The sequence below is a fragment of the Scyliorhinus torazame genome, chromosome 5, assembly GCF_047496885.1.
Source record: "Scyliorhinus torazame isolate Kashiwa2021f chromosome 5, sScyTor2.1, whole genome shotgun sequence".
Classification (NCBI taxonomy): domain Eukaryota; kingdom Metazoa; phylum Chordata; class Chondrichthyes; order Carcharhiniformes; family Scyliorhinidae; genus Scyliorhinus; species Scyliorhinus torazame.
Genome location: NC_092711.1, coordinates 127443062 through 127551595, shown reverse-complemented (window position 1 = coordinate 127551595; position 108534 = coordinate 127443062). Strand labels below are relative to the sequence as shown.

General features: G+C 48.4%; 3 protein-coding genes and 2 long non-coding RNA genes across 12 annotated transcripts; 3 read left to right on the top strand and 2 right to left on the bottom strand.

The window, feature by feature from the left end:
- Positions 1-4571: 4571 nt before the first annotated feature.
- LOC140417904 (uncharacterized) lies at positions 4572-10918 on the top strand. The gene is given in 5 exon segments (XM_072501335.1): positions 4572-5254; positions 6145-6269; positions 6751-7638; positions 7794-7825; positions 10020-10918. Coding segments are annotated over 3 exon segments (1701 nt in total). The 5' UTR covers positions 4572-5254; positions 6145-6269; positions 6751-6856; the 3' UTR covers positions 10907-10918.
- A 2330-nt stretch (positions 10919-13248) lies between these two features.
- LOC140421856 (uncharacterized) lies at positions 13249-20859 on the bottom strand. The gene is made up of 2 exons (XR_011947130.1): positions 20668-20859; positions 13249-14167 (listed from the first exon to the last, which is right to left on the bottom strand). It is a non-coding gene; the product is annotated as an uncharacterized lncRNA (long non-coding RNA).
- A 116-nt stretch (positions 20860-20975) lies between these two features.
- Positions 20976-25812, top strand: LOC140421869 (uncharacterized). The gene is made up of 2 exons (XR_011947143.1): positions 20976-21091; positions 25375-25812. It is a non-coding gene; the product is annotated as an uncharacterized lncRNA (long non-coding RNA).
- Positions 25813-33015: 7203 nt separating this feature from the next.
- On the top strand, positions 33016-81564 carry LOC140421808 (uncharacterized). Of its 8 annotated transcripts, XR_011947104.1 has the most exons (4): positions 57994-58072; positions 58961-59067; positions 60265-60380; positions 80448-81564. XR_011947104.1 is itself a non-coding variant. In XM_072506728.1 (3 exons), the coding sequence occupies exon 3, from the start codon at positions 35350-35352 to the stop codon at positions 36502-36504; it is 1155 nt and encodes a 384-aa protein (XP_072362829.1). In that variant the 5' UTR covers positions 33022-33210; positions 34689-34836; positions 34990-35349; the 3' UTR covers positions 36505-38050. The 8 variants fall into 8 exon arrangements, 4 of the variants coding, with proteins under 4 accessions (XP_072362832.1, XP_072362829.1, XP_072362828.1 ...); XR_011947105.1 differs by lacking the exons at positions 57994-58072; positions 58961-59067; positions 60265-60380; positions 80448-81564 and adding exons at positions 33022-33210; positions 34990-35464; positions 39772-39897; XM_072506728.1 differs by lacking the exons at positions 57994-58072; positions 58961-59067; positions 60265-60380; positions 80448-81564 and adding exons at positions 33022-33210; positions 34689-34836; positions 34990-38050.
- A 2071-nt stretch (positions 81565-83635) lies between these two features.
- Positions 83636-99590, bottom strand: LOC140421809 (uncharacterized). The gene is made up of 2 exons (XM_072506732.1): positions 99488-99590; positions 83636-86258 (listed from the first exon to the last, which is right to left on the bottom strand). The coding sequence occupies exon 2, from the start codon at positions 85812-85814 to the stop codon at positions 84690-84692; it is 1125 nt and encodes a 374-aa protein (XP_072362833.1). The 5' UTR covers positions 85815-86258; positions 99488-99590; the 3' UTR covers positions 83636-84689.
- Between the last annotated feature and the right edge of the window lie 8944 nt (positions 99591-108534).

Sequence of the window (108534 nt, the reverse complement as noted above, 5' to 3'; positions counted from 1 at the left end):
GTGTTTGTGTGACAGTCACAATGAATTCATTGAATTGAAACCTACTTAAAATAGATTGCTGGAAGTTTGCATTAAAAACCAGCAGGAGGCCATCACAGGAACCTGGTAACAGCAGGGAGAATTAGACAATAGTTTCATTCCCAGATAAAGAAGGAGCTGCAGCTTGTGTCCAAGAATTTCCAGTTTTATTGATGTGTGCTTCCCACATTCCGTCCTTTTAAATAAACCTCACCCCTACCAGCCTTTTACAATCATAAACATAACAGAGAAAAGGGCGAAGCTGTGACTGCCCCTTTAACTGGGAGCTGAGCAGTGTCAGAGCCCCGACTGTCCCTTTAAGAATGAGTGATGTTTTCAGCTGAAGATTCCGATTGGCCGTTTTCTGGGTGGTCTCCTTATTCTGATCATTCTCAGTGATCCTCGGGTGTGTGAACCTGCTCTCCTGTCTCTCATTCTCTTCTCTCTCAGATTATCAGGCAGGAAGTCTGTTCATGGTGATAACATGAAACTGACGCCTGCTGTTTCATTCTCAGGTAACACAACTTCCTGTTTCTGTGCTGCCGGTTCCAAACCACACATCTGACATCGGAGCAGAAAATAAACCCATTGACCACAATCTGGTGAGAACATCTGTCAGTGTGGCCTATATCTGTCCACAGAGTCAGGGCAGAGTCACACAGATCACATTGTGGTGACATTTACAAATGAGCCGGTTATTTCTGTTCAGAGTCTCCATTCCCGGACAGAACCGGCTGTGTCTGTGGATCAGTCACTTGAGTTCTTTCTGCTCTCTGTAGCTGGGAACTGATAACCTGCTCCCTTATATTTTATATCATTCTTTCTGTGTTACTTGTTTCCTCTATTTCTCAGCTTTTATCTCTTGCCACCTCACCTTTCTGTTTTTTTAAATCTCTCAGTTCTTCTATCAGTCTTTCTTTCTCCTTCCATCTATATTTCACTCCTATTCCTATTTAATTGAGGTGTTCAAAATCATGAAGTGTTTGTGATAGATTGAAGAAGGAAAAAGAGGGAGAAAAGCAGAAAATGTTGGAAAAACTGGGCCATTCTGGCAGCATCGGTACAGAGAGAAACAGAGTTAACGTTTCGAGTCCCTGTGACTCAGAGCAAGAGAAACCGGGATTGTCCCTCTGAGATCAGGGAAAGTGAAGGGGAGATTTAATAGAGGTGTTTAAAACGAGGAAAGATTTGTGATAGTGTCGATGGGGAGAAATTGTTTCCCAAGAGCAGGAGGGTTTGTAACCAGAGGACACAGAGATTTAAGATATTTTACAACAGAATCCAAGGAGGCGATGAGGAGAATTGTTTTTACACTGTGATGTGATGTGATCTAGAATTCACACTGACAGGCTGCAGGAAGCAGATTTAACAGTAAATTTCAAAGGGAATTGGATAAATTCTTGTGGATGGTAAATTGGCAGAGTTATGGTGAATGGGATTGATTGGACACTCATCTTTGTGACATTCTGAATTTTCCTCAAACTGATGTTTTAACATTTGACCCTTTCAATCACAGTGTGTCTCAAAGAGAAGATTAAAACTTTGGTTTTGATGAGCTGTCGGATAAATTTCCTGTGTGACTGTGTCACTCGACAACAAGAAGGATCTGAATATTTTCAGTTCCTCTAACAGATGTACCTCGAATATCAGAAATCTCTGGAGTTCCCCATGTCCTCATTGCTGTCCCCTTGGGTATAACAGCTCTCAGTCAGGTGGAGTCAGTCACACGTGTCTCTGTCATGTTTCCATTCCTATTTTATCACACACCTCCCAGTGACACTCACCACAACACAGAAACCTCAAAATATCATTGCTTCCTTCCACCTTGTCCTCCTATTACAATTGGATATTTACTGGGCCTTTTGTCTCCATTAATGTCAGCTTACCTGCAGGTCAAATGACCTCAGAGGCACTGGAACCAGACTCTGTTTATTGTACCAGACTCATTCAGCCCAGGACCTGTAGTGGTAAGATAAACCAGAATTGGAATAAAAGGCAGGTTATTGTCTAATTCAGGGAGCGGCATGGTAGCCGCCTAGTGCTTAGGGCTCGATCATAAATCATAGAATTTACAGTGCAGAAGGAGGCCATTCGGCCCATCGAGTCTGCACAGGCCCATGGAAAGATCACGCTATCTAAGCCCACACCTCCACTGTAACCCGGTAAACCAGTAACACCATCTAACCTTTTTGGACACTAAGGGCAATTTTGATTGGCCAATCCACCAAACCTGCACATCTTTGGAATGTGGGAGGAAACTGGAGCTCCCGGAGGAAACCCATGTGGACACGGGGAAAACGTGCAGACTCCGCACAGACACTGACCCAACATGGGAATCGAACCTGGGACCCTGGAGCTGTGAAGCAACTGTGCTACGGTGGCACTGCTGCCTCACAGTGCCAAGGTCCCGGGTTCGATACTGGCCCTGGGTCACTGTCCGTGTGGAGTTTGTAAATTCTCCCTGAGTCCGTGTGTGTCTCACCTCCGAAGATGTGCAGAGTAGGTGGATTGGCCACACTATATTTCCCCTTGGAAAAAAATGAATTGGGTACTCTAAATTTATTTTTTTAAAGGTTAATGTCTAATGGGACAGAGTAACACACACCAGAAGCGGATTATATTATGTTGTCAACAAACCATGAATACTTCACGATTATTTGAAAACCAAATTTAGTTTTGGTTCTCTTGATACTGACTGTATCATCATTACATTTGATCCAATGATGTTTTCACTCACATACTGCAGCCTGACTTATTATGATGTGGAGATGCCGGCGTTGGACTGGGGTGAGCACAGTACGAAGTCTTACAACACCAGGTTAAAGTCCAACAGGTTTGTTTCGATGTCACTAGCTTTCGGAGCGCTGCTCCTTCCTCAGGTGAATTAAGAGGTCTGTTCCAGAAACACATATATAGACAAATTCAAAGATGCCAAACAATGCTTGGAATGCGAGCATTAGCAGGTGATTAAATCTTTACAGATCCAGAGATGGGGTAACCCCAGGTTAAAGAGGTGTGAATTGTACCAAGCCAGGACAGTTGGTAGGATTTCGCAGGCCAGATGGTGGGGATGAATGTAATGCGACATGAATCCCAGGTCCCGGTTGAGGCCGCACTCATGTGTGCGGAACTTGGCTATAAGTTTCTGCTCGGCGATTCTGCGTTGTCGCGGGTCCTGAAGGCCGCCTTGGAGAACGCTTACCCGGAGATCAGAGGCTGAATGCCCTTGACTGCTGAAGTGTTTCCTGACTGGAAGGGAACATTCCTGCCTGGTGATTGTTGCGCGATGTCCGTTCATTCGTTGTCGCAGCGTCTGCATGGTCTCGCCAATGTACCACGCTTCGGAACATCCTTTCCTGCAGCGTATGAGGTAGACAACGTTGGCCGAGTCGCACGAGTATGTACCACTATTACACGTGAGAACACCACCCACCAGGTACGCGGTACATACTCGTGCGACTCGGCCAACGTTGTCTACCTCATACGCTGCAGGAAAGGATGTCCCGGAGCATGGTACATTGGCGAGACTATGCAGACGCTGCGACAACGAATGAACGGACATCGCGCAACAATCACCAGGCAGGAATGTTCCCTTCCAGTCGGGGAACACTTCAGCAGTCAAGGGCATTCAGCCTCTGATCTCCGGGTAAGCGTTCTCCAAGGCGGCCTTCAGGACCCGCGACAACGCAGAATCGCCGAGCAGAAACTTATAGCCAAGTTCCGGGCCTCAACCGGGACCTGGGATTCATGTCGCATTACATTCATCCCCCACCATCTGGCCTGCGAAATCCTACCAACTGTCCTGGCTTGGTACAATTCACACCGCTTTAACCTGGGGTTACCCCATCTCTGGATCTGTAAAGATTTAATCACCTGCTAATGCTCGCATTCCAAGCATTGTTTGGCATCTTTGAATTTGTCTATATATGTGTTTCTGGAACAGACCTCTTAATTCACCTGAGGAAGGAGCAGCGCTCCGAAAGCTAGTGACATCGAAACAAACCTGTTGGACTTTAACCTGGTGTTGTAAGACTTCGTATTGTGACTTATTATGGGAACAGACAGTGTTTGTTGCTCTCAAATTGAGTGAATCCTTTGCTGTTTCTCCTCTGGGCCCCAACTCCACTATTATTGTTACTGAGACTCTCACTGTTATTATTGGAGAATCAAGGAGCACGGTGGCACAGTGGTTAGCACTGCTGCCTCACGGTGCTGAGGTCCCAGGGCCCATCCTGGCTCTGGGTCACTGTCCATGCGGAGTTTGCACATTCTCCCCGTGTTTGCGTGGGTTTTGCCCCACAACCCAAAGATGTGCAGGGTAGGCGGATTGGCCACGTAGTCTAAAGTTATTTTTTAAAACATTATTGGACAATCAGCGAGTCAGCCTGAGCCTGTGGCGGCTCTCACCATCTGGAACTGTCACAATGCCCGGGTGATTGACAGCGGCTCCGGATCAATAGGAAGAGGAGGGGAGGGACTGGGGGCTGGTCCTCCAACCAATCGGAGTGAATGAGGGGCGGGACCAGCTGATATTGAAGCTTGCGCAATATCAGTAATGGCGATGGAGAGCGGCTGCTTCTTCTTTGCATCCATAATTTGTAAGAGGCGGTTAACAATATGTAGGGTGCGTGAGATCGCGGGGAAGGTCGGAAACGCTGCGTAAGCACATTGTGTGAGTCATTAAACTCTGAAAAGAGTTTACCAGATCCAGATTGTACTAAACGGGGCTGCAGCCCCTCATTTTCGGCCTGGATTAACGGCCGCCATCTTTATTGGAATGAGTGTGCACCATGGCGCATGCGTGATCGCCATCTTTATCGGGGGCAACGTTTCCATGAGTGGGAGGAGCTTGTTACCCATTGTTCAGAATGCAGACAACCTGTCCATCAAACTGTATCACCCTTTGAGTCCAAATGTCTGAATGATGGGGCGGTGGATTGATGGAAAGAAAGGGAAATACATCCTCCTCTCCTGATCCCAATACCTGATGGTCTCAACATCTGTGGTTCTGTCCACCCATGGCAAAAACTCAAGACCCTGAGTAGACGTCATCCTCAAATGAGGGACTGCTGATGACGACGAGGGGCAAAGTAAAAGCGTGGAGAGGGCAGGACAGTGGTTAGCACTGGGACTACGGCGCTGAGGACCCGGGTTTGAATCTTGGCCCTGGGTCACTGTCCGTGTGGAATTTGCAAATTATCCCTGTGTCTGCGTGGGTTTGACCCTCATGTGCAAGGTAGGTGGATTGACCACGCTAAATTGTCCCTTAATTGGAAAAAGTGAATTGGGTAGTCTAGTTCGTTTAAAAAAATGATTGGACAATCAGCCTGAGCCTGTGGCGGCTCTCACCATCTGGAACTGTCACAATGCCCGGGTGATTGACAGCGGCTCCGGACCAATAGGAAGAGGAGTGGCGGGACTGGAGGACCGACCAAGCGCAGCTGGTCCTCCAACCAATCGGAGTGAATGAAGGGCGGGGCCGGGCTGTGATTAAAGCTGCGCAGTATCAGTAATTGCCCCATAAATTGCCCCTTAATTGGAAATAAATAAATACAAAATAAATAATTGGGTACTCTAAAAAAAAATTTTTAAGTTTAGCAGGGAGCATGAACTGGACGAGGGAGCAGGAGAAGGGAATGTTGTGAATTTTCTATCCCAGACTGACAATCATAGAATCCCGACAGTGCATAAGGAGGCCATTCAGCCCATCAAGTCTGCACAGATCCTCTGAAAGAACACCCTACCTAAGCCCCCGCCCTGTTCCCGTAACCCCACCTAACAAACATATCTTTGGACATGAGGGGCAATTTAACACGGCTAATCTACCTTTGGACTGTGGGAGGAAACTGGAGCAGCCCGAAGAAATCTACGCAAACACGGGCAGATAGTGACCCACACAGACAGTGACCCAAAAGGCCAGAATTGAATCCAGGTCCCTGGTGCTGTGAGGCAGCAGTGTTAATCGCTGTGCCACCGTGCCGCCCCACACAATGGTGGATTTGGGAAACTCCTTTTACAGGAAGTTAGAAAGGGAGAATTTACGCACGACAAACCCAAACCACAAATTTATTTTCTGAATTCCATTTTTGGATTGACATTGATACCTTTTGTAAATTTCATTTTCAGGGTCTTAGAAGAGGATTTACAGACCGGAACCTTGAGCAAACTCTTACATCACAATGTGACAGCTTCACTCGATTCATCAGGAAGTGAACATTATCGTCCTTTAAACGCAAGTGTTTGCGTTTCAGGTCATTACCATTCGCTGTGTTTACACACACTCACTCACACACACACACACACACTCCCTCTCTCTGCCTCTCCCAAATGCTCTCTGTCCACGCACACTGTCTCTCACTCTCTCCCGCACCCTCTCTCTCTCTCGCACCCTCTCTCTCTCGCACCCTCTCTCTCTCACTCGCACCCTCTCTCTCTCGCACCCCTCTCTCTCTCTCTTGCACCCCTCTCTCACTCGCACCCTCACATACGCCCCTTCTCGCACAACTCCCCCTCTCTCACACACACCCCCTCTCTCACACACACTCTCCCTCTCTCCTCCCAAAGAGGTGAACCAGTTGTTTTTTATGACAACCCAGCAGTTTTCGTGGTCACCTTTTCCCAGTGCCTGCCCCACAAATATCCAGATTCATTCAGCTCAATTTCACAACCTGTCTTTGTGTTTTTGTGGGTTCTCTCTCACGCCCTATTTTCTGTTTTGAATCAATTTCGCAGAGTATTAGAAGTGAAGGAACTTCAGTCAGGAAATTCAAACTGAACATCACATCAAGATCGACACTCACCAAAACGTTTGTAACATAAACATCATGGGTGTTTGAAGATGGAAGGAAGATGCACCGTTCACAGTGGGGAGAAACCGTACTCGTGTTCTGTGTGTGGACAAGGCTTCAGTCGATCATCTGGCCTTTCGAAACATAAATGCAGTCACACCGGGGAAAAACCATGGGAATGTGGAGATTGTGGGAAGGGATTCGATTATCCATCCAAGTTGAAAATCCATCAGCGCATTCACACTGGGGAGAGACCGTTCACCTGCTTCGAGTGTGGGAAAGGATTCACACACTCATACCACTTGCAGACACACCAACACATTCATGCTGGGGAGAGGCCATTCACCTGTTCGCAGTGTGGGAAAGGATTTGCTCATTCCTCCAATCTGCTGAGGCACCAGCGAATTCACACTGGGGAGAGACCATTTAAATGTCCAGACTGTGAGAAGTGTTATAAGAGTTCTGGGGAACTGATGTCCCATCAACGTGTTCACACCGAGGAGAGGCCGTTCAGGTGCTTTCACTGTGGGACTGGGTTCAGCCGATCATCTGACCTCTCTGTACATCAGCGAGTTCACACTGGGGAGAGACCATTTAAATGTCCAGACTGTGAGAAGTGTTATAAAAGTTCTGGGGAATTGATATCTCATCACCGTGTTCACACAGATGAGAGGCCGTTCAGGTGCTCTCACTGTGGAAGTGGATTCAGGCGATCATCTGACCTCACTGTACACCAGCGAGTTCACACTGGAGAGAAGCCGTTCACCTGCTCAGAGTGTGGGAGGGGATTCACTCAGTTATCCAACCTGCTGATGCACCAGAAAGTTCACAAGTAACTTCAGTGATTGGGGCTCGCTGTTAATCGCATCCTGGACTGGAACATGTTCATTGGGGTCAGTTGCTGCTGATGTTCATAAACTCTAATCCAGTTACAAGGAATTAAATTCTGAATAAAAATCAAGTCAAATCAATTTGTGTTAAACAAAGTGTGTTGTGTCTTTTTAATATCGCTAACACAAGTTAGTTCCTTTTGAAGGTCTCCTCCATCCTCACCTCCAATAACAAGTGTGAGGCGCTCTCACAGCTTCTTTGTCACTAAGGTTAAGACAATCCGATCAGCTGCCTCTGCTGCTTTCCTCCACTAACCTACCGTACGAAACTGTCTCTAAAGCCCATTTTTGTCCAAGTTCTGAACTTGCATCTTTCTCCATTTTCTCTCCCGTCAGAACTCACCTTGTCCATGAGACCCCCGTTCTGCTCGATTGATAATTCCCATGAACTGCTGACATCCCAACTTTTCCATGTGAGCTGATATTGTGAACAGCTCTCTCTCTCTGCTGGTACGGTCTCTCTCAGGATTGAATCCACTGTCATCATCCATCCTAAAAAAACACTTGTTCCTCCCATCTTTACAAACTACTTCTCCATCTCCAAACTCCCTTTCCTCTCCACAGTCCTTGTACTCGGTTTCCCCCAAGGATCTACCCTCAGTCCCTCCTATTTTCCCATCTACACACTGCCCCTAGGTGACATCATCCAAAAACACCGTGTTCGTTTTCACATGTACACTGACAACACCCAGCTCTACCTCACCACCATCCCTCTCCATTCTTCCACTGTTACTCAATTATCAAACTGCTTATCCCACATCCAGTACTGGATGAAAGGTTTTCCTCCAATTAAAAATTGGGAAGACCAAAGCCATTGTCTTCAGTCACCATTAGAAATTCCGTTCCCTAACTCCCGAGTCCATCCCTCTCCCTGGGAACTGTCTGAGGCCGAAACGCTCTCTCCACAGATTTGGTGTCAGATTTGACCTCAGGAGGACACTGCTGCCTCGTGGCGCCGAGGTCCCGGGTTTGATCTCAGCCTGTGGAGTTTGCACATTCTTCCCGTGTCGGTGTGGGTCTCACCCCTACATACAAATGTGTGCAGAGTAGGTAGATTGGCCACGCTAAATAGCCATCAATTAATTTTATAAAATATTCTATTTCTACATTCTGTCCCTGTCACATTCTGGTTATCATTGTGTCTTGCTACCCTGCATGACTGCCTTGTCCCTTCTCATCAACTTTCCAAATTTCTCCTCACCACAACCCTGTCTCCTCACCCACTAATAGGTTTAAAGCTCTCTCTGCAGCCCTGGTTGTGAGATTCATCCGGGCACTAGTTCCAGCGTGGTTCAAGTGAAGGTCACCCCAATAGTCTGAATACTCTCTTTTGTCACTACTGGTGTCAGTATAATAATAATAATCTTTATTGTCACAAGTAGGCTTACATTAACACTGCAATGAAGTTACTGTGAAAATCCCCTAGTCACCACACTCCGGCGCCTGTTCAGGTACACGGAGAATTCAGAATGTCCAAATTACCTAACAGCACGTCTTTCGGGACTTGGGAGGAAACTGGAGCACCCGGAGGAAACCCACACAAACACGGGCAGAAAGTGCAGACTCTACACAGACGGTGATCCTGGTGCTGTGAAGCTACAGTGCTAACCACTGTGCTACCATGAGTACCCTATGAATCAAACCCCATTTATCCAGGCAATCACTTAAAGTGAACATCTCATTCACTTTATGCTAATTTACTCATGGCTCAGATATTCATTTGGAACACATTTGTGATCGCTTTTTAATTGAGGTCAGGGCTGCCAGTGTGCCTTTAACAAATTCAGTTAAAGAAGCACAATTAAAATGGAAATTTCGTACCCAGAGATTTTCAGGGAATCAAAAGATTTGGGGAGGAGGGCAGGGAGTTGGAGATTAAACCAAGATCAGCCATGATCATAGTGAATGTTGGAGCGGTTCAATGAGGCTTATGGTTTACTCCTATTTTATATGTTCATATAGAGGCCAGAATCCTGTTTAGGCCCAGACCGGGTGGTAGGTTCCCTTCCCTGAGGCCATCACTGAAACAGTTGGGTTTTCATGACAACCCAGCAGTTTTCATGGTCACTTTTTCCCAGTGCCGGCCCCACAAATGACCAGATTCATTTCGCTCAATTTCACAACCTGCCTTTGTGTTTTTATGGGTTCTCTCTCACTCCCTATTTTGTGTTTTAAATCAGTTTCACAGGGTGTTCGAAGGGGAGGATTTGCAGTTGGGAAACTGAAAACAAACATCACATCAGGATCTGAATATCATCGGATTTTTAACATGCAAGAAAATAGCAATGCTGGCAGTGCGGAGAAATGTGGGGTCTGTGAGCAGGGATTCAGATCCCTGTCGGAGCTGGAAGCCCATCAGCCCAGTCACACTGGGGAGACTTCACCTGCCCAGAGTGTGGGAAGGGATTCACCTGGTCATCCAACCTGCTGAGACACCAGCGAGTTCATAGTGGGGAGATGCCATTCACCTGCCCAGAGTGTGGGAAGGGATTCACTCGATCATCAGGGCTGCAACAACACCAGCGGGTTCACACTAGGGAGAGGCCAATCACCTGCTCCAAGTGTGGAAAGGGATTTACTGATTCTTCCACTCTGTTGAAACACCAGCAGGTTCACACGGACGAGAGACCTTTTAAATGTGTAGACTGTGAGAGGTGCTATAAAAGTTCCCTCAACCTAATGCGTCATGAGCGAGCTCACACTGATGAGAGACCGTTCAGGTGCTCGGACTGTGGAACTGGGTTCAGGCAGTCACCTGAACTCATTGTACACCAGCGAATTCACACTGGGGAGAGGCCATTCACCTGCTCCAAGTGTGGAAAGGGATTCAGTGATTCATCCACCCTGCTGAAACACCAGCAGGTTCACACTGAAGTGAGACCATTTCAATGCACTGACTGTGGGAAGTGCTATAAAAGTCCTGTGGACCTGATGCGCCATCAGCTTGTTCTCACTGATGAGAGACCATTCAGATGCTCTCACTGTGGGACAGGGTTCAGATGATCATCTCAACTGACTGTACACCGGCGAATTCACACCACGGAGAGGCCATTCACCTGCTTCGAGTGTGGGAAAGGATTCACTCAGTCATCCACTCTGCAAAGACACCAGCGAGTTCACACTGGGGAGAGACCGTTCACCTGCTTCGTGTGTGGGAAGAGATTCACTCGGTTGTCCATCCTGACAAGTCACCAACGTGTTTGCAAATAATTAGTGATTGTATTTTACTGTTAATCACAGGAATGAACCTTGTTCATAAATGTCGATTTCTACTGATGTTTTATCAAGAAAATTTGTCAGAAGAATCTAAGAAATTGAACTATTTTCTGTGTGTAATATTATCATTTTTTGTAACTGGTGAAGTGTGAGAGTGGTCCTTACAGTGGGAGAAAGAGAAGCTGTGTGAATTTAAACTGAGTTTGATGTGTTAATGAGCCCAGCTAGACTTCAAACCAGATGTTTACTGAAAAAATGTAGTCAGGTTGGGTAGAGAACAGAAACAGATGTGAATGGGTGGTTGTGATTCAAAAGATGCAAGGTGTGAAAGAAAGGTGTCAGGAATGAAGGATGGATAAAGTAAATTCACTTTTTAAATTATGAATGTTAAAGTAAAGAGATTATGTTAATCAATTCTGGGAGAGATTAGTTCGAAAGAAATTGGGTAAAACGATGGCGAGATCAAAGGGAAAGAACGTCGTTAAGGGGATACTGAAATAAAAATTTCTTATTGTCACACGTAGGTTTCAAATGAAGTTACTATAAAAAGCCCCTGAAACCTGGGAAGTTGCTGTTTGAATCTCAGCCCAGAAAGCTGTGTGAAGGATGACAGATTTGAAAAGCCAGTTAACTGCTGGTTAACCTCAGGAGCAAATTGGAGTAAAGGCACAGTTTGGGACACGGTTTCTGCATTTTATAGATCTTAAAATCTATAAGGCGTTGCTGGACAGATTGGGGAAGGTTAGCTCTGAGGTAGTTAAATTAAGATTGTTTGGAACTGTTTAAAGTATTGGGGTGTGTGAAGCCCTTTTATTTATTTTCCTATTCCATCATAAACATTTTGCTTTGTTAAGAAACCATCACAAGTAGTCGGGGACATCATTTCTGGAGTTCACAACCTCTCCTTGTGCTATACAAATTGCAAAGACAAACTGTGAGGACAAATGTCTCAAATTTCCTTTCTGGCCGTGCCCTTAACAGTAAATAAACTCCAGCTCAGTTCTGGGTTAATATTCCAGGTAAAAGTCAAATAAATCAGCATTGCGTGAAACAATGTGCATCAAGTATTTCAAAATATTTCGAACAAAAGTTCTTCCTTCTGAAATGTTGTCCCCCCTCCCCCTGTTCCATCCACCCTCACCTCCGACAACAAGTGTGTGGAGTTCATGGGGTTCCTGTGTCACTGAGATTGAGGCAATCTGATCAGCTGCCTCTGCTGCTTCCCTCCCTTCCACTAACCCACCAGACCAAACTGCATCTAAAGTTCCTCCTCGTCTGAGCCCTGAACTCGGATCTTTCTCCAGTTTCTCTCCAATCTTCTATCTCCCTCTGAGCTTATATTATCCATCAGACCCAACTTCTGTTCCCTCGACTCCATTCGCACAAAACATCCGACCATCCAACCTCTCTATGACAGTTGATAGGTTTCCAGTTCTCTCTCATTTGGTTCTGTCCTTCTCACTTTAATGCAACATCATCACCCATCCTAAACAGAACACTTGACCCCACCATCTTTACAAATTTCGAAGACATCTCCAATCTCCCTTTCCTCTCCACAGTCCTTGTACTCGGCGTCCCCCAGGATCTATCCTCGGCCCCTCCTACTTCCCATCTACAAGCTGCCACGAGGTGACATCAGCCCAAAGCACCGTGTTAGTTTTCACATGGACACTGACAACATCCAGCTCTACCTCACCACCATTCCTCTCCATTCCTCCACTGTTACTAAATTATCAAACTGCTTATCCCACATCCAGTACTGGATGAAAGGTTTTCCTCCAATTAAAAATTGGGAAGACCAAAGCCATTGTCTTCAGTCACCATTACAAATTCCGTTCCCTAACTCCCGAGTCCATCCCTCTCCCTGGGAATGTCTGAGGCTGAACCACACTCTGTACAATCTCCATGTCAGATTTGACCCCAAGATGAGTTTCTGACCCCATATCCACACCATCACTAATACCAGATGTTTCAATCTCCATAATGTGACCTGTGTCCATCCCCACCCCAGCTCATTTGCTGCTCTTATTTTGTGTAACTACCTTTGATGTGGCACCTTGGGAAATACCTTCTGGAAATGCAGATAAAGCACATCTACAGGTTCCCCTTTATTGACATCCCTTGTTACTTCCTCAGAGAACCTTGATAAATTAGTCAATCACGATTGATTCCCTGAACCCCATTTTCAAACACTGTCAAAAGAAAAATCAAATCTCCTCTGCCCCCTTTGCCAATTACCTTAGAGGGATCACTTTCTGTTAAAGAGCTTGTCAACCCCTCTCACCCACTTTCCCGAAAGTGAATAAATTTAATCAGTAAAGTCCAACAAATTCAAATATTTTCCTGTTAAAAGTTTATTGATGAAACAGAAACATGGCTAAAAAAAAAACCCAGAAAATTACTTGAGGATCAAAGACAACCAGAGTATCAGGACGTTCACAATGTTCTGGGTCCCAAATGGTTCCCCTTCGGCTTCTCTGTACCCTGTTCTCGTGACTCCCTGCTTTGGACACGGGGGCACTGGACCCTGGGGGTCGCATCAGTCAGCCGCGGTCACCTTCCCCTGATTGGTTGGAGGTGCAGTTCTCAGTCAGTCTTCCAGCACCTTCCTGTCTCTATTATGAAAAATTAAATGAAAATCGCTTATTGTCACAAGTAGGCTTCAAATGAAGTTACTGTGAAAAGCCCCTAGTTGCCACATTCCGGCACCTGTTCGGGGAGGCTGGTACGGGAATTGAACCATGCTGCTGGCCTGCCTTGGTCTGCTTTAAAAGCCATCTCTTTAGCCCTGTGCTAAATCAGCCCCTATTAGCGACGCCGATGGCAGTTTCCCACCTGGGGAACAAGCCCCGTTATTCTCAGCTAAATTCTGCCCTCAGCTCCATCACCTGGCTGTCATTGACACGAGCAATAGAGACAGAAAGGTGCGCGAGGCTCAAATAGGAAGACAAAACTTGTGGATTAGGATCTTCGTAAAGGTCAGCAACTTCTTCGAAAAAATCAAATTCCCAGTCAACAAATTAAAGGATCACATGACGGGTCTTTTAATACAACAAACAAACAAACTAGAAGCTACTTTAACTCGGAAACCTACACATTAAACTATAAACTAGAACTTTGCCCTTTTACATAACCTACAATCACACTCCAAGATTATAGTTACTCTGTCCTGGAGGTTGAAATTTAATTGTCTCAGAACCTGTCCAAAGTGATGATTCATTCCCGAGGATTTACTTCCGTTCTTCAACCAAGGCACTGAGGGAAAAAAGGGGAGAATAGAATAGAATGTGAACTGGCAAAATACATAAAAATGGACTGTAAAAGCTTCTGTGGCTACGTAAAAAGGAAACATTTTGCTCAGACAAAAGGTTTGTCCGCTCCAGATAGAGTCAGGAGAATTTAGCATGAGGAATAGAGATCTCTACAGGCACCTCGTTCAACACTCTGGGATGTGGATCATCAGCTTTTGGGGATTTATTCACTTTCAACCCCATTAATTTCTCCAGTGCTACTTTTTCACCAATACTAATCTCTGCCAGTCCCTTGGTTCTCTGGTGTTTTGGGGACAATTTCTGTATCTTCCTCTGTGAAGACAGACACACATTGTTTAGTTTATCTGCCATTTCCTTACTCCCCATTATAAACTCTCCTGTCTCTGCCTGGAATGGACCAACATTGGTCTTTCCTAATCTTTTCCTTTTCACATTCCTGTGGAAGTTTTTCCAGTCGGTTTTTATGTTTCTCGCCATCAGTTTCTTGGTCCTTCTTTGCTGAATTCTAATGGATCTCATGGAATCTTTAACTTTTCTTGTTAGCCACGGTTACATCACTTTTCCTCTTGGATTTTTGTTCCTTAAAGGAATCTATATTTGTTGTATATATGTGAAATGAAAGTCGCAAAAGTCCCAGAGGACCATAGGCTGCTCTCCCCTTTGACAGAGAGAGAGCTGACTGGAGGTGATTTAACCCGAGGGTCAGCACACTTGAATTAATATTTGTTATCATGTCCCTGGAAGACTTCAGGGTTCGGTCTGGTAGGATTATGCCGGAAAAAGTGAAGAAATCATTGATAAAACAGCGCAGGTGGATTCAGCGGAAATGGAGCCTCCTTTTCAACATGGCGGCCTGACCTTCAGGAGGTGTCTCGACTCTGCGCTCTCCGGGGCTCTCTCAAGGGGCAGCAAAAATGATGACTGCCGACATTATCCGTGTTACTGACCAGAGGCGGAGTGTGCTGACTCAATATCTGTGAGCTCATTAGGCCCAGCTAAAAAACACCATGAAGAGGCTCGATGATCCGGAGGAGAGAACCCTGAACATTCAGCAAGATGCCTCCTCGACGGAGGCAAGAATTCAATCCTTTGAAAACCAGCCAAGTGGGTGGCAGAGGTCCTGGAGGACCGAGGGTAGAGAAAGAACATCCGAGTCGTTGGTCTGTCAGAAGGTGTGGAGGGCAAGGCTCCCGTTAGGTTCTTCGAGGAGCGGCTGCCACGTTTTCTCAAGCTGGATGTGAAGCCGGAGTGTTTCAAATTAGAAAGGGTGCATTGTATCCTGTCTCTGAGGCTAAGAGGATAGTTTTCTTCCCAGGCCTGTAATCATTCACTTCCACAACTTGAAAGATCGCCAGAAGGTCCTGGAGACGGGTACGGTGAGGTGGCGTCTGGCTCCAGGAGGGAGTGAGGATTCAAGACTTTTCGACAGCAACACAAACGAAGCGTCGCGACTTTGATGAAGTTCAAAGGCAGGTCAAGCCTGTGGGGAGTGAATTTCGTCAGGCTTTATCCTGCAACCCGAAAAATGGCATCCAACAACTCCGTCAAGTCTTTCAATAATCCAACTATTGCCTTGACCTTCATTAAATCCATGAAGAGCCAGGATCTGGAGGGATGGTTTGCAGCTCGGACTAACTCAGGTTCTAATCCGGACTTTTTCCCTGTCATGGTATTGTCTGAATTTCAGAATCACAGAAATACACATAGGGACAGGAGTAGGCCATTAAGCCCCTCGAGTCTGTCCTGCCATTTAGTGAGATCATGGCTGATCTATGACCTAACTTCATATCCGTTAATATCTTCGCTGAACAAAACTCTACCTCAGACTTAAACTTATGTTGGATGATCAGCCATGACCGTGATGAATGGTGGAGCAGGCTCGAAGGGCCAAAAGGCCTCCTCCTGCTCCTATCTTCTATGTATCTATGTTAACAACTGATCCAGCTTCACCTGCTGTTTGTGGGAGAGAGTGCCAAACCTCTCCCATCCTGTGTGTGAAGTTCTTCCCAACATCTCTCCTGAACGGTCTACCCCTGATTTTTAGACAATGATCCCTAGTTTTAGAATCTCCAACCAGTGGAAATAGTTTATCTTTATCGACCCTATCTTTCCCTGTTAATATCTTAAGAGATATTTAACCTTCTAAATTCTTGCAAAAAACAGGCCGATCTCTCCTGGTAATTTAACCCCTGTAATCCAGGTATTGTGGGGTATTGTTTTATTGAACCTGTGTTGCATTCCCTCCAAGTGTAAAATATCCTTCCAACGGTGTGGTGCCCAGAACTGTTTACAGCCCCCAAGTGGGGTCTTCCCAGGGTTTTGTATAACTGCAGCATAACTTGTCCAATCTCCAATCCTCCAGATATAAATGCCAGCATTTCATTAGCCTTTTTGATTAATTTCTGCACTTGTTTGTGGCATTTTAAGGATCTGAAGAGGTAGAATTCCGAACAGACTTCAGAAGATACAAAATGGATGCCGCCTGATATAAAATGGACTCTGTTTAAAGACATTAAATGTGCTGACTTACGCACAAGACATTTGGACAACAAACTGACCTTTGAGTTATAAGCTATTATCACACTTCTCCGTTGTTCAACTGCTATCATACAAAGAGTTCCAACCACAAACCGTGATGAAGGCAAATGTTCAGCAAAAAGGCAACTGCCCGTACCTGATGTTGCAACCGCAGTGTCTGTTAAAGTATCTGCTAAGTAAATTCGCAGAAGTTGGCCTCGATTTCTTGCTGTTTCTTATTGCAAAATGACTAACGCTTGTGCCAAACGAACTGACTCATGATCATATGATCAACTGTCAACTTTGTTTACTCATGTGTATAAAGGCTAAGTCCCAAACACAATCGAGGAGAAGTCGGCGACTCCCTGTCTGAGGGTATAGGGCTTCTCCCAGAGCTCTGTCATTTAATAAAGCATTTCTCTCACTGAATAGTCTACAGTCTAGTTTCTGCGGGTTATTTTTCCCACAACAGATCTATGCACCTGAACCCCCCAGTCTCTTCGACATCCACTGATCCGAACCTCTTTCCATTTAGAAAGTACTCCGTTCCATTCGTTTTTGGTCCAAAATGTATAACCTCACACTTGCTTACATTGAATTTCATTTGCCATAAATTTGCCCATTCACCGAGTCTGTCAATATCTTCTTGCAATTCTATGCCATCATCTAGGCTGTCTGCGATGCCACCGAACTTGAATGTTTTGACGTGCCAGGTGTTCATCCAGGTACTGTTTTAAAAATGTGAGGCAACCCGCTTCTACCACCTTGACAGGCAGTGCATTCCAAACCATCACCACCCTCTGGGTAAAAAGGCTTTTAACTCTGAACCCCCCGAAACCTTCTGCCCTTCACCATGAGCTCATCTCCCCTTCTGACTGACCTTCAACAGAGGGGAACAGCTGCTCCCTATCCACCCTGCCCAAGCCCCTAATAATCTTGTACAGCCCGAATAATCTTGTACACCTCCATCAGATTTCCCTCCCCCCCACCCCCAATCTTCTCAGCTCCAATGGAAACAACCCAAGCCTAAAGGATAATCCAGAAAATTACAAGTCAGTGGTAGGGAAATTATTGGAGAGAATTCTTCGAGACAGGATTTGTTCCCATTTGGAAGCAAGTGGATGTATTCGCGAGAGGCAGCATGGTTTGTGAAGGGGAGGTCTTGTGTCACTAACTTGATCGGGTTTTTCAAGGAAGTGACGAAGATGATTGATGAAGATCGGGCAGTGGATGTTGTCTACATGGACTTCAGTGAGGCCTTTGACAAGGTCCATAATGGCAGACTGGGAGAGAAGGTGAAGTTGTACAGGATCAGAGGTGAGCTGGCAAGATGGATACAGGACTGGCTCGGTCATAGAAGACAGAGGGTAGCAGTGGAAGGGTGCTTTTCTAAATGGATGGTTGTAATTTGTGGTGTTCTGCAGGGATCAGTGCTGGGACCTTTGCTGTTTGTAGCATATATAAATTATTTGGAGCAAAATGGAACCGGTCTGATTAGTAAGTTTCCGGATCACACAATTGTTGATGGGATTGCGGATAGCGATGAGGACTGTCAGAGGATACTGCAGGATATAGATCGGTTGGAGACTTGGGCGGAGAGATGGCAGATTGAGTTTAAACCAGACAATGTGAGGTAATGCATTTTGAAAGGGCTAATACAGGTGGAAATATACAACAAATGGCAGAACCCTTTTGAGTATTGACAGGCAGAGATCTGGGTGTACAGGTCCACAGGCCACTGAAAGTGACAACACAGGTGGAGAAGGTAGTCAAGAAGCCATACGGCATGCTTGCCTTCATCGGCCAAGGCATTGAGTATAAAAATTGGCAAGTCATGTAGCAGCTGCATAGAACCTTAGCTAGGCCACACTTGGAATATGGTGTTCAATTCTGGTCGCCACACATACTTCCAGAAGGATGTGGAGGCTTTGGAGAGGGTACAGAAGAGGTTTACCAGGATGTTGTCTATTATGGAGGGCATTAACTATGAGGATGGGTTGGATAAACTCGGTTTGTTCTCACTGGAACGACAGAGGTTGAGGGGCGACCTGATAGATATCTACAAAATTATATGGGGCATAGACAGAGTGGATAGTCAGAAGCTTTTTCCCAGGGGTGGAAGAGTCAATTACTAGGAAACAGAGGTTTAAGTTGCGAGGGGCAAAGTTTAGAGGAGATGGGCAAGGGAAGCTTTTTGACACAGAGGGTAGTGGGTGCCTGGAACTCACTGCCGGAGGTGGTGGTGGAAGCAGGGACGGTAGTGACATGTAAGGGGCATCTTGATAAATACATGAATAGGATGGGAATAAAGTAATATGGACCTCGGAAGAGTAGAAGGTTTTAAGTTAGATGGGCAGCATGGCCAGCACAGGCTTGGGAAGGCCGAAGGGCCTGTTCCTGTGCTGTACATTTCTTTGTTTGTTCTATACAATGACTCTTCATAACTCAAATGTTCCATCCCAGGCAACATCCTGGTGAATCTCCTCTGCACCACCAGTTCAATCATATCCTTCCTCTAATGTGGTGACCAGAACTGCTCACAGTAATGCCCCATATGTCATTTTCACCACCCCATTAAACTGCCCTTCCGCGTTCACAGATCTTTGGAAAACACATCAAGGTCCCTTTGTTCTTCAGAACATCCCAGTGTCACGCTGTTCATTGAATACTTTGTTGTCACATTATCTCTTCCAAAATGTGTCACCTCAAACTTTTTAGGGTTAAATTTAATTTGCCACTTATCCGCCCATTTGACCAACCCATCAATATCTTCCTGTAACCCAAGACACTCGACCTCACTGTGAACCACCCGGCCAATCTTTGTGTCATCCACAAAGCACTGATCCTACCCCCCCATAGTCGTCCATGTTGTTTATATAAATGCTGAATAATAGGGGACCCAGCACAGATCCCTGTGGTTTGCCACTGGTCACTGGCTTCCAGTCACTAAAGCAGTCGTCACCCTCTGTCTCCTACATCAAAGTCAATTTTGAATCCACCTGATCAATTTCAAGTCTCTCATGTGGGATCTTGACAAAGACTTTGCTGAAATCCATGTAAACTACATCAACTGCACTACCCCCATCGACATACCTGGTCACATGCTCAAAAATGTCAATCAAATTTGTTAGGCATGACCTCTCGCTGGCAAAGTCATGCTGACTATTCCTCTCCAAGTGGAGATAGAGTCCATCAGAATTTTCTCCAATAGTTTCCCTACCAGTGACGTGAGACTCACTGGTCTGCAGTTCCCTGGCTTATCTCTACAACCTTTCTTAAACAGTGGGACCACATTAGCTGTTCTCGAGTCCCCTGGAAACTCCCCCCTTGGCCAGAGAGGTATTAAAACTTTGGGTCAGAGCCCCTGCAATCTCCTCCCTCACCTCCCACGGTATCCTAGGAAACAATTCATCCAGACCCAGTAATCTAATAATTTTATGGGTGGCACGGTAGCAGAGTGGTTAGCACTGCTGTTTCACAGCTGCAAGGACCTGGGTTCGATTCCCAGCTTAGTTCACTGTCTGTGCGGAGTCTGCACGTTCTCCCCGTGTCTGCGTGGGTTTCTTCCGGCTGTGCCGGTTTCCTCCCACAAGTCCCGAAAGACGAGCTTGTTCGCGAATTGGACATTCTGAATTCTCCCTGAGTACCCGAACAGGCGCCGGAGTGTGGCGACTACGGGAGTTTCACAATAACTGGCAGTGTTTATGTAAGCCTACTTGTGACAATAATAAAGATTATTATGAATGGGCCGAAGGGCCTCTTTCCGTGCTGTAAAACTCTCTGACTCTAAAGATAGAGGTGGTAGAGGGAGGGAGGGAATGAATTTATAGAGAAACTGCCAAAGCCACAACATTCACCAGCTCTGGGGACACACCTTAGCTCCCTTTCCAATCTGAAAGCAGCCTGAGCTGGATTTACATTCCCCTTAATTGATCATTGCTGGGTGATAATCCTGTACTTCCTCACCTCACACCACTGTGACAGCACCTTCACTACACAGACTGCAGCAACTGACCAAACATCACCTTCCCAGTTATTCCTGAAGGCACCGCCTTCCCAACCTGGCCCCTTGCCTGAGGTGCGGTGATCCTCAGGTCACATCACCGCCGGTCAGCTCTCTCCCGGGACCAGGCCCTGGTTCACAGCCGCCATCTTGGGGAGGCAGAGCGCATGCGCTGGCGTCTTGGTGACGCAACAGCTAGTGGGCGGGGCCTGAAGGTTTCTGATCCCAGCCTGGTCCTAGTGCCGCTCTCAAAATTTGAAGTCACCAGGTTTTAAAAAGTTTCACCCACGCCTGGGCTGAAGCTGATGTTTGTAGTCTGGAGGTCCCGTGGATCGTGTAAACATTCAGTGTGAGAGGCTGCAGCCTCTATATAGCTACCTGAAGAGGGTGAGACAGCGTTTGATTACAATTCGTGGTCCTTTCCAGTCCATTATCAGGATGTTTGTGTGATATTTTCTTACCCTCTGGATGATCTTTCTTTATTTAAAATACATTTCAGCAGCAGGCTTACTAGTAATTTTTAAAGGAACAAAGGTTATTTATTATCACACTATTTCCCTGGATGTTTGAACATCTCAGTCTCTCGTCCCTTTCACACTCACTGACACATACACAGAAATTAGGTACAGAGCAAGTTGAAGCTGTAATGATGAAAATGGAATGTAGACTGTAATCTTTATATCACTGCAGGCCTGTTGTCTTCTTGTTGAGCTGATCCTTTAGTTGGAGTGAAGGGTTCTTAGAAACAGATAATTCTCATGAGGCTCTGAAACTTCTTGTAGATGAATAGCCAGGAGGTTGGTTCTCAGGTGGACTTGGAAGCTGGAATAAGTTCAGTCCTGTGGCTGCACTGGGAGACATTCAGCTCTGCTGGTTCAGCTGGTTCCTGGTGCTTCAGATGCATCTCACACACACATTATTATACTGCATCCCTGACAATTAACTGCAGCGTTAAAACTCTATACAATTAACTGCAGGGTTAAACCCCGATACAATAGCAGTTTATGATGCTCACTCACACTTATCTCTGCCTCAATTCGAGCTCATTCTCCTGTGTTCAATATGACACTTGGAGACCAACAGTCCAGAGATTTCATATTCCTCAAATGCTGGTCCATCCTGACACAACGAGACATTTAAACTTCACAGGTGGCTGCAACGTTTCCTTATTCAGATCCGTGTTTAACTAAATATTGGTCACAGAATCGAATATTACCCACAGTTTAATGTCCATAATAACATGTTAGCAGCACGGTAGCCTTGTGGATAGCACAATTGCTTCACAGCTCCAGGGTCCCAGGTTCGATTCTGGCTTGGGTCACTGTCTGTGCGGAGTCTGCACATCCTCCCCGTGTGTGCGTGGGTTTCCACCGGGTGCTCCGGTTTCCCCCCACAGTCCAAAGATGTGCAGGTTAGGTGGATTGGCCATGATAAATTGCCCTTAGTGTCCAAAATTGCCCTTAGTGTTGGGTGGGGTTACTGGGTTATGGGGATAGGGTGGCGGTGTTGACCTTGGGTAGGGTGCTCTTTCCAAGAGCCGGTGCAGACTCAATGGGCTGAATGGCCTCCTTCTGCACTGTAAATTCTGTTAAGTTGCAGCCATCTTGGCAGAGTTTGTGGATCTTACAGTCTATAACATCTAGTATCCTTGTGGTGAGCGTGACATCTTGAATCTACTCTTAGGTCTGGATAAAACAGTGCATTGTAGCTGGGTGGGATGGGCGGCACGGTAGCACAGTGTATAGCACTGTTGCTTCACAGCTCCAGGGTCCCAGGTTCGAATCCCAGCTGGGTCACTGTCTGTGTGGAGTCTGCATGTTCTTCCCGTATCTGTGTGGGTTTTACTCTGGGTGCTCCGGTTTCTCCTGCAAGTCCCAAAACGTGCTGTTTGGTAATATGGACATTCTGAATTCTCCCTCTGTGTACCCAAACAAGCACCGGAATGTAGCGTCTAGGGGGTTTTCACAGTAACCTGCACTGTTTTTTTTAAATTTTGTAAATATTTTTTTAATTCTCCTTTTTCACATTTTCTCCCAAATTTACACCCACCAACAAAAAAACAATAATCAGAAACAAATATGTCAATCCCCGTGTCAATAACAACGATCCCATCCTCCCACCAAACCCCAAACATTAGCCCGCATGTTCACACAAACAAATGACAAAAAGGAATTAGGGATCACCCATACTCACCATTAGCACACACAGCGCCCTCCCCCCAACCCTCCCACCCACCCGCCCCAACTAATGTTCGATGTTATCTAGTTCTTGAAAGTGCATAATGAATAATACCCATGAATAGTAGAACCCCTCCATTCTTCCCCTCACTTCAAACTTAACCTTCTCAAGAGTCAAGAATTCCAACAGGCCCCCCCGCCATGCCAGGGCACAGGGTAGAGAGGTTGCTCTCCAACCTATCAGGATCCGCCTTCGGGTGATCAACGAGGCAAAGGCTACAACATCTGCCTTTGCACGTGTTTCCAACCCTGGCTGGTCCGACACCCCGAATAGCGTCCAGTTTCACGTGCACAACTTCAGAAATTATCCTAAAAATCAACATACGAACGTGAGTAGTGACCCCCCCCCGCAATGTTCACACACATCTTCTACTCCTTCAAAGAATCGGCTCATCCTCGCCCTCGTGAGGTGTGCTCTGCATACCACCTTCAGCTGTACCAGCCCCAAACTTGCGCACGAGGTGGAGGCATTCACTCTCCGGAGCACCTCACACCAGAACCCCTCTATATCCTCCCCCAACTCTTCCTCCCACTTTGCTTTGATCCCTTCCAGTGGTGCCTTCTCCTCTTCCAAGATAGCTCTATAAACCGCCGACACTACCCCCTTCTCCAGTCCCCCTGTCGTCAGCACCTCCTCCAGCAATGTAGAGACCTGCTCCACCCGGAAGCTCTGTATCTCCTTTCTGGCAAAATCCCGAACCTGCATGTATCTAAACATTTCCCCCTGCTCCAGCCCATACTTCGCTTCCAGCTCCTTCAAACTTGCAAACCGACCCCTAAGAAACAAATCTTTTGGTGTCTTAATCCCCTTCTCCTCCCATTTCCTAAAATTTCCATCCCACTTCCCTCGCTCAAATCTGTGGTTCCCCCTAATCGGCAATTCCCTTGACCCTGCCCCCAACCCGAAGTGTTGGCGAAACTGCCTCCAAATTCTCAATGAAGCTATTATTACCGGACTCCCTGAGTGTTTCATCGGGAGCGGCACTGTTGCTAGTGCTTTCAATCCCATCCCCCTGCACAAACTGTCCTCCATTCGTCCATTCTGACCTACTGGGAATAAACCCCTCTTACCCAGTTCCGCACCTTCTCCACATTCGTTGCCCAGTAGTAATACATCAAGTTCGGAAGACCCAAACCCCCTGCCTGCCTTCCCCTCTGTAGCAGCACCTTTCTAACTCTGGTCACCTTCCCTCCCCATATGAACAAAGTAATCCTTCCCTCAATCTCTCTGAAAAAAGCTTTTGGCAGGAAAATCGGCAGGCATTGAAAAATAAACAGAAATACCACAAGGGAAAACAACCACCCAGCGTCTACCCTAAGAAGCTCCCTGATTGGGCCGCCTCCATTCCTCTAAACTCCAATAAGTACAGCCCAGCCTACTTAAACTCTCCTCATAAGAAGATTCCTCCATACTCGGGATCAACCTCGTGATCCTTCTCTGGACTGCCTTCAAAACCAATCTGTCTTCCTTAGATAAGGGCACCAAAACTATTCAAAGTATACCAGGTGTAGACTAACTAATGCCTTGTATAGTTTTCGCTAGACTTCCCCATGTTTATATTCTAGTCCCTTTGAAATAAATGTCAACATTCAATTTGTCTCCACATTACCTGCAGAACTTGCTTTGTGTGGTTTCTGCGCGAGGACCCCCAATTCCCCCGTTACTTCAGCTTTCTCCAGTCTTTCTCCATCTAAGTAATATTCCGTTATGTTCCTCCTCCTAGTAAAGTGTCTAACCTCACATTTTCCAACATTATGTTCCATCTGCCAAGTTTTTACTCAGTTACTTACGCTGTCTCTGTCCCTCCATAGATTTTCTGTCATCCTCACCACTTGCCTTTCTATTTTTGTATCTGCAGCCATGGCAATAGTACATTCACTTATTAAACAGAGGTTTGAAATTCATGTATACAACATCTACTGGTCCCCCTCTCTCCAGCCTTCTCGTTATCCTCTCAAAGAATTGCAATAAATTTGTCAGGCATGATTTACCCTTCATGAAGCCGGGCAGACCCAGCTTGATTACACTCTGTATGCTTAAATGCTCAGCTATTGTTGTCCCTGGCCTATAGTTACCTGTTTTTGACTCCCTCCCTTTGAATAAGGGTGTTACATTGGCAGTTTTCCAATCCTCTTGGGGTAAGGTGGGAGGAGTCTGGTGTGGAGCTTATACACCAGCACAGAACAGGCGGGCCGAATGGCCTGTTTCCCTGCTGTACACTTTCTGAAACTTTCGAATCCAATATCCGTAAATTCTCAGGGGAAAGGATTGTGTCCACCTCTGCTCGGAGCTGGGGAACCGGACAGATCCCAAAGTGGGAAATGGAAACCTTTAAAATCCAACACAAAACACATTTCTCTCACATCTAACCCGCGGTTCAACTGTCTCCGGAATTCCCCATTTTATTGACATTTATTGTACATTTTCTGCAGATCCCAATCCGCGGGAACCGTCCGTCTCTGTCCTCCTGCCCTCGGCTGAAGACGTCTCCGCTCAGAGATTCGTCTCCCTCAGCTGCTTAGTGAGAGGTTTCTCCCCCCGAGAGATCTTCGTCAAGTGGACCGTCAATGACAAGCCGGTGAATCCCGGGAACTACAAGAACACCGAGGTGATGGCGGAGAACGGCAATAGCTCCTTCTTCATGTACAGCCTGTTATCCATTGCAGCGGAGGAGTGGGCCAGCGGCGCTTCTTACTCCTGTGTGGTGGGACATGAAGCCACCCCCTTGAAGATCATCAACAGAACGGTTGATAAATCCAGCGGTAAACCCAGTCTTGTGAACATTTCCCTCGCTCTGATGGACACCGTTAATTCATGTCAATGAGAATCTATCTATTGCATTTCGAACTAAAATAAAAATAATAAAGGTTCTTTCCTCCAATTGTGATTTAAATATACAGCCGCTTAATTAATGGAGCTTCCACTTTGCTGATTTTAGATCTGTTCAATGAGACCCGGATTTCTACAGGTCTGGTCCCCAAGTCTGATACAACCACTGCTCCCAGCTCAGATACACCCTGGGTCAGAGACAGAGTAAAACTCATCCATTACAGGATTCAGCAAAATATCTTCATTGACTTTCCTCCAGCTGAGGAGAAATCGGATAATTCCCCATTTCAGACAAAGAAACCCATCACATTTAGATCTCGGTGTTCCTGCTTCTACCATTGTCCATCTCTTTAAAATTAATGTCAGCTTTAAGTTGCTGCATCACACCCACCGGGAACTGAATTGAGGGTCACACAGAAACATGGACCAATCATCCCCCGTCAAAGAGAGGGGAAAGTGAAATTGTTAATCCACTGTTCCCCACTTCACCAACAGAGAGAGGGAGGGGCTTTAGTTATTTCACTCCCCCCCCCCCCCCACATCCCCAACAAAGAGAGGGGGGGCTTCAGTTAATCCTCTGTACCTCCACTTCCCCAATAGAGGGAGGGAAAGGGGCTTTAGTTATTTCACTATACCCCCCTTCCCCGACAGAGAGAGTGGGAGGGGCTTTAGTTAATCCACTGTACCCCCACTTCACCAATAGAGAGAGGGGGAGGGGAATAAGTCAATCCACTGTCTCCCCACTTCCCCAATGGGGAGGTGCATTAGTTAATCCACCGTAACCCAATTCCACAACAAAGAGTGGAAGAGGGGCATTACTTAATGCACCATACCCCCACTTCCCCAGCAAAGAGAAGGGTACGGGCATTAGTTAACACACTGTCCCTCCACTTCCCCAACAACGAGACGGTGGGGGCCTGAGTAATCCACTGGACATCCGCTTCCAACACTGAGAGGGGGAGGGGCATTAGTTAATCCACTGTCCCCACACTTCCCCAACAAAGGGAAGTGTTCGTACAGGTTCGATTCCGGCTTGGGTCACTGTCTGTGCAGAGTCTGCACATCCTCCCCGTGTGTGCGTGGGTTTCCTCCGGGTGCTCCGGTTTCCTCCCACAGTCCAAAGATGTGCGGGTTAGGTGGATTGGCCATGTTAATTGCCCTTGGTGTCCAAAATTGCCCTTAGTGTTGTGTGGGTTACTGGGTTATGGGGATAGGGTGGAGGTGTTGATCTTGGGTGGGGTGCTCTTTCCAAGAGCCGGTGCAGACTCGATGTGCCGAATGGCCTCCTTCTGCACTGTTAATTCTATGATAAATTCTATGACACATGCTTCCAACAATGAGGGGAGCGGCATTATTTAATCCATTGTACCCACACTTCCCCAACAAAGAGAGCAAAGGGGCAATACTGACCCATTTTACCTCCACTTTCCCGACCAAAAGAGGAGGGTGATGAGTGAACTCTCTGTTTCTCCACCTCCAGCAGAGAGAACCCAAAGGCAATTTGCTGAGCTGACCAGAGAGAGGGAGATTATTAACTCAATATCTTCCCAGTCCCCAAGCAGGGAGTTTGGAAGTAAACGCTTCTCTAGACTAAGAACTCAGTTACTGACATTACAAGACGTCATGTAGCTTACTGGCTGAAGAGTTTAAAGGACCATCATGATAAAGATGTATTTTTTTTAGCACCCTTGTTCCTCTTATCCGTCTGCTAAGACCGATTCCCCAAAATCCAAATCCAGACTGGCGATTGAATTCTTCCTGGGTTTTCACTGTTCTCTCCTGAGGCACCTCCTTGTATTTTTACATTCGGTCCCCTGATGTCAGCTTGCAACTCACAGAAAACACATTTATAGCAGGAAGTTCAACATATTCTACATCGGTACCAATAATACCCACAACTGGCACAGCTACAGGCAGCTGATACAAATACACAGACAGATAAAGACACAAAAACTACACACACATGCACACAGACCCACAAACATACACACGCTCACACGTAGACACAGACACACACATGGACACACACATAGAAACACATGCATAAACATACACCTAGGCACAACGAACCACACATATTTTGACACAAAAACACACGCAAACGTGCGCAAAAATTCACAAACATGCACATAAACACAAAAAGACATATGTTTATACACACACAGACACACGTGCACATACACACTACACGCACAAATCTACACACACAAGCGGCTACACAAATGTACACAAACAGACATATACAATCACATGTCCACACAGATACACAAACATATAAAACCAGACAAACAAGCTGACAGAAGAATATGAAACACAAATGTAACCAATAACATATACATTAGCACAATTTCACGATGACAGAAATATTTCCATTCAAACAGAGACAATAATCCACATTAACACACTAATGGGCTCACGTAGACACATATTAGCAGACTCGTACACACGCTAACACGAACACATATGAATACAGAGGCATACATATAGAGGCATCAATACACATCAATAGATAGTTATAAACAACCACCAGCGCATAAATAGCACTGCTGCCTCACAGCGCCATAACCCCGGGTTCAATTCCAGCCTCGGGCGATTGTCGGTGTGGAGTTTCCACGTTCTCCCAGGTCTGTTCTTGTTTCGTCCGCGTGCTCCGGTTTCCTCCCACAGTCCAAAGATGTGCAGGTTAGGGGGATTGGCCATGCTAAATTACCCCTTAGTGCCCAAAGGTGGGGTTACGAGGTTCTGGAGATAGGGCAGGGGCATGCGTCCAGGTAGAGTGCTCTTTCGGAAGGTCGGTGCAGACACAATAGGACAAATGGCCTCGTTCGGCACAGTAGGGATTATACGATGATGATTCTATGATGAAATACACACATCAACAAACACACACACAAACGCACTTATCCAGACACAAACATTGAGACACTGACATACATGTTGAACGTATAAAGACACATTAACACTTTTATTACTGGGCAGGGAAGTATAAACTTATATTAACACAGGCATTAATATATAAACATAGACTTCAACACAGAAACACACACAATCAAACACTCATATTTACACTGACAGAAGATAAACAAAGTTCACATACAGCCGCTGACACACAAATACACAGGTCAATACTCATTGACACATGAACACACACAATGACACTTATAAAGACATCGGGACACACAAAAGAAGAATAAAGCAAAACACGAATTTCGCATCTACACAGTCACAAAAGATAAAGAACAAACACAAACATCAGGCAATGGCGGCACGGTGGCATAGTGGTTAGCACTGCTGCCTCACGCCACCATGGACCTGGGGTTGATCCCGCTCCTGGGTCTCTGTCCCAGTGGAGTTTCTCCGTGACCCGTGGGTCTCACGCCGACAACCCAAAGATGTGCAGGGTAGGTGGATTGGCCATGCTAACTTGCCCCTTTATTGGAAGAAAAAAGTTACAGAGATCGATTTCTGAGTGTCATGAACTCAACAGTAGATATTCAATGAAAAATATATTAAAGAATGAATTAGCAGCGGGAGAAAATGAAACGAGATTTATTAAAAATAAATCCTGGATTAATAAACAATCGGATTATATTTATTTGGCTCTATCCCCGTAGATACCATAGAGCACATCTGGACTGAAGACAATGAGGATGATAACGGCACCATCTGGACAACCGCTTCCACATTCATCACCCTGTTCTTCCTGAGCATTTCCTACAGCGCTGCAATCACTCTGGTGAAGGTGAGAAGATTCAATCCACTCACACTTCAAACTGACAGAAGCCGTTTCAAAAATCTCTAAATGTTTTATTGATTAAAAACTCTGACATCAATGTCCCAGATCATAAACACCTGCTTCATTATTTTCTCTCTCTTTTACAGATCAAGTGATCGGTTGACTTTCGGACGCTGTAGATTTTCCCCAGCTGTTTATTATGATCTGTGTGTGACACAAATACAATATCTCCTCTTGGTGACTCTAACAGTAAAATTCTCTCAGTTTATTATTCTGCATCTGTAACTGAGACAATCATGGACAGTATTTCTGTTTCCCAGTTTGAAATGTACGAGATAATTTTGGCTGTAATGTAATTGTAGCTAATAATTTCCCTCAATGTCATGTCTAAATAAGTAACTTATCTCGTTCCTTATTTACAACAGTTGCCTTCCCTTTATGTTGAGCTCCTGTTCTCTCTTTCTTGTGTCTGTTGCAGTTGTACATACATTTGGCAGCTCAGAGGGCATGTGCTCTGTTTTCACTGTGGCCCTCAATCGTTATGTCCCCTTTTGTTAACTTCAAAATAAACTTTTGTGTAATATTGTCTCTGAAATTTTAATAAATATTAAATGAAAAATGAAGAAAATAAGACTAATCTGAATTCCTTTCTCTAAGGTCCATCGGCACTGATCCTTTTCCCCGATTATAGTTGTCTCCCATTTCCCAGACAGATATTTCTCACCAGTCCTGTCTGGGATGTGTCTGAACTCAAGGCCCCTCAGTGAAAGAGCCACTGCGCCACCAAGCGGCTAAAGACATCTTCACCTCTGACTTTTTTTGGTAAACTCCGGGGACAGAATGCCAGTTGAAGAATTCCACAGATTCACGACTCTCGGATGGAAGAATGTCTCCTCATCTCTGTCCTAACTTTGAGACCCCTTACTCTTAGATTATGCCCTCTGGCCCTAGACTCTCCCACAAGATGAAACAAGATGATTTTTCAGGCTGTGTAACTGATTAAAGCTCTTTCCACAGTCAGTTCACTGGAACACCCTCACTCAGGTGTGTGTGTGTCAGGGCTTTTCCAGTCACACTGATGTTTGAAATCTCTTCCCACAGTCAGAACAGACAAGCACATTGACAGTCCGTGATATTTAGATCCTAATGAATTGAGTGACTGTCAGATCTTGGTGTTCTATTTGGTTCGAGTTGCCAGGCTGCCAATCCTCCCGTTCTAATGCCTGAAAAAGAAGTTTACAAAAATGATCATAGATAATTTATCCTCTATAAGAATAGGATAGAAATTCAAAACAGATCATTCTAGTTTCTACCGAACCTTCTTTACTCTCTTGCTTTCCCCAAGCATGTGGTCCAGTCAAAATAAAAGACCAAAATCAGCTGGAAGTCCCAACAAAAGTGTAGGGAACCTTCCTAACTGAACCAGAATATTGTTCCCAGTGTCTCTGAAACACTCTGTCCACTGAGGTATCCACTGGTTGTGGAAGATGTCAAGCATTCCGGCGGGTACCGCATGCTCCCTCTGCAGGGCCACTGGGAATAGACAAGACCACGGAACAGCGGTTAGCAGCCAGTGGAACCTGCCACCCACCTCCATAATAATAATAATCTTTATTGTCACAAATAGGCACACATTCACACTGCAATGAAGTTACTGTGAAAAGCCCCCAGTCGCCACATTCCGGCACCTGTTCGCGTATACAGAGGGAGAATTCGGAATGACCAATTCACCTAACAGCACGTCTTTCAGGACTTATGGGAGGAAACCGGAGCACCCGGAGGAAACCCACAGAGAGAACGTGCAGATTCCACACAGGCAGTGACCCAAGTTGGGATTCGAACCTGGGACCCTGGAGCTGTGAGGCAACTGTGCTACCATGCTGCCCACCCACCCACAATGCACTGTATTAATCCAAGAGTAGATTCAAGATGTCACGTTCAGCACAAGGATGCTAGATATTATAGACTGTAAGATCCACAATCTGTCAAGATGGTTGAAACTTAACAGGTTATTATGGACATTAAACTGCGGCAATATTCGATTCTGTGACTAATATCTAATTAAAGACGGACCTGAATGAGTGAACCTTGCAGCACCTGTGGAGTTTAAATGTCTCGTTGTGTCAGGTTGAATCAGCATTTGAGGAATATGAAATATCTGGACTGTTGGCCTCCAAGAGCCATATTGAACACAGGAGTGGCACGTATCATAGTGGTTAGCACTGTGGCTTCACTGCGCCAAGGTCCCAGGTTCGATTCCCTGCTGGTTCACTGTCTGTGCGGAGTCTGCATGTTCTCTCCGTGTCTGCGTGGGTTTCCTCCAGGTGCTCTGGTTTCCTCCCACATTCCAAAGACATACAGGTTAGGTGGATTGACCATTCTAAATTGTTCTTAGTGTCCAAAAAAGATTAGGAGGGGTTATTGGATTCGGGGGATAGGATGGCAGTGAGGGCTTAAGTGGGTCTATGCAGACTCGATGGGCGGAATGGCCTCCTTCTGCACTGTATGTTCTATGACTATGAGGAGAATGAACTCGAACTGGGACAGGGATAAGCGTGAGTGAGCATCGTAAACTGCTTTTGTGTCGGGGTGTTCTGGGTCTTAGAGTTTTAACCCTGCAGTTAATTGTCAGGGTTGCAGTATAATAAACCCTGAACAAAGCAAATGTGTGTGTGAGAAGCATCTGAAGCACCAGGAACCGGCTGAACCAGCAGAGCTGAATGTCTCCCAGTGCAGCCACAGTACTGAACTTATTCCAGCTTCCAAGTCCACCTGAGAACCAACCTCCTGGCTATTCACCTACAAGAAGCTTCAGCGCCTCATGAGAATTATTTGTTTCTAAAAACCCTTCACTCCAACTAAAGGACCAGCTCAACAAGAAGACAACAGACCTGCAGCGATATAAAGATTGCAGTATACATTCCATTTTCATCATTACACCTTCAACTTGATCTGTACCTAATTTCTGTGTATGTGTCAGTGAGTGTGAAAGAGGCGAGAGACTGAGATGTTCAAACATCCAGGGAAATAGTGTGATAATAAATAACCTTTATTCCTTAAAAAAATTAAAAATAGCAGTAAGCCCGCTACTGAAATGTATTTTAAATAAAGGAATATCACACTGAGCGTAAGAAAATATCACTCAAACATCCTGATAATGGAACATAGAACATGAACATAGAACATACAGTGCAGGAGGCCATTCGGCCCATCGAGTCTGCACCGGGTCGCATTTAAGCCCTCACTTCTGGAAAGGACCACGAAATGTAATGAACCGTGGTATAACCCTTCAGGTAACTATACAGAGGCTGCAGCCTCTTACATTGAATGTCTATGTAATCCAGAGATACCTCCAGGCCACAAACATCAGCTTCAGCCTGGGAGTGGGTGAAAACCCTGTTGCGCTCGATCATTCTTGGTCGGGCACTAGGACCCGGCTGGGATCAGAAACCTTCAGGCCCCGCCCACTAGCTGTTGCGTCACCAAGACGCCAGCGCATGCGCTCTGCCTCCCCAAGATGGCGGCTGTGAACCAGGGCCTGGTCCCGGGAGAGAGCTGACCGGCGGTGATGTGACCTGAGGATCACCGCACCTCAGGCAAGGGGCCAGGTTGGGAAGGCGGTGCCTTCAGGAATAACTGGGAAGGTGATGTTTGGTCAGTTGCTGCAGTCTGTGTGGTGAAGGTGCTGTCACAGTGGTGTGAGGTGAGGAAGTACAGGATTATCACCCAGCAATGATCAATTAAGGGGAATGTAAATCCAGCTCAGGCTGCTTTCAGATTGGAAAGGGAGCTAAGGTGTGTCCTCAGAGCTGGTGACTGTTGAGGCTTTGGCAGTTTCTCTATAAATTCATTCCCTCCCTCCCTCTACCACCTCTATCTTTAGAGTCAGAGAGTTTTACAGCACGGAAAGAGGCCCTTCGACCCATTCATAATAATCTTTATTATTGTCACAAGTAGGCTGACATTAACACTGCAATGAAGTTATTGTGAAAATCCCCTAGCTGGCGCTCTCCGGCGCCTGTTCGGGCACACTGAATGTCCTATTCCTCCCACAAACGTGTCTTTTGGGACTTGTGGGAGGAAACCGGAGCACCCGGAGGAAACCCACATAGACACAGGGGGGACATACAGACTCTGCACAGACAGTGATCAAGCCGGGAATTGACGCTGTGAAGCAACAGTGCTAGTCACTGCGCTACCGTGGGTCCCAGCATAGCAACCAGTCCTCGAAGACCTTAACGGGAGCCTTGCCTTCCACACCTTCTGACAGGCCGACGACTCGGATGTTCTTTCTCTGACCCTCGTTTCTCCAAGTCCTCCAGGACCTCCGAAAGTCACTCGGTTGGTTTTCAAAGGATTGAATTTCGACGGAGGCATCTTGCTGAACGTTCAGGATTCTCTCCTCAGGTTCATCAAGTCTCTTTTTTTTCTTTTCAAAAAATAAATTTAAGAGTACCCAATTCATTTTTTCCAATTAAGGGGCAATTTAGCGTGGACAATCCACCAAACCTGCACATCTTTGGGTTGTGGGTGCGAAAGCCACACAAACACGGGGAGAATGTGCAAACTCCACACGGACAGTGACCCAGAGCTGGGATTGAACCTGGGACCGCAGCGCCGTGAGGCAGCAGTGGTATCCACTTCGCCACCGTGCTACCCAGATCATTGGGCCTCTTCATGGTGTTTTGCAGCTGGTCCTCATGAGCACACAAATATTGAGTCAGCACACTCCGCCTCTGGTCAGTAACACGGATAATGCCAGCAGTCATCATTTTTGCCGCCTCCCAGAGAGCCCCGGAGAGTGCGGGGTCGAGAGACCTCCTGAAGGTCAGGCCGCCATGTTGAAGAGGTGGCCCCACCCCCGCTGAATCCACCTGCGCTGTTTTATCGACAGATTTCCTCACTTTATTTGGCATAATCCTACTAAACTGAACCCTGACGTCTTCCAGGGACATGATAACAATATTAATTCAAAGATCAGATTATAGGTGAGCGGCACCAGAACCTGCGGAAAAGCAGCTACTCCCGCACCACATGCCCGACGCCCCGGCACAGACAGATTTCTGATAGATGAGGATCCGAGGGTTATGGGGAACTGGCAGATAAATGGAGAGAAAGCTGAGATTAGGAGGGATTTATTTTCTCGAGGATGTGGTGAAGCTTTGAAATTCTGTACCCCAGAGCATTTACAGTGCTGAAGGAGGCCATCAGCCCATTGAGTCTTTGGACTGTGGAAGGAAACCGGAGGAGACCCGCGCAGACACAGGGAGAACGAACCTGGGACCCTGGAACTGTGAAGCAACAGTGCTGACCACTGCTACCCAACTGTGTGAGTGAGAATGGAGGGAGAGTGTGTGGGATGGAGATTTACAGCTTTCGGGGAATAAGAGAAAGGAAAAAATGTGACATAGAAACTAGGATTGTCTGTTCTGAGTTTCTGTCCTGTACTGACAGTGAAGAATTTTGTAAATTGTTTTTACAGGATATTACATGAGGAGGAATTACAGACAGAAATCTCAAACATCACCTCTCAATCTGACAGTAATTCGATTCCTTGGAACCTGAATATCTCCAACCTTTGAATCTAGAAGGAGAAACTTTTTCCCGAACTGTCTGCTAAAGATTTCAACCATCAGTGTGACTGGAAAAGCACTGAGACCCACACAACACACACCCGGGTGAGAGTGTTCCAGTGAACTGACTGTGGAAAGAGCTTTAACCAGTTACACAGCCTGAAAAACGTAACAACAGTCACAGCTGGAAGAGACCGTACTTGTGTTGTATCTGTGGACGAGGCTTCAACTGATTACCCAGCCTGGACAGACACGAGGAGACCAAAAACATGGAGAAACCGTGGAAATGTGAGGACTGTGGGAAGGGATTCAGATTCCCATCTAAGCTGGAGATTCATCGACGCAGTCACACTGGGGAGAGGCCGTTCACCTGCTCTAAGTGTGGTAAGGGATTCACTCAATTATTCAACCTAAAGACACACCAGCGAGTGCACACTGGGGCGAGGCCATTCACCTGCTCTCAGTGTGGGAAGGGATTCAGTGATTCATCCACCCTGCAAATACACCAGCGAGTTCACACAGGGGAGAAACCATTCACCTGCTCTCAGTGTGAGAAGGGATTCACTCGGTTATCCACCCTGCAGTCACACCAGCGAGTTCACACTAGGGAGAGGCCGTTCACCTGCTCTCAGTGTGGGAAAGGATTTGCACATTTATCCACCCTGCGGGGACACCAGAGAGTTCACACTGGGGAGAGGCCGTTCACCTGCTTTCAGTGTGGGAAGGGATTTATTGATTCATCCACCCTGCGGAAACATCAGCGAATTCACACTGGGGAGAGGCCATTCACCTGCTCTCAGTGTGGGAAGGGATTCACTCGGTTATCTCACCTGCGGATTCACCAGCGAGTTCACACTGGGGAGAGGCCATTCACCTGCTCTCAGTGTGAGAAGGGATTCAGTGATTCATCCACCCTGCGGAAACATCAGCGAGTTCACACTGGGGAGAGGCCATTCACCTGCTCTCAGTGTGGGAAGGGATTCACTCGTTTCTCCACCCTGCGGACACACCAGCGAGTTCACACTGGGGAGAGGCCATTCATCTGCTCTCAGTGTGGGAAGGGATTCACTCGGTTATCTCACCTGCGGATTCACCAGCGAGTTCACACTGGGGAAAGGCCACTCACCTGCTCTCAGTGTGGGAAAGGATTTACTCAGTTATCCAACCTGCAGACACACCAGCGAGTTCACACTGGGGAAAGGCCGTTCACCTGCTCTCCGTGTGGGAAGAGATTCACTCAGTTATCTCACCTGCAGACACACCAGCGAGTTCACACTGGGGAGACGCCATTCACCTGCTCTCAGTGTGGGAAAGTATTTACTCAGTTATCCAACCTGCGGAGACACCAGCGGGTTCACACTGGGGAGACGCCGTCCACCTCTCAATGTGAGACGGGATTGCATGATTCATCGCACCTGCTGTGACACCAACAATTTCACAATTGATTACAGGGGTTGGATTCTGCTGTTATTGTTTCTGCTCTACACCCAGGACTGCATTTTGTTCATTCTGACAGGTGGTCAGTGGGGATGGTTGGAGGGTTTCTTTCTGCTGGACTGACCGGTCTCACCACTCTGCCTCCAGTGGATTGATTCTCTTTGAGCCTTGTTGCTAAAACCTGGCTTCAAATTGCACAAGAATCACAGAGTGAAACAGTGTTTGGAAGTGTGAAGATATTTAGTTTCCATTTCTGTTTCAAACCCCCGAAAGCATGCCACGTTGCCATGGAGATGGGCCCTGGTGGTTACAAGGTTCTTTTGTTAAGTTATCTGGGTGTTCCTCACAGAAGGAAACTATCAGGTTATGAGGGACAAGTTGTCTGAGGTGGACTGGGAAACTGATTGGTACAGGAAATACCTAATGTTTAAGGAATTATTACATATTTATCAGGGGTCAGTTAGCTCAGTTGGCTGGACGACTGGTTCGTGATGCAGAGCAAGGCCAACAGTGAGGATTCAACTCCCGTACAGGCTGAGTTTATTCATGAAGGCCCCGCCTTCTCAACCAGGCCCCTCGCCTGAGGTGTGCTGACCCTCAGGTTAAATCACCTCCAGTCAGCTCTCTCTCTGTCAAAGGGGAGAGCAGCCTATGGTCCTCTGGGATTTTTGAAACATTTATTTTGCATATATGCAACAAATATAGATTCCTTTAAAGAACAAACATCCAACAGGAAAAATGATGTAACCGTGGCTAACAAGAAAAGTTAAAGATTCCATGAGATACATTCCAATTCAACAAAGGAGGACCAAGAAATTGATGAGAGCAAACTGGTGAGAAACATAAAAACTGACTGGAAAAGTTCCTACAGGAATGTGAAAAGCAAAAGATTAGCAAAGACCAATGTGGGTCCATTCCAGGCAGAGACAGGAGAGTTTATAATGGGGAGTAAGGAAATGGCAGAGAAACTGAACAATGTGTGTCTGACTTCACAGAGGAAGATACAGAAATTGTCCCCAAGACAACAGAAAACCAAGGGACTGGCAGAGATTAGTATTGGTGAAAAGGTTGTACTGGAGAAATTAAGGGGGCTGCAAGTGAATAAAACTCCAAAAGCCGATGATCTACATCCCAGAGTTTTGAACGAGGTGGCTGGAGAGATCTCTATTCCTCATTCTAAATTCTCCTGACTCTATCTGGAACGGACAAACCTTTGTCTGAGCCAAACGTTTCCTTTTTACGTAGCCATAGAAGCTTTTACAGTCCATTTTGATGTATTTTGCTAGTTCACATTCTATTCTCCCTTTGTTTCTCGGTGTCTTGGTCGAAGAACTGAAGTAAATCCTCGGGAATGAATCATCACTTTGGACAGGTTCTGAGACAATTAAGTTTCGACTTCCAGGACAGAGTTACTATAATCGTGGAGTGTGATTTTAGATTGTGTAAAAGGGCAAAGTTCTAGTTTACTGTGTAGTTTTCCAAGTTAAAGCAGCTTCTAGTTTGTTTGTTGCATTAAAACTCATAAAACGTGAAGTCCCGTCGTGTGATCCTTTAATTTATTGACTAGGAATTTGATTTTTTCTAAGAAGTTGCTGACCTTTATGGGGGTCCTAATCCACAAGTTTTGTCTTCCTATTTGACCCTCAGGCACCTTTCTGTCTCTATTGCTCATGTCAATGACAGCCAGGTGATGGAGCTGAGAATAATGGGGCCTGTGCCCCAGTTGGGGAACTACCATGGGCGTCGCTAATAGAGACAGGAAGGTGCTGGAGGCCTGACTGGGAACTGGACCTCCAACCAATCAGGGTTCAGGGGCGAGGGTGACCAGGGCTGATGGTGATGCGACCCCCAGGGTTCAGTGCCCCTGTGTCCAAAGCGGGGAGTCACGGGAACAAGGTACAGAGGAGCCGAAGGGAAACCATTTGGGACCAGAACATTGTGAACATCCTGTTACTCTGGTTGTCTTTGATCCTCAAGTAATTTTCTGTTAGTTTTTTTTTAACCATGTTCTGTTACATCAATAAACTTTTAACAGGAAAATATTTGAATTTGTTGGACTTTTCCTGATTAAAGGTGTTCACTTTCGGGAAAGTGGGTGAGAGGGGTTGACAGGCTCTTTAACAGAAAGTGAGTCCCTCTGAGGTAATTGGCAAAGGAGCCAGAGGGGTAGAGGAGATTTAAATTTTCTTTGACAGTGTTTGAAAATGGGGTTCAGGGAATTAATTGTGATTGACTAATTTAGCAAGGTTCTCGGAGGAAGTAACCAGGGATGTCAATAAAGGGGAACCTGTAGATGTGCTTTATCTGGATTTCCAGAAGGTATTTCCCAAGGTACCACATCAAAGGTTATTACACAAAATAAGAGCTCATTGTGTCGGGGCATCATATCAGCATGGATAGAGGATTAGTTAGTGAACAGCCAGTAGGTATAAATGGGTCATTTCTGGGTGGGTAAGATGTGACAAGTGGAATGTCATCAGGATCAATGCTGGGCTCTCAACCATTTACAATCTGTATAAATGTGTTGGGGGATGGGATTGAATGGCGGCTAAAGTTTCTGATGATTCAAAGACAGGAGGGAAAGTAGTGAAGTGAATTTGTGAAGTGGATTTAAGATGTCTGCAAAAGACTACAAATAGGGTAAGTGAGTGGGCAAAAACCTTGACAGATGGAGCATAACTTTGGAAAATGGGAATTTCCAAATGTCAGGAAGTATTAAATAAAACATTATTTAAATGGAGAGAGATTGCAGAACTCTGAGTTACAGAGGGATCGGGGTGCCCGATCCCAAGTTAGTCTGCAGGTACAGCAAGTGATTAGGAAGGTCCATGGAATATTATTGTTTATTGCAAAGGGAATCTAATATAAATGTCGGGATGTTTTGCTGCAGCTGTATAGAGTCAGAGGTTTACAGCATGAAAACAGGCCCTTCGGCCCAACTTGTGCATGCTGCCCAGTTTTTACCACTGAGCTAGTCTCAATTGCCCCCATTTGGCCCATAACCCTCTGTACCCAGCATTCCCACATAACTGTCTAAATGCTTTTTAAAAGACAAAGTTGTACCCACCTCTACTACTGCCTCTGGCAGCTCGTTCCAGACACTTACCACCCTCTGTGTGAACCAAATGCCCCTCTGGACCCTTTTATATCTCTCTCCTCTCATGTTAAAAATATGCCGTCCAGTTCCAGACTCCTCTACCTTTAGGAAAAGATGTTGACTATCTACCTTATCTGTGCCCCTCATTATTTTACAGACCTCGACAAGATCACCCCGAAGCCTCCTACACTCCAGGGAAAAAAGTCCTAGTCGATCCAGCCTCTCCTCATAACTCAAACCTTCGAGTCATGGTCGCATCCGAGTAAATCTTTTCTGCACTCTTTCCAGTTTAATAATATCCTTTCTATAATAGGACCAGAACTGTACACAGTACTCCAAGTGTGGTCTTATTAATGTCTTATACAACTTCAGCAAGACGTCCCAACTCCTGTATTCCATGTTCTGACCAATGAAACCAAGTATGTCGAATGCCTTCTTCATCACCCTGTCCACCCGTGACTCCACTTTCAAGGAGCTATGAACCTGTACTCCTCGATCTCTTTGTTCTATAACTTTCCCCAACTCCCGACCATTAACTGAGTAGATCCTGCCCCGATCCGATCTACCAAAATGTCGATCTACGAAAATGTATCACCCCACATTTATCTAAATTAAACTCTCATCGGTCCACTGACCCAATTGATCAAGTTCCATTGCAATCCTAAATAATCTTCTTCACTGATCATTATGCCACCAATCTTGATGTCATTTGCAAACTTACTAACCATGCCTCCTACATTCTCATCCAAATCATTAATATAAACAACAAATAATTGTGGACCCAGCACTGATCCCTGAGGCACATCGCTGGTCACAGACCTCAAGTTTGAAAAACAACCTTCTACAATCACCCTTTGTCTTCTGTCGTCAAGCCAATTTTGTAACCAGTTGGCTACCTCACCCTGGATCCCGTGAGATTTAACCTTGTGAAACAACCTACCATGCGGTACCTTGACAAAGGCCTTGCTAAAGTCCATGTCGACAACGTCGACTGCACTGCTCTCATCTACCTTCTTGGTTACCACTTTGAAAAACTCAATCAAATTTGTGAGACATGATTTTCCACTCATAAAGCCATGTTGACTGTCCCTAATCGGTCCTTGCCTCTCTAAATGCCTGTAGATCCTGTCTCTCAGAATACCTCCTAACAACTTACCCACCACAGACACGAGGCTCACCGGTCTGTAGTTCAGGCTTTTCCCTCTGGCCTTTCTTAAACAAAGGCACAACATTTGCTACCCTCCAATCTTCAGGCACCTCACCTGTGGCTGTCGACGATTCAAATATCTCAACTAGGGAACCCACAATTTTCCCCCTAACCTCCCACAATGCCCTGGGATACATTTCATCAGGTCCTGGGAATTTATCTACCTGGATGCACTTTAAGCTTGATCTAATCCCATTCCCCCCGTCCACTTTGTGGGTAATCTGCAATCCCAAAGCCAAATTTTAACAGTCCCAGCCTGCCATACATTCCATTCTGTCTCTCCTAGCATTTCCATCCAGGGATAGTTTTGATAACCTGCCTGTGCATCTGCACCTGGCAGTGTTTGATGATAGAGGGTAACTGGAGCTTTACTCTGTATCTAACCCCGTGTTGTACCTGTCCTGGGAGTGTTTGATGGGGTCAGTGTATAAGGAGATTTCTTCTGAATCTAACCCCATGCTGCACCTGGCCTGGGAGTGTTTGATGATAGCGTGTAACTTGAGCTTTACTCTGCATCTAACTCTGTGTTGTATCTGTCCTGGGAGTGTTTGATGGGGACAGTGCAGAGGAGGATATACGTTGTATCCAACCTTGTGCTATACCTATTGTGGGAGTGTTTGATGGGGACAGCATCGAGGGAGATTTACTCTGTATCTAACACCATTTTGTATCAGCCTCGGGAGTGTTTCATGGGGCAATGTAGAGGGAGCTGTGCTGGAACTGATTGGAGAATGGTCCAAGCTGGCACTTGGTACTCAGATTTTCCAGTACAGACACCCTTCACTTTAAAAATAACATTTCATTCCGAGATCAGAGAAATCATCACCGGTTCCTCCACTGTCCTTCCCCCCCCTTCCCCCCCCCCCCCCCCCCCTCCCCCGTAGGTCCAGAGGGACAGCGAGAGTCCTGAACATTGTTGTACATTCTGTTTGATATTTCATATGGGCCTTTTTCTGTTCCATAGAATCCGTAAAGTGTAGAAGGAGGCCATTCGGCCCATCGAGTCTGCACAGACCCTCCAATACGGCACCCCACTCAGGATCACTCCTCCACCCTATCCCCAGAACCCCACCTAACCTTTGGACACTCAGGGGAAATCTTTTAGAATGGCCAATCCACCTAACCTGTGCATCTTTGGACTGTGGGAGAAAACCAGAGCACCCGGAAGAAGCCCACGCAGACACGCGGAGGAAGTGCAAACTCTACACAGTCACCCAAGGCTGGAATCGAACCCCCCTCCCTCAGATCTCCATCAGCCTCTGTTCAAATGACAAGAGCCCCAGTTTCTCTAATCTCTCCTGGTAACTAAAGCCTCTCTTCCCTGGGATCATCTCAGTGAATCTCTTCTACACCCTCTCCATGGCCTTGACATCCTTCCTGGTGTAAGATCCCCAAAACCTGATCTGATATTCCAACTGCAGCCTAACCAATGATTTGCAGGTTTACATGACCTCTGTCCTTTTGTAGTCCACACCCAGAATTATAAAACTTGGATCCCGTGTGTTTTAGAAACACTTTATCAACTTGTCCTCCCACACTTAAATATTTGTGTATCTGAAACTCCTTTTAGGGTTTGGGAGATATTAACATAACATAGCTGAAATACATTGACATCCAATGTCTGATATCATGTGTGTTATGGGACAGAGAAGTTTAGTTTGAATTAGAAACTCAAGCAGGTGCTTCACTGCAGACAGGTCACCATGGAAACGCTGATAAGACATTCCTTCACTGCAAACAGGTCACTGTGGAAACGCTGATAAGACATTCCTTCACTGCAAACAGGTCACTGTGGAAACGCTGATAAGACATTCCTTCACTGCAGACAGGTCACCATGGAAACGCTGATAAGACATTCCTCCACTGCAGACAGGTCACCGTGGAAACGCTGATAAGACATTCCTTCACTGCAAACAGGTCACTGTGGAAACGCTGATAAGACATTCCTTCACTGCAGACAGGTCACCGTGGAAACGCTGATAAGACATTCCTTTCCACAGAATCGACTCATTGGAAACTCTAATCAGATCGGGGGGGGGGGGGGGAGGACAGTGTTTGTCTGTTATTAACCTCAACATAAACTTAAACCAGAGTGAATAATGGAATAGATTAAATTCTAATGTGTGATGTTTATAGCTACAGTAATGGAATTATCAGAAATAATAGAATTAACAGGCAGGGTAGTTTAGGGAAAATGAGGAAATTACTGAAGAAATGTAACTGCTGTGAACCAAGAATGTGTCCTTGTAAATCACAGATTAGAGAAATTCCTGCTGTCTTCCTCACTTGCTGCATGAACTGTGTTCCGTACTGGGCACCAAACCTCAGGAAAGATACATTGCACTTGGTAACAGTCCAGTTCAGATTGACCATGAAGAAGTGAGGCTGGTGAACTGAGTGAATCCGTTCCCACACAGGGAGAACATTAAGGGTCACTCCTCAGTGTGAACAGGTCGATGAATCTCCAGGTCTGATTAAATCTATTCCACTGTCCCCTTTACAAGGTTTCTTCCAGCGAGACTAGATATCGTTCGAAAGGTCAGACCATCGGCTAAAAAGTCAGCCACATTCTGAACACAGGAACTGTTTCTCCCACATTGAACAGGGTCTTTGAACAAAGAACAATACAGCACAGGAACAGGCCCTTCGCCCCTCCAAACCTGTACCGGTTATGATACCAACCTTTGCCAAAACCCTCAGCACTTCCTTGTGCCGTATCCCTCTATCCCCATCCTATCCATGTGTTTGTCAAGATGCCTTTTGAATGCCGTTAATGTATCTGCTTCCACAACCTCCCCTGGCACTCACCACCCTTTGCATTCCAGGCACTCGCCACTCTGCGTAAAATAACCAGCCTCACACATCTCTTCTAAACTTTGCCCCAGGGACCCCCTGGTGACTGACCCTTCCACCCTGGGAAAGAGTGCCTGCCCACCCATTCTATCCATGCCCCTCATAACCTTGTGGACCTCTATTAGGTGTATTAGTGTGGCAACCAGAATTATGGACAATATTCCAAGTGCGGTCTTAACAAGGTTCTATACAATTGTAGCACAACTTGCCAGTTTTTATACTTGATGCCCCGTCCAATGAAGGCAAGTATTCTGTCTGCTTTCGTGACTACCTTGTACTCTTGTGTCGCCACCTTCAAAGATCTGTGGCTATGCACACACAGATCTCTCTGACTTTCCATATTCCTAGGAGTTTTGCCATTTACGGTATATTTCCCCTCATAATATAATATTCTCCTTAACTAGTAATGCTACTCCCCCACCCCTTTTACATCCCTCTCTATCTCTCCTGAAGTATCCATATCCTCCAATGTTCAGCTGCCAATCCTGCCCTTCCTTTAAACATGTTTCTATGATAGCCACAACATCGTAATTCCAAGTACAGATAAGTGCTCTAAGTTCATCTGCCTCCCCGCTATACTTCTGGCATTGAAACAAATACACTTCAAACCACTGCGTTTGAGCAGACAGGATGATGTTCTCATATTTTTGTTCTCTATTTCCTCTTCAGTTATTACACCTTCTACACAAGCACTCTGGTTCCCACCCCCCTGCCATACTAGTTTAAATCCTCCCGAGTGACTCTAGCAAACCTCCCAGCCAGGATGTTGGTACCCCTGCAGTTTAGATGCAACCCATCCTTCTTGTACAGGTCACACCTGCCCCAGAAGAGATCCCAGTGGCTGTTCACCCTCCCCCTTCAGGATCTCCAGTGTCATTTCAGAGACACCCTGGCACCAAGGAGGCAAAATACCATTCTGGAGTCTCTTTCCTGTCCACAGAGGCGCCGATCCATGCCCCTTACGATAGAATCCCCTATAGCTATCGGTCTCCTTCACTTTGTCCTCCCCTGTAGAGCAACAGAGCCAGTTGTGGTGCCACTGTCCAGGCTGCTATTGTTGTTTTCCCCACTGGGGGCTATCCCCGCCCCCCCAAACAGTATCCAAAACGGTATACCTGTTAGAGAGGAGATTCCTGCACTGCCTGCCTGCCCTTTCTAGCGGTCACCCATCTGTCTCATCCAGTGAACAGACTGTGGAAATAACTTTAACCAGTTACACAGTCTGACATCACACCATTCAAAGCAGGGAGACACCGTGCACTTGTCCTGTGTGGACGAGGCTTCAAGTGATCATCCAACCTGGAGAGACACAAGGACACTGGCACCATGGAGAAAGTGTGGAAATGTGGGGACTGTGGTAAACGGTTCAGATGTTCATCTCAGCTGGAAAATCATCAACGCAGTCACACTGGGGAGAAGCCAATCATCTGTTCTGTGTGTGGGATGGGATTCAGTAGGTCAGCCAGCCTCATGTCACACCAGCAAATTCACACTGATAAAAGGCCATTCAGCTGCACTCACAAAAAAAGAGGTTCAGGCGATCATCTAACCTCAATGTGCACCAGCATGTTCATACTGTGGAAAGAGTGTTCACTTGCTCCGTGTGTGGGAAGGGATTCATTCATTCATCCAGCTTTCTGATACACAAGCAAATACACACTGATGAGAAACCACTTAGTTGTCCTCAGTGTGGGAAAAATTTCAGGCAGTCATCCACTCTCATTGCACACCAACGTAATCACAAGTGGGGAAAGACCGTTCAACTCCTGTATTTGGGAAGAGGTACTCTCAGTCCGGCAGCCTGCTGTTTATTACACACTTGCACTCACACAGCGGAGAGACCATTCATCTGCTCTGTGTGAGGAAAGGGATTCACTCAGTCATTTAACCTCTTGACACATCAACAGCTTCATGAGTGACTGAAGAGTCTGGATTTTGCTGTTATTGGTGCTGTCAATCACATACAAGATTGGTAGTCCTACATTATTTGGTTTATTTCTGCTGATGTCAACAACTCCTATAACTGGCTGCAGTTTAATATTCTGGATTCGTCACTGAATTTTGGGGCTGCAGTGTCTCTTTTTAAAAACATCTTTCCTCTTTATTCAAGATCTTTCCCAGGAACACACTTTACTTTAATCCTAAATAGTAATTAATCCTAATTACAGCAACATCTATAATTCAGTTTCTGAAACATTCTACTGATCTCCAAGTGGAAAATGCTGATTAATCCTGGCTGACAATTCTTTCTTTTTTAAAAAAATTCTCCTTTTTCACATTTTCTCCCACATTTACACCCATCAACAATAAACAATAATCAGCAAGATATGTCAGTCCCCATAATAACACCGATCCTATCTACCCACCAACCCCCAAACCGCATGTTTACATAAACAAATGACAAAAAGGAATCAGGGATTACCCGTAGTCACCCTTAATCTACACAGCTCCCCCCACGACCCCCCAACCAACGCCATCCAGCCTCTGAGAGAGTACCGTACATGATACCCCAGAGTTGTAACCCCCCCCCCCACCACCACCAAGTCTCCAGCTCCTCCCGTCCACTGCCTCTTGTAAAACTCCTCCTCCCAACCTCGGTTCCTTCCCCCCAACTTTCCACCCCGGCTAGACCACTCGGACCCTGTTCTGCCAGGCTCCGATGGCCGCAGCCCCTCCCCCCACCTCACTCCCATTCACTGGCCGGCTTAAACCGGCCAGCGTGGAGAACCCGCCCGGGACCCTTTCCCCCTTGCCCGGCCCTAGGAAAGCCCAAAGATCCCCTTTTAGCACACAAACCCCGCATATCCACCTACACCCCAAAGAGCCCTCCTTTCGAGTGAAAGTCCCGTCCCTTCCCTTGTCCAAATATATACAACATTGGCTCCTTTAGCCTCTACACCCGCGCGCAGTGATACAAAAAAGAAGAAAATACAGTCATGAGGTTACATCGGCACATGGCCATTCCTCAGTTTGTCAGTTCTGCCACAGTCCTTCTGCCTTCGCAAACTCCTCCGCTGCTTCCGCCGTTCCAAAATAAAAGTCCCTGAGCTTATAAGTCACCCTCAGCTTTGCTGGATATACAATGCCGCACTGCACCTTGCTAATGTACAGTGCCCTCTTCACCCGGTTGAAGGCAGCCCGCCTCCTCGCCAGCTCCACCGTAAAGTCCTGGTATACACGTATACCAGCTCCAGCCCACTGCACCACCCGCTTCTGCTTGGCCCAGCTCAGGACCTTCTCCTTCACACTGTACCTACGGAAGCACAGAGTCACTGCCCTTGGCGGCTCACTCGCCTTTGGTACAGGCCTCCACGACCGATGAGCCCGATCCAGTTCATATCGGGAGGGATCCTCCCCCAATAGTTTTGCCAGCATCGCGGCAAAATACTCAGTGGGCTTCGGTCCTTCAACTCCTTCGGGCAGCCCCACGATCCTCAAATTCTGTCGCCTGGATCTGTTTTCCAGATCTTCCATTTTTCCTCGCAGATCCTTGTTAGTATCCATCACCTTCCGCATCTCTTTCCCGAGGCAAGTTGATCACTGTGCTGCAATAACATCTCCTCCACTTCCTTCAGCGCCTCCCCTTGCTCTCGCACCTCCGCCACTGCGCTCGCCACCGCCGACATCACCGGGGAAACCGCCTCCTCCACCAACGCACTCAAAACCTCCCTCATCTCCTTCCTCACCGTCTCCATGCATTTCGCAATCTGCGCCAACTGCTTTTCGAATTCCGCAGCCATCACCTTAGTTATTTCTTCAGCCGTAAGCACTGCGGCCTCCCCTGGTGCTCCAGCCTCCATTTTCTTTGTTGACCCCGCGGTGACCTTTCCACTCCCCAGCGGACTTTCAGCCGCTTTTTCCCCAGCCGTTTTTTTGGTGTTTTTTGACATCCTTCTTCTCTGTGCGCTGTCTCCCGACTTTTACTGCCGTCGCTGGCCCTAGGACCGGGCGTTACTCCCCGTCAATGCCGTTCCCAAACGGGAGCCCTCCAACGCGCGGCTGCCTCCAGCCCGCCGTCACCGGAAGTCCTGACAATTCTTTCTGACTTACACATTCTTCACTGCGACACCACCATTGTGAAATTAAATTATCAACATGAAATAAAACCGTAAAATATTTCACAGGCTCATGAATAGAAACTTAATCAATCAACATTATTATTGATGAAGTTTGGAAGTTGCTGAGTTGAATAATTTCTGACACAACAGCAGCAACATTTGGTAAAGGTGGAACCGACAACAAAGACTGGTTTGAGAGCCACTCAGCAGAGATGTCATTGAAGCAAAAAGCAAAGCAGACCTGATGCCCAACATAAACCCAAGAGCTAGAACAGTGCATCACTTAGGACTTGAATGTTGCCAAGACCATTGTGTAAAAGATGGAGATGCTGTGCAAATAAACACTGGAGCAGCCTACGTCAAGGAATCTGAAACAAAAAATGGTTTCATATTTCTTTTGGTTTCAGATTCCAGGATCCGCAGTAATTTGCTTTTATCAAGGAATCTGAACTGCCTTTGATTATGGATTTCATTTTTTAAATTTAGAGTACCCAATTCATTTTTTCCAATTAAGGGACAATTTAGCATAGCCAATCCACCTACCTTGCACATTTTTGGGTTGTGGGAGCGAAACCCACGCAAACACGGGGAGAATGTGCAAACTCCATACAGACAGTGTCCCGGAGCCGGGATCGAACCAAGGACCTCGGCGCCGTGAGGCAGCAGCGCTAGCCACTGTGCCACCGTGTTGCCCTGATTATGGATTGTGGTGAAATTCTCACCAACAGATGTAAACATGTCCCCCTGGGTTGAACATTACTGTGAGCTGTACCCCTGTGAGAAGGGCATCGCCCAGTCTCTCTTTGACTCTCCTGCAGCTTCCTGTCATGGTTGAGTTGGACAAGGAACTCTCATCACTTTAACTGGGAAAGGCCATTGATTGTTGAGCAAGCAGAAAGGCACCCGACAAGGATGGCATTCCAGCTGAATTGCGCAAACACAAAGTTCCATTGACTGTCACACCTTCATGACCTGTTCCTCCTCTGTTGTTAGGTTTTCGGCTGTTCCTCATTTCGAGGATGACATCTACTCTGAGTCATGTGCTTCTCTTGTGGTCATTCTGCGATTGGAGAAGGTGTTTCTCGACCCGCAGATCTTTGGCAGAGATCCCTCTCTGCCATTCTCTGCCTCTTCATTGAGGCGTTGGAATTCAAAAGTAATAATAATAATCTTTATTATTGTCACATGTAGGCTTACATTATCACTGCAGTGAAGTTACTGTGAAAATCTCCTAATTGACACATTCTGGCACCTGTTCGGGTGAATTCAGAATGACTAATTCACCAAACAAGCACATCTTTCGGGTAGAATGTGCAGACTCCGCACAGACAGTGACCCATGTGGGAATCGAACCCGGGACCCTGGGGCTCTGCTAACCACTGTGCTACCGTGTTGCCCTAATGATGCAGTTTGGAGGGCACGTTGTCACAATAGTGACTGATTGGCAGCTGTTAGACCGGAGCTGAGGAGTATAAAGTGGGCACAATTGTTCTTGGGGAAATGCACAGCAGTAATGTGGGGATTGTTTAAGGAGCACTTGCTGCGAGTGCTGAATAGTTTTGTCCCACTGAGACGAGGAAGGAATGGTAAGGTGAAGGAGTCTTGGATGACAAGAGAAGTGGAGCTTCTAGTCAAGAGGAAGAAGGAAGCTTACGTAAGGTTGAGGGAGCAAGGATCTAGCACGGCTCTAGAGGGTTACAAGATAGCCATGAAGCAACTCAAAAATGGACTGAGGAGAGCTAGAAGCGGGCATGAAAAAGCCCTGGCAGGAAGGATTAGGGAAAACCCCAAGGCACTCTACACTTCTGTGAGAAATAAGAGGATGATCAGAGTGAGAGTAGGGCCGATCAGGGATAGTAGAGGGAACTTGTGCCGAGAGTCAGAGAAGATGGGGGAGGCCCTAAATGAATATTTTGCTTCAGTATTCACGAGAGAGAGGGACCTTGTTGCTCTTGAGAGCAGTGTGAACCAGGTTAATAGACTCGAACAGGTTGTCATTAAGAAGGAGGATGTGCTGGAAATTTTGAAAAGCATCAAGATAGATAAGTCCCCTGGGCCTGACGGGATATACCCAAGGTTACTACGGGAAGTGAGGGAGGAGATTGCTGCGCCGTTGGCGATGATCTTTGCATCCTCACTCTCCACTGGAGTAGTACCAGATGATTGGAGGGAGGCAAAAGTTGTTCCCTTGTTCAAGAAAGGGAATAGGGAAATCCCTGGGAATTACAGACCCATCAGTCTTACATCTGTGGTGAGCAAATTATTGGAAAGGATTGCGAGAGATAGGATTCATGATTATTTAGAAAACCATAGTTTGATTAAAGATAGTCAGCATGGCTTTGTAAGGGGCAGGTCATGCCTCAGAAGCCTCATTGAATTCTTTGAGGATGTGACGAGACACATTGATGAAGGCCGGGCAGTGGATATGGTGTATTTCGATTTTAGTAAGACATTTGACAAGGTTCCCCATGGTAGGCTCATTCAGAAAGTTAGGAGGCATGTGATACAAGGACATTTGGCTGACTGGATACAGAATTGGCTGACCAATAGAAGACAGTGGGTAGTAGTGGATGGAAAGTATTCCACCTAGTGGTCGGTGACCAGTGGTGTCCTGCAGGGATCTGGTTCTTGGACCTCAGCTCTTTGTGGTTTTTATAAATGACTTGGATGAGGAAGTGGAAGGGTGGGTTAGTACGTTTGCCGAAGACACGAAGGTTGGTGGAGTTGTAGGTAGTGTTGAGGGCTGATGCAGGTTACAACAGGACATTGACAGAATGCAGAGCTGGGCTGAGAAGTCGCAGATGGAGTTCAACCTAGATAAATGTGAAGTGATTCATTTTGGAAGGTCGAATTTGAATGCTGAATACAGGGTTAAAAGGCAGGATTCTTGGAAGTGTGGAGGAACAGAGGAATCTTGGGGTCCACATACATAGATTCCTCAATGTTGCCACCCAGGTTGATAGGGTTGTTAAGAAGGCATATGGTGTGTCGGCTTTCATTAACAGGGGGATTGAGTTTAAGAGCCGCGAGGTTTTGCTGCAGCTTTATAAAACCCTAGTTAGACCACACTTGGAATATTGTGTCCAGTTCTGGTCGCCTCATTATTGGAAGGATGTGGATGCTTTGGAGGGGGTAGAGAGGAGATTTACCAGGATGCTGCCTGGACTGAAGGGCATGTCTTATGAAGAAAGGTTGAGGGAGCGAGGGCTTTTCTCACTGGAGTGAAGAAAGAAGAGAGGTGACATGATAAAGGTGTACAAGGTGATGAGAGGCATGGATAGAGTGGAGGGCCAGAGACTTTTCCCCAGAGAGGAAATGGCTGTCATGAGGGGACATAATTTTAAGGTGATTGGCGGAAGGTATCGGGAAGATGTCAGAGGTAGGTTCTTTACACCGAGAGTGGTGGGTGCGTGGAATGCACTGCCAGCAGATGTGGTGGAGTCAGAGCCATTAGGGACTTTTGGCATATGGACAGCAGTAAATTCAAGGGGTGTAGGTTAGTTTGATCTTAGATTAGGATAAACATCGTGGGCCGAAGGGCCTGTACTATGCTGTACTGTTCTATGTTCTAAACTCTTCCCAGTCATTACGGTCAATACGTATTACATAAGTGGGGAGTGAACAGGAGTGGAGTAAATTCAGAGACAGGCAAGGCAGCACCCAGTTATTAGCCTTGACCAGAACACCAGCTTTTTCAGCATTGTTTCTCCAGAGTTATTAAAGCTCTCGAAGGAAGGAAGCACAGGTTCAGGTGCTGATGGAGATCCTGGTGCATCCTCAGTCACCAATAGTAATTATATATAAAATCGAGGTCTTGAAATATGTGAAGGTATGATCGCTAAGTTTGCAGATGGAAAATTGTTGGTGTGGTAACTAGCGAGGAGAAAAGCCTTAAAATACAGGTTGATCCAGATGGGCAGAACAGTGGCAAATGGAATTTAACCAGGAAAAGTGGCAGCTCTTGTCCAGAGTCAGTACAGACATGATGTGCCGATTGTCTTCCATCTGTGCTGGATCATTGTAGAAAACACTGAACATTCAGTATCACGAGCAAAAGAGAAGATGGAGGAATTTTTTTTTTTTTTTTTTCAAAAAAATATACTTTATTCATAAAAATTTATCATGAGCATTACAGAAACATTTCAAATTGTCTTGACTGTACATTTCCGGCAGGGTTACATGTTGCCTTGACTTTCTTTCATTCAATTTTGATATTGTCGTACACATATCACTCTTTACATTACAATTCCTTCTTAAATATTTACATTGTCATGTTTGTTTTATACATTGGAGTGTTGGTTGCCCAGACCGAGGGGCTTTACACTGTTACGCGCCCCTCGGTGTACATTTGCTGGAAAGACTTTACACAGTGGTCTTTCCCCATTGCGCCTTGGCGGCAGCTGCCCCAAGCTTGAGTGCGTCCCTCAGCACGTAGTCCTGGACCTTGGAATGTGCCAGTCTGCAACACTCGGTCGAGGACAATTCTTTGCACTGGAAGATCAGCAAGTTTCGGGCAGACCAAAGAGCGTCTTTTACCGAGTTGATGACCTTCCAGCAGCAGTTGATATTTGTCTCGGTGTGTGTCCCTGGAAACTGATAAGAACAGATTTTTATTTTTTTTTTTTTTTTTTTTTTTTCAAAAAAATATACTTTATTCATAAAAATTTATCATGAGCATTACAGAAACATTTCAAATTGTCTTGACTGTACATTTCCGGCAGGGTTACATGTTGCCTTGACTTTCTTTCATTCACTTTTGATATTGTCATACACATATCACTCTTTACATTACAATTCCTTCTTAAATATTTACAGTGGCATGTTTGTTTTATACATTGGTGTGTTGGTTGCCCCGACCGAGGGGCTTTACACTGTTACGCGCCCCTCGGTGTACATTTGCTGGGAAGACTTTACACAGTGGTCTTTCCCCATTGCGCCTTGGCGGCAGCTGCCCCAAGCTTGAGTGCGTCCCTCAGCACGTAGTCCTGGACCTTGGAATGTGCCAGTCTGCAACACTCGGTCGAGGACAATTCTTTGCACTGGAAGATCAGCAAGTTTCGGGCAGACTAAAGAGCGTCTTTTACCGAGTTGATGACCTTCCAGCAGCAGTTGATATTTGTCTCGGTGTGTGTCCCTGGAAACAGTCCGTAGAGCACAGAGTCCTGTGTCACAGATCTGTTTGGGATAAACCTTGACAAATACCACTCCATCTCTCTCCAGACCTTCTTTGCAAAGGCACATTCCACAAGGAGGTGTGTGACCGTCTCATTTCCCCCACAGCCACTCCGAGGGCAGCGTGCATTGGTGCAGAGCCTTCGGGTGTGCATGAAGAATCTGACAGGGAGGGCCTTTCTCACCACCAGCCAAGCTAGGTCTTGGTGCTTGTTTGAAAGTTCTGGTGATGAGGCGTTCTGCCAGATGACTCTGGCAGTCTGCTCAGGGAACCATCCAACGTCCTCCACGGTCTCCTTTTCCCTGAGGGCCTCGAGGACATTACGTGCTGACCACTGCTTCATTGCCTTGTGGTCAAAGGTGTTTTCCTTCAAAAACTTTTCCACAAAGGACAGGTGGTACGGTACGGTCCAACTACTTGGAGCGTTCCGCGGCAATGAGGCCAGGCCCATCCTTCGCAACACCGGGGACAGGTAGAACCTCAGTATGTAGTGACACTTGGTGTTTGCATACTGGGGGTCCACGCACAGCTTGATGCAGCTGGACACAAAGGTGGCCAACAGGATGAGGGAGGCGTTGGGTACGTTCCGCCCTCCCTTCTCCAGAGGTTTGTACATGGTGTCCCTTCGGACACGGTCCATCTTGGATCGCCAGATAAATTTGAAGATGGCCCGGGTGACTGCTGTGGCGTAGGGTCGGGTTATGGGCCAGACCTGCGCCACGTACAGTAGCACCGAGAGTACCTCACACCTGATGACCAGGGTTTTGCCCGCAATGGAGAGGGAGCGTTGCTCCCACCAGCCCAGTTTCTGTCTTACCTTTCCTATGCGCTCCTCCCAGTTTTTGGTGCACGCCCCAGCAGCTCCGAACCATATCCCCAGCACCTTCAGGTAATCTGACCTGACAGTGAAGGGGACAAAGGACCGGTCGGCCCAGTTCCCAAAGAACATGGCCTCGCTCTTGCCCCGGTTTACCTTGGCTCCAGAGGCCAGTTCAAACTGGTCGCAGGTGGTTAAGAGCCTGCGTACAGACGCAGGATCCGAGCAGAAGACGGCAACGTCGTCCATGTACAGGGAGGCCTTGACTTGCATGCCTCCACTGCCTGGGATCGTCACTCCTCTTATACCCGGATCCCTCCTGATGGACTCGGCAAAAGGTTCTATGCAGCACACAAAAAGGGCAGAGGAGAGAGGGCAGCCCTGCCTGACTCCAGATCTGATCTGGAACTTTTCTGATTCCCACCCATTGATTGAGACTGCGCTATAGATGTTTGTGTAGAGCAGTTTGATCCAATTGCGAATTCCCTCCCCAAACCCCATTTTGGAGAGCACATCCATCATGTAGGTGTGCGATATTCTGTCAAAAGCCTTCTCCTGGTCAAGGCTGATGAGGCAAGTGTCCACCCCCCTGTCCTGCACGTAGGCGATCGTATCCCTGAGTAGCGCGAGGCTATCAGAGATCTTCCTGCCGGGTACAGCACAGGTCTGGTCAGGGTGGATCACCGACTCCAGAGCAGACCTGACCCGATTGGCGATGACCTTTGCTAGAATTTTGTAGTCCACATTCAACAGTGAAATGGGTCGCCAATTTCGAATTTCTTCCCTTTCCCCCTTCTGCTTGTAGATGAGGGTGATGATGCCTTTCCTCATGGACTCTGACATGCTGCCTTCCAGAAGCATACTCTCGTACACTTCCAGCAGGTCTGGGCCCATCCAGTCCCACAGAGCCGAATACAACTCAACCGGTAAGCCGTCGCTTCCGGGAGTTTTACTCGTCTCGAAGGACTTGGCGGCCTTTGTCAGCTCGTCCAGAGTTAGTGGTTTGTCCAGGTTTTCCAGCTCGCTGTCGCCTATGACCTCCGTGATAGTCGACAGGAAGGTCTGGGAAACAGTGCTATCTGTTGGCTTCAGGTCATACAGTCCGGCATAAAAGGATTGGCTGATCCTCAGGATGTCAGACTGCGATGACTTTTCAGAGCCATCTTCTTCCTTCAGGCTGCTGATCACAGAGGTCTCTCTGTGCACCTTTTGGAAGAAGAAGCGTGAGCACTTTTCGTCCTGCTCCACGGAGCGGACTCTGGAACGGAAGATAACCTTGGAGGCCTCCGAGGTGTAGAGCGAGGCTTGCTGGCTCTTCACCTCTTGGAGATCCTCCTTGACATCCACCCCCATCGACTGCAGCTGGAGCAAATTTTGCATACTTTTCTGGAGCCTGGACATGACCCCTCGTCTCTCTCTCACCTTTTGAACGCCCTTGAGGGTGAAAAACCTCTTGATATTCCCCTTGATTGCTTCCCACCAGAGATGTGGGGCCTCAAAGAGGGGTTTCACGGTTCTCCAACCTTTGTAATCCCTCCTGAGTTCCTCGATGTTCTCAGGGGTCAGCAGTTTTACATTTAGCTTCCACGTCCCCCTGCCTACCCCCTGGTCTTCCTGCAGGTGGCAGTCGGCCAGTAGGAGGCAGTGGTCAGAGAAGAACACCGGCGTTACGTCGGTGGACCTGACCGTGAAAGCTCGGGACACAAAAAAGAAGTCTATCCTGGAGCGGACGGACCCGTCTGGCCGTGACCATGTGTATCTACGCTGCGCGCCGTCTGCAGGGTTGCTGCAGACGTCGAGCAGCTTGGCGTCTTTTACCGTTTCCATCAGGAGTCTGGACGTAGCGTCTAGTTTGCTGTCGGCATTGCTGGATCGTCCAGCCGCATCGATGATGCAGTTGAAGTCACCACCCAGGATGACCGGCTTGGAGGTGGCCAACAGCAGTGGGAGTTGCTGAAGAACTGCCAGCCGCTCACTTTTTACAGCCGGGGCGTACACATTAATAAGTCTGAGAGGGGTGTTTTTGTATTTCACGTCTGCTACGAGGAGGCGCCCGCCCACCACCTCCTTAACGTCGGAGATGGTGAAGTTGCCTCCCCGCAGCAGAATACCCAGGCCAGAGGAGCGGCAGTCGTTTCCTCCTGACCAGATGGATGGCCCGTGGGACCACCAGCTCGACCAGCGCCTGTAGTTGCTGAGGTGCGGAATTCCGCACTCCTGCAGGAACAGTAGGTCAGCTTTTACATTTGCCAAATAGTTGAGTGTGGCTACACACCGCGAAGTATCTTTGATGCTTCGCACATTTATGGATGCAATTTTTAAACCCATTATAAAAAAGATAGATTTACCAGTCTCAAGAGTCCAGAGTCTATACAGTTGACTGTTCCAGCTGTTCGATGTTCCCCAGCATGCCGGTGGTGCTCGCAAACTTTAGCACAGTTGCAGGGCTGAGAAAGCTGTTCTGGTCCGTACTGGCCCCGTGATTTTGATTCAGATGCATTGGGGGGGTGATGTAGCCCTGGCGTTCGTCATGGCAGTCAGTAGGTGTTGGGGTTGCAGGCCGGTCTTCACCTGGGTTGTTGCTGCTCGTTGCTATCGGGGGTTGGTCTGTGACCTTGTTTTCTTCCCGGTCGGTGGTCTGGGGTGTCTGTGCCTTCCGTTCCACGTTGGTGCTTTGCCTCTTTATCTGAGGCCGATTCTTGTCCTGTTTTCCCTCATCGGATGAGGTGTCGGCACTAAGTGCGCCGGCTGAGAGGTGTCGCTTTTTGCCACTACCCCTCAGGGGGTTCTTTAGTTTGTTTTTTTGTTTCCTCTTACGTTTGTCCCTGTTCACGGTTTCCCAGGGCTCTTTATTCTTTGTCCCATCCTCTTCCATTGAGTGTTCCTCATCAGATGGGGCTGGGGTTGGGTTGTCAGGAGGTGCTGGGGCCTCTTCTTTTTGTTGGGGGCCCTTTTGTTGCTTTTCCTCATTCTGAGCCGTGGTGTCTTTTTCGGTGGAGGGTGTATGCACCTCCTCTCTGGTCGCCTTTTTAGCTCCGCTGCTGATGATTTCAGCGTATGTCGCCCCGCGTTTCGGGCAGGCCCTGTAAAGATGGCCGGCCTCCCCACACAGGTTGCAGCACTTGTCTTCTTTGCAGTCCTTAGTCATGTGTCCCTCCTGCCTGCAGTTCTTGCAGAAGGTCACACTGCAGTTTGCGGCAACATGCCCAGTTTTGCCACAGGTGTGGCATACTCGTGGCTGTCCCACGTAGTAGAGGTAGCCACGATTTACTCCAATAGCGAAATTGGAGGGGGGATGCAGGATGGCTCCGTTGCTGTCCGTTCTTAGGGTCACCTTGACCTGGTGCTCACTTGTCCAGATGCCGAAGGTGTCTTTCACTTGCACGCTGTCACTTTTCAGCTCAGCGTACCTGGCGAGGAACGTGAGCACATCAGACACAGGGACGTGGGGGTTGTACGTGTGCAGTGTAACAACCCGATTTCGCTGTGCCGGTAGCGTAAACAGAGGTTCCGCAGTCAGGATCGACAAGGGACTCTGGTTACCTTTCTCCTTGAAGACGTTCAAGAATTTGATGCACGCTGCGACGCTCTTGAAGGTGACATCAAAGAAGCCATTCTTGGGGAAGTTTTGCAAGCAGAAGATCTCTGTTGCTTTAAACCCACAGCACTCGAGCAGCACCTTCTTCACGAAGTGTTTCCGGTCCAAAGGTGACTCTCCATCCGTTTTCTTCACTGTGACTCGGACAGTGTTTCGCACGCCCCAGCCTGGTGGTCGGGATGCAGCTGCATCCATAGCTCGTACGTTGGGTGTGAAACTGTATCGGCGTTAGGCCTAAACCCGAGGTTTAGGCCAGCATGTAGATCCACCAATAGCAGCCAAGCTCCAAACGTTTCTTCTTTGGCGACTTCAATCCCTCCGAGTTCTCCAATCCAAGATCGTCATCGAAATCCTCAGCTTCCCTCGATCAAAAGAGACGACACTTGATCTGAGGAATTACTGATTCTGCAATTGAATCCAGCAAGAGTTTGCATCTTCTGGGGAGGAGAGAGGAAGGACCCATCGGGAAAAAAACTCCTTAAGTTCTGTATTGTTCCACAGGAGCGAAGCATTTAATCATTTTGATAAATGGAAAATAGCAGATTACCTATTAACAATAATTTGTTTGATTATTTTTATCAATTGGTAACTAAGTTACTTTGTATTTACTGCTTGGTGTCAATGGTGCGGCTATTACCCAACATTCCCTGCGGCTGTGAGCCCAGTGCGCAGACGCATTGCTGGGTGTATGGAGCATGCGCAGTGTCACTTTGCTCGGAGGTCTGCGAGTGTGGGAGCGGCTGTTTCGGGCGGTAAGACAGAGGGGGGAATGGAGCCGGGAGTCGGGGTGGGGAGGGAGTGAAGGCTCCATAATGTCTCCCTGCTGGTGAGAAGGCCGGAATAAGACATTGCAAGTTCCGTGTTTGCAACTGCGGAGCTTTTATGGGGTGTCAGGCCCAGTTCCACGGCCGCCATCTTTGTTTAGCGGAGCTATGGGGCCACCTTGATGACGTAAGAGGCGGTGCTTCAGCATCCCGGTGACTCTTATTATTGGACAATCAGCGAGTCAGCCCGAGCCTATGGCCGCGCTCACCATCTGAAACCGTCACAATGCCCGAGTGATTGACGGCAGCTCCCGACCAATAGGAAAAGGAGGGGCGGCCTGGAGGACCGAGTCAGGGCTGCTGGTCCTCCAACCAATCGGAGTGAATGAGGGGAGGGAGCCGTTGTGATTGAAGCATGCGCAGTGTGGGAAATGGCGATGTCGAAGGGCATCTTCATAGAATTTATAGTGCTGAAGGAGGCCATTCGGCCCACCGGCCCTTAAAAAGAGAACCCTACTCAAGGCCACGTCTCCACCCTAACCCCGTAACCCAGTAGCTTGGACACTCAGGGCAATTGATCATGACCAATCCACCTAAACTGCACGCCTTTGGACTGGGAGGAAACCGGAGCACCTGGAGGATCCCACAGGGAGGACGTATAGACACCGCACAGATAGTGACCCAAGCCGGGAATCGAACCTGGAACACTGGAGCTGTGAAGCAACTGTGCTACCCACTGTGCTCCTGTGCTGCCCTAACTTTTAATACTAAGAATCAAAGAAAAATTAACTACATTATACTGGAGAAAGAAGGTTGGAAAGATCTCAATACAAACACAAAAATACAATTCAAATTCTTTCTTTTCTTTTACCCCAGCAATATCCTTACAGAAACATCAGCCGTAATTCTCCATTCACATCGCTACAGTGAATGGAGTTTTGGATGAGTGCCAAATTCTCTGTTCTTCATGAATTCCAAAATTGGTAAGAGGCGTTTAACAATATGGAGGAAGCGAGAGATTGCAGGGGTGGGTGGAAACGTGAAAAGCTGTTGTAAGCTGCAATCCTCGGAAAAGAGTTTTCGGGATCCCATTTGTACCGAGCGGAGCTGCAACTCCTCGTGTTCGGCTAGGGTTAACGGCCGCCATCTTTATTGGATGTGCATCAGGGCGCATGCGCGTTTGTCATCATTATCGGGGGTGATGTTTCAATGAGTGGGAGGAGATCGTTCCCCATTGTTCAGAATAGAGACAACTTGTCCATCAAATTGTATTAGTCTTTGAGTCCTAATGTCTTATTGATGATGCAAAGCGGTGGCAGAGATAAAATGAAATGAAATGAAAATCGCTTATTGTCACAAGTAGGCTTCAAATGAAGTTACTGTGAAAAGCCCCTAGTCGCCACATTCCGGCGCCTGTTCGGGGAGGCTGGTACGGGAATTGAACCGTGCTTTTGGCCTGCCATGGCCTGCTTTAAAAGCCAGCTCTTTAGCCCTGTGCTAAACCAGTCCCTGCTGGAAAGAAAAGGAAGCAAATCCTGCTCTCGGGATTTCACTGTCTTATTAGACATTCTGTCCCATGTGTCCAAAGCTCTGCAGCTCTGTTCAGTCACATGAAGACCCAGGGCAGAAACTCACAACCCTGAGTCAACATCACCCTCAAATCAGGGGACTGCTGATGACAACGAGGGTCAGTGTGCAGCGGGGGGCATGAGTGGTCATCCTGGACCAGGAAGCAGGAGGGGAGAATGTTGTGGATTTCTATCCTGGACTGATAGTGATTAATTTTGGAAACTCCTTTTCCAGGGGATTAGTAGGGGAGGATTTACACACCGCAAACTCAAACCAGGAGAAAGGTTTATCTTTCCCGAATTTCATTCTGGACTGACAGTGATGCCTTTGTAAACTTCTTTCACAGGTGCCGTGAGACATCAGTGCTAACCACTGTGCCACCGTGCTGCCCTAGTCAAACACTGTTCTGTATGGTAATGAGTCCTTTTGCTTCCAAATTGGCCAGGAAGGCAGTGTATCACAAGGATGGATGTGTTGATCGATTAATGGCTGGAGGATGGGGGCAGGTCACGTGATCAAACCTCCAGGAATACATTGAATCAAAGTTGGCGAGGAGAGAATGTTGTGAATTTCTATCCCAAACTCAGAGTGAGGTTTCTGGAAATTTACAGGATACTGGAAGTGGAGGTTTAACAGACGGGAAACGTAAACCAAACGTCACATCGCGATCTGACAGAGTCACTCGGCTCATCAGAACCTGAATATCAGCAGCATCTGGGTGTGGAAGGTAAAAGGTTTGTCTGTTCTGTCTGTGAGGGAAGATTTCAGGTCTCAGTGTGACTTGAAAAGCCGCGAGATTCACAAACCCTGGTTAGGCCAAACCTGGAGAACTGTGTTCAGTTCTGGGCAGCAAACCTGAGGAAGGATAGAATGGCCTCAGAGGGAGTGTAGCACAGATTCACCTGAGTGATATCTGAACCCCCGGGGTTAAATTACAAAACTAGATTGCACAAACAAATCATACAGAGAAAAGCATTCAGTCCATTGAATCCATGCCAGCTCTCTAATCGGCACGATAGCACAGTGGTTACCACCGTTGCTTCACAGCGCCAGAAACTGTTGCTCTTATTAGCCTTAGTTTTATTAGCTCTAATTATGTCACCTTTGCTCACGAGTCGCCAGGTATCTTTCTGATACCGCCACGTGGTTCAAGCTCTAGTTATGATTAATAAGACAGCACACCGCTTAGTAAGATCGAAATCAACGGTCATTTATTATGTACAGCAATAAATACTTACACAATAATCCTACTATCTGTATCACTACCTACCACTACTGGCCAATACTTAACTTTTGGGAATGGCCCACCAGGTCAGGGAAACGAATGGTTTATCGAATTGGGTCTGGCCTGCGGCATTCCAAAGGCTGATACAGGTCGATGGCTAGGAGTCTCTATCGAGTAGCGATCGCTGGAGTCAAACTTACGGTTGCTGGTCGATGGTTCTTGGGAACGTTGCGAGCAGGAGAAGAAGGGAGAAAAGAGTCGATCTGAACTTGGCCCCTATTTTTATAGGGCCCAGTGGCTTCCCGCCTCTCGGGGCGGACCTTAACCCTGAGTCCCAAGTGATTGGACTTGTTCCCAATCACTGGGTTCGATATGCTCCAATAATGGGGCGATTCCTTGATCGGGGGATGGTCGTTCACCTATCTTTGTCTCGGCCACTGCTGGCGCCGAGAGGTCTGGCCCGGCATTCAATTGCTAATATGTTGCAATTGTTCCCGGGGATAGCCGATTAAACTGCAGATGTCTGGGTTGAGGTGCTGCTAATAGTCGCAGGTATCGATCTGGGCCGACTTCCCCAGAGCCGAATACGCTATTCTGTTTGCAGCTGTCCGTTTGTGCCCTGTTGGCTGCTTTTCCCATCAGCCTTTTCGGTTAGCCATTTTACATCGGGTTTCGGCCAAATTAATCGGGAATCAGCCATTTTAGGTGGCTACATTCCCTACTTGTGATCCTAACGCGAAGCGTGAAGGATCACCTAAATTTTGTCCTTTCCGTTCCCTGACTGGGGGGGGGGGGGACACCTCCTACATGGCCACTACTCTGACCCTAGCTATGCACAAAAAGTTTACCTAAACAATTCTTAAGGGCGCTATGTCAGGCAGGGGCATGAATCTACAAAATAAAAACTTGGAACCTCTAATTTTACCTAAATACACACATCAAACATTGCATCAACCTATCTTTCTAAAACATACAACAACAATCATAACGTTCAATATACTCTTTCCTGGCTTGGCAGTCAAGCTCAGGATCATACATTTTTTTATTTACAGAAAAACGCAAGTGCATGTTCTTTATTATTGTATTATAGGTCGCGGGGGTCTGGTCATACCCGAATATAGGGGATCGGATCCGATATACCGGGGTTCGAGCGCGGTACGTTCTCCTCCATTTGCGGAGGCGCATAGTCTGCACTGCACAGCAGAGTATCGCCAACGCTAACAGTGCTTCAAATACGTAAGACATGGAGTACCAGGTTATGAACCTGTCACACCAGGAAGATGCAGTGTCGCTGGTGACTGGGCTTTGGGTACTGCGAGGCAGTGAAATATTAACGGCAGGGGGGTTTGGAGTAATGGGGTCCGTGTTCCCGCGCAACCAAAGGTCCATAAAGAAGATGTTGAGCACGATGAACGAAGTCCTCATGGCTGTCCTCTTTCTTTGTCTTTCTTGTGTTCTCCGGTTCTGGAGTTCTGTAAAGCAAGCATAGTATCTGTAACTACCTTGGTATAATATCCGGTATGTTAGTGTGTCTGTCCTTTCTGGGGCCAATTATACCCTTATAATTGGTCACTATGTGTGACTCCCTCATTTTTTTTTCAAAACAAATTTTAGGACACGGCACACTTCCCAGTGAGGGGCCAGTGCTGATTTACCATCCCAATGTTCTAGGATGTAAATAGCATATGGCAGCAACCTAAAGGTCGCCAAAAAAAATAAACTTTTTGAAATGAAAATGTCAAATGAGGTGCGTATGGGCCGCGACGGGTAAGAGTTGGATGGAGTCCCCGGGTAGGACGGCTACCAATGCCGTATCTCCCCTACCCGAGCGTGTTGGACCAACGGGGGGGTCCCCAGGCAGGGCGGGTCTCACGCCGTTTCTCCACTGCCTGAGCAACCGACAAGAACGGGCAAAAATGTAGTCATCATGGTGAGGTTGCTGCTGTGATTTTACCCTCGAATCAGAACGGGCGTCTGATACCCGAACCAGTACCAGCTGAAAAGTTAGTTCCTCTGAACGAACGTGTGGTCTGCTGACCAGGTATCTGTGGATAAGTTGGTACCGCTGAACAAGCGTCTGGCCGCGGTGGGTGTCTGTGGGAAAGAGCTCAAATGTTTCAGGTGAATGGGTGTGTGACAGTGAGAAATATTCTCCTGTCAGACGAACAACACTTAAACAAACGTACAAACAACATAAAATATCCTGCAGGTTCCATCAGGAAGGACAACACTTCTCCCAAGTGTCTCCTTTAAATCATCATGTGGACACCTCCGTTCTCTTGCGAACAGGGTCGCAAAGGGGTTGGCGGATTGGGGGTCCGACTCGAGGTCGTCCCCTTCTCCCGGGTGCCAAACTCTGCAGTGAATTAATGTTGAGAGGGCTGCGTGGTGTGAGTTGGGGTTGCTTTCGTCGTTTCAGACGAGTCTGTAGGAGTTGTCGCGGTGCCAATGAGTTTCGTCGAGTTGTGTGGGGACAAAGTCGGGGTTGTCCGTGTGGTTCGGTGGTCGGTGGTGTGGTTTGTTTAGGAAAGTGATCATGAAGGGATCACTGGAGTCAAAATCGGACTCGCTGGGTGTGGGTCCGGTTGTATGGGGATAGTAGGGAGGCGTGCTGTGGCTATCGTCGGAGTCACAGTCGTTGTCTCTGCTGCTGCAGTCTGTAGGCGTTCCGGGGCGGAGTGTAGATTTTGGGGGTGGAGTCGGGGGCGAGTCCGTGTCTGGGCTGGACGTGGTGGGGGTTGGTCTGGTTACGTTGGCTATGGGTGGGGTGTGGTCTGCTGCGTCAAGCATGACGTGGTGGGCGTGGTTTGACTGGGCTCCATAAGCCTTTAACTGGTTTATGTGAAACCATACAGTCTTACCATTTGGGTATTTGATTTTATATACCGATGGGCTTACTTTATCCGTAATGGACCTGAGTATTTCGGAGACAGGAATGTGCTGGGGTTATACACAGACAACATCACTTGTTGTCCTATATCATACTCCGTTGCATGTACTGCCTTATCAAAACAGGCCTTGCTCTGTTTCCTTTTGGTGCCCAATTTAACTGCGGCTGCTAACTGAGCCGTTTTTACATTCGCAACTAATTGCTCAACGGCTTTCTCGTGGGTGAGGGCCGTAACTTCAGGGCTGGTCAGGTCTAAACCTAACAAGTACTCTGTCCCTTTCATGGGGCGTCCGGTCATAAGGGTGTGTGGGGTGAAACCTGTGGAGGTGGAAACAGTGTTACGCAAGAACATCAGCGCAAAGGGGAGGACAGAATCCCAAGTGGTGTTGTTTTGCTGGACCATTTTTCGGAGGGTGGTTTTTAGGGTTTGATTCATGCGCTCCACTAGACCACTCGACTGTGGGTGGTACGCAATGTGAAATTTTTGGGTTATGCCAAATATCGTGAGGACGTTCTGCATGACCCGTCCCGTAAAGTGAGAACCTTGGTCCGACTCAATACTGCGGGGGGGTCCCCATCTTGTAAAGATGTGGTGGGTTAGGATTTTGGCTGTGGTTTTCGCGGTGTTGGTGCGGGCTGGAAATCCTTCCACCCACTTTGTAAAAGTGTCTATGACCACCAGAACATATTTATAGCCATTCCTGCAATGGGGCAATGGACCTATAAAATCGATCTGGAGGTTCGTCCAGGGGCCGTTAACGGGTCGGGTGTGGCAGAGTTGTGCCTTTTTGGCATATCTATCTGGGTTGTTCTGTGCGCAGATGAGGCAATTCTCAATGTAATGGGATACATCTTCCTTGAGACTTGGCCACCAGCAAAGCTGTTTGAGGTGGGCTGCGGTGGGATCGATTCCCTGGTGTCCATGACCATCATGGAATAAACAGATTAATTGGTTCCTATCCTGCTTAGGAACTACATAAAGGGTGTCTTTTAACACCACACCGTCATGTGTGGTTATCGTATTTCTGTACCTCTCGTATGAGGCTGGAAACTTCCCTTTCACGATCTCAGTGAGAGCGCTATCCTGCTTCTGGGCCTCTACTAGATCTTCGATCCTAGTCTGCGTGACCTGAACTGCACTCACTGGCACACTCACTGGGGCGCTTTCGGGCGGCTTCCAAAAGTACCCATGTCTGGATCCTGCTTTGGCCAGTGCGTCGGCTTTTACATTTCCAGGGGGGGAGGAGCGATGGTGGCTGCGGACCTTTATAATGCCAAAAGTCCTGTCCTTGGCTTTTGCAAAATATGGTGGAGTAATGGGGCTGAGGGGAGGGGTTTCCCATCCGCGGAAACAAATCCTATTGTTTCCCAGAGGGGCAGAAATTCGGTGAGGCTGTTGCAGACGTATAGGCTGTCTGAATATATGTCTGCTGGGCTGGGGAAGGAATCTGGGTGCTCTACAATGTAGGCGATGGCTGCAAGCTCTGCTGCCTGCGCGCCTAAGTATCCGGATAATTTTAATGCAATTTCCTCGAGGGCGCGTCCCTGCGCGTCCTCCACATAAATCCCACAACCTGTTATGCGTTGCCCATCCAAGACTGTGGAAGATTCATCCACATAGATCCTAATGGGGTCACACGTGTCCGGGTGAGGGGGGCTCTGAGATGGAGCGGCTAGTTTTCTGGGGGGTGTTTTAGCTATAAAGGGGCCTGTATTATGGTGGGGCGAGATGATTCCACACTCATGGGGGGTTCCGGGGTACTGTAAATTGTCCACTAAGTATGTGTGGGTCTTGGTCCGTTTGACTGTGATGTCCCGTCCTTGTAAGAGAAGGGTCCACCTAGCAGCGCGGATTTGACTGACGGTACCGTCTTTAAGTCGTCCGTCTAGTAAAAGTTGGGTGGGGGTGTGCTCGGTCAAAATGGTGATGGGGTTCAGTCCGGTAATGTATGAAAAGTACTGGACTGCCCAGAAAACTGCGAGCAGGTGCCTCTCACAGGCTGAAAATCCCTGCTCCACAGCATCTGAAATTCGGGAGGCATAAGTCTTAGCTGGTCGTGCCGTTCCTGCAGGAGCACGGCTGAAAGGGTGCGGTCTGTGGTCGCTACCTCTATTGCGTAAGGGGAAAGCGGGTCTGGAACTTGTAGTGCGGGGGCGGCTATGAGTGCCTGTTTTAATGATTCCACAGCATCCGTATGCTGCGGAAGCCACTCCCAGGGGGCTCCTTTAAGAGGTCTGAGAGGGGCGCTGCCTTGCTGGCGAAACCGTCAATGTGGTTTCGGCAGCAGCCAACCAGTCCTAAAAACGACCGGAGGGCTGAAACATTTTGGGGAAGGGGCAATTTAGCGATCGAGTCAATTCTTTTGTGCTCGATCTCGCGTTTGCCGTGTGTGATAATAGTACCCAAATATACCACTTTTTCTTCCAATATCTGGGCCTTTTTGGGGTTTACTTTACATCCAATGGAATGTAATAATTCCAGGAGTTCGGACAGAAGCTCTATGTGCTCTTCCTTTGTGTCTGTCTGCAGTAGTAGATCATCTACATACTGTACAAGACATTTGGGGCGAGAAAATGTTGCTAGTCCATTTGCCAGCTGTCGGTGGAAAATGGAGGGGGAGTTGTGGAAGCCTTGTGGCAGGCATGTCCACGTGTATTGCTGCGCTCGGAAAGTGAAGGCAAATTTATACTGGCACGCCTTTGCCAATGGAATGAACCAGAATCCATTACTGACGTCCAAAACCGTGAAATATCGGGCATGGAGTCCCTGTTTGAGCATGGTCTCGGGACTTGTTGCTACGAGGGGGCTGCTACGGGGTGACTTTATTGAGTTCCCGATAATCAATGGTCAAGCGCCATGATCCGTCGGGCTTTCTTACTGGCCAAATCGGGGCATTATTAGTTGAGGCTACCGATCTTAGGACGCCCTGCTCTAATAAGCTTTCTATAACCTTGAGGATTTCTCCCTCTGCTTCTTGGGGAAATCCGTACTGCTTTTGGGGTCTAGGGTCCGGTCCTGTTATTTGTACGGAGCCAGTCATCCATCCACAGTCGTGCTTGTGGGTCGTGAATGCTGCCCTGTTTTTTTGCAGGACTGCCCTAACCTGTCGGTCCGTGCTGAGTGTGGTGGGGTTGATCCAAAACTCGCCTACTGCGCTAATTTTGTTCATATAGTCCCCAATGTTGAGCGTTGCAGGGGCTCTAGCGGATTTTGCCATCTTCCAGACACACTGGTTGACTGGATCGAAAGAGAGGTGGTGGGAATTCATGAAGTCAATTCCCAAAATGTGTTCTGCTGTTTGGGGCAGGTCGACTAAGACTACGGGGTATTTTGTGTTAATGGTTCCGATTTGGATGGGCACAGGGGCTGTGATGTGTCCCTGTTGTGAGTGGCCTGTGAGGCCGCTGAGGGTGATAGTGGCTGTAGTGGGCCACGTGTCCTTACCAAGGGTGGAGGAATTTAAGGTGGTGCGGGACCCTCCTGTGTCCCAGAGAAGCTCGATCAGCTGTCCCCGAATTTTCGCTGCGACTACGGGTCGTCCTGACCTATCCCAAAGGGTATCGCAGACCCAACTGGGGGAGCCTGTACATCGTCAGTCCGTTCCGGTCAAGTCTGTCTGATCCGACCGGGCGCTAACGCTATGTATGGGCTCTGCCTTTTTCTTAGTGAAAATGCCTGTCTGTTGGGCTCTCTGTGGTTTTTTTAGGGGCATTGCATTCTTTGGCAAAATGTCCCAACTGTCTGCAGTTGTAGCATTCTTGCGGTTTTGCTGGGGGGCTGCTCTTTCCCTCGTTTACCCAGGCGGGGTTGTGGAGAGTGGTTCTTACTGCCTGCACGTCTGCGGCGGCTTGTTTTTCCTCGGGGGTTTTAGCGGCGGGTTTATTGTGAGCAGACTGTTCCCAAACGCGGGACAATCTTTTTACCACCCACTTCTCGTTATGAGCCTCCTCGGGGTCATAATTACATAATTACATAATTACAGGCATTCTGTCCTGCTTCCGTGGCATGAGAGATAAGGGTGCGGGTCCATTTGGCCATATTGTCTGCGGACAAATGGGCACGGTCTACGTTTCTGAAAACGGCTTCAAAGTGAATCCACAAGCGTCCTGCGAACGCTGTGGGGTGTTCAGACTTCTTCTGTCTGCACTTATTTAGGCCATCCATGGGGTCACCCCGGTTATACCCGATCGCATCTAGGATCGCGGTATGCATTTCTGCAAGGGTGCCTCCTCCTACGTTCTGTGGGTCGGGGAGGGCTGCTGCTACCGATGGGTCTAAGCTTAGGACCATGAGCTTTACCTACTCTTTCTCATCCAGGCCGTACAAGGTCGCCTGGTGTTTTACGGTGGAAAAGAAATGGTGTGGGTCTGAAGCGGGGAGGAACAGTGTGATTTTCGCACACGGGTCCCGTAATTGGGTCACTGAGGGGGGTGGAATATAGGAATTCCGCCTCGTCTGCTGTGGCTGTGCGGTGGGTTGTTACAGGGTTCATGGGAGCCTGAACTACCTGCTGTGTGGGGGGTGGGGGTGCTTTCCTCCTTTGGGGCTTTCCCTGCGCACATGTTCCCTGAACATATCTCTGCGCTGTCTCCTGCAATTCTTCCCAATCAGGGCCGTCTTCCTGTTCTAAACTTTCCCCAAAGGTTTCTTGGAATCCTTTTTGGACAGAAAGCAGTGATTGCAGGTCTGCAATTTGCTTTCGGCACTTCGCATGGTCTATGGTACTCTGTCTTTGTTCCGTGGTTGCAGCGTGGAGCGCTCTCAAGGCTGCCTTGAGGTCACTACATTGCTTTTGTGGCGTCTCCACCTGCTTCTCTGTCTCTTTCTTTACCAGGACTGCACGCTGTGTGTCCTGATAAGCCTTCTCATACTGGGACTGGAAGCTACTCAAATGCGCCAGACAAGACTGGTGACCCCGTTTGGCGTTGGCCACCTCTTCGTCCTTTGCCGCTAACTTCCTTTTCAATTCCAGGTTCTCTTTCTCAACCTCACATACATCGATTTTACTCATATGATGTATGCCTTCTATTTCTTTCCGGAGCGTCCTGACGACCTCCTCTGTGCCTCGCAATTGTGCCAGACAGGACACAATTGCCATCGGCTTGCGCGCTTTTGCTAAGCTCTTCTTATGGATTTCACTCATGTTCTCCCACCAAGTATGCCCTATACTTCCGGGACCGGAGTCGTCATTATTGCAGAAATCATTCCACACGGGCCATCCTTTGCCCTGTAGAAATTTCTGAATTTCCACTTCCCAAATGGGACACTGTCCCACTTTAATGCTGCTGATCGCTGCGACCGCAAATTCTTCGGGATTCATGAGGCGTTGCATTGCCTGCATGGCCATCTCTCTTATCTGCTTGCTTTGTCCGAATTTGGAACAGGGGGCTAAGGTGGTGTCGTAGATGCGGGTACGGCGTGCGCTAATTTCCGAAAATACCGACTTCCGACAGTTTTGACGCAACAAAATCTATCAGGTTTACCTTATAACCCTGTTAGTTTCGCGTGCATACACACACTTCCGAATTGTGAATTATTAACCAGAACCGCTTGAACACTTGTGGTCTATTTTTTTTTGTTTCCAATTGGATTCTGTTCAAATTTCTGGGGTTCTCCCGGAGTGGTTTTCCACTTCTATATCGGGTCCCGGCGGAGTCGCCAATTTGTTGCTCTTATTAGCCTTAGTTTTATTAGCTCTAATTATGTCACCTTTGCTCACGAGTCGCCAGGTATCTTTCTGATACCGCCACGTGGTTCAAGCTCTAGTTATGATTAATAAGACAGCACACCGCTTAGTAAGATTGAAATCTACGGTCATTTATTATGTACAGCAATAAATACTTACACAATAATCCTACTTTCTATATCACTACCTACCACTACTGGCCAATACTTAACTTTTGGGAATGGCCCACCAGGTCAGGGAAACGAATGGTTTATCGAATTGGGTCTGGCCTGCGGGATTCCAAAGGCTGATACAGGTTGATGGCTAGAAGTCTCTATCGAGTAGCGATCGCTGGAGTCAAACTTACGGTTGCTGGTCGATGGTTCTTGCGAAGGTTGCGAGCAGGAGAAGAAGGGAGAGAAGAGTTGATCTGAACTTGGCCCCTATTTTTATAGGGCCCAGTGGCTTCCCGCCTCTCGGGGCGGACCTTGACCCTGAGTCCCAAGTGATTGGACTTGTTCCAATCACTGGGTTCGATATGCTCCAATAATGGGGCGATTCCTTGATCGGGGGGTGGTCGTTCACCTGTCTTTGTCTCGGCCACTGCTGGCGCCGAGAGGTCTGGCCCGGCATTCAATTGCTAATATGTTGCAACTGTTCCCGGGGATAGCCGATTAAACTGCAGATGTCTGGGTTGAGGTGCTGCTAATGGTCGCAGGTATCGATCTGGGCCGACTTCCCCAGAGCCGAATACGCTATTCTGTCTGCAGCTGTCCGTTTGTGCCCTGTTGGCTGCTTTTCCCATCAGCCTTTTCGGTTAGCCATTTTACATCGGGTTTCGGCCAAATTAATCGGGAATCAGCCATTTTAGGTGGCTACAGAACCGGGTTTGTTTCCCGGCTTGGGTCACTGAATGGGCGGAGTCTGCACATTCTCACAGTGTCTGCGTGGGTTTCCTCCGGGTGCTCCGGTTTCCCCCACAAATCCCGAAAGATGTGCTTGCTAGGTGAATTGGACATTCTGAATTCTCGCTCAGTGTACCTGAACAGGTGTCGGAGTGTGGCGACTAGGGGCTTTTCACAGGAACTTCATCGCAGTGTTAATGTAAGCCTACTTGTGACATTAGATCATTTTTCCTCCGATAAGGACACCAAGGTGTGGTCTCACCAAGGCCCTGTATAATTGCAGCAAAACATCCCTGCTCCTCGACTCAAACCCTCTTGCTATGTAGGCCAACAAACCATTTGCCTTCTTTACCTCCTGCTGTACCTGCATGCTTACATACAAAGTAGGAGCAGGCCACTGGACCCCTCGAGCCTGCTCCTTACATACACATCAGGAGTCGGTCTCTCGAACCTGCTCCTTGCATACAGAGTAGGAGTCGCCCCTTGAGCCTGCTCCTTACACACAAACTAGGAGTCGGCCCCTCGAGCCTGCTCCTTACACACAAACTAGGAGTCGGCCCCTCGAGCCTGCTCCTTACATACAAACCAGGAATCGGTCTCTCGAACCTGCTCCTTGCATACAGAGTAGGAGTCGGTCTCTCGAACCTGCTCCATCATTCAATAATTTTAACCTCAACTCCACATTCCTGCCGACCCCGATAACCTTTCACCCCCTTGCTTATCAAGAAGCTATCGATCTCTGCCTTAAAATTTTCAAGGGCTTGACTTCCACTGCTTTTTAAGGATGCAAGTTCTAAGTCAGAGAATCCCTACAATGCAGAAGGAGCCCAAGTCAGCACTAACCTTCTGAAAAAACACCCCACCCTACCCCATCCACATATCCCACCCAACGTGCACATCCTTGGAGATGAAGGGGCAATTTAGCACCTAACCTGCAAATCTTTGAACTGTGTGAGGAAACCGGAGCACCCGGAGGAAACGCACACAGACACGGGGAGCATGTGCAAACTCCACACAGTCACCCAGGGTCAGACGTGAACCTGTGTCCCTGGTGCTGTGAGGCAGCAGTGCTAACCACTGTGCCACCCCCTGTCTTCCAACCCTCAAGGGAAAAAAAATCGTTATCCCCATCTGAAATGGGTGACCCCTTATTTTGCAAACTTGACCCCCTTGTTCCAGATTCTCCTACAAGAGGAAACATCCTCTCCACATCCACCCTGTCAAGACCCCTCAGGATCTTATATAGTTCAATCCAGGTTTTACCCAAAACTTTAAATCTGTGTCCCGACTGCTTGTACGATCAGTGAATGGAAACAGAGTTTGTCCACCCGATGGAAACCTGGCATAACCTTGTGTACCTGAATCAAATCTCCCCTCAACCTTCTTTGCTGGAACCTTTCTTGTAAATCCTCTCTGCACCTTCTCCAAGATCCTTCCTGAAGAGTGGTGACCCGAGCTTTATAAAGATTCATAGAATAGAATTAGAGCCATAGAATTCCTGCAGTGCCATTCGGCCCATCAAGTCTGCACTGATTCTCTGAAAGGGCACCCTGCTGAGGCCCACACCCCTACCCTATCCCTGTAACCCCATAGCCCCACCTAACCTGCACATCCCTGGACACTAAGGGGCAATTTATCAAGGCCAACCCACCTAACTTGCTCTTCTTTGGACTGTTGGAGGAAACCTGAGCACCGGATGGAAACCCACGCAGACACGGTGCAAGGAGAAAGTGCAAACTCCACACACCCAGTCACCAAGTTCGGAATTGAACTCGGTCCCTGGCGCTGTGAGGTAGCAGTGCTCATCACTGTGCCACCAGAAGCCTAGCTTCCCTGTTGCTGTATCAATATTACTGTTTATGAAGCTCAAGATCGAAGTTGCTTTGCCAACTACTCTCTTAATATGTCTTGTCAATATATAAAATCCCTCTTCACCTCTTTCTCTCTCCTCCCAAAGAGCTCCTGTTAGACCACTTGACAGCTCTGGAGCTGCATATGGACTCATTTTGGAGCATCTGCGATGCTGAGGACATCGTGGATAGCACGTTTAGCGAGTTGGTACTGAGGGAGATAGAAAATGGGTGACCAAAAGACAGAGCAAGAGTAGGAAGGCAGTTCAGGTGTCGCCCGTGGTCATCTCCCTGCGAAACAGATATACCGCTTTGGATACTGTTGAGGGAGATGGCTCACCACGGGAAGGCATCAGCAGCCAGGTTGATGGCACCGTGACTGGCTCTGCTGCGCAGCTGGGCAGGAAGAAGAATGGCAGGGCTATAGTGATAGGGGACTCGATCGTAAGGGGAACAGGCGGTTCTGCGGATGCAATCGAGACTCCAGGATGCTATGTTGCCTCCCTGGTGCAAGGGTCAAGGATGTCTCGGAGTTGCTGCAGGACATTCTTGTGGGGGGTGAACAGCCAGCTGTCGTGGTGCACATAGGCATCAACGATACAGGGAAAAAAACGGGACGAGGTCCTACAAGCTGAATTCAGGGAGTAAGAAGTTAAACTAAAAAGTAGGACCTCAAAGGTAGTAATCTCAGGATTGCTAATAGTCCCACGAGCTAGTCAGAGTAGGAATGTCAGGATAGATAGGATGAATGCGTGGCTCGAGAGATGGTGCAAGAGGGAGGGATTCAAATTCCTGGGGTATTGGTAACTGTTCTGGGGGAGGTGGGACCAGTACAAACCGGACGGTCCACTCCTGGGCAGGACTGGAACCCATGTCCTAGGGGGACACCGTTGCTAGAGCTGTTGGGGAGGGTTGAAACTAATGCGGCAGGGGGGTGGGAACCGATGCAGGAAGTCGGAAGGTAGTAAAACGGACAGAAACAAAATACAGTAAGGCGGAAAGTGTAAGGCAGGGAAGCCATAGTCAAAAATCAAAAAGGGCGACAGGACAAGGTACAGTGACTGAGGGGAGCTCAGTGAATAGGACCAGGAATACTAAAAGGAATAAAACCAGAAGTGAAAACATAAATGGTAAGCGATGAGGCAGGTTGTTACATGAAGATATGGATTCAAGGGGAAGATCTCGGAAACTTACCAGGTGATGCAGGAGGAGGAGGCCTCGGTGGTGGAGTTGAAAGGTAAGTGGGAGGAGGAGTTGGGAGAGGAGATCGAAGAGGGGACGTGGGCAGATGCCCTAGGGAGGGTGAACTCTTCCTCTTCGTGCGCGAGGCTCAGCCTCATACAGTTTAAGGTGCTGCACAGGGCACACATGACCGGGACAAGGATGAGCAGGTTCTTTGGGGGTGAGGACAGGTGTGTTAGGTGCTCAGGGAGCCCAGCAAATCACACCCATATGTTCTGGGCGTGCCCAGCGCTGGAGGAATTTTGGAAGGGCGTAGCGAGGACGGTGTCGAGGGTGGTAGGATCCAGGGTCAAACTGGGCTGGGGGCTCGCAATATTTGGGGTGGCAGAGGAGCCGAAAGTGCAGCAGGCGAAAGAGGCTGGAATTCTGGCCTTTGCGTCCCTGGTAGCCCGGCGAAGGATTCTCCTTCAGTGGAAAGATACGAGATACGAGGCCCCCAAGCGTGGAATCCTGGATCAGCGATATGGCAGGGTTCATTAAATTGGAGAGGGTGAAATTCGCCTTGAGAGGGTCGGTACAAGGTTTCTTTAGGCGGTGGCAACCGTTCTTAGACTTCCTGGCAGAACGATAGACATTGGTCAATGGCAGCAGCAGCTCGGGGGGGGAAGGGGTTTACTTTATTTTTGTTTATGTTATTTACACTGGAAGGGTCTGAGGGGGTGTATACTCCTGTTGTCTTAAGTCGGAGTGTTAATGTTAATTTATTATTTAGGTACGGGGGGGGGGAGGGGTTTGGGGGGTTGCTTTTTTAGATTGTGTTTTGTACTTAACCCTGTTGGGTTCTTTTTTCTTTCTCATTTTGTTATTGATATTTTATGAAAACCTTTAATAAAAATTATTTTAAAAAAAAGAAGAAGATATGGGTTCAACGACAAGGAAAATTAGGAGAAAAGTTAAGAGGAAATATAATTTAGGAGAGGTTACTGATTGAGGTGTTAAGATTCAAAACAGGTATAAAAGGCAACATAAGTGTACTTTACCTAAAATGCTTGGAGTATTCGGTATAGGGTAAATGAGTTAATGGCTCAAATCATCGTGAATGACTATGATTTAGTGGCCATTACTGAAACATGGTTAAAGGATGGTCACGACTGGGAGTTAAATATCTGAGGGTATCAAACTATTCGGAAGGACAGAGTGGATGGTAAAGGAGGTGGTGTAGATCTGTTATTTAAGGATGACATCCGGGCAATAGTAAGGGATGACATCGGTGCTATGGAGGATAAGGTTAAATCCGTTTGGGTGAAAATCAGGAATAGTAAGGCGAAAAAGTCACTGATAGAAGTAGTCTATAGGCCACCAAATAGTAACATTATGGTTGGGCAGGCAATAAACAAAGAAATAACTGATGCATGTAGAAATGGTACAGCAGTTATCATGGGGGACTTTAATCTACATGTCGATTGGTTTAACGTCAAGGCAGCCTTGAGGAGTTTATAGAATGTATCCGCGATAGTTTCCTAGAACAGTATGTAATGGAACCTGCGAGGGAACAAGCGGTCCTAGATCTGGTCCTGTGTAATGAGACAGGATTGATTCATGATCACATAGTTAGGGATCCTCTCGGAAGGAGCGATCACAATATGGTGGAATTTAAAATACAGATGGAGGGTGAGACGGTAAAATCAAACACTAGTGTTTTGTGCTTAAACAAAGATTACAATGGGATGAGAGAAGAACTAGCTAAGGTAGACTGGGAACAAAGACTTTATGGTGAAACAGTTGAGGAATAGTGGAGAACCTTCCAAGGAATTTTTCACAGTGCCCAGCAAAGGTATATACCAACAAAAAGCAAGGATGGTAGAAAGAGGGAAAATTGACCGTGGATATCTAAGGAAACAAGAGATGGCTAGGGAAATTGCAAATGCACTAGTGATAAGTTACCAAAATTCACTAGACTCTGGGGTGGACCCGGCAGATTGGAAATTAACAAACGTGACACCACTGTTTAAAAAAGGAGGTAGGCAGAAAGCGGGTAATTATAGGCCAGTGAGCTTAACTTCGGTAGCAGGGAAGATGCTGGAATCTATCATCAAGGAAGAAATAGCGAGGCATCTGGATGGAAATTGTCCCATTGGGCCGACGCAGCATAGAACATAGAACATTACAGCGCAGTACAGGCCCTTCGGCCCTCGATGTTGCGCCAACCTGTGAAACAACTCTAAAGCCCATCTACACTATTCCCTTATCGTCCATATGTCTATCCCATGACCATTTGAATGCCCTTGGTGTTGGCGAGTCCACTACTGTTGCAGGCAGGGCATTCCACAACCTTACTACTCTCTGAGTAAAGAACCTACCTCTGACATCTGTCTTATATCTATCTCCCCTCAATTTAAAGGTGTGTCCCCTCGTGCTAGACATCACCATCCGAGGAAAAAGGCTCTCACTGTCCACCCTATCCAATCCTTTGATCATCTTGTATGCCTCAATTAAGTCATCTCTTAGTCTTCTTCTCTCGAACGAAAACAGCCTCAAGTCCCTCAGCCGTTCCTCATAAGATCTTCCCTCCATACCAGGCAACATTCTGGTAAATCTCCTCTGCACCCTTTCCAATGCTTCCACATCCTTCCGATAACGCGGCGACCAGAATTGCACGCAATACTCCAAATGCGGCCGCACCAGAGTTTTGTACACCTGCAACATGACCTCATGGCTCCGAAACTCAATCCCTCTACCAATAAAAGCTAACACACCGTACGCCTTCTTAACAACCCTCTCAACCTGGGTGGCAACTTTCAGGGATCTATGTACATGGACACCGAGATCTCTCTGCTCATCCACACTGCCAAGAATGTTACCATTAGCCCAGTACTCTGTCTTCCTGTTATTCCTTCCAAAATGAATCACCTCACACTTTTCTGCATTAAACTCCATTTGCCACCTCTCAGCCCAGCACTGCAGCTTATCTATGTCCCTCTGTAACTTGTAACATCCTTCCACACTGTCCACAACGCCACCGACTTTAGTGTCATCTGCAAATTTACTCACCCATCCTTCTACACCCTCCAGAGGTCATTTATAAAAATGACAAACAGCAGTGGCCTCAAAACAGATTCTTGTGGTACACCACTAGTAACTGGATTCCAGTCTGAACATTTCCCATCAACCACCACCCTTTGTCTTCTTCCAGCTAGCCAATTTCTGATCCAAACTGCTAAATGACCCTGAATCCCATGCCTCCGTATTTTCTGCAGTCGCCTACCGTGGGGAACCTTATCAAACGCTTTAATGAAATCCATATACACCACATCAACTGCTTTACCCTCATCCACCTGGTTGGTCACCTTCTCAAAGAACTCAATAAGGTTTGTGAAGGCACGACCTACCCTTCACAAAATCGTGTTGACTTATTCCTTTCCAGATGATTATACATCCTATCTCTTATAAACCTTTCCAAGATTTTGCCCACAACAGAAGTAAGGCTCACTGGTCTATAGTTACCGGGGTTGTCTCTACTCCCCTTCTTGAACAAGGGGACAATATTTGCTATCCTACAGTCTTCTGGCACTATTCCTGTAGACAAAGATGACTTAAAGATCAAAGCCAAAGGCTCAGCAATTTCCTCCCTAGCTTCCCAGGGAATCCTAGGATAAATCCCATCCGGCCCAGGGGACTTATCTATTTTCACACTTTCCAGAATTGCTAACACCTCCTCCTTATGTCTAGTAGCCTGAATCTCAGTATTCTCCTCGACAACATTGTCTTTTTCCTGTGTGAAAACTGACGACAAATATTCATTTAGCACCTCTCCTATCTCCTCGGACTCCAAGCACAACTTCCCACTACCGTCCTTGACTGGCCCTACTCTTCCCCTAGTCATTCATTTATTCCTGACATCTATAGAAAGCTTTAGGGTTATCCTTGATCCTACCTGCCAAAGACTTCTCATGTCTTCTTAGCTCTCTCTTTAGGTCCTTCCTAGCTAACATGTAACTCTCGAGCGCCCTAAGTGAACCTTCATGTCTCATCTTTACATAAGCCTCCTTCTTCCTCTTGACAAGTGTTTCGACTGCTTTAGTAAACAACGGTTCCCTTGCCCGACCACTTCCTCCCTGCCAGCCAGGTACATACTTATCAAGGACACGCAGTAGCTGTTCCTTGAACAAGCTCCACATTTTCATTGTGCCCATCCCCTGCAGTTTTCCTCTGCATCCGATGCATCCTAAGTCTTGCCTCATTGCATCATAATTGCCTTTCCCCCAGATATAACTCTTGCCCTGCGGTATATACCTATCCCTTTCCATCACTAAAGTAAACGCAATGGAATTGTGGTCACTATCACCAAAGTGCTCACCTACTTCCAAATCTAACACCTGTCCTGGTTCATTACCCAGTACCAAATCCAATATGGCCTCGCCTCTCGTTGGCCTATCTACATACTGTGTCAGGAAACCCTCCTGCACACATTGGACAAAAACAGACCCATCTAAAGGACTCGAATTATAGTCAATATTTGGAAAGTTAAAGTCCCCCATAACAACTACCCTGTTGCTTTCGCTCCTATCCAGAACCTTTCCTTTACATCTCTGGAACTTTTCGGAGGCCTATCGAAAACCCCTAACAGGGTGACCTCTCCTTTCCTGTTTCTAACCTCAGCCCATACTACCTCAGTATACGAGTCCTCATCAAACATCCTTTCTGCCACCGTAATACTGTCCTTGACTAACAATGCCACCCCTCCCCCTCTTTTACCACCTTCAACGAGCTTACTGAAATATCTAAACCCCGGCACCTGCAACAACCATTCCTGTCCCTGCTCTATCCATGTCTCCAAAATGGCCACAACATCGAAGTGCCAGGTACCAACCCATGCCGCAAGTTCACCCACCTTATTCCGGATGCTCCTGGCATTGAAGAAGACACACTTTAAACCACCTTCCTGCCTGCCGGTACACTCCTGCAACTTTGAAACCTTACTCATGACCTCGCTACTCTCAACCTCCTGTATACTGGAGCTACAATTCAGGTTCCCAAGCCCCTGCTGAACTAGTTTAAACCCTCCCGAAGAGCATTAGCAAATTTCCCCCCCAGGATATTGGTACCCCTCTGGTCCAGGTGTAGACTATCCCGTTTGTTGAGGTCCCACCGACCACAGAATGAGCCCCAATTATCCAGAAATCTGAAACCCTCCCTCCTGCACCATCCCTGTAGCCACGTGTTCAACTCCTCTCTCTCCCTATTCCTCGTCTCGCTATCACGTGGCACGGGTAACAACCCAGAGATAATAACTCTGTTTGTCCTAGATCTAAGTTTCCACCCTAACTCCATGAATTCCTGCCTTACATCCCTATCCCATTTCCTACCTATGTCGTTGGTACCTATGTGGACCACGACTTGGGGCAGCTCCCCCTCCCCCTTAAGGATCCCGAAAACACGATCCGAGACATCATGCACCCTGGCACCTGGGAGGCAACACACCAACCGCGAGTCTCTCTCGTTCCCACAGAATCTCCTATCTATCCCCCTAACTATGGAGTCTCCAATGACTAATGCTCTACTCCTCTCCCCCCTTCGCTTCTGAGCAACAGGGACAGACTCCGTGCCAGAGACCTGTACCCCATGGCTTACCCCTGGTAAGTCGTCACCCCCAACAGTATCCAAAGCGGTATACTTGTTACTGAGGGGAACGACCACATGGGTTCATAAAGGGCAGGCCGTGCCTAACTAATTTAGTGGAATATTTTGATGACATTACCAGTGCGGTAGATAACGGGGAGCCAATGGATGTGGTATATCTGGATTTCCAGAAAGTCTTTGACAAGGTGCCACACAAATGGTTGCTGCATAAGATAAAGATGCATGGCATTAAGGGTAAAGTAGTAGCATGGATAGAGGATTGGTTAATTAATAGAAAGCAAAGAGTGGGGATTAATGGGTGTTTCTCTGGTTGCCAATCAGTAGTTAGTGGTGTCCCTCAGGGATCAGTGATGGGCCCACAATTGTTCACAATTTACATAGATGATTTGGATTTGAGGACCAAGGGCAATGTGTCCAAGTTTGCAGATGACACTAAGATGAGTGGTAAAGCAAAAAGTGCAGAGGATACTGGAAGTCTCCAGAGGGATTTGGATAGGTTAAGTAAATGGGCTAGGATCTGGCAGATGGAATACAATGTTGACAAATGTGAGGTTATCCATTTTGGTAGGAATAAAAGCAAAAAGGATTCTTATTTAAATGATAAAATATTAAAACATGCTGCTGTGCAGAGAGACCTGGGTGTGCTAGTGCACGAGTCGCAAAAAGTTGGTTTACAGGTGCAACAGGTGATTAAGAAGGCAAATGGAATTTTGTCCTTCATTGCTAGAGGGATGGAGTTTAAGACTAGGGAGGTTATGCTGCAATTGTATAAGGTGTTAGTGAGGCCACACCTGGAGTATTATGTTCAGTTTTGGTCTCCTTATCTGAGAAAGGATGTACTGGCGCTGGAGGGTGTGCAGAGGAGATTCACTAGGTTAATCTCAGAGCTGAAGGGGTTGGACTCGTTGGAATTTAGAAGGATGAGGAGGGATCTTATAGAAACATATCAAATTATGAAGGGAATAGATAGGATAGATGTGGGCAGGTTGTTTCCATTGGCGGGTGAAACCAGAACCAGGGAAAATAGATTTAGGACTGACTTTTGGAGGAACTTCGTCACTCAAAGGGTTGTGAATCTATGGAATTCCTTGCCCAGTGAAGCAGTAGAGGCTCTTTCATTAAATGTTTTTAAGATAAAGATAGATCGCTTTTTGAAGAATAAAAGGATTAAGGGTTATGGTGTTCGGGATGGAAAGTGGAGCTGAGTCCACAAAAGATCAGCCATGATCTCATTGAATGGTGGAGCAGGCTCGAGGGGCCAGGTGGCCTACTCCTGCTCCTAGTTATTATGTTCTTATAACAATCCAGCTGTTTTCATGGTCACTTTTTCCTACTGCCGGCCCCACAAATGACCAGATTCATTCAGTTCAATTTCACAACCTGCCTTTGTGTTTTTGTGGATTCTCTCTCACTCCCTATTTTCTGTTTTAAATTAGTTTCACAGGGTGTTCAAAGGGGAGTTTCAAGGTCTGGAAACTGAAACCAAGAATCACATCAGGATCTCAATTTATCATATCCTGAATATCAGCAGATTTTGAACATGGAAGGAAAAAGCATCGTTCACAGTGGGGAGAAACCGTACACGTGTTCTGTGTGTGGACGAGGATTCAGTCGATCATCAAGCCTCGCAAGACACAAATGCAGTTACACTGAGGAGAAACCCTGGAAATGTGCAGACTGTGGGAAAGGATTCACTTACCCATCCCTGCTGGAAACTCATCGACGCAGCCACACTGGCGAGAGACCATTCACCTGCTCCAAGTGTGGGAAGGGATTCACTCAGTCATCCTCACTGTCCACACACCAGCGAGTTCACACTGGGGAGAAACCGTTTCAATGTCCAGTCTGCGGGAAGTGCTATAAAAGGTTTGGGGATCTGATGTGCCATCAACGTGTTCACACTGACGAGAGACCGTTCAGGTGCTCTCACTGCGGGACTGGGTTCAGACGATCATCTCACCTCGCTGCACATCAGCGAATTCACACTGGGGAGAGACCATTCGTCTGCACCAAGTGTGGGGAGGGATTCACTCAGTTATCCACCCTGCAGACACACCAGCGAATTCACACTGGGAAGAGGCCGTTCGCCTGCGCCAAGTGTGGGAAGGGATTCACTCAGACATCCGCTCTGCAAATCCACCAGCGAGTTCACACTGATGAGAGACCGTTTCAATGTCCAGACTGCGGGAACTGCTATAAAAGTTCTGGCGAACTGATGCACCATCAACGTGTTCACACTGACGAGAGACCGTTCAGGTGCTCTCACTGCGGGACTGGATTCAGGCGATCATCTGACCTCACTGTACATCAGCGAATTCATACTGGAGAGAGGCCATTCGCCTGCTCCGAGTGTGGGAAGAGATTCACTCAGTCATCGGCCTTGCTGACACACCAACGAGGCCACAAGTAACTACAGTGATTGGATTTTGCTGTTGCTCACATTCAGGACTGAACCATGTTCATTTGGGTCTCTTTCTGCTGATAACAAACTCCAGCCCATTTACAGGGGCTAATATTCTGGCTAAAAGTCAAATAAATTAGATTTGTGTGAAATACGCAGTGTGTTGAAATGTTTTAATATCTCTGACACAAGTTAATTCCTTTTGAAGTACTCTCGCTCTCCCCTGTCTCTTCCATCCTCACCTCCAACAAGAAGTGTGAGGAGCTTGTGGAGTTTCTTTGTGACTGAGATTGAGTAAATCCGATCAGCTGCCTCTGCTGCTTCCCTCCCTTCCACGAGCCAACCGGACCAAACTGTCTCTAAATGTCATCCTTTCCCGAGTCCTAAACCCACATCTTTCTCTAGTTTCTCTCCCATCTCCCCTCATGCCCTCTCAGAGCTCAACTTGTCCATGAGATCCAGCTCCTGCTCCATCGACCCTATTCCCACTGAGCTTCTGATCAGCCAACTACCCTGTGTCCATGGATATTGTCAACATTTCTCTCTCTTCAGGTACTGTCCCTCTGTCCTTCAAATCTGCCATCATCACCCCCTCCTCAATAAAACAAACCCTTGACCCTGCCATCCTTACAAATTACTGCCCCTTCTTCAACCTCCCTCTCCTCTCCGAACTCTTTGAACATGTTGCCACCTCCCAAATCCTTGCCTATCTTTCCCAGAACTTGCATGTTTGAATCCCTTCAATCAGGTCTCCGCCCTGTCACAGTGAAATACAAGAGACAAACACAATCTTACCCGGAGAGAAGACAGACAATCCGGGAGCTTGGATGCATGGGTAGCACAGTGGGTAGCACTGTTGTTTCACAGCACCAGGGACCCGGGTTCGATTCCCGGCTTGAGTCACTGTCTGTGCGGAGTCTGCAAGTTCTCCCCATGTCTGCGCGGGTTTCCTCCGGATGCTCCACTTTCCTCCCACAGTCCAAAGATGTGCAGGTTAGGTGGATTGACTATGCTAAATTGCCCTTCGTGTCCAAAAGGTTAGGTGGGGTTACTGGGTTACGGGGATAGGGTGGAGGTGTGGGCTTCAGTAGGATACTCTTTCCCAGGGCTGGTACACACTTGATGGGCCGAATGGCCTCCTTCTGCATTGTAAATTCTGATTCTATGAGGTGAGATTGTCCTTTCTGAGCTCCAGCCAGGTGATGTTAAACACTCAGGCGGGAAAGACAAAAATCTACAACGAGTTTAAAACAGCTGATTTATTTCATCAATATCTAGAATGTTAAACTCCAGTCCCTTCGAGGTTATTATCATCAGAAACAAACTCCAACTATCAGAGTAAAAACCTCAAAGTTCTGGTCCAGATAGAGGCCATTTGGCCCATTGTGTGTGTGCTGGCTGAAGTGGAGCTATTCAGCCTAATCCCATTTTGCAGATCTCAGTCGATTGCCCTGCATGTCCCAGTCCTTCAATTGGATATCCAAGACATTTATTTTAAAGTGATCAGGATTTCTGCTTCTAGGACCCTATCAGACAGCGAGTTCTAGATTCCCACCACTGAAATAATGACCTAGAAGCCATAGCTTTGCCAAAAGAAGTATCCATTCTAAAGTGTAAGGTCCGTGTTCAAGACAACACTATAGAAGCACAAGGAAATTCCCTTGCAGACCGAGTAGCAAAGGAAGCTGCCTCCCAGTGGGATTTTTCAGCAGAACCAAGACACATCTACAAATTGGGAGTGACCGATTTATTACAAGATCTACGTGAAATGCAACATGACTCCACACAAGAAGAGAAATGGTCATGGTTAGACTCAGGTATCCAGTTGTATGATGATGATAGATGGAGACAAGTTCAGACTGATAAACAGTTGCACCACAGGCACTGATGCCATTTCTGGCCCAACAGATCCGTTCATGGGGACATTTAGCCCCTCAACAGATGATGGCTCGATTCCAGAAAGATGCTATGGAGGACCTTGATAACGGTGGTTGTGGTCATGTCTGGGCAGGGGATGGCGAATGGGAACCGGGAGTACTCGTCAATCACATTCAGGAAGTACGTGTTGCGGTCGGTGGAGGGGAGGGGGCCTTTGAAGTCCATGCTGAGGCGTTCAAAGGGACGGGAATCCTTAATCAGGTGCGCTCTCTCTGGCCGGTAGAAGTGCGGTTTGCACTCCGTGCAGATTTTAACCACTGCTAACCAGTAAATGGTGCTAACCACTGCACCACTCTGCTGCCCGCTTTTGTTGATTGTTAATATCTAAACCTCTCAAATGATTAACTGACTGAAAAATTCAGACGTCTTCACCCTTACAATGCCAACTTCATCTTTATCCCCTGGATTTGATTAATGGACCACGATTCTATGAACGATGATTAGATTGATTTCAGTTTTGTGATAATTAATGAATCGTCTCACTTTATAATTGATGAATGCAGTGACCAGGATGTGCTCTCCACAGGACTGGGATGCCCTGCCATTGCCTTTATTTATTCCATTATTAACTGACTGAAGCAACAATAAAGTTAAGGTCAAAATAAATAAAGCAGTTATATTCCAAGCCTCATCCAAGAAAGGATTCTTGGCTGCCTGATCGATCTATCCAGCTACCTGTGGATAGGAACTCCAATGCCTCTCTGTTGCTCTCCAGTTCTTAGTCTCATCCTATTTATAGTTCATTCCCTTGTCTTGTTTTCACTCTGAAATTCATTATCTCTCACCGTTTGTGGCACAGTGGTTAACACTGTTACTTCACAGCGCCAGGGTCCAGGGTCGATTCCCAGCTTCGGTCACTGGGATGTAATGCAGAACAAGGCCAGCAGCGCAGGTTCAATTCCCGTACCAGCTTACCCCAACTGGTACCGGAATGTTGCGACTTGGGGCTTTTCACAGAAACTTCATACTTGTGACAATAAAAGATTATTATTATTATGTCTGTGCGGAGTCTGCACGTTCTCTCCATGTCTGCCTAGATTTCCTCCGCGTGCTCCAGTTTCCTCCCTCAAGTCCTGAAAGATATGCTTGTTTGGTGAATTGGACATTCTGAATTCTCCCTCTGTGTACCTGAAAAGGCGCTGGAGTTTTAAAAAGATTGAATTCCATTTGCAATTGTTCTCCCCATCTGACCAGTCCACTGCTATCTTCCTGCAGTCCATGGCTTTCTCCCGCAATGTCAACCATACGTAGAATTGTTGTATCATCTGCAAATTTCATAACCATTCATATGTACCAGAAAACTGTGGAACCCCACTGGAAACAGGCGTCCTGACATCATTCAACCCTGGATGTGATTCACAGCAGTAATAACAGCAGAATCCATCCCCTGTTGTCGCCTGTGAACTTGCTGCTGTCGCAGCAGGTTGTTTGACTGAGCGAATCCCCTCCCACACACAGAGCAGGTGTACCGCCTCTCCCCACTGTGACCTCGCTGATGTGTCAGCAGATTCCATTCACTTTTAAATCTCTTCTCGCAATCAGAGCATTTGAAAGGTCTCTGATCAGTGTGAATAAGTTGGTGTGTTGTAAGGTGGGATGACTGAGTGAATTTCTTGTTACACATGGGGCAAGTGTACAGTCTCTCCTCAGTGTGAACTCGGTGTATCAGAAGGTCTGATGAATCAATGAATTCCTGCCTACCCACATGGCAGAAGAACGGTCTCTCCCCAGTGTGAACTCGATGGCGTCTCAGAAGGTGGGCTGACTGAGTGAATCCCTTCCCACAATCGGAACAGGTGAATGGCCTCTCCCCAGTGTGAGTGTGTTGGTGTTTCAGAAGATCCTTTTTGCTTTCAAATGTTTTCTCACAATCAGAACAATTAAATGGTCTCTGATCAGTGTGAACAAATTGGTGAGTCAGAAGGTGGGAGGAACAAATGAATCCCTTCCCACACACGGAGCAGGTGAACGGCCTCTCCCCAGTGTGAGTGCGTTGATGAACCAGTAAATCCTTCCTGTTTTTATAGTTCTTCTCACAGTGAGCACATTTAAAAGGTCTTTGATCAGTATGAACACGTTGGTGATGCGATAACTGAGTGAATCCCTTCCCACACACGGAGCAGGTGAGTGGCCTCTCCCCAGTGTGAGTGCGTTGGTGGAACAATAAATCCTTGCTGCTTTTAAAGCTCTTCTCACAGTCAGCACATTTAAATGGTCTCTGATCACAGTGGACCTGATGGCGGGTCCGGAGGTTTGATAAAGCTTTAAATCCCTTCCCACATTCCAGACAAGTGAATGGCCTCTCCCCAGTGTGAACATGCTGGTGTGTGATGAGGTTGGATAACTGAGTGAATCCCTTCCCACACACGGGGCAGGTGAATGGCCTTTCCCCAGTGTGAATCCATCGATGAGTTTCCAATTCAGATGGGGATAGCATGCCATCCCACAGTCCCCACATTTCCATGGTTTCTCCATGGTTATCGACAAGTTATCTGGTGTAGGTGGGATGCAGATTTGAGGTCACTATCAGATCAGCCGTGATGTTATTAAATGGTGGAACAGGCTCACGGGGCTGAATGTCCTATTGCTGCTTCTTGATTTCTATGGTGCGAATGTCCTTATGTCTCTCCAACTTGGATCATCCGTTGAAGCCTGAGTACGGTGTCTCCCTGTTGTAAATGCTGCAATTTAATTTCATGCTGTGTGATTGGTTAAAACTCAGTTCCAGCTAACTGTGTAAAATTACTTTGATGTCTGTGTCTCGGTGCTTTGCCAATCACAGTGATTTTTGAACTATTTTCCCAAAGTCAAAACAGACAAACATTTCTCGTTCCACGTTGAAAGGCCGATCCTGATGAATCAAGTGACTCTGTCAGATCTCGACATTATGTTTGCATCTGCAAATATTCTGTAAAAGGAGATTACATTGAAATACTGTGAATATACAAGACACAAACAGACCATTCTGTCACAGATTCTGCTGCTGTCAATATTCGGCACACATCTCCGACTGTCACACCCATCAAATCTCAGCCTTTCAGCTGATTTTCAATTCCATTCTCTCTCATGTGCTTGTCCCGTTTCCTTTTGAAAACATCTCAGCACTTTCCTCAACTCCTTTCCATGGTAATGAGTTGCACATTCTGAACCCGTGATAAATAATTTTGTCCGTATTGTCCCCTTGGATTTATTCATAACTATCTTGTATTTCTGACTTGTTATTGATGGGCACTCGCTCACATCGCCCCTCTCCAAACAACTGATAATTTAAAAGATATATAGCAGGTCACTGCTTAATTTGTTGTTGTCGATAGAAAAAAGGCCCCCCTCCAATTAATCTTTCCTGAGAGCTGTAATCTCTCATGTTACAAAAGTCATCACGGTCAATGCAAGATAGAATTCGCAAAGGGACAAACCTTTCTGTTGGGTTCAGTTTGTGTGCAAATTCTACAATTCTAACCCCCTGTAAAAGGAGTTTACTGTCAGTCCAGGATAGAAATTCTGAACAGGCAATTTTAGTTTTTCTGGAACATTTTTTCCTCTCTTGTTCCCCCAAAGCTGTCAATCCCCGTCCCACACACTCTCCCTCCTCCCTGGGCTGAAATCCAAACCCATCTCACCATCCCTTTCCTCCACTCCCAGTTTTCTCCCTCCCTCTCCTCTGCCTGGGTTCAGTTCTCCAGCTCCTGTCTGCAGACTGACAATAAAATCAATGGGTCTTATTGGGGGTTTGGGGCCTCCAGCAGGTGTTTGTGAATCCTCCCCGCCCACCTGCCAGAAGCTCTGCAGCTGCAAACCAGGGAGCTGACAATGATTGTGAAGGGTATGCTCCAGCTCACAATGCCCGGGGACTGATTGACGGCAGGTTCGGACCAATAGGAAGAGGGGGCGGGGCTGGAAGACCAAACAAGAGCGGCTGGTCCTCCAGCCAATCAGAGTGAATGGGAGACGGAACAAAGCCGGGGCTCTCGCTCCCTCCGCATGCGCCAGGCCACACAGTCCGCACGGGCCTGTCTCGGGGAAAAGCCCAAGCAGCTTTCGCCGGTTCAACTGCTGTATCCTCGCTTCGTATTCCGGGCTTCGGGCTACACGGAGTGTTTGTGAAGCTTCCCGACCCATCCGCCAGCTCCATCCCTCCCTCATGACTCACCCGAACGAATTTGACCGGCTGAGGATTTCCACCCTTACCCCTGAATCCTGAGTTGTCATCGGTACTGCGCCTGCTCCAGCTCACGTGGGAGACCGGTCTCAGGCCCGCCCCTCATTCACTCCGATTGGTTGGAGGATCCGCTGCAACCACACGATCCGCCAGGCCCGCCCCTCTCTTCCTATTGGTCCAGAGCTGCCGTCACCCATTCCCTGGGCATTGTGAGCTGGAGCATGCTCAGTGCCGATGCTGGTCTCGGCCGGGAGGTTTCTCTGAAACCCGGTGGAGGTTCCAAACCCCAATAAGAAGTTTCCGGGCCCGGGTTTGCATCGAGCGGCGGGACAGCTGCGGCCTGCTCCCGGTGACAGGCCTGAGTTACCGGCCGCCGTCTTTATAGAGGCTGCAAACCCGCAGGGGGCAAAACATCAGAGAGAGAGTTTGTTGTGAAACCAATGGGATTTTGTAAAACAGGAGGTCAGGGTTACAGTCAACAACAACAACTTCTATTTATATAACACCTTTAACATCATAAATCATCCCAGTCAACTTCACAGCAACATTATAGAACAAAGTGAGACACCCAGACACAACAGGAGATATTAGGGCAGGTGACCAAAAACTTGGTCAAAGAGGCGAGTTTTAAAGAGTCTTCAAGGAAGAAGTGAGGTGGAGACGGGGAGGTTTAGGGAGGGAATTCAGTGCTTGGGGCCGAGGGAACTTAAAACCATGGTGGAGTAATTAGAATCGGGGGGTGTACAAGAGTCCAGGATCAGATCTGTGCAGATATCTCAGGGGGTTGTGGGGCTGGAGGAGATACAGACACAGGGACAGACGAGGCCATGGAGGGATTTGAAAACAAGGGTGAGAATTGACTGGGAACGAATGCAAGTCTCGGAGCACAGGGATCATAGGGGGAAGGAACTTGCTGTTTATTAAGACATGGGGAGCAGACTTTTGGATCGCTTTAAGTTTCCAGAGGTGGAATGTGGGAGAGAAGCCAGGTGTGTAATGGAATTGTCCAATCCGGATGTGACGATGGCATGACCGAGGTTTCAGCCCCAGGCACACAGAGACAGGAGAGAGGCCAGATAATGTAACGGCTGTGGGAAAAGGCGGTCTTAGTGATAGTACAGACAGGAGTCCAAAGATGTGCAGATTAGGTGGATTGGCCATGCTAAATTGCCTCAGTGTCCAAAACGGTTAGGTGGGGTTACGGGGATTGGGTGGGGGTGTGGGCTTAAGTGGGGTGCTCTTTCCAAGGGCCGTTGCAGCTCAATGGGCCGAATGGCCTCCTTCTGCACTGCAAATTCTATTCGGTCAGTGATGCACGATTAATGACCACTAAAGCGAGGTTGTAGTCCAACTGAAGGCTTTAATAAACGAGATGTTTCCCCCAGCAGCTCAGGTACAGAATGAGGGCTGCTGGGGCAGCATGGCTTCTTATACCCCGCCTATCAGGGCGGAGCTATCATACACTCTAACCAATAGCAAGCACACAGTTTCCACCAATGGTGCTTTAGCCTATCAGGTACCGTAATACCTATAATATCACATTCACCCCCTGTTTTTAAAAGAAAGAGTCCGGCGGGAGTGGTGGCCAAAAACTGCAAAACATAACGTGGTATAATGAGTTATGGAGGTGCCGTAATACCACCGTACAGTGTTTAGTAACTATTTACAAGTCTGGTAGCTATGTACATTTGATGGTTTATATTTACAGATTACAGTTAAAATGAAGCAATCAGTCGATTGGGGGCCCTGGTCGTCCTCTGTGATCGTCGGAGCTTCGGTGGTGACTCCGGTGGAGGCTCGGGCGTCTGTGACTCCGGGAGCGTGGCTTCGATCTCCATGGCAGCTGCGTCACCCCTAGACGGCGCTGGTGGGGAAAACGGCTGACCTGGGAAGGGAGCGCCTGAGGGGGGCGTCGGCGGGTTGGGGGGCTTAGAAGGGGGCGGCGGAAGGACCGATCCTCCTGTAAGGTGCAGCGGTGGAGGGGAGGGTGGGACTGGTGGCTGGAATGTGCATGGGGTTCCGGCGGGCGCCGGGTCCCGTCGGGAGACCGTATCTTGTCGGCCGTCGGGGTACGCCACGTAGGCATACTGGGGGTTAGCATGGAGCAGATGGACCCTCTCGACCAACGAGTCCCACTTGTGCGCCTGTACGTGTTTTCGGAGCAGACTGGGTCCAGGTGCTGCCAGCCAGGTCGGGAGCGAGGTCCCAGAGGAGGACTTCCTAGGGAAGATAAGGAGACGTTCGTGAGGTGTCTGATTGGTGGTCGTACAAAGCAGTGACCGAATGGAGTGGAGGAGAGGGGTCCTTTGAAGTCCATGCGGAGGCGTTCAAAGGGACGACAAGCCTTTATCAGGTGCGCTTTCTCTGGTCGGTAGAAGTGCGGTTTGCACTCCGCGCAGATTTGGCAGTCCCTGGTGGCTGTTCTGACCTCCTCGATGGAGTAGGGCAGGTTGCGGGTCTTGACAAAATGGAAAAAGCGAGTGACCCCCGGGTGGCAGAGGTCCTCGTGGAGGGCTCGGAGGTGGTCCACTTGTGCGGTGGCACATGTGCCGCGAGACAGGGCGTCAGGAGGCTCCTTTAGCTTCCCGGGACGATTCAAGATCTCGTAGTTGTAGGTGGAGAGTTAGATCCTCCACCGCAAGATCTTGTCGTTTTTTATCTTGCCCCGCTGTGCATTATCAAACATGAAAGCCACCGACCGTTGGTCAGTGAGGAGAGTGAATCTCCTGCCGGCCAGGTAATGCCTCCAATGTCGCACAGCTTCTACTATGGCCTGGGCCTTCTTTTCGACTGAGGAGTGGTGGATTTCGGAAGCATGGAGGGTACGGGAGAAGAAGGCCACGGGTCTGCCCGCTTGGCTGAGGGTGGCCGCCAGAGCTACATCGGACGCATCGCTCTCGACCTGGAAGGGGAGGGACTCGTCGATGGCGTGCATCGTGGCCTTTGCACCGTCTGCTTTGATGCGGCTGAAGGCCTGGCGGGCCTCTATCGACAGGGGAAAAACTGTGGATTGGATCAGGGGACGGGTCTTGTCCACGTAGTTGGGGACCCACTGAGCGTAGTAGCTAAAAAACCCTAGGCAGCGTCTCAGGGCCTTGGAGCAGTGAGGGAGGGGGAACTCCATAAGGGGGTGCATGCGTTCAGGGTCGGGGCCTATAACTCCATTTTGCACTCCGTAGCCGAGAATGGCTAGACGGTCGGTGCTAAACAAGCATTTATCCTTATGTATGTAAGGTTAAGGATTTTAGCGGCGGTCTGGAGAAATTTTCAGAGGTTGGTGTCGTGGTCCTGCTGATCGTGGCCGCAGATGGTGACATTATCGAGATACGGGAATGTTGCTCGTAAACCGTACCGGTCAACCATTCGGTCCATCTCGCGCTGGAAGACCGAGACCCCGTTGGTGACACCGAAGGGAACCCTGAAGAAAAGTTAGAACCGCTCATCTGCCGCGAAGGCAGTGTATTTGCGGTCACTAGTGCGGATGGGGAGCTGATGGTACGCGGACTTGAGATCCACCGCGGAGAAGATATTATAATGTGCGATCCTGTTTACCAGGTCGGCTATCCGGGGGAGTGGGTACGCGTCCAGCTGCGTAAACCTGTTGATGGTCTGACTGTAGTTGATGACCATCCTATGCTCCTCCCCGGTCTTTACCACCACTATTTGAGCTCTCCAGGGGCTGTTACTGGCTTCAATGACCCCTTCCCTCAGTAGCCTTTGAACCTCTGACCTAATAAAGATCCAGTCCTGGGCACTGTAGCGTCTGCTCCTGGTGGCGACGGGTTTGCAATCCGGGGTGAGGTTCACAAACAGGGAAGGCGGGTCAACCTCAAGGGTCGCGAGCCGCAGACAGTAACGGGGGGTATAGGGCCGCCGAATTGGAGGGTCAGACTTTGAAGGTTACACTGGAAGTCTAAATCCAGAAGTGTAGCCGCGCAGAGGTGGGGAAGGATGTCGAGACGGAAATTTTTGAACTCCCTTCCCTGGACTGTGAGGTTTGCTACACAAAACCCCTTTATCTCCACTGAGTGGGAACCGGAGGCCAGTGAGATTATTTGATTAACGGGGTGGATGAGGAGAGAACAGCGCCGTACTGTGTTGTGGTGTATGAAGCTCTCCGTGCTCCCAGAGTCGATTAGGCAGGACGTCTCGTGCCCGTTGATGAATACGGTTGTCGTAGCGGTTGAGAGTGTTCGAGGCCGAGACTGATCCAGAGTCACCGAGGCCAATCGCAGCAGTTGCGAGTTCTGTTCGGGCAGTGTGTGGTCAGCCGAGCTGGGGTGCTGGGGGTTCATCCAAGATGGCGTCACCCATTGGTCACACATGGCTGGTGGTGGACAAAATGACGGCGCCCATCCCTCCAAAGTGGCGTCCGCTGAACAAGATGGCGGCACCCCGGGTACGCACGTGGCCCTGGGATATGGAGATGGCGGCGACCGCTGGCCGCACGGGGTCCATGGAGAAGCCCGTGGTTGCAGTCTGCATTCGCCGCTGGAGACCGTGGCTACCGCTCGGGCCTGGCATACCCCAACAAAATGGCCCTTTTTGCCGCATCCCTTCCAGGTGGATGCGCGGGCCGGGCAGCGCTGGCAGGGGTGCTTGGCATGCCCGCAAAAGTAGCAGCGGGACCCCTCGGTGTTGCCAGGCCACCTTGCAGCGCAGGCCTGTAAGGGAATGAGGGAAGTCTCGGGGTCGGCCACGGAGGGGTTCCACGCTGCCCAGGGGGCTGCCGCGTGGACGGGAATGTAAGCGCGGGCGTTCCTGGAGGCCATGTCCAGGGAGCCTGCAAGGGCCCGTGCCTCCCTGAGACCCAGGGTGTCCTTTTCTAACAGGCGCTGGCGGATTTGTGACGATAGCATACCTGCCACGAAAGCGTCCCGGACTAAGAGTTCCATGTGTTCGCTCACCGAAACTTGCGGGCAGCCGCAGCTCCTGCCCAACACCAGGAGTGTACGGTAGAATTCCTCCAGCAATTTCCCAGGGGATTGTCGCCTTGTTGCAAGCAGGTGCCGGGCGTAGACCTGGTTTACCGGGCGAATATAGTGTCCTTTTAGCAGCTCTATTGCTGCATCAAAGTCTTCCGCTTCCTCGATGAGGATGTAAATCTCCGGGCTCACCCTTTAAAAAATGTTTTTAAAAATAAATTTAGAGTACCCAATTCATTTTTTCCAATTAAGGGGCAATTTAGGATGGTCAATCCACCTACCCTGCACATCTCCGGGTTGTGGGGGCAAAACCCACGCAAACACGGGGAGAATTTGCAAACTCCACACAGTGACCCAGAGCCGGGGACGAACCTGGGACCTCAACGACGTGAGGCAGCAGTGCTACTCACTGTGCCACCGTGCTGCCCTCCGGGCTCACTCTTGAGTGCAGGACGTGCAGTTTCTGCTCTCCCGTGGGTGCGTTTTCGGCCGTCTTGAGATAGCCTTTAAAGCACGCCAGCCAGTGCTTAAAGATTGCCGCTGAGTTCGCCGCGTGGGGTCTGAGTTGCAGACACTCCGGCTTGATTCGGAGCTCCATCCTTTCTTCTTAAAAACTAGCTTATTAAAGTGATGTCCCGGAGGACTGGAGAATAGCCAATGTTGTTCCTCTGTTTAAGAATGGTAGCAAGGATAATCCCGGGAACTACAGGCCGGTGAGCCTTACTTCAGTGGTAGGGAAATTACTGGAGAGAATTCTTCGAGACAGGATCTACTCCCATTTGGAAGCAAATGGACGTATTAGTGAGAGGCAGCACGGTTTTGTGAAGGGGAGGTCGTGTCTCACTAACTTGATAGAGTTTTTCGAGGAGGTCACTAAGATGATTGATGCAGGTAGGGCAGTGGATGTTGTCTATATGGACTTCAGTAAGGCCTTTGACAAGGTCCCTCATGGAAGACTAGTACAAAAGGTGAAGTCACACGGGATCAGGGGTGAGCTGGCAAGGTGGATACAGAACTGGCTAGGCCATAGAAGGCAGAGAGTAGCAATGGAAGGATGCTTTTCTAATTGGAGGGCTGTGACCAGTGGTGTTCCACAGGGATCAGTGCTGGGGCCTTTGCTCTTTGTAGTATATATAAATGATTTGGAGGAAAATGTAACTGGTCTGATTAGTAAGTTTGCAGACGACACAAAGGTTGGTGGAATTGCGGATAGCGATGAGGACTGTCGGAGGATACAGCAGGATTTAGATTGTTTGGAGACTTGGGCGGAGAGATGGCAGATGGAGTTTAATCCGGACAAATGTGAGGTAATGCATTTTGGAAGGTCTAATGCAGGTAGGGAATATACGGTGAATGGTAGAACCCTCAAGAGTATTGAAAGTCAAAGAGATCTAGGTGTACAGGTCCACAGGTCACTGAAAGGGGCAACACAGGTGGAGAAGGTAGTCAAGAAGGCATACGACATGCTTGCCTTCATTGGCCGGGGCATTGAGTATAAGAATTGACAAGTCATGTTGCAGCTGTATAGAACCTTAGTTAGGCCATACTTGGAGTATAGTGTTCAATTCTGATCGCCACACTACCAGAAGGATGTGGAGGCTTTAGAGAGGGTGCAGAAGAGATTTACCAGAATGTTGCCTGGTATGGAGGGCATTAGCTATGAGGAGCGGTTGAATAAACTCGGTTTGTTCTCACTGGAACGAAGGAGGTTGAGGGGAGACCTGATAGAGGTATACAAAATTATGAGGGGCATAGACAGAGTGGATAGTCAGAGGCTTTTCCCCAGGGTAGAGGGGTCAATTACTAGGGGGCATAGGTTTAAGGTGAGAGGGGCAAGGTTTAGAGTAGATGTACGAGGCAAGTTTTTTACGCAGAGGGTAATGGGTGCCTGGAACTCGCTACCGGAGGAGGTGGTGGAAGCAGGGACGATAGTGACATTTAAGGGGCATCTTGACAAATACATGAATAGGATGGGAATAGAGGGATACGGACCCAGGAAGTGTAGAAGATTGTAGTTTCGTCGGGCAGCATGGTCGGCACGGGCTTGGAGGGCCGAAGGGCCTGTTCCTGTGCTGTACATTTCTTTGTTCTTTGATGCACGATCAATGACCACTAAAGCGAGGTTGTAGTCCAACTGAAGGCTTTAATAAGCTCGATGTTTCCCCAGCAGCTCAGGTCCAGAGTGAGGGCTGCTGGGGCGGCACGGGTTCTTTTTTTTTTTCTCACAAATATGTTTATTAAGAATTTTTTAACAAAATTTTCAACCATACAAACAAACCCCCCCCCCCACCCCCCGTAACAAAAAAGAAAGAAAGCTCGCATAGCAAGACATGAACATGGCAAGTCAATATGATACAGAACTTTGTCCATTGGATTCCTCCCGTACATATCTGTTTTCCGGATCATTCATGTATTTTCTTGCTCAGATGCCCCCCAGAAACCCCCCCCCCCTCAAGAAAGATAGCCCCCTCCGAGTTGCTGCTGCTGCTGTCCGAACTTCATCTAACGCTCCGCGAGATAGTCTAGGAACGGTTGCCACTGCCTGGAGAACCCCTGCGCAGACCCTCTCAAGGCAAACTTTATCCTCTCCAACTTGATAAACCCTGCCATATCATTTATCCAGGCTTCCACACTGGGGGGCATCGCATCTTTCCACACTAACAAGATCCTCCGCCGGGCTACCAGGGACGCAAAGGCCAGAATGCCGGCCTCTTTCTCCTCCTGCACTCCCGGCTCATCCGCTACTCCAAATAATGCTCGCCCCCAACTTGGCTTGACCTGGACTTTCACCGCCTTAGATATAGTCCTTGCAACTCCCCTCCAGAACCCATCCAGTGCCGGGCACGACCAGAACATATGGGCGTGGTTCGCCGGGCTTCCTGAGCACCTCCCACATCTGTCCTCCACCCCAAAGAACCTACTCAGTCTCGCCCCCGTCGTATGCGCTCTGTGAACAACCTTAAACTGTATCAGGCTAAGCCTGGCACACGAGGAATAGGAATTAACCCTACTTAGGGCATCAGCCCACAGACCCTCCTCAATCTCCTCCCCCAGCTCCTCTTCCCATTTACCCTTCAGCTCCTCTACCAAAGCCTCCCCCTCTTCTTTAATCTCCTGGTATATCGCCGACACCTTGCCCTCTCCGACCCATACGCCCGAAATCACCCTGTCTTGAATCTCCTGTGCCGGGAGCAGCAGGAATTCCCTCACCTGCCGCCTCACAAACGCCCTCACTTGCATATACCTGAAAGCGTTTCCCGGGGGTAGCCCAAACTTCTCCTCCAGCGTCCCCAAGCTCGCAAACGTCCCATCAATGAACAGGTCCCCCATTCTTCTAATCCCTGTCCGATGCCAGCTCTGAAACCCCCCGTCCATCCTTCCTGGGACAAACCGATGGTTATTTCTGATTGGGGACCACACCAAGGCTCCCATCACACCCCGGTGCCGTCTCCACTGCCCCCAGATCTTTAGCGTTGCCACCACCACCGGGCTCGTGGCGGACCTTGTCGGCGAGAGCTGTAGCGGTGCCGTCACCAGCGCCCCCAGGCTCGTTCCTTTGCAGGACGCCATCTCCAACCTCTTCCACGCCGCCCCCTCTCCCTCCATCACCTACTTACGGATCATTGCCATGTTGGCTGCCCAATAGTAACCACCCAAATTCGGCAGCGCCAACCCTCCTCTATCTCTGCTACGCTCCAGGAACCCCCTCCTTACCCTCGGGATCTTACTCGCCCACACAAAGCCCATAATGCTCCTGCCTACCCTCTTAAAAAAGGCCTTGGTGATCACAATTGGAAGGCATTGAAATACAAAAAGAAACCTCGGGAGGACCACCGTTTTAATCGACTGTACCCTGCCCGCATTGGTATTTAGTTGCCTACCCTTTACAAATCCCGTCTGGTCCTCATGAATCACCCCCGGGACACAGTCCTCAATCCTCGTAGCCAACATTTTTGGCAGCAACTTAGCATCTACATTAAGCAGCGAGATCGGTCTATACGACCCACATTGCAGTGGGTCCTTATCCCGCTTCAAGATCAAAGAGATCATCGCCTCCGACATTGTCGGGGGCAGGGCCCCCCCCCCCTCCCTTGCTTCATTGAAGGTCCTTACCAGCATCGGGGCTAACAGGTCTACATACTTCCTATAGAACTCCACCGTGAACCCATCCGGCCCCAGGGCCTTCCCTGCCTGCATGCTCCCCAGTCCTTTAACCAGCTCCTCCACCCCAATTGGCGCCCCCAAACCAGCCACCTCCTGCTCCTCCACCCTTGGGAACCTCAGTTGGTCCAAGAATCGTCGCATCCCCTCTTTTCCCTCTGGGGGCTGGGACCTATACAGCTCCTCGTAAAAGGCCTTGAATGCCTCATTCACTTTCACCGCACTCCGCACCGTAGTTCCCCTGCCATCCTTGACTCCACCTATTTCCCTTGCTGCCATCCTCTTACGGAGCTGATGTGCCAGCATCCGGCTCGCCTTCTCGCCATATTCATATCCCCCCCCCCCCCCCCCCCCCCGACTAGCTGTCTCCTATCTTAGGCCAGTCCCGTGCCCGCGTCTCCCGCACCCTCCAGTCCCCCAGTCGGGGAACCACCGCCCCGACCACCTCTTCCATTTTCAGTTCCCCCTCGGCCAGTGCAGCAGCAACCATATTCTCCCCCCCTCCCCTCCCCCCCCCCCCTCCCCGCGAGATCCAAATCTAGCTCTTTTGCTCCCCCCATAATACTTCCGTAAGTCAGCTGACTCCTGCTGACCCCGGCTTCCCCCACCTTCCTGTTGATCCCCCCCATGTGGGAATCCCTCCTCCTCCTTACGCTCCTCCATCCCCCCCTCCCTAATGCGGGAAAAAGCCTGTGCTTTCCTGAGCCAGCCCCGCCCCGTAGTGCAGCTCCTGTTGCGGCCTTATTCCAATTCCCCCATCCCCGAGCCTCACCTTCCTCCAGCACCGACGCCCACATTCCCCACTGTCCCATCCAAAAAACTCTTGCCCCGTCCCCATCCATCATCCCACCCGTGAAACATTCTTTACCCATATTTACAACCCTGTACACAGTCTACATCTCCCGCACAACCACAGTCCCTCAGTTCGAGTCCAATTTTTCCGTTTGGATAAAGGTCCAAGCCTCTTCTGGCGTTTCAAAATAGTGGTGTCGGTCCTGATAAGTGACCCACAGTCGCGCAGGCTGCAGCATTCCGAATCTCACCCTTTTTTTATGCAGCACTGCCTTGGCCCGGTTGAAGCCAGCTCTCCTCTTTGCCACCTCCGCGCTCCAGTCCTGGTAGACTGAGATTCACCGCATTCTCCCATCTACTGCTCCGCTCCTTCTTGGCCCATCTCAGGACCCTCTCTCTGTCCGCGAAGTGATGGAACCTCACCACCATCGCCCTTGGCGGCTCGCCGGCCTTGGGTCTCCTCGTCAGGACCCGGTGAGCGACTTCTAGCTCCAGGGGGCTCAGAGAGACCTCCGCACCCATCAGCGAATGGAGCATCGTGCTCACATACGCCCCGGCATCAGCCCCCTCCACTCCTTCGGGAAGACCCAGAATCCGGAGATTCTTCCTCCTCGACCTGTTCTCCAGGACCTCGAATCTCTCGGCCCACCTCTTGTGCACCGCCTCTTTACCGCCAGGCCTAGGATCTCGTCCTCGTTCTCATTGGTTTTATCTCTCACCTCACGGAGCTCCACCGCCTGGACCTTCTGGGTCTCCTTCACCCCTCGATCGCCAACAGAATTGGCGCCAGTACCTCCTTTTTAAGCTCCTCCACGCAGCGCCCGAGGAACTCCTGCTGGTCCGGCCCCCATGCTGCTCGATCTCCATCCTCCGCCATCTTGTTTTTTTCCCCCTCGTTTCTGCCGCTGCTCCAAAGCCTCTTTTTCCGCCGCTCCACTGCTAATCCCCGCCATACGACTGTAGAAGCCAGGTATTTTGAATACAACTAGTATAGGTAAAAGATAGCTGCTTAAGCATAGATATTAAGCCCCAGTTTTAAATACCCACTTATACAGCATAATTCACTTTTACTGAGGTCCGTTGTTCTGGCAAATGCATATTTTCAAAGTCAGTGTGACATTAAAACAGCACAGTTGCAAGACAATTTGACACTGCTTGTGCTAATTGTCAAGGACAAGGACTGAATACCATAGCAACATGAAGGCACCATTGTTCAATGCAGATAACAGCTAAGCTCGCTTAAAAACCAGTCTATTGCTGGTAAAGATTAGCAGAATATCACATTCCATAACATGTAGACATGAAACAATTAAAAAGCTGATGTTGCACATTGAAGATGGACGGCTTGCCATCAAATCAAATGTGTTTGAGTCTAACCCAAACCAATTAGGATTATATTGGGGTGTGATTAGATGACTTAAGACAGATGTGAAAGTGTATAACTGAAAAGTTTCCGCCCACCATTTTAGTGTTGTCTGTCCGTAATTGCTGTCTTTAATTCTCTTAGTCTGTCTGTTAAGGTTTTTGTTTTTAGAGATGTCTTTTGGGGGTTCTGTCAGCCTGTCAGTCTGTGTCAGTGATGTTAGTCCACTTTTGACTTTGAGTTTGAGTTTAGCTGAAGATTAGCTCTCTCACTCTTCATGTTTCATTGCCAGACTTTGACCTTTTAAAAGTTACTTTCGAGCTGTCTGCCTAAGCAAAAAAGATAATGTCTGTAATTCTCTGAAAGCTTCGAATTGTCTACGAATTGCCTTTTAAATGACTTTCAAATTGTAATCAAGCGACTACAAATAAAACAATTCTTTTTGGCACCTGAGAAGTTTTAACTGCAAATTTCGGCTGAGTCCCAGTATTCGCAAAGTGCTGCTGGTAACCGAATAGCAGAGATGATATAAATTCCTTCAACTTTACACAGTCGAATAATACAAGGAATCGAACAACTTGGCATAGTCCAGAAATATTACAAATCTTACAACTTGTCGTATTGCGCCAGGACTTTGATTCATCAACTAAGCTTCCCCCAAACTTGGCATAGTTCGACAGGTTAAGATCCCATCAATTACAGATTCCTACAACGACGGAAGGGGGACCTTACTTCACCTTCCCACACAGGATTCGATCAAAACGTTTCCGTTGGGGCTCCTCCGTAGAGCCCAAAAGTCCATTATAGCGGGAGCTGCCGAAATGTGCAGCTTAGCTCCGAATCGCCGCAACCGGCCGGCACAGGTTCTTATACCCCGCCTATCAGGGCGGAGCCATCATACACTCTAACCAATAGCAAGCATACAGTTTCTACCAATGGTGCTTTAGCCTATCAGGTACCGTAATACCTATAATACCACAGTCAGAAGCTCATATTGGGATCAAATGTGAAGCCAAGTTTACAAAGAGACTGGCAAAGTCTCAGACTGTTGCCAGGGAGAGGGATAGAGTCGGTATGTCAGGAATGGAGGTTGGAGCAGGGACCGAACAGTGGATTCAGTCTTCTCCATATTTGATTGAAGTTATTTAGTAAACAGGAAGAGAACCAGAATGGACCCTGAGTCTGATATCTGGTACAACTTAGTTCGAGAGGGAGAGGAAGAACGAAGGAAACCCTGGAAGATTTGGAGAAACGCCCTTTGCGATTGCTCATCAAATCTCCACATGGTCAGTTCTGGACACAAGGTTAACATCTGTTATTCTGTCTGCTCAGTCAGGGTGATTCAGATTAATGTCTGTCACAAGTCATGGATGAAGTGACTTATAAAGCATATTCTTATCTCCAATTATATAAATTTGGTAAAACGATACAGAAATAATGATCTAATACTTTATTTGGATTTCAGCCCAGGGAGGAGGGAGAGTGTGTGGGACGGGGATTTACAGCTTTGGGGAAAGAAGAGAGAAAAAAATGTTCCCCAGAAACTGGAATTAACTGTTCTGAATTTCTATCCTGTACTGATAGTGTGGCCTTTGTAAACTCCTTTTCCAGGGCATTAGGAGAGGATTTTCAGACAGGAAACACAAACCAAATATCACATTAAGATCCGACAGTGTCACTCAATTGATCAGGACCTGAATATCCTCAGACGATGAATGTGGAATGAAAAATGTTTGTTCTGTTTGTGGAAAAATATTTCAAACATCAGTGTGACTGGAAAAGCACCGAGACACACACACACCCGAGTGAGTGTGTTCCAGTGAACTGACTGTGGAAAGAGCTTTAACCAGTTACAGCCTGAAAAAACACCACACCATTCACTAAGGGGAGAAACCATACATGTGTTCTGTGTGAGGATGAAGCTTCACTTGATTGTCTAAAGAGGAAATGCACAAAGACACTGACTCCTTGGAGATACCGTCGAAACGTGGAGATTGTGGAAGTTGGATGTTCAACAGTTTAATGAGAATCGAGCCAAAGGGGCAAAGGGTAAGTCACACAGACAGGATGAGCTCTGAGAGAGCATGATGGGAGATAGCAGGAAAATAATGGAAAGATGTGAGTTCAGAATTTGGACAAGAAAGGTCTTCAAGGCAATTTTACTGAGTGGTTTCGTGGGGAGCAGAATCAGCTGATCGGATTGTTTCAATGGGTGGGGTTTTTCAGTCCTTCCTGCTGTTGGATCTTCCAGTCCCACAGATCTCTCAGACTGCTGTTCCGGTTCACTGGTTATCGCATTGGGTTCGCTGTACGCCCCCTGGGGTCTGTGGAAGAACTCCCGGAGCCTCATTTGCCTGATGAATTCTCTGGAGCGGAAAAACTACAACATCATCTTTGCAGCCTTCAACACGTCATCGATGAAGATGAACACCTTGCCAAGGCAATCCCCACACCCCCACTACTTGCCTTCAAACAACCGCGCTCAAACAACTACCCAGCCTCCAGAACACCACACAACCCTGCCATGGCAACCTCTGCAAGGCGTGCCAGATCATCAGCATGGGTACCACCATTACACGCGGGAACACCACCCACCAGGTACGTGGTACATACGCGTGCGACTCGGCACAAGTCTTGCTGGCCTTGTTCTGCATCACAAACCAGCTGTCCAGCCCACTGAGCTAGACCATTGCGCGACAATCGCCAGGGAGGAATGTTCCCTTCCAGTCGGGGAACACTTCAGTAGCCAAGGGCATTCAGCCTCTGATCTTCGGGTAAGCGTTCTTCAAGGCAGCCTTCAGGACGCACGGCAGTGCAGAATCGCTGAGCAGAAACTGATAGCCAAGTTCTGCACACATGAGTATGGCCTCAACCGGGACCTTGGATTCATGTCACATTACATTCACCCCCCACCATCTGGCCTGGGCTTACAAAAATCCTACCAACTGTCCTGGCTTGATACAATTCACACCTCTATAACCTGCGATTATCCCTCTCTCAAGTCGCACCGTCTGGACCTGTAAAGACTTAATTACCTGCAAAGACTCGCATTCAAAGTACCATCTTGCATCATTGAATTTTTCTATATATATGTTTGTGGAACCCACCTCTTCATTCACCTGTGGAAGGAGCTGCGCTCCGAAAGCTAGTGATTCGAAACAAACCTGTTGGAACTGTTGTTGTAAGACTTCTTACCGTGCCCACCACAGTCCAACGCCGGCATCGCCACATCATAAATGGGAAGCATTTAGGGCGTCACGTGGCACAGTGGTTAGCATTGCAGCCTACGGCGCTGAGGACCTGGGTTCGAATCCCGGCCCTGGGTCACTGTCCGTGTGGAGTTTGCACATTCGCCCCGTGTCTGCGTGGATTTCACCCCCACAAATCAAAGATGTGCAAGTTAGGTGGATTTTAAAGCCGACGAAGGCAGGCCAGCAGCACAGTTCAATTCCCGTACCAGCCTCCCCGAACTGGCGCCGGAATGTGGCGACGAGGGGCTTTTCACAGTAACTTCATTGAAGCCTACTTGTGACAATAAGCGATTTTCATTTTTCATTTCATTTTTCATAAATGTTGCTGGAATCTCATTAGACTGTAACTTCCAAAAAGAAATTTGATCTATTCTGAAAAATAAAACAAAATAGTTGAACTGTGGGATTAAATGGGTCGCTGTACAAAGAGCTGGAATGGGAAAAATGGGCCAAATAGACTCCTCTGTGCTCCAGCAGCCTTGTGTACATGTAAAGGGAGTGGGAACAACCTGGAACCTACTGCCTATGAGGGGAGGAGATGCAGAGATGACGGAAGGATTTCAATAGGAAATTGGACAGGCACTGACAGAAATAAACCAACAGGGATTTGGGGATAGAACGGGGCAATGGGCAGACTGACTTCCTCCACAGGGAGCCGACACGGTCCCAAAGGGCTGAATGGCCCCATTCCCCACCCTCCAGATGCTGTGATCTCAGGAGAGAAATTCAGCTGCTCCAGTCACTCCAACTAACTGGAGTCCCTCATCTCTGGTCCCAATCTCGTAAATGTCCTCCACACCGTCTCTAAGAACTTCACATCCTTCCTAAAGTGTGGAGCCCATACATAGGGTTCCACTCCAGAGGGATAGAATTGAAAAGCACGGAGGAAATGTTCAACTCGATTAAAACCAGGGTTAAACTACACTGGGAGCACTGTCAACATTGATGATCTCCATTTAGAAAAAGGAAATAAGAGGCACTGGATAAGGTGCAACAAAGATTTATAATATACAGAACTGAGAGCATTTAACACTCAGGAAAGGCTGGGGCTGCTTTTTTCTGGAAAAGCGAAGACTGATGGGTGACCTGGTGGAAGTCTTTAAGATTATGAAGAGAGACTTCCGGTTGCGGCTATGCGGAGCTAAGCCGCACGATTGGGCAGCTCCCGCGAACACGGACTTTCGGGCTCGATAGAAGAGCCCCAACGGAACTTTTTTAACAGCCAACCCATGGGGAAGAGAGGAGAGAGGTCCCCTACCAGCTTGTATGGACCGGACCCGCAGCGAAACGGCCAAAAAAGTGGCATTGGAGCAGCAGGAGAAGAGAGGGAAATCAAGCAAAATGGCAGCGGCCGGGGACAAAGAGGAGATGCAGGAATTCATCAAGCGCTGCTTCGAGGAGCTGCGCAAGGAGATGGTGGCGCCTATGTTGGCAATAATTGAAGGACTTGGGGCAACCCAGAAAGCCCACGAGGTGAAGATCCAGGAGATCCGTGAGAATGAGGACGAGCTCTTGGGCCTGGCGGAGAGAGTGGAGAGGCACGAGGCGCTACACAAGACGTGGGCGGGAAGACTCGAAGACCTGGAGAACAGGTCAAGGAGAAATAATCTGAGGATCCTGGGCCTCTCAGAAGGAGTGGAGGGGGCCAACACCGCGGCATATGCGGGAACAATGATCGGGGTGCTGATGGGCGCGGAGGCCCCCCCAAGGTTGCTGGAGCTGGATGGGGCGCATTGGGTGTTGGCGAGGAAGCCCAAGGCAAATGAGCCGCCAAGGGCGATGGTGGTGAGATTTCACCAGTTTACAGACAGAGAGGGGGTCCTGAAATGGGACAAGAAGGAGCGGAGCAGCAAGTGGGACAATGCGGAGATCAGAATATAACCGGACTGGAGCACGGAGGTCGCTAAGCGGAGAGCGGACTTCAACCGGGCCAAAGCGGTGCTGCATCGGAAAGGGGTGAAATTTGGAATGTTGCAGCCAGCACGACTGTGGGTTACACATAATGGCCAACACCACTACTTCGAAACGCCCGAAGAGGCGTGGACCTTTATACTAGCTGAAAAATTGGACTCTAATTGAGGGTTTGTGTGGGAGGGGGGTGTTTGAGGGGTGAAGTATGATGGTTGTTGTATATAGGGGGGTCAACCACGCGCAGGGAATGTTATATGGGCTGGGGGAGAGAGACAAGGCCGCGACAGGAGCTGCGCCAGAGGGGGTGGGGCGGGCTTTGGAAAGCACGGGTTTTTTTTCCCCACGCGCGGGAAGAAAGGCGGGAAAGGGAACGAAGGAACGTATATTGATGGGGAGACTCCCACACGGGGGGGTCAAAGGGATGGCGGGGGAAGCCAGGGCCAGCAGGTGTCAGCTGACTTACGGGAGTGATATGGGGGGAGCAAAAAAGCTAGACAGGGATCTAGCGGAGGGAGGAAGGGGGGGAAAAAGGGTTGCTGCTGCACTGGCCGAAAGGGAATGGGACACAGAAGAGGTGGTCGGGACGGAGGTCCCCCGGCTGGGGGACTGGAGGGTGAGGGAGACGCGGACACGGGATTGGCCCAGAACAGGAGATGGCTAGTCGGCAGGGGGGGGGGGGGGGGGGGGAGCTCCTCCAATCCGGCTGATAACGTGGAACTTGAGGGGCCTGAATGGGCCTGTGAAGAGGGCTCGAGTGTTTGCGCACTTGAAGGGACTGAAGGCAGACGTGGCTATGCTCCAAGAGACACACCTGAAGGTGGCGGACCAGGTTAGGTTAAGAAGGGGATGGGTAGGACAGGTATTTCACTCGGGACTGGAAGCAAAAAATAGAGGGGTGGCAATTCTGGTGGGAAAGCGGGTGTCATTTGAGGCCAAGACTATCGTAGTGGATAAGGGAGGGAGATATGTGATGGTGAGTGGTAGGTTGCAAGGGACGTGGGTGGTGTTGGTAAACGTATACGCCCCGAACTGGGATGATGCAGGATTCATGAAGCGCATGTTGGGGCGCATTCCGGACCTGGAGGAAGGAGGACTGATAATGGGAGGGGACTTCAATACAGTGCTGGACCCAGCACTGGACCACTCCAGATCAAGGACGGGAAAGAGGCCGGCGGCGGCCAAGGTGCTCAGGGGGTTTATGGATCAGATGGGGGGAGTGGACCCATGGAGGTTTGCAAGACCGCAGGCCAGGGAATTTTCTTTCTTTTCCCACGTGCACAAGGCCTACTCCCGGATAGATTTCTTTGTTCTGGGTAGGGCGCTCATCCCGAGGGTGGAGGGGACGGAGTATTCGGCTATAGCCGTTTCGGACCACGCCCCGCACTGGGTGGAAATGGGGCTGGGAGAGGAGAGGGACCAACGCCCGCTGTGGCGGCTGGACGAGGGACTGCTGGCTGATGAGGTGGTGTGTGGGAAAGTGAGGGGGTGTATCGAAAGGTACTTGGAGGCCAACGACAACGGGGAGGTACGAGTGGGGGTGGTATGGGAGGTGTTGAAGGCGGTGATTAGGGGAGGGCTAATCTCCATCAGGGCTCATAGGGAGAAGACAGAGGGCAGGGAAAGGGAGAGGTTAGTGGGGGAAATTTTGCGAGTGGACAGGAGATACGCAGAGGCCCCTGAGGAGGGATTACTTGGGGAAAGGCGATGTCTCCAGACGGAGTTTGACCTGCTGACCACGGAGAAGGCGGAGGCACAGTGGAGGAAGGCGCAGGGGGCGACATACGAGTACGGGGAAAAGGCCAGTCGGATGCTGGCACACCAGCTCCGTAAGAGGACGGCAGCGAGGGAAATAGGGGGAATCAAAGATGGAGGGGGTGCCACGGTTCAGAGTGCAACGAAAATAAACAAGGTATTCAAGGCCTTCTATTAAGAGCTGTACAGATCCCAGCCCCCGGGGGGATCCCAGCCCCCTAGACCAACTGCGGTTCCCGAGGGTGGAGGAGCAAGAGGCGCCTGGTTTGGGGGCACTAATCGGGTTGGAGGAGCTGAGTAAGGGTTTGGGGAGTATGCAGGCGGGGAAGGCCCCGGGGCCGGACGGGTTCCCGGTGGAGTTCTATCGAAGGTATGTGGACCTGTTGGCCCCGCTACTAGTGAGGACCTTTAACGAGGCAAGAGAGGAGGGGACCCTGCCCCCGACAATGTCGGAGGCGACAATTTCCTTGATTCTGAAGCGAGACAAGGACCCACTGCAATGTGGATCGTACAGGCCGATTTCGCTCCTCAATGTGGACGCTTAGTTATTGGCAAAAGTGCTGGCCACGAGGATTGAGGACTGTGACCCGGGGGTGATTCATGAGGACCAGACAGGATTTGTAAAGGGCAGGCAATTAAATACTAATGTGCGGCGGCTCTTAAACGTGATAATGATGACATCGGAGGAGGGAGAGGCGGAGATAGTGGCAGCTATGGACGCGGAAAAGGCCTTTGACCGAGTAGAGTGGGAGTACCTCTGGGAGCTGCTGCTAGGTTTGGGTTCGGGGGAGGGTTTATTAGCTGGGTTAAGCTCCTTTACAGAGCCCCGGTGGCGAGTGTGGTGACGAATCGGCGGAGGTCGGAGTACTTTCGGCTGTACCGAGGAACGAGGCAGGGGTGCCCCCTGTCCCCCCTGTTGTTTGCATTGGCGATCGAACCCTTGGCCATATCACTGAGGGAGTCTAATAAATGGAGGGGGGTTGTCCGCGGGGGAGAAGAGCATCGAGTGTCGCTATACGCGGATGACCTGCTGCTGTACGTGGCGGACCCTATGGAGGGGATGGTGAAGGTCATGCAGACACTGAGGGAGTTTGGGGAGTTCTCGGGCTATAAGCTCAATGTAGGGAAGAGTGAGCTTTTTGTATTACAGGCAGGGGACCAAGACAGAGGGATAGGGGACCTACCGCTGAGGAGGGCGGAGGGGAGTTTTCGGTATCTGGGGATCCAGATAGCCAGGAGTTGGGGGGCCCTACATAAACTGAATCTGACGAGGTTGGTGGAGCAAATGGAGGTGGACTTCAAAAGATGGGACATGTTGCCGCTCTCGTTGGCGGGTAGAGTGCAGTCGGTCAAAATGGTGGTCCTTCCGAGGTTTCTGTTTGTGTTTCAGTGCCTTCCCATCGTGATCACCAAGGGCTTTTTCAAGAGAGTAGGCAGGTGTATTATGGGGTTTGTGTGGGCGAATAAGACCCCGAGGGTAAGGAGAGGGTTCCTGGAACGCAAAAGACCGAGGAGGGTTGGCGCTGCCAAACCTAGGGAGCTACTACTGGGCAGCAGATGTGGCGATGATCCGCAAGTGGGTTATGGAGGGAGAGGGGGCGGCATGGAAGAGGATGGAGATGGCGTCCTGTAAAGGAACGAGCTTGGGGGCGTTGGTGACGGCACCGCTGCCGTTCTCGCCATCAAAGTATACCACGAGCCCGGTGGTGGCGGCAACGTTAAGGATCTGGGGCCAGTGGACACGGCACCGGGGTGCAATGGGAGCATCGGTGTAGTCCCCGATCAGGGGTAACCACCAGTTTGTCCCGGGGAAGATGGATGGGGGGTTCCAGGGCTGGCATCCGGCGGGGATTAGAAGAATGGGGGACCTGTTCATTGACGGGACATTTGCGAGTCTAGGGGCACTGGAGGAGAAGTTTGAGCTACCCCCGGGAAATGCATTTAGATATATGCAGCGTTGCTCCCGGCATAAAGAAGTTCAAGACAGGGTGATCTCGAGTGTATGGGTCGGGGAGGGCAAGGTTTCGGCAATACACCAAGAGATGAAAGAAGAGGGGGAAGCCCTAGCAGAAGAGTTGAAGGGTAAATGGGAGGAGGAGCTGGGGGAGGAGATCGAGGAAGGTTTGTGGGCTGAGGCCCTGGGTAGGGTTAATTCCTCCTCCTCATGTGCCAGGCTCAGCCTGATACAATTTAAGGTGGTTCACAGAACGCACTTGACGGGGGCGAGGTTGAGTAGGTTCTTTAGGGTAGAGGACAGATGTGGAAGGTGTTCAGGGAGTCCGGCGAACCATGTCCATATGTTTTGGTCATGCCCGGCACTGGAGGGGTTCTGGAGAGGACTGGCGGGAGCAATATCTCAGGTGGTGAAAGTCCGGGTCAAGCCAAGCTGGCGGCTAGCAATATTCAGAGTAGTGGATGAGCCGGGAGTGCAGGAGGAGAATGAGGCCGGAATTCTGGCCTTTGCATCCCTAGTAGCCCGGCGAAGGATCTTGCTAATGTGGAAGGAGGCGAAGCCCCCCAGCCTGGAGGCCTGGATAAACGACATGGCTGGGTTCATAAAGCTGGAGAGGATTAAGTTTGCCTTGAGAGGGTCTGCGCATGGGGTTCTACAGGCGGTGGCAACCGTTCCTAGACTACCTCGCGGAGCGTTAGAGGAAGGTCGGTCAGCAGCAGAAGCAACCCTGGGGGGGAGGGGGGAGGGGGAACGAGAGATTGTTTGAGGGGATGGAGGAGCAAGAGATAACATGGCGGGTGAGGGAAACTGGCACGTGCGGGCGAGAGCCAGTGTACAAAGCTATGTAAATATACCATTTTGCCATGTATATATCTTGCTCAGTGCGATTTTGTGTTATTTTGTTACGGGGGGGGGG

Coding starts and splice junctions, on each gene's coding strand:
- LOC140421808 (XM_072506731.1), top strand. CDS start 35,350: ATGGAGAAACCGTGGAAATGTGAGGACTGTGGGAAGGGATTCAGATTC.
- LOC140421809 (XM_072506732.1), bottom strand. CDS start 85,814: ATGGAAATGTGGGGACTGTGGGATGGCATGCTATCCCCATCTGAATTG.